A 144,179-nucleotide genomic window follows, 5' to 3' on the forward strand; every position below is an offset into this window, starting at 1 on the left:
GTGGGCCCGCCAACCAGCTCGCACCGGATCAGATCTCCGCGAAAACTTTCTTCATTTTGACTTCATCGGGCGTCCGGACAGCACAAGCCAACATCGGCATTAACTAAGTTATGGAACGCGCTTGCAGTAATACTGCAAGTAAATTAAAACAGCCCTTGGGGCTACGAAAATGTCCCACGGGAGTGTCGAATAATTTGCTCAGGAGGAAAGCCCGGGACACATAAGTGTGAAAATTGAACTGCGCTTTGTCGTAACAATGAGACATTCAATTCAAATTTCGGCACCAACATTTCAAAAGGGCGTAACTGCTTTTGCAACCAATGCCTTCTCACAGAGTTGTGAGTCGTATTTCATTCATCTCACGCAATTCACATCCATTAATCGAAAGAGGAGGATTTTATCTTTCTATTTGTGCTAGTGGATTGCTCGAGAGGGATGGGGTACGCTCCACAGCTTTGTGAGAAGGCATGGGTTGTAAATGCAGTTACGCCCTTTTGAAATGTTGGTGCCGATTTGTTAAAAGTATGCTAGTTGATTGGTAATTGGAAAACATTTTCTTCAATTCAGATGATGAAGAAAATTTCATTTTGATGAAATTTATTACTCAGTGTTGCCATATTTCAATGTGTTTAAGTCTTCGCAAAATTCTTAAATATTCTTTACAATTTCGCCGATAAATTAGCATAATTTATGTAAACTATTTGTTAAACATTATAATTGTGCTGATCGATTTGCAAAAGTTCAATGAGATAATTATTCGAAATCATTTTGTGTGCATTGTGCAAACATCTGTACGGCATCACTTATTTTCACCCCTCTTTCATCTAACCAATCACGTGCGAGAGGGGAATTTGAACTTCTTTGCCGTACAGCCGTCTAGTATATAAGTTATGGTCTTCTTCTCATCTTCCATCATTCTTTCGTGACACCTCGAGGGGAACGCATCGGAGGACCGCTAGCCAGTTGCTCCGTTTGCTTCTCTCTTCAGTATGCTTTGGCTAGCCGCCGAGCGTGGTGGTCGTCGGCTGCTGCCACTTGCCAGTCGTTGTCGCATCGCCGTGCGCGGTACCAGTGGGGCCGCCACTCCAACCAGGTCACACCGGATCAGCTCTACGAAAATTTGCTTTATTCTGGCTTCATCGGGCGTCCGGGCAGCACAAGCCAACATCGGAATTAACAAAGTTATTGAATGCGCTTGCATTACTGCAAGTAAATTTAAACAGCCCTTGTAAGGGCTACGAAAATGTCCCACAGGAGTGAAAGAATATTTTTCTTAGGAGGAAAGCCCGGGTCACAAGTGTCAATAACTATAAGAGCTGTGTGAAAATTGAATAAACATTTTCTTCTTCTCAGATTATGAAGAAAATTTCATTTTGATGAAATGTATTTTTCAGTGTTGCCATATTTCAATGTGTGTCAGTCTTCGCAAAATTAGTAAATCTTTACAAATTTGCCGAAAAATTTGCATGGTTTATCGAAATTATTTGTTAAACATTATAATTATGCTTAATCATACCTATCGATCTGCAAATGCTCAATGAGGTAATTATTCGAAAGCATTTGGTGTGCATTGAGAAAGTGTCGAAACCACCGAGAATTTAAAATCAACTACATCAAAAGCACGGCGCGGAAATTTAACCTTGTTTTGTCGCATAGGAGCTCAATTTTCTGTAAAATTGGTTCGAACAGTTCTTTAGAGGGTCAACAATTTTCTGAAAGAGGTTAGGGTTGGGTTAGGGTGTATTTTCCTAGAAAGTTGCTACCGCCAAGAATTTGAAACCAAGTACATCAAAAGCACTCTGTGGAAATCAAACCACATCTTGTCGCAGAAAAGGCAACATTTCTCTAGTGCGCCGAACTATTCCATTTCTTTTCATCATAACAAGGGTTTGAAAATTGAGACTATCAAACCAATTATTCTTACAACGCCTATCATCGTCGCTGTTCTGACATTTGCTACCAGAACAACGAAATTATTGAACATACGTGCAACAAATTCTGGTTCAAACAGCCCTTTTGAGGGCTTCATCAGTAGTTTTCAGAAAGAGTAAACGGCACTAACGGCAGATTTTCTGACAAAGTGACGCTGGTCACATAAGTGTCAAAACCGCCGAATTTTGAAATCTACTCCTAAACTAAATGCAAAAGCTCATCTTATCACCTGGCCGTGTCACCGAATCTGGCGAGTACGCTTCCTTCTTGCATGTACAGTGTACCGTTATAAAGGAATTTCTTCTGGCTTTGCTTATGTTTCAAACTTTGTTATAATTATTTCCAACACAAATCCACCAGAATCTTGCAGAATTTACCTTGTTAAAATTAACGATTTTCAAAACTATTAGCCACTACAAATTGTCATATTGATCCAAAGAAATTGCATAGTAGTCAATTGTCGTTCATAACAAACTGCTTTACGTAGTTTACGTCATGCGGTTGTGTCTTGTACACACCCCTCTGATTTTTTGCTCTGCTCTATCCTCATCGGGGAGAGTTCTTATTGGTGGTGTACTGGTAAGCGTGGTTGCTTCTCATCCCAGTCTGTCTAGGTTCAATCCCAGTCGACGTCGTCGGTAATTCTGAGAATATCTGATCACGCCTTCCCGCGGCTAGGAAGTACATAATTCCGTGTGTTTGTTGGTAGGGTGTCCAATGATGCCGAACGGTATCCATTTTTCTTGGCTCATTCTTCTCGAGAACCCCCTATCAGTGGCGCTGTTGTTTACGTCCCGAGCAGCGCCAGCAGTCAGTGGGTTACAACGAGAGCCTCGCAGCAAAAGTGGTTTTGATGTAATCGACCTCCCTTCTCTTCTACCACACCAACCAACCGGCCGGCGCTTGCTGTGGCCCCAGTTGCCTACTGCTCCCCTTTCCGCGAGCATGACGAGCATGTACATACCTACCTACCTACCTACGCCAGAGCTGCTCAACAAGTCAACGGACGGCGATCATTAACCGACGACGACGTCGACGAACGATGCTGAAGAGTAGAATGGGTAAGCACTTGGGGGCGCAAATGTGGGTCAGTCTCGCAGAAGCATTGCTTGGTAGATACTTCGCTGGCGCTCTTCCACCACTACTGAGTGGTGGAATAGCGCCAGCCAACCGAGCGTAGACGGTGGCGTCGTCGCGGCAACAACATCGAGCGTGTGCGAATACGAATGAGCTGCTAGACAGAGATGGAGGCACGTGCTCGCTATGTTTCAATTATTTCCGCAAAACGGATCAGATAGAAACACAAACAGTTTATGGGGTGGCTTTCGACGGATGCGGACGTGCGTTTTCCAGTGCGCACGTGACGGTGTCATATTGTAAACTTAGTCAATTGGACCAATGAAGTGATATTTTCAATTGTTGCCTAAGCGATTGACTGAATTGTTGACAAATGTGATAAAACAATAAAACGCAGGAAGCAGAAATAATTCATCAATCTATTTATTTCGTATATAAAATGAGTGTTTTAATGCCCCATGTTTTCGAACTCAGGCGTATCTTCAGTTACAGTAAATGCAAGTGCATTCTATATTGCTTATTAAGTACATTTTCTAAGAAAGATTGACTGAATCAACAAGTACACGAAAAAAAGATTTGCAGCAATTGTCATTCATCCTCGCGAATACTGTATAGGATAAATATCCAATTGCTGCATGGCTAAACATTCGCCAATTGTTGCACACCCCATAAGAAAAACATAAAGTGTGCAACAATAGGCGAGTTTTTAGCCGTGCAAAAATTGGGAAATTACCCTACTCTCTTGCCATTCCGAAACTATGAGTCACGTCACCGAAATTGGAACTTGGCTTTCCTAGATTTAAAAAAAGCTCTGATTCGAACATATTAAGGAAACGTAAGTGCCTGTAGATATGTTCGCAGACAATAAATTGTTAATCATAATATTTCTCTTAGCTTTGGATTTTCCCCTTCCAATCCGGAGACGGTGGTACAAATTACTGCTCACATTGGGAAATTTCCTCGACTTCCGTGAGTTGAGCATAGAATATCAGTGTGCATGCCTCACAAAATACAAATTCATGCAATGGCAGCAAAGCCAACCGATTTAGAATATTTCAGCATGTTGTTCACTAAAATTGATTTCCAAAACTGTTGAGGAATGTCAAAGTATATTTTCCTTATTTTTACTTCCCTTTTTTCTGCTCAATTAGTGACAAATGCAAACATGTTAAATTAATGCTATCAAAGATACCGTAATCCGGGGTAACATTGATCAGAATTTTCGATCTTTCTTGAATAATTCTCTTGTTAAAGCAAATGCTTTATATTTTATATTTTTAAAACAAGTACTGGCCCTCTGACTATGTGTTAAGCTATTCGAAAAAGTATTGTAAAACTTTTAAACACATTTAAAAAGTCTTTTTAATCTAATTTTTGATTTTGTTGATTTGGGGTAACATTGATCATGTCAGTGATCAATGTTCGTTTGTTTTGAAAGTACCTTTACTTGCTAAATTCGGGGTCGCTGATTTCGAATATGTTGTTCAAACTCTTACAAGTTTTGTACTTTTTGAGTTATTTTAAGATTAAAATCCTCCAAACTACGGATAACGCCTAAAGGTAGGCAATTGCTTAAAGATTTGACATGCTACTTTTAAAAAATCGTATATTTTATTGAAAAACAGCATTTTCATAAAAGTTTCGTTCATTAAATCCAACTCTAGGATATCATATTGAAGTTATACAGTGATTACGAACCTCATATTGTATCTAGTATTCATGCCATGCATGAATGTTTGCCAATGTATCTCATTGCGTTACGAAACACATTCAAGGAAAAATCGATTTATTTCAATGTTTATGAAATTCAATTTTCAAAAATTGCATGTCATTTAATAGCTAAATAATATCAGATTACGATATACCATTCGATAGCAGAAACTGATTCAATGTAAAATGCTTGTTTGAACATTTCATGAGGTCAGTCAAGCCGATCAATGTTACCCCGCTGATCAATGATACCCCGTTTTACGGTACCTAAAAAAAACACCCCCTTCTAAGTCAGAATGTCACAAAAGTTCATCCTGTTGAACGCAGTGGCTCAATTTCACCAAACAGCGGCGAAGGAAGAAAGTAAGAATGATAGCTTTTCTGCAGATATTACTTTAGGAAATCCTCCAGGAACTTCTACTGAAATTCTTGAAAGATTTTTCCCTGGATTTCCCCCAGGGGTTTAAAAGATTTTTTTTCAAAAAATCCTCCATGAAAACCTCCAGGGTCCTTCCAGAAACCATTATAAAATCCTCAAGAAAATTCTTCCGGGATTACTTTAAGATTCCACCAAGAATTCCTTCAGGGATTTCTTCATAAATTCCTCCAAAAGAATCTTAGAGAAATACGCTAAAAATTCCTCCTGAAATCACTCCAGGATCTCTTTCAGGAATTCCTTAATAAATTCTTCTTGGAATTCCACCAGGAAATCCTCCAAAAACTCTCCCAGAAATGACTTCGGAAATTCCTTCAGGAAGTCCTCCAAGAATTCATCCAGGAATTCCTCTTATTTTATCTTCAGGAATTCCCCCAAGAATTCCTCCATGAGTTCCGCCAAATATTCCTCAAGGAATTTCTATAAGAATTACTCCAGGAATTCCTCCATGACATCTGCCTAGAATTCTTCCAAGAATCTCTCCAGACCCAAGTAACACACTTCTTACAGAAGAGTCACGTCGGCGCAGGTTTTTGTTGCGCAGAAGTCACTTACTTCTAACAAATAAACACTTACTTGCTAAAAATAACTCACAGCGATTTCTGTGTAACAAAAACCTGCGCCGCCGTGACTCTTCTGTCACAAGTGTTTTACTTGGGAAAATTCCTACAATACCTTCACCAAGAATTTCACCAGGTGTCTCTCTAAGACTTCTGCCAAGAATAGCTTCGGGAATTTCGCCAGAAATAACTCCAGGGATTTTTTCAAGAAATTTCTTCAAGAAATCACCCAAAAAATCCTCAAGAAATTTCTTAATGATTCTTCAGGAAACCTACAGATATTTCTCGAGAAAATACTCCTGGGACAACTCCAGGGATTTCTCCGAAAATTCCTTCAGGAAATTCTCCAGGAACTGCCCTGACACTTCTTCCAAGAATATCTCAATTCCAAGATTTCCTCCACATATTTCTCCAAATTTTCCTCCAGGAATTTTTCTAAGAATTTCTATTCTATTGCTAAGAAATCCTCCAAGAATCCGTCCAGGAATTTCTCCAGAAATTCTTTCTAGAAATTCCGCAGGAACTCTAATAAGATTTTCTCCAAGACCTGCTCCGATTCTTCTGTCAAAAATTCCATCAAGAATGCTTTCCAGGAATGTGGCCTGGGGTTCCTTTATAAATTCCTCTAAGAATACCTCCAGGGATTTTTCTATAAATACCTTCAAGAATTCTTCCAGGAAATCCTTCAGAAATTCCGGAAAAAATGTCTGCAGGAATCCCCCCGGGAATTCCTGGAGTATTTGCTGGAGGAATTTCTGGAATATATCCTGGAGGAATTCCTGGAGTACTGCATGTTATATTACTACGAATTCAAGTTGTTATTCGTGAAGGCATTTTTAAAGAATTAACTGGGGAAATTCTTAGAGGAATTCCTGAAAGATTTCCTTGAGAAATTCCTGGAGGAATTTCTAGAGTATTACTTGTAGAAAATCCTGGAGGAATTTCTGAAGGAATTCCTGAAATATTTCGTGTATGAATTCCTGGAGTATTTTCCGGAACAATTCCTAGAGGACTTCTTGTAGTAGATCCAGGAGGAATTCGTAGAGTAATTCCTGGAAGAGTTCCTGGAGTAATTCCTGAAGCAATTCCTGGAGTATTTGCTGGAGGAATTTCTGGTATATATCCTGGAGGAATTCCTGGAGGAATCCCAGGAGGAACTCCTTGAGGAATTCCTGCGGGGAATCCCTGAGCGAATTCCTGGAGGAATTCCTGTGAGGAATTCCTGCAAAAACCCCTAATGAAATTGCTGGAGGAATTGCGGGATGAATTTCTGGATGACACTTGAGAGGAATTTCTTATGAAATCCCCTGATGAATTCCTAGTTGAATTAGTAGCTATTCTTGGAGAAAGCTCTGGAGGTATTCTTGGAGGAATTTCTGGAAAATAACCCTGGAAAATTATCCGAAAAAATGCGCTGGAGGAATTCCTGGAGGAAAATTTGGAGGAATCCCAGGTGGAATTTCTAGGAGAATCCTTTGAGGAATTCCTGCATACATCCCTGGATTAGTTGTTGGAGGATATCCAGAATGAATTCCTGAAGAAGTTCTGGAGGATTTCCTGGAGGAAACCTGTATGAATTCCTGGATGAGTCCATGGAGAAATTCATGGAGTAATTAGTGAAGGAATTCCTGGGGGTAAACCTGAAGAAACCCCTGGAAGAAGTGGATAACTGACGCTGAGGAAGATTACAAGTGGTAGTCGAAATACGCGTATCTGTCAAAGGATAAACAATTAGGGCGGAATTAAAAGGTACGAAACTGATAACACTCATTCGAAGAGGGTATTCTGCTTAGAGGGTTCGAAAAGTCGGTACAAGACCCTGGAAGAATTTCTAGAGCAATCGCTGGGGAAATCCTTGGAGGAATTATTAGGAAAATTTCTGAAGGAACCCCTGGAAAACTTCCTGGAGGAATCCAAGGAAAAATTTCTGCAGGAACTCTTGGAAAAAATATCTGAAGGAGTTTTCACGGAACTCCTGGAGAAATCCTTAGGGGACTCCCGAGCAATACTCAGGGAACTCCCGTGGACTTTCGGAGGAATTCCCGAGAAATTCCCGAAGGATTTCGGATGGTTCTTGAAGTAATTCCTGAGGAACTCCTGGAGAAATTCCAGCACAGCTCCTGAAAAAATTTCAGAGAAGCTGCGAAGAAACTCGTGAAGGATTTAACGGGAAGTCCTGGAGGCATTTCCTGGGAACACGTAGAGGTATTCTCGGAGAACATCACGATGAATTTCTGATGGGCTCCTGGAAGAATTTTCGTGGAATACCTGGAGGATCTCTTGGGTAATTTCCGATACTTCAAAATACCATAAAGATCATTTGTATGTCAGTGGATGCACAAATAACACAAAGAAATACTCAAAATAATATGAGATACAACAGAAATAATCGTGAAAAAATTACACCGATGAAGTAAAGAGATACAAGAGTAGAGCTTGAAGGTCTAATGCCAGAATTGTTTGGATGACCTACATCACCAAGTCAGACACGAATGCCACTACCAAACGTGGTAAAGTGTCTTTAATAAATAATAATAAAAATAATAACATCACCAAGTGAATGTTGCTAAGTTATCAGAAATGCACTCTGAGCCTTTAGAGTGGCGTAAGTTAGATTCAGTGCACTCCACACATGGGCATTCGCTACAATAAAAACATCCTAAGATTTACAGATATTGCGACCCATACTTCAAAATTCATTGGGTCCATTTGTATGCCAGTGGACACTAGTATGGGACAAACATCAAATTCTCGCTCCAGTTGACTTTTTCGATTCCATTTAGGTCTCATATGAACTGTGCAAAATTTCAGCGCAATCGGTGAAACTATAATTTAGCGCAAGCGGTTCAAAGTTTTCATAGGATTTACTATGGGAAAAGTTACACTTTCAGAAGAAAATTCCCAGAGGTCGCCCCTTGTCTCGGTAATTCAAATCGATCAACGCTTCTTGTAGCATAATCATTTATGAAACTTTCCTTCGAAGACCGCAAAACAATTGGAAGCTTGTGAAAAAAGTTATTGATTTATTACCGATTAGTGATCCGACGAACGGCTTTTTGTTTTGTTTTATCAGCAGCACTGCTGCTGCCGTTGCTGCATGGGGTGGCGGGTGGCATCACCACCCCCAGAAACAGCAGCAGCCAAGGCAGCAGTTACAGTGCTGCTGATAAAACAAAACAAAAAGCCGTTCGTCGGATCACTAATCGGTAATAAATCAATAACTTTTTCCACAAGCATCCAATTGTTTTGCGGTCTTCGAAGGAAAGTTCCATAAATGATTTTTCTGCAAGAAACGTTGATCGATTTGAATTAAGGAGACAAGGGGTGACCTCTGTGATTTTTTGTTTGAAAGTGTAACTTTTCCCATAGTAAATCCTATGTAAACTTTGAACCGCTTGCGCTAAATTATAGTTTCACCGATTGCGCTGAAATTTTGTACAGTTCATATGGGACCTAAATGGGATCTAAAAAGTCGACTGGAGCGAGGATTCATTTTTTCCATACAAGCGTGTCCCATACTAGTGGACACCCAAATAGCAACACATAGAGATACTCATAATATTATGAGGCGCAGCAGACACATTCGTGAAAGAATTATGCCGATAGAGTTAAGACAAACAGGACCTTGAAGGTCCTCATTTCAGAATAGTTTGGGAAGCCTGGAATATCCCATTAATGTACCAAAAGCATTATAGCTGTGCACGAATATTTTTTACAATTTAAGCATGATATAGTATGTAGATATTGAAACCCAAACTTCAAAGTGTATTGGAGGCGATCTGTATTTCTCGGAATGTACAATTACTACAATATAGAGTTGTTCGTAGCTCTACGAGGTCTGATGGACATCAACGTGTCTAAATTTCTTGAACAGGGTGAACACAAATGATGGTAGATGTTGTAGATCCTAAGAAAATGAATCCCAGAGTAGTTTGGATGACCTAGATCACCCGATTCAAGTACCATGAATTTTTTATGGGTGCTTTGAGGCTTTTTGATTACCATAAACTATTTTCTGTGATCTTTCACCGTGTATAATATTTGGTTTAGAATGTTGATCGAGGCTGTCCATCAACCACATGGTGTTTTTTTTTTTTGGAGATTCCGGGAAGATTCTGCTCGGGAAGCGAACCGATGATCTTGTATTTCTGCCTTAATCCTAGTATGATCCTCATATCTTAAATAAATTAAATTAGATTTTCCTTTCAAAATTACCAACCTCGACTTCAATAACATGCTTCTTTTCAGTTGTCCAATTTTTGAAAGAAGCAAACACCTCACTGTTTTAGCCTGTATTGCGATAACCACCGAAATTTTCGAATACAAGTGATATCTGTTCGAAGTCAAAAGTGGCACGCAACAATTCCTCAAGCTTAAACTCACCACAAAAGCTATCAATACGATCCAAGCAGTTCAACTTCTTTAACACTTCATGCCGCATGCGAGAAGTTTATCATCGCATAAACAGTGCAACTTTTTGAGCAACTTTTGCAGCTCTACAGGAGGTCCGTGAATTCACCATGCTGAAATCGAAAGATTTCAACGCTACTGAAACAAACGCAAGCGACGAACCGTTTCTTCTCATGAAAACGATGCCGGAGAGAATACCGACCGTATCCAATACTCACCGATTTTCTCGCTCCGATTTCTGTTGCAACTTCCACCGCATGATGGATAAAGCCGTTGATCGAATTGCATTATTTTTTATTTTGTTTTGCTTACAAAAGATCATCGGTGTAAGGTAGGTAAGGTGGCTGAGAGAAACCGCCTGCGGTAGGCAGAAATGGTTGATTAGCTGGTTGAAGTTTTTACTCTCTTCCGTTTCAGCAGTGGACTTTAGCTTGCCCTTGAACTTATTTCTCGGAATAACTTCTTTTGTTTTTTTTTTGTTTAATTGATTGCAGCAAAAGCGTAAATGAATCAATTTGTGATGTAGAATAGCGTATGGGAGTAGGGTGGAGCTAATTTTAAAAAATCTCCATGATATGATTTTCCAAGTGGAAAGTGATGTAAATGTCAATGTAAATGGACACCCTTGTTTTTGCCGAAACCGTTAACTTTTAAGTAAAACTTTTAATGCATAAGTGTAAAGGAACAAGTCATAGTTCTATTTTTCAAAAGTACCATTTATATTGCTCCAAAGTTACCAAAACATTATTGAAATTGAAATATATGGTGAAATTCTTATAGTTTCGAAGCAGCATCAAATAAGGTATGACGAGTTTTGGAGTGAGTCCACCATAAAAACAAGTCAATAGTTAACTTATCTACATGTATACGAAGATTTAGCAATGGATGAAGTATTTTTTTTTTATCAGAATTTACTTTAAATAGCAATTTTAGAGTTGTAGTCGTTTCGGGGCGAAATGAATACTGGCAACTACGAATGGATGTACACTCATTGCACAATTATGGGTCACTCAAGGAACAATCATTTCATAATATGAATCGTATTTCATACAAAAATAACACTTTCATTATTTTTATTTTATATTCTGTTCAATGAAACTCCTTTTTATTGTTTTATATAATAATCTGCTTGTAAAATTCACTTTAGGCGGTGAAAATTAATAAAATGTTGGTGAATAATGAAAACCACAATAATGGGTCTAAATTGGCTGTGTAAAAATTATGGATCAATTTGTTGCCTATTATGGGTCACTCAAGAGGAATCGGCTCACAAAAACATTATGTCTATTTTTCCAATGAATGATCACTTATTCTCGATAGATACACTATAGTAGAATCTAAAACTGGTCTCAAACCTCTTAACGAAGCGTGTTTTCACGATTTGAAATCAATTCTTCAAAATTGAGACAAAATCTCCAACACAACCACCGGTGAACGCCTAAAAGTATGCAATGCCTATGTACGCAGAATTGTCAATATTATGCTGCACAAAAAGTGACCCATAATTGTGTGATTCTCGGTGTTCCTTGGCAGAAAAATGAGTCACTTAAATTTTGCCTAAAGTAAGCTTTAATTGGGTTCTTTAGGGGTATCCAGATTATCCTCCGTCGTGGAATTAGTCAAAATGCAAAATTTCGTAATTTTTGATGATCGGCAACTATTTTTAAAATGCATTTAAAGTTTGTATGGGATTTTTTTTTGTTCGAAGCGAACTGTCATTTTATCGATTGAACTGTCATTCTATTCACGGAAAATAAAATTGTTTTGTTTATTTAACCGTCAAAACAAAGGAATGGGAACGCAATAATATCACGTTATACTCCGAAAAATGACCTCCTTCGATTAGGCTATTAAAAATTGCAATATTTTATTCACTAAACAACCCAATTAGCTGCAGTCACATTAATTTCTACATTTAGAACGTAAATTATACCTTTGTTCTGGTTGCACTTGAAAATCACTAAAGCTCGCTTTTACAGAGCTTACGAAAGCAGCGCACGCATTTTCCGATATTCACAAACGAAGCGTTACTTTGACAGATGGTTTTGCGCCGAACAAAAAATTATTGAAAATATGTATGTTTTGACGTATAAGCCTGTGTGTGATACGTATAGTGACACAAAACAAATCAACTTATGAACGAAAAATGATAATGGCTAACAAAAGCGTGCAATTAATTAGTAATTATCTATTTAAGTGAAAAGTGACTAATAATTGTGTGTGACTCACAATTGTGCAATGAGTGTACAGTGTTCAACATTTAACAAATTTAAATTTCATAAACAAATCAAATAAAGGGTGTTCACTATGCGTAGCAAACGTTAAAATACTGCAGAAGTTGGGTTTTACACGGAAGAATGATTTCTGTAACTGAATTTTTCATTCAGTACCACACACACACTCTTCTTACGTAACATCGCCGTCAAATTGTGAAAAACTACCGCACGGTCGGTAATATTTACGGATCATTTGTAAAATTTACCGTACGTTCAGTGATATTGACAGTGCATTCGTAAACAAACATACCGAACGTTCTGCGATTTTTACGGTTAATTTATAAAAAGCCGACTTATGCAAAATGGTTCAGCCCAAGTGGCCTTGGTTCAAGAAGTAAGTGAAATTTCTATCTAGGAAACCTTGTGAACCCGGTGTTTGCTACTTTCAGTAAACATGAAATGGCAAACTCGCGTGTCATGCCTCGAGCCTGTGTGCTTGTCAACAACGCAATAGTTGCTACACTCATCTCTGAACTAACAACCAGAGATGTATGTGCTATCACAATTGATGTATCTGTTGGAAACCTCAACAGGAAATACGTCTATTGTTCTGTGTTCTACCGCATGATGAACCACCCCTGCGGATGCTTTCAAACAAGTCATCGCATACTGCACTTCAAAAGGCCTTCCGCTAATTGTTGGCAGTGATGCTAATGCTCACTATATCATCTGGGGCAGCTCAGACATTAACTTGAGAGGCTCCAGTTTGATGGAGTACTTAAGTAGTACAGATCTTGCATTACTTAACATAGGCAATTTAAGTGTAGAATTAGCATAAGTTAAAATACACATAAATAAAAATATAAAAAAAAAACATAGGCAACCGCCCAACCTTCATGGTATCTGCTAGAGAGAAAGTGTTTGACATAACGCTTTGTTCTAGTAGAATTAGTCACGAGCTGACCAATTGGCATGTGTCAGATGAAGAATCTTTATCTGACCATCGCTACATCTTTTTTGATCATTTAAATGTTACTTCGCAAACATTGCGTTTCAGGAATCCCCGGTCAACAAACTGAGATCTTTTTACTGATTTGGTTGCGGCCAAATTTCATGGATACTCGCCATCCATTGACACTCCAAGTAATTTAGATGATGCCGTTGATACTACAACGACCTTCATCATGGAAGCTTTTGAAGAAGCATGCCCTCTACGGTCTGGGAAGATCACAAGAGGTACCCCTTGGTGGAACTATGATCTGGCGAAACTCAGGAAACAATGTAGAAAGAGTTGCAACAGACGACGTTCGGCTGGTTCGGAGGCTTTCAGGTCGGCTCGCAAGGCCTTCCAGAAAGCTCTCCGGTCTGCTAAACGATCCGGCTGGAAAAAAAAAAAACTTTGTACAAATGTTTCCAGTTTGAGTGAAGTCAGTCGGTTAAATAAAATCCTTGCAAAATCTAAGGATTTCCGAGTGAACGAACTTCGTTTGCCAAATGGCGATCTGACTTCCTCTGATGAGGAAGTTCTGGAATGCTTATTCAGCACACACTTCCCTGGATGTGTGGATATTACATCCAAGCTTGCTATTTGATGAAAACATTCGCGAAATGATGCGATTTGCTTTCGACAACGAATACGTTTTCACCCATCCTCGCTTTATTCAATTAACCTCCCATACGAGTAGCACGCGAACGGATTCAACACTGATCAGCATAGTTGACTCTTCCTTTTCGCCGTTGAGCCGTTGCGTTCTAGCCAAGCATCTCTTTTCATCGCTTTCGATGCTTTTCGACAGCTTATCGCGAAGCATCGTTGGCTGGAAGCTTTATTAGTATGGTATCGGTACATGCGAATGTTGCTTCTGTGTGCGTGTCGAGCGCTCGTGCAGTAGCTTTGCAAACCAACCTATTCGGTATGGTTCGGCTGTTCGGGCGAGCGTGTGACGGCACAGTCAGATGTGTGCAAAATCGTTTGTGATTTACATCATGTTCGTTTTGCCACCTCTTTGCTGCTGGTCATCGCTGATCAGTGCACAGTTCAATCGCACGCGATAAATATACAGTTGATGAGTTGTGATGAGCACTAGTGAGGTGATCATTTGCATCATTGATTACATCTTCGGATGAACCTGATGTATTTTCTTGTAGTTACGATTCCCTGGCTTCGGCTCGGAGTATTGTAACTGTAGAGTCGATTGAGTGGGCACTTAATAGCTTTGCTCCTTTCAAATCTCCTGGGGCAGATGGGATTTATCCTATTTTGCTTCAGAAGGGATTTGATCATTTCAAACATGTTTTGAAAAAAACACTTGTTTGCAGTTTTGCTACAGGGTATATTTCCAAATCCTGGCGGGATATTACTGTCAAGTTTATTCCGAAAATGGGTCGTGCGTCGTATGAAGAAGCAAAGAGTTTAAGGTGAGTATATGACGAAGCCACAACTCGAATTTTCAAGAGCACAAATCTGAAGAACCGAATGTTGGATTGCGCTGAAAAGTTGAACGATTGGTCACCACCAGCGGGTAACCAATCGATCAACTTTTCAGCTCAAACCGACATTCGGTTCTTCAGATTTGTGCTCTCGAAAATTCGAGGTGTGGCTTCGTTATATATTCACCTTAAGACCTATTAGTTTGACCTTTTTTCTTCTGAAATGCTTAGAACGCATTGTGGATCATAACATCCGTGATGTTCATCTGGCCAACGTGCCTCTAAGTGTGAACCAACATGCCTACCAATCTGGTAAGTCCACTGGGACTCTACACAAAGTTGTTTACGATATCGAGAAAACATTCGCTCAAAATCAATCTTGTTTGGGTGTTTTCTTAGATATCGAGGGTGCCTTTGACAACGTACCTTTCGATGCCATATTGGAAGCCGCACGGAGTCATGGCATATCACCTATGATTTCCAATTGGATTCATTAAATGCTCAAAAACCGATATCTCTTCTCGACATTGCGTCTAGCAGGGATTAGGAAATTGAGTGTTTGTGGATGCCCCCAAGGGGGAGTCTTATCAGAACTTTTGTGGAATCTCGTAGCAGATACGCTATTGAGGCAACTCAATAATAGCGGTTTTCCTACTTATGGTTTTGCCGTCGACTACCTAGCATTGTTAGTTGGTATGTGTATCACCACCCTTTTCGACCTGATGCAAAGCGCCCTTCAGGTAGTTGAGGGTTGGTGTCGCCAATATGGCCTTTCGGTTAATCCGAGTAAAACATCTATTGTTCTTTCCACAAAAAGGCGAAACCATAATGGCGTTCGACCTTTGCGTCTCTTTGATTCTGAAATCGATGTGACTGAACAGGTAAAGTACGTTGGAGTCATTCTTGATTCTAAGCATTCCTGGACACCTCACATTGAGTACAGAATCAAGAAAGCTTGTATGGCCTTCGGGCAATGCCGGCGAACCTTTGGTACAACTTGGGGTCTAAAACCCAAGTATATCAAATGGATTTACACAACTGTTGCTCGGCCAATATTGGCCCATGAATGTCTAGTGTGGTGGCAAAAGGGCGAAGTGAGAACGGTCCAATCAAAATTAGGCCATCTCCAAAGGATGTGCTAAATGGCGATGTCTGGAGCATTCTCATCAACTCCTACGGCAGCGCTCGAAGTTCTCTTTGACGTTTCTCTACTACACATTCATCTTAAACAAGAAGCACTTTCTTGCACTTACCGTCTACGGGTACTCGGTCTACTAGAGGAAACTCCTGTGAACCGCACATTAACACACACCTCGTTGTTTCCACTTTTGGTGAATTGGGACAAAGTTGTCCTTGCTCCAAGTGATCTTACAATTGCTTGTAATATTCCATATAGGACATTTTCCACGAAATTCCCTTCCCGGGAAGAGTGGACATCTGGACATCTGGAAAGAAGTATTTCAGACGGCATCGTATGTTACACTAATGGCTCCCTTCTCGAAGGTCGAGCAGATGCTGGTGTTTATTCTCGTGAGCTAAGGCTGTATCAGACTTACTCACTTGGTAGACACTGCACCGTTTTTCAGGCTGAAATCTTTGCTCTTATGTGCGGAGGGCAATCAGCACTTCAGCAGCACGTAATGGGCAAAGTAATATACTTCTGTTCAGATAGCCAGGCTGCTATTAAAGCTCTTGCTTCGGCCAACTCCAGGTCGAATATAGTTATCGCTTATCGAACTCAAATCGAGGAGCTGAATTCAGCAAACGCTGTTCACCTTGTATGGGTACCTGACCAGTCTTCCATCGCTGGAAATGAATTGACTGATGAGTTAGCTCGCACTGGAGTATCACATGACTTTATTGGCCCTAAGCCAGCTATTCCGATATCGAAGTGCTGGGTAAAGGTTCAGATTCACACCTGGGCTGCCACTCAATCTAGGCTGACCATACGTCCCGTTTTCAGCGGGACAGTACCGTTTTAATGACCTTTTAGGGTTGTCCCGTCGTATTGTACAAAAAGGTCAAAATGTCCCGTATTTTTCGGAAATGAGCATCTTAGTGTTAACAAAAAAAGTTAAGTTTAACTTATTAAGATAATGTTTCGAAATATTTTCCTATCATTATTCTTTTCAATGAAACTAATATTCCTTGATTAAGCAGTAAAAATTTTGAGTTCAATATTAATAATTTAATGTATCACAGATATTATTTAAAAGCTTACTGCAATTCACAGTTCAATAAGTTTTTTGTGCTTCTATTCAAATTCTCAACAAGTTCAAAATTATTGATTGATTTGTCTTTATTATAGAGACTTTTAGCCCTTGGCTGGTTCGTCTCTTACCTAAGCTTAAAATGTAGTTTGTTAAGTGTTAAGACATAATTTTGTATTACCTTAGAATATACCCTTTTTCTTCAGCAATTCTACAGGAATTCACTAGAATAAAATGTTAATTTTTCCATTTTTGAACGAATCTTTTTTACAGGAAATTATTAAATCATGCAGGAAGAAGTTAAAGTTAAACAATATAATCATTCCATGTGATTCATCGAAAGCTTTGATGACATCAACGCTTTTTATATGATTAGGGATTTCAGACTTAATATACGAAAAATGAAAATATCTGTTGAAAGAATCTCATTCAGGTCTTCTAAAACAATTGCCCACAAATATAAAGAAAAAATAAAAATGGTTCGAACTACGACTATCATAAAATAATTACATTCAAAAATAAACATACTATACAGAATATTAGCATTTTCAGCATTGCAAAAAATAATGAAACAATAAAATATTATAACTTTGAGACATATGTATTCCTATGATTATTTTGGCGCGACTTAAATTTCGAAAGTTTTTAAGATTTGTGTGATTTTATGGTTTTAAATCACATAAAAATGGCTTCTACAAATTTTAGCCAAAAATAATATAATTAAGGGGCGATGAATAAAATGTGATTTTGACTCTAACTAAGATAACTTTTATTTTCCAACCGGTCATGAATTTTACTGTCTTCAATTTGTTTTCAAAATTATTTTTTTAGAAGTTTGTTGAACATGATGCTAAAAACATCCTATATCTTTGTCTTTTCTTTGTTTTAATCGCTCGATTGATTTCCTCTCAAGTAACAATGTCAGCTAAATAACAGTTTTGCAGCCAAAATTTTTAAAATCATGTTTAAGAGCGGCATATTTGTCTGCTACATCAATAATGTTTGTTGCATTATCTTTTAACATAATTTCAAAGTGGTCTCAAAATACTGTTCACACTCGCAGGTTTCTTTTTTATGTATTTTGTATTTATAAGAGCATTCGAATTTGTATACCTGAGAATAAAATCGTTCTTAATGTGTATTTGAAACAGTTTATAATTTAAGTCTTAAACATTGTGTTTGTCCCGTATTTTATGCTCATGTGTCCCGTTTTTATCTTGTTACCATCTGGTCAATACTGGAATAGTTTGGAGTCATGTCGTCAAACCAAATTGTATTGTACTGAGTCATCTCCAAGGGTGGCGAAGTTTCTTACAAATCTGTCAAAGCAAAATTGCAGCATTCTGGTCAAAGTATTGACTGGCCACTGCCGACTCAGCTATCACATGGCGAATATTCAGCAAGCTGATTCATTTGCATGTGATAGCTGTGAATCCGATTATGGAACTTCGTATCATTTGATATGTAACTGTCCAGTTTTTGCGCAACTGCGTTTCCGAGTATTCGGTAAACACTTATTAAGTGAAACAGACTACAGAGACCTGAATATTCAGGATATTCTGTTGTTTTTAACCCGCTGTGGTAAATAGCTATAGGCTCTCTTTCGCTTTAGGCGTTATAACAGTGCCCTTTTCAGGGCACTGTTTGTCCTTATCCCCATTCTTATCCTTATTTCCTTCCTTTTTCCCTCAGGTAGATGATGAAATAGGCTTTTATTTTGGCGATGGCACAAATGTCCCAAATGGAGGATAACGTGCCTCTGGAGCCGGCCTTCTGATACCTGATATTAGCTTGGGTTTTGGCAGATTTCTGGAATGTTTTTAGTGTATTTTTCCTAAAAAATTTGGCACATTACTGGCAAGTTTTTTTTTTGAAATTCGTCTTAATTTTTCCACTAGTCTTAAGCAGTTTAATTGCTCAAAGTTTCTTTGGAGATAACATGTTTCTTGTAAGAATATTGGTAAATTTCTTATAAGACTCAGCACGTGCTATTTTTTCAAAGTGGTCTTTGGGTTGCAAATCTTCTCTTCAGATTCACTACGAATGTAGGTAACTGGAAATTTTGTTGGTAGAGTTGAATTTTTCAATGCAAAGCCTCTACCATTCATATGGATTTTGTAATTACATTGTAATACTAATGGTGTCATTTGATGTATTTCTTTAGTATTTTTTATGTTCATAGCAAAAAAGGCATTTTTTTGGGACATGGGTAAAGGTTTCGTGGTGCATCAAGTGTACCCGTGGTTCACAATCTGAAAACCACTAAAATAGACAAACATACAAACACATAACATACAATCATTACCAAATTGACTTGTAGGCAATGAATAACAACTCAGCCGAAGCAATGAACTATTGTCAAGATTCCAGGTAAACAAATTCCGTTCGTATTGGAAATTAAGTTCATAGCTCGTAAAAATGTGTTATCTTTGCAGCATCGTTTACGTCACCTAGTGAACCAGTTACAAACTATATTGTCCACTATGAACAAGGTATGGATGTGGAGAACCTCTTCTCTGAAGAAAGTATTTTGAAATTTTGAATTTCATGATGAACATGGCATCTTTAATTTATACTTAAAATATTAATTAGGCGCCATCCACAAATTACGTAACGCTCTAGGGGGAGAGGGAGTACGACTGAGCGTTACGGCCCATACAAAAAAAACCCTAATTAATCCACCTAGCGGTGATGGTGCCTTTCTCGTGCATTAAAATATCCTTTCAACAAAACTCGAGCGACATGTTGATGACATTGACATAAATACAAAATGGAAACTGCTTGCTAAATCTATGGATACATTTTATATTAGCATAACATCCAATATTCAGAAAATATAAGACAACGATCCAAAACTCAAACCAAACAAGTGTCATGAAGCCGCAAAATTTTGAAACGTCATTTTAGATTTTCCGGTCATCATTTTATGACTCCGGATATCTACCCCAACTAAACTAACCGCCATCTTGAACATTGAGACATCATCTTGGATGTTCTGGTATTCATTTTTGGACTCTGCACCTAAAATTACATAAAATAGTCGCCGTATTGAATTTTGGCATGTCGTTTATGATTTTCTGGTTACCAGTTTTGGACGAAGACCGGCATTCTTCCCCATTCAAACTATAGTCATATTGCAGACCTTGTGAAACAGCGCACAGCTTGGGTTTTCTGATTACAAATTTTGAATTCTGGACATATTTTCATACAAAATATGCCCATAAAGCAAGATAAAATCCAATAAAATAGGCACTAACTTGAATACTGGACCATTATCTTGGACTTTGGACCGCTATCTTGGATACTCTGGTGGACTCCGAACATATTTCCCATACCAAATACACTTATTTTACATAGTTTTAGAGCTCAAAATTCCTTAAAACAGCCACCATCTTCTGTTGACGCGATCAAATTCTTATTTTTTTATTCAACGTTGACCCATCCTGCTATAAATTTACACCTTAGGAATCTGAAATGGTACGATTTGATGAGATCGCTTTAGTTTTGTCTATATTTTGTTCTCATATATGAGAACTTAGACCTATTCGTCACTGTTGTTCATACCTAATGTTTATCAGGTCATTAAACAAAGCCACGATTTAATTTTTCACATGAACGTTGGTTCTGCTCAGTCTTGTGCATTATCACCATCATAACACAAAAAAGCCGCAACATCAACATTGCCCTTCTTCCTCCATCAACGCTACAGCCGACCGTCTCTATGTTGCTATCGAACACATTCGAGACGAACGCATTGATACGGTGGCTGCCGCCGCCACGCTCTTTCTCTGCAAATCTCTTGAGTAGCCGAACGCTTCTTAACCGTCGTTCCGACGCAGAGCTATGTCACTCACTGCTGGGTGAATCTCGTCTGAAAATGCCAGGATGAGGGTCAATTTGTTAAGTAGTATTGCATGGCGCAGCAAACACAACCATAGCACGCCCTATGAATAGAATGCAAAGCGTAGAACAAAAACTCGCTTCGGTGTTTCATCGTGTGGTTCGAAAACAAGAGACGATCGCTGCTGTTGGATGTGGTTGACTCTGCATTGAACGAGGGTTGGCTTGAGTGGCTTTTGCGTGAATCGATTATGTTTTGATGGACTGCGTTTGTCGTATGAAGTGATGGTTAGAGCGAGTGTCATTCGACATTGACCCTCCTGAAACTGCACAACCCTGGTTCTGCTACACAACAGCTAGTCTCGAATGTGATCTAAGGCTATTTTCTTGCTAACCGCTCATTAGATTATCAAAAAATCTGCAATCTAATGTGTCGTATGTATGGGTTTGGTTCATTTTTATATTTGGTAATTTCCGGTGAGATAGCCGGATCTGATTCCATGAGTCATGGACCATGACACTACCGGTTGTCCCAATTATGGTCTGAGAATATTTTATTGCTATTTATTCACCTTTACCTAATCACCGCGATTTGATATATCGCATGAATAAGTTTGCTTCACTTTTACTTCTATCCACTTTCGAAGCCACAGCTGAACCCGCAACACTACTGGGAATCTAATGTAGTCTGACCCTATTTTGCCATCAGGTTGTCGGTAAGTCGTGATCAGTCTTGTTAGAGATCATAGTCATTTGAACCTTTTCGTCGATATTCGGTCTCCTTTGTCTCCGACATTCGCAACACAAGCAATCAAACTACTGTTCGAAATAAAAATGTCAAACGAATGCACTTCACCACGATAACGGATTCGGGAGACGGTTCGGCTTTTGTTATTCCTGTCTTCTTCCATAATAAGAGCTATGTTCCCCATCTGTGTGTCGTATTCAATGCAACATGCTATAATAAACTAATATTAACATTCATAATCGGAATTTGCTGAAAATCTATGCGTAAAGCTAGAATTAGACACATGTCATCGTGTCAGATGACATTGATTTGACCCTTTCTTATGTTTATTGATCTTCGTTCTACTGCTCGTGTTGTGTGTAGGTAAGAGCTAACGATAGCGCACGAATGTAACAAAGCCGACTGATACCCGACTGCGGCAACGAAATGAAGGTAGTTAGAAGTGTCGAATGTTTACAAGACTGGTCGTGATTTGATGTACCGCATCCATGGGTTTGGTTAAATTTTACATTTTACTACCCGGATCGGATTCCGGGTAACTACCGGCTGAACCGAATATGGTCTAACATTATTGTCTTGTTAACTGCTCATCGGTTAACCAAAAACGCTGCAAATTGAAGGTGTCACATGCAGGGTTTGACAATTTCGACGGGACTCTCGGAACCAATTCCGGAACACTACCTGTTGTCTTTAGTGTGACGGAAGGCTATTTTCTAGCTAACTGTTCATCAGGTTATCGCAAAAGCCACGATTTGATGTGTCACATGCCTGGATTTGGTTTACTTTTACATTTGGCCTCTTCCGGCCACTCAAAACCGATTCCGAAACACTTGCTGGCCGTTCATTAGGTAATCTAAAAAGCCGCTATTTGATGTGACGCATGTACGGGTTTGTTTCTCTTTCAGATTTAACCACTTCGGCGGGAACCCCGAAACGGGTTCCGGAACACTACTGGTTCAGATATGGTCTGAGATGGTTTTCCTGCTCATTGTCCATCAGGTAATCGAAAATGCCGTGGTTTGATGTGTCGCATGTATGGGTTTGGTTCAATTGTATATTTGGCCACTTCCAGCGGGACGCCCAGAACCGGTTCAGATATGGTCTGAGATGATATTCCTGCTCATTATCCATCAGGTCATCGAAAATGCCGTGATTTGATGTGCCGCATGCATGGGTTTGGTTCAATTGTATATTTGGCCACGTCCAGCGGGACACCTAGAACCGGTTTCGGAACACTACCGGTTCAGATATGATTTTATTTTTTTTTCCTGCTTACCGCTCATCAGGTTATCGAAAATGCCGTGGTTTGATGTGTCGCATGCATGGGTTTGGTTCAATAGTATATTTGACCACTTCCAGCGGGACGCCTAGAACCGGTTCAGATATGGTCTGAGATCATTTTCCTGCTCATTATCCATCAGGTCATCGAAAATGCCGTGGTTTGATGTGCCGCATGCATGGGTTTGGTTCAATTGTATATTTGGCCACTTCCAGCGGGACGACTAGAACCGGTTCCGGAACACTACCGGTTCAGATATGGTCTGAGATGGTTTTCTTGCTCATTGTCCATCAGGTCATCGAAAATGCCGTGGTTTGATGTGTCGCATGCATGGGTTTGGTTCAATTGTATTTTTGACCACTTCCAGTGGAACGCCTAGAACCGGTTCCGGAACACTACCGGTTCAGATATGGTCTGAGATGATTTTCCTGCTCATTGTCCATCAGGTCATCGAAAATGCCGTGGTTTGATGTGTCGCATGCATGGGTTTGGTACAATTGTATACTTGGCCACTTCCAGCGGGACGCCCAGAACCGGTTCGGGAACACTACCGGTTCAGATATGGTCTGAGACTAATTTCCTGCTTACCGCTCATCAGGTTATCGAAAATGCCGTGGTTTGATGTGTCGCATGCATAGGTTTGATGCATTTTCATATCTGGTCCCTCCCTGGGGTACCGTTCCGGAACACCTAAATGGCCATATCTCCGGAAGGGCTGAACCGACCCAAACCATTTTCAATAGGAAACAATGGGACCAGATTCCGCGTCGAATGAACCGTCGGTCATTGAAATCGGATGAGGTTTACTTCCAAAAAGTGATGTGAGTTTTTTTTGTACACATACACACACACATACACACACACACATACACACACATACACACACACATACATACACACAGACATCACCTCAATTCGTCGAGCTGAGTCGATTGGTATATGTGACTCAACTCTCCGAGCCTTCTATCAAAAAGTCATTTTTGCAGTGAACATATAGCCTTTCCAGTACACTTAGTGTACGAGAAAGGCAAAAATGGGATTTTCATACAAAAAAGCGTTACGGTGGGGAGAGGGGGGGTCCAAATATGTCGATTTTAGCGTTACGTAATAAATGGATGCTGCCTTATATGTTGTTGACCTTCGAATATTGCCTTTTTATCAAAAATAGGGTGGCCCAGCATCCTCTGATCATATTTTTTTGTTTAGCACAAGGAGGATTATAATTTTTTACATCAAACTAGCGATACCCGGCAAACTTTGTCTTGCCTACCAAGAACTCTCAATTTTTCTATGTTTTATGCCTCATAAACCTTCCTTGGGTGAAGACTAACAGAACAAAACTAAAAGGACCAAAATCGGGCCTTCCGTTCGCGAGTTATGCGCGGTCCCACGTATGCCACTGCATTTTTTTTAGATAGATGGGGGAGACACTTTATTATACAAAATACAAACCGCGTTTTATGCGGCATAGCACAACCCTGATCACATGATTCTATGTCCTGTCCATAAACTATCTAGACTTTTAGAGGAATAGGGAGTAGTCAGGCTAAGCTAACGGTACATATAATTTTCGAAAATTTTGTATGAGTATAAGTCAACGAGGGGGAGAGGGAGTTCTTCTGAGGGCCAAAAATAAGTCTATGGGCAGCGTCTTAATGGTTACATTTCGTGAAAACCCGACGATTATTGGGTTCTCATTTGAGCTGATGGATAAACAAACAATCATTGGTCAATGGCCCTCGGATGGGGAAAATTTATTAAAGACAAAGTGAAACGTGGGCGCCAGGGTGAGAATCAAGGAGGTGATCACATAAATTTTCTTTCGTTCGGCCCCAAAACTGACCCAAAACGCAGTGATAATGTCAGACCCCGGAGCGATCCTTTCATTGCGCGGTGCTTTCCAGACGGATGGATACTTAAAATCGATTGCTCTTTCCCAGCTGTGACAGTACGACTACAATTACTTTATTTATTTACAATAAATCTACACTAATAAACGGTTATAGGCATGGCAAGGGACAATTAACGCCTCGGCGGTATAGGTATTCGATTTGTTTCATCGTCGCCCGGTGCTACACAGAAGAGCGCAGTGAGATGAGGATGCTGTCTGCAACTGGAAGAAGAGAGAAGTGTAGAATATTAGTGGAACACGCGTGTCCATCCAACTCGATCTCCATCCACGCAATCGAAATAGGAGTCGGGTTGAAGAAAGTGACCGCCGCGCCGTGTTGTTGGTTGAGTTGCGCAATTGCTTGTTGGTCCTGAACCGGTTGCTGGATTTAGGGCAGTTTACCGGGGATCTTTGGGTTGCTGATGACGGTGGAGATGCTGGCGGTGGGTTTGCGAAATACCCTTTGGAGGATGATGGCGCTATGATTAATGGCCGCTTTGCACGAATGCAACTGGCTGTGCATTCCACAACGGCTGAGGTGGCTGGGACTTTTTGCCACTGTGGATGTTGTACTGCAAGGAGCTCCCTGTGAGTAGACGATATGTTTGTTGATTTAGGTATTAATCAAATGACAATGTTTGGACTAACCTGGGGCGGTGGTTTTGATCACTGTTCGGAATCCACTGTTGCCTTCTACCTCGTAATGGACAGTACGGACATATCCTCCTGGTTCAAGGACACCGTAGCCTCCATGGACGTAGTCTCCACGACGATTTTCCCAGTGGTCCAATGAAACACCCGTTTGTGGATGGTCGATATAGTACCGGAAGGCGTAATCAATCTGGAACGTGGGATAAGTTCGATTAGATCAATTTCATTGGAATGCAATGTAAACCTACAATGGGCGGACTAAACATATGTCACACCTGCCTCTATTTCTCCTATGTCATTTTGTATGAGCACTTCAAAATTTTGCATGAATCAACATGTTTTGCTAATGCCTCTTTTCTATTGCTAATTAACCCTCTAGACGTAATTTGTAAATGGACTCCAAGTATAATATTTCATATTAGATAGTATATTAAGGTTAGAAGATTCGTCATTGACAAAACCGTCATCATCGAAAATTCGAAAGCAGTTTTCTCGTTCAAATCTGAAATTTCCGCAGTGAAAATATATTCACTGTGTTGCGGGTGGAGAATGAAGTACAGTGAATACATTTTCAATGCAAAAATTTAAGATTTGAGCGCGAAAACTGCTTTTGAATTTTTAATGATGACGATTTTGTCAATGACGAATCCTTCAACCTTAATTGATTGTTAATCGCTGCACCCAAGAAACCCATGCTTCGTAATGATGTACAGCATAACATAAATTGATGGCCTTCAAATGTCTGTTCCACAAACACGCGGAACTGCCTAGTGAACTAACGACGACGCGACGTTCTGAAACCAGAGGGATGTTGCTTCGTACAGCTATACTGGAGAAGGTACATGAAAGAGGCTGAACCTTAAATGCGTTAGGTAGAATTATTGACTAAATTAAGAGTAATTCATTCAAATATCATAACCTCAGATACATTCAGCGTTACTCGCGCTACAGGATAAAATCTACAGATAGTCGACCTTTATTGTTATACGTCAAAAACAGCAGTAACAAAATGAAATATTTTGTTTTATGATATTATAAATAGAACTACTTTTGTATGATTATTTATTTCTTTTTGCCTGTATCATTTCAGTTACATATTAGTGAAAATCCATAATAATTAAAGTTTGCAAACTGCTTTTTGTCCTACCAATATGTTTTTTTTTACATTTTTGAAACTTGAGAATGATAAAAATAATCGATTTTTGAATTACATCAGCACACAAAAAACCTAAATCGAAAGAAGTAGGAGCCGCGATGAACTCGATGCATCGTGTTCCTTGTCCAAATACTGGATTCTCCATACATGTAGTGTCATTGAGTGGGAATATTTTTCTTTTTTTTTTTGCAAAACATAACAGAACAAGAAGGATGATGAAATGATCTGCAACGATTGCAGTAGGCAAAAATATTTGTTTATGTAGTTTGTTTGCAAGGAGAACAGGATTGACTTTTACCATCCAAAATAGATTGAATTGCATTAACCGTCTTTGAGCGTAGGATAAAGTGAAGGCTTTAACCTTTAATTGGTGTTTTCATGTTAAAAAAAGAGCTATTTGTGAACTGCCCTTGGGTAGGCCTATACATTCATATATTTTATTACTTTTATTTCAACATTTGGTTTAACGTGTTTACCAGGATATTTACAAATATTTAATGAAGAGTTTTCTTGCCTGTCATTGCATGAAACTGTATATTGGTCGGCAAGCATGTTACCAGCGGGCGTCGAATAACATTACTAATTCGTTTAAACCGAAAGTACAGGAAATGAGGGTACAACTTGTAGCTGTGGCAAAAATAATGGTCAAATTTAAACGGCATGCGAAACGTAAATCTGTATGAACGCGTGGATGACTGGTTTCACTCATCCAGAAGGAAGTGTAGGAGGAAATGGAAGGAGAATGCTAATTGATGATGATAAACTGTCCCATATAGAACTTCACGGATGCTATCAGGGTTTTCTGAATTTATTAGATTTCTGGAAAATGTCTTAGGAATAAGAAAGGTATGTTTGAAACGTGTTATTTCGTTAAATTACCAAAACGTTTTTGAAAATCCACATGGGTATTTAAAAGTCAATAGACACTTCTCGTCGTTTTCAGTCGAAGGCTGCACAGACTGAAAGTAGACCACGATTTATAATTAGCCCACAATTTATTAGTATTTTATGAACGAGCTACTCGGGATCGAAAAGATATCGAAAATCGAAGTGCGTCACCATTTTTAAATCTAAGATGATGGCTTCCATTTTTTCCATCCCTGGAAACCCATGCTAAAGTATGAGTACCCTTGGTCAGCCTTTGTCCATATGTTCATCCTATGCATAAAACCGATTGAACTCACAAAACAAATTATTTTTCATGTATTTACGCTGTTACTGTCTGTTACCTCCTCACTTCACATTTTTTATTTTACACTCCTCAATGATTCAAGTTGAAACTATTTTTTAATCCAGAAAAACAGTATTTTTAGGGGAAAATGATGCAAAATGGGCACTTTCAGTCAAAGATACAGATCGAGGTATGCTCCATAGAATGCACCTGTCAATTCTACATCAATAAAAAGTTGGTTGGTTAGCCGCAATCAATTGGGTTTTTAAATTAAGAAAAATGTATCGATTTTTTGATTTTATACGAAGGAGCACCTTTTTCTGAGCCACTATGATTTTTTTCAGATTTTTATAACTTTATGTTGGTACCTAAAATCAATTTCAAAGAGATTTTTTGAAATCACCTTTTGACAGCTGGGTAACTGTTTGACAGCTCCACCCAGTACAAAATGCGACGAGGGGTGACTCGACAAATCGCTCCCATACAAACTTCGAATTGATTTTTAAATAGGTTCCCGGGCACCAAAATTCATGAAAATTTGGATTTCGGCTCAGTTTCGCATGCAGATTCAGAATATGGAATTATCTCAACACCGCCAAAGAAGCCAATTGAAACCATTATTTATTTCAGAAAAATAGTGTTTTCAGGGAAAATGGGGCAAAATGGACACTTACACTTAATTCCGGTGAATGAAACTATCATCAATTGATTCCTTGGCATTTTTCCATTCGGAAAAGATGGGCTTCAAAGATCGCAATCAGCCGCAATAATTAGGTGCCTTTTTGGGTCGGTTTTTTCCCACTGTGCATACATACTGTGCATACAAAGATGATCAAGGTTATACAAATACAAGGTTGGAAGAGGTATGGGCGATAACACATTAAAATCAAAGTGGTTAGATTATTCCCAACAGGGGCAAGATGTAATGTGACGTTTTGAAATTGATTTCAATAGGGTATATGTACCATTCCTTGGCCTAATTTGCAAGCCGCCTTGACAATTTTGACCATAACTCATGAATGAATAGCACTAGAAATAATATGTCGACCCTATTACACACTCTAGGCAATGCATATTTCACCAATTGGAAGTAAACTTACGTAAATATTCAAGATTTTACTTAATTAAGTTGAAAAGATTTGATGCGATGGTATGCAACGTTGGTCTATGGTACAAAAATTGGCCTATTAGTGGATACAACGTTGGCCTATTGCTATCGATGCACTAGAACCACTAATTATCTCATTTTTTTAATATTTCTGCTGAAGTATTATCTCTGTTTATTCACTAATCTTTCTTTTAAATTATATTTTCGGAGCCAAATTTTCAAAAAACTATAAATAAATCACTTTAATTAAAGTTCTTCCTTAATTTAGTAACGAAAACAACGCAACCCTATTATTGTGTTATATTTTTACAGTCACCGCACACAAAATCTTTCTTCCTGTTCGTTCATTCTGGTTCTTACGCAAGAAATGCTGTTGACGTCTTTTTATCGTTGTTTTTGACGTCACTTTACTGATGGGCCAAGATTTGGGTACATAGTGAAAAAAATGTCCTCAATATTCGGCCCACATTCAATTTGTAAAATAGTTATTATTCGTTGAAAACAAATACACCAGTTCAAAATAGCGTCTTTGACCGTCGCATCAAATGTTCAGTTATTGAAAAGTCAATTCGAAATGTTTCAGAATCATGCCATTTATGATCATGTGTATAGACTACCCACTAAGCCGAAGAATCATGGCGTCTACAAAAGCTAAACAAAGTGACATTTTCATTCAATTTTAATGCTCCAAAGTGCTAACATTAAAACGAAATGTTACAGTTGTTTAGCGCATAGCTTTTCCGATATCCAGTTATGCGTGTTTGTCTGAGTTTTTGGTTCACGTTGAGATAGGCCGATCGAGGGGACTATGCCAACGAAGCATCCCGATACCCTATATGTAATTTGGAAAATTTTATTTTACTAAAAGATGGTTTGATTTCAAAACTATGTGTTATGACATTCAAACTGTTTATCATGACTAAGAATAAATTCGCATCCTCTGCTCATCTTGTCCACACCATCTCAGGTTGATGTTGCACGAACAGTTTCAGTTGACCAACTCTTAAATAGTCTTCAAAAACTGACAGCAACTCGTTTGGTGCAATTTTCTGGGGAACTTGGTTATTTTCTGTACCGTTGCTTGTCGTTTCAAGATCAGAAGTTTGCTTTGTTGAAATCCTCTCGTAGTTTACAGTGTTTGGGTCTTATAGCACAAGACCACACTTCCTGAAACCGTTACTTAATGTGCTTTTCAAATTCTCGATCGCAACAACTGCAGTTCGAACGGGAAGGCAGCACCCCTAATAACAGACGTCTAGGATTGTACCCCCTACGAATTTGTGCGAATCGCTGAATGCTAATACTAATTTAAATATGCATGTTTTCTTATATTACTAGACTACCTATGACTTAGTTGAGATATTCAAATATTCTTCATTACACCTATAAACCTTCCCTCAACATGTTAAACAATTCCTAGGATAACACACATGCAGGATAAAGACAAAAAAAGTTCTTTTTTTCGACATTGTTTCCGATCTTCTCTTGCTTGTGTTGTATCTATCAAAATGATCCGCCAGTTGCCAAACATTTTGAGGTTAGTTTTCGTGGTGTAATGAAGAATTTGGCAAACATGATCTTTGACATCATGTGTAGTATATATTCCTAAAATCTCGTGCATTACAGGTTGGGCTCGATTATCCGGAGTTGCATTAAAATTTGACATTTTGGTAAACCATCCTTAATTAGTAATCGGACATATTTTAAGCTTTACAGACCATTTCGTCCGATATATATTTGTTTGAGAAGCTCCAGAACTCTGGATACGACCTGTTATGCCAAACACCTAATGACAAAGCATATTCTCAATTCATCACAAATCTTATCTTATTCTCCAGTTCGCATTCATATAAATTACAAATATTCTTACCTGTGAGTTGGTACGATAGTTGGACGTGAACTCGACAAAATGTTCACACAGCATTTCCATTGTCAGCAGCACCCCCGCAAGAAATAATCTTAACATGTTCATCTGAAACAAGAAAAAAAAACACAAACCAGTCCATCATTATTCATATTCAAAAGGCCTCTACATTTCGTCTTATACTAATATGTAAGCAAACCCGACCGACAGACAGCCACAAATCACGATTGATCGGAGAACAAAAAACGGGATCAACATAAATGTCAACAATTTCAAACGGAAATGTACGGGTGATACAGTGGCGTTTCGGTTTTATCAATAGTCGTTTTAATCACTACTCGCTCAAATTCACGGTTTTCTGTTCGAATATATCACGATTTTAATTTCGTTTTTATCACACTTGTTTTAAAACATTTCGAAATCAATATAAAATCAATACAGCATTGTCCAGTCTACCAAAACAGTTAAAAAATATAAGCTACGACTTATATATTTTGCCGCTGAACGATTTTGGATAAAAAAAAATACATTTATTTCACGTTTCGCTAAATTCACGATTTCGTTTTTATCACGGTAAAATTTTTTTTTACCGTGATAAAACCGAAAAACCACTGTATTGTACTCTGAAGTAGCCGAAAGATATTCACATTGAATGCAACCTTCCACCATCAGACCATCGTCATCAGGTTCACCACATTTCAGGTTCAAGTCGCCGAACACCGACACATTGACCTTGATATTTGGCTATATGTCTCGGTTTTTTTTCTTAAATCAACTTCGACTGCTATTAATAATATGTATTTATCGCACACGCGCTTCATGTGGTGTTTTTTTTTGTGATTCAGTTGTTTTTCCACAGCAGCTCGCATCGGTGGATTGGCTTCAACAAAAGTTGGTTCGATGAACTTTTCAGATTCGTAGTAGTTCTAAGTCGTTCCGGTGCGCGTGTCTGGTTAGTCGATTCATTGGTGCTCCCATTGGAATTAATTACGTAGACACCGAGGCGGACCACCGGGAATGATACATCATACCGACACTCAAGGCGCTGATGCTAAACGGAGTTGACATTTCAACTTCTGACAAATAGAATTCAATTGATTTTAAGAAGAGTTGTGAAAACACAATGGTGTAGCAGATGAATCGATGCGACGATGGCACGCAGGCCTGCAATGCAATTGAATTATTTCGTGATTCAAGCAGCTTCCTCGACTGCATCTTTACTGTGGTCTTGGTGCGCAGTCAAAGGTGCAACATCCAGTAAGTACAGTTCCGATCGAAAGATTTAGTTACCCTTTCAAATAGGTACATTGTAATGTCATGCTTGGGTTTTACACAAAAGTAGATCGAGCTAGGGGATTCCCAGGAGTTTTTGATAAGCTTAAAAGAAGAAGGTCTAGACAGGAAATTAAGGAAGGTTTTAGGACCTCAAATTTAGGTAGTGTAACGATTCAACTTAATCAACCCCTGTCTGGCGTGAACCCTGGACAACGTGATTCGAAACCATCATACTCTAACGAGAGATCTACTGTTGAGATGGACTCTGGTGATGATGAGAACTGAAGAGAATGGGAGCCTGATGCTGTACGAGGAGCAGTGGTGTTCGATCTACAGAACGGGTAATTGTTTAAATATGGTTTACTGTTAAAAGTTTGTATTTTTTTCAATAAAGTTTCCGTTCGTAAATTAATTCTGTAACAATTGGGGGCTCAACCGGGATAGTTTTCCCATATTGGGCTGAAGAAAAAAAGTTTATATACATAAGCCCGATACCGTGCCGATAGAATTGTTGCAACATCACAACGTCCAATATTCACCGTGTGATAATTGAATCAGTATGCTTTCGTTTGATGGGAATGTCTTCCGGAACCCGGCTCCAGAATTCATCGAAGATTTCGAATTCAGTTTGAGACACCGCGTCACGGAAGAGATGATGTCTTTGATGTGCTTGGATACACTCGAGAAGGATGCAAGAGTGTGGGCAAAAGTTTTCGGACGCAAACATAAAAGTTATCAATCCATGAAAGCATCATTCCTACGAAGGTTTTGGGGACCAGATGTACAGTGGCGTATTCGTGACGAATTTTGCTACGGATTATATCGACAACAAACACCCATATCGAAGATGGGCAAGTATTTTGCTGGGATGTACCGTAGAGTATCATGCCTTTCCTCTCCACCATCAGATGATCAGTTCATAAACACAATCAGTGCACATTTTCCGTTTCATTTGCAATGCCAAATGAAGCGCCTACCGACAGTTGAAGACGTGTAAATGATGCTTGATCGGCACGATCGCACTTTGAATTACTCTGCCCAAGTTTATAAAATTCGGCAGCAGAGGCAGAGAGAGCAGAACAAAGCAAATCAAAAGCAGCAAAGCAGTTATTGTTATCACCGTGATAGAAGTGAAGAGATAAATAGAGAGTTACAAAATATACCTTTGAGCTCGACTGACTTGGCTGAAGTTCAACCTCGTAGTCTGGGAGGGGGACCTGTAACGATCCAACTTAATCAACCCCTGTCTGGCGTCAACCCTGGACAACGTGATTCGAAACCATCATACTCTAACGAGAGATCTGCTGATGCCGCGGCTATTGAGATGGACTCTGGTTATGATGAGAACTGGAAAGAATGGGAGCCTGATGCTGTACGAGGAGCAGTGGTGTTCGATCTTCAGAACGGGTGATTGTTTAAATATGGTTTACTGTTAAAAGTTTATTTTTTTCAATGAAGTTTCCGTTCGTAAATAAACTCTCTAACAGTAGTTTCAGGAAGTTCCAGGTAGCTTCTAGTGCGTTTCTACAGATTTAAGAGAGGTTTGTGGGACTTCCAGGATCACAAAGGGTTTTGGGTGTATTTTAGATGTCTGGCAAAAGATTTTAGGGTTCAGATAGGATTCAGAGCTCCCGGGCTTAACCTTAAACCCTCCTGAATACACGCAATCGCCTCTTAAAACTCTTCATAGACCTTCTAATCCTTCCTAAACACTGTGGAGTACTTTAAAACGTCCCCGAAAACACTTTATTCTCCTTTATTCTCTGAAATGCCCTGAAACCTTTTAAGACGTTCTTGAGACCTCTTTTCACCTTCTGAGTCGTCCTAAAACTTTTCTTAGACCCCTGAAACACCCCTGAAATCCACTATAAACTTCCTGAAAAGCCTCTGAAAACGCCAAGAAATCCCCTAAAAAACACCACTGAGACCCCTTGAAATCCCATTAAACCATACTAAGCGCTCTTGAGACGATGTAAACTGTTTCAAAAAATCAGCCTTTACTTATACATACATGTATAAATGCAAACAAACTTTTGTTTACGTTGCCTGTGAGATTTACCACAACAAAGTAAACAAAAAGTGATAAAAACGTAAAACATGAAAAAGTTTTATCTGTCGAATGTTCTTTATTTCCGATTTATCTAGGAGTCGAAGCTAGAAATCGAAAGGTAAAGGGTAGTCCTTTCAAATAAGGAAAAAATATTGTTTGGGATAATTGTGATTGTTTTCCTCAAACGGGCTCCACTGCTCCCCAATAAATAAATAATTAAATATTTTCTTTCGGGACATTCAATGTTGTCCAAATCATAACTGTCACATACCCGACCCTTTTGGAATTGTACGAATCGTTCCAACATTCTTTTGGGGTAGTCTAGACCAGGGGTTCCCAACCTTTTTGAGGTGGCCGCTCCCTTTAGGAATTGTCAAACATCTGGGGCCCAATGAAATTTTTTAGAAAAAAATATGAATTAAATGAACAAAACCGAGTTTTTTTTTTTGGTACAGTGACCTATCCAGAAATTTACTGTGGGAGGGGTTTTCGACGATCAATAATACGTTTTTTTATTCGACACTCACATTTCGTAATGTATAATGTTCATTCAATTTGAGTCGTAGTTGAAAAATAGCGGCGCAGCCGAAAATTTTTTCTTCTGAAGGCGTTTTATAGGGTATTGTGCCACTTCGGCAGGTGTACCTATTTTGGGCACTTGCCGCTATAACTAAGTCAATTTCATACCGATTGATTTGAATTTTCGTATAGAGTTACATACTGTACGTGCCTAACTATATACAAAATTTCAAATCAATCGGATTGAAATTGACTTAGTTATAGCGGAAAGTGCCCAATATAGGTACACCTGCCCAAATGGTACAAGACCCTACTAAAAATTAGTTCCTCAAATTGTGGCTTTTGGGCGTGGCGGTATATAAAATTATACATTGGTATAATTTGCACAAAACAGAATAAAAATTTAACAATTGTTTTGGTAACATCGTACCCCCCTGGGCTGGCTTCACGGCCCCCAGGGGGCCGCGGACCACTGGTTGGGAACCCGTGGTCTAGACCAATCAAACTACTCTAAAGATCAGTTTTTCAGACCATGACATTGAAAGTTCTCATGAGTGTCTACATTCAAAGGAATCCATGAATTTACTGCGTGAGTCAGGCGCGGAACAGGCAGAACTCAGTCTTACGGAGGAAGAAGCACCAGCAGGAAGAAAGAGATCGTAAAGCGATGGAAGAACTGTACCGTGCTAAGGACTCACGGAAGTTCTACGAGAAGCTGAACCGCTTGCTCAAATACTTTGTGCTACAAGCCGACATGTGCTGAGACAATCACGGGAATCTACTCACGAGCGAGCATGAGGTGGCGGCTGCATTACGATGACCACCATAATAGCGACGTAGAAAGCACCGAAGGTGGCGTGTTAACAGATCTAGGAGTACGTGCGCAGGACGAAAGACTTCCGGGCCCAAGTCCGGCCCCTAACCTCCAAGAGATTGAGGAGGAGGTTGGCCGGTTGAAAAACAACAAAGCCGCTGCAGCAGATCAACTGCCAAGCGAGCTTCTAAAATATGGTGGAGAAGCACTGGTGAGAGCACTACTCTGGGTCATTACGAAGGTTTCAGAGGAGGAAGTAGGGAAAAAGCACTAATCTTCAACACTGCTCTAGTCTTCGCCCCTTCCATGCAATTTCCATTTTTTTATGTATGAATGGCGAAGATTAGAGCAGAATTTTAGGGGAGCGAAGTCTAGTGCTTTAACCATATTACCGGAGGAATGGATGAAAGGTATCGTCTGTCCCATCTTCAAAGAGGGCGACAAGTTGGATTGCGGGAACTATCACGCGATCACTACTGAACGCTGCCTACAATATTCTCTCAAGTTTTATGACGCCGTCTATCACCAATTGCAAGAGAGTTCGTGGGGCAATATCAGGCTGAATTCATAGGTGAACGTGCTACAACGGACCAGATGTTCGCCATTCGCCAGGTGTTGCAGAAATGTCGCGAATACAACGTGCCCACACATTACTTGTTCCTCGATTTTAAATCGGCGTATGATACTGTATCATACTGTATCGACCGAGAACAGCTATGGCAGATTATGCACGAATACGGATTCCTGGATAAATTGATACGATTTATCAAGGTGACGATGGATCGAGTGATGTGCGTAATTCGAGTATCAGGGACACTTTCGAGTTCTTTTGAATCTCGCAGAGGGCTACGGCACGGTGATGGTCTTTCGTGCTTGCTGTTTAACATTGCTTCAGGCCTAGTTTTTCAACTGCTTGTATTGCAATTCATTTGCGAAACACACGTTATTCTGGATTGTTTTGGCAGTATAACAACCTCCATAAGAAACATTGCAAGAAATTCTAAGGCAACATACATAACTGGACATCACGTGTGGCCCGCGGGCCGCACTTTGGTGACCACGGCTTTAGAGGGTGTAATGAGGAGAGCGAGGATAAACAAGAGTAGAACCGGGGAAGTTTCTCGGCTTCGCAGTCATCAAACGCAATCAAACGACGAAATATCGTTCTTCATCCGACGTTTCGGTGTTTATTACACCTTCTTCAGGGAATTCTACAATTAAAACGAGACATCATAAGCCAATTATAATAAGCTAAATAACATTAGACCTCACAGAACTCGCAAACGTTCTCGTTCTGTGGGCTCGGTTTTAGCATGATCAGTCTAAAATTTCCAAAAAAAGTGTTGGCAAAAATCCTACAAAAATTTTAAAATTACTTTTAACCATTTTTACACATTTTATTTTTGACATACTCTCTGAACAACAAAATTAAAAAAAAAAATATCTGAATTCGGAAACACCTTCACTATCCAACCAACGGTCATTTTGTTGATGAAACGATGGTGGATATTGTTTGGACAAATTGTGGGAAATAAGTGGAGGTAACTAGTGTGGATCTAATTTTTTAGCTATTCGTGTGTTTGGTGTTTGGTGGTGTTTCTTGAGTTGGACTGTTGATTTTTGAGTGTGTGTAGGATTCCTACATACATTGAACTTAAGCTGTCAATGTCAGATCTCTTGTTTACTATACGGGGAGTGTATATGATGCTACATACTGCTAGGATTGGAAGGGTTGACTGTCTTCTATGTTGATCCGATATTGTTGTTTTTTCCATCAGGTTGAACCTATGATCGTGTTCTGTGCTGTGTTGAAGTAAAGCGGTCTTTTCCTTCAACCGTTCCAGCTCGTACTCCGTCGTCGCATCGTTGTTGCCTTTGTTACGCAGTCTCTCTAGCTCAGTGATTCCCAAAGTGGGCGAAATCGCCCCCTGGGGGGCGAAAACATTACCGAAGGGGGCGAAAATTTAAAAATTAGATATTGGGGGGCGAAAAATTCAACAAGGGGGCGATTTTCCAAAAACCATTTCATTTAGAGTGATTTTGGGTATTTTTGGACAGTTCTGGTCTCTTCTTCAAGAAGGGTTTGCGTCATTAGAATTGTCTGAAACTTGGTCGAGTTTAGCTCGATTGGGAATGTTTTGGGTTTCAACAGGTTTAATATATCATCCCATGACGAATAGTTACCAAAAAAGTTCCCTTTAAGGGGTTCTTCTTATTTTCAGAATGATTAATCTTGAAAACTAAGCCTCAAATCAAGTGCAACCATTTCGAAGAATCGGATAATGTGCTTTTTCTGAGTTATTAGCCATTAAGCGAAAGCTCTTCAGTTCCCTTCTAAAATAACAACGAAACACAGCAATATATTCTTTAGTTGTGAATAATTTGAAAAAGGCATGGTTGAACATCTGATTTAAAATAATAAATCTACTTAATGCACATACTACTCGAATACAAGTTTTAACATTTATAAATGTAGTATAAATGTAGTAAGAACACATCTTACACTTTTTGTTATCTGATATTTTAAAAAATGAAGTAATTATACAAATGATATTTATTGACGATCGCAAGTTTGCAACAATATGGTTTGATAGATTGTTCATATTATTTCTGATTCCTTGTGTCTTTCCTCCTTCTTTGATTTTACAAATATCTCGTTATTCGAAGTTATTATCCAAGATGACATTTTACGTCTACTTTGTTAGTAAAATTGCTAAAATTTACCACTCTACTTGAAAAGTTTTTGTTTTATTATTTGGCATAGTTATTACAGAATTATCTAATTTTCGGTAAAGTTTCAATCTTCGTCGAACTTTTGGAGTTTCTTTGAGCAAAACCAAGACGACTTACAAAGCTGAACCCTAAAACACTACTTTCAATCTTCCTTCTTCGAAATTTGAAAAAAGTTATATGTAGAAGTTATATTTTCTTAAAGTTCTCAAAATAATAAGATTCTGAATTTTATTTATTCACCATTTTGTATTGTGAATTTTAAACTGTAAGTTGAATAAAAATGTAATACAATTTGTTGGTGTATCAAAACATTTTCAAAAAAATTCCAAAAACATACAGTGAAAATAAGAATGTTTTATTCCAGTAACCTACAAAATAGACAGAGTTTGTAGGTTTTAATGCAATTTCAAAATTTGGAATCTTATTTCAGAAAATGCAAATTTAGGGGGGCGAAAATATTTTTCGACAGCTTCAAGGGGGCGATTGCTCCGACAAGTTTGGGAACCATTGCTCTAGCTGATTCATCGTTGTACGGTGGCTGCAGAGTCTCTGCTTCAGTTAGGTTGTTGTTAACCCAACATAGCTCGCATCGCAATCGTGGCATGGAATGCGATATATAACGTTGTGTCTCATTTCCATCGGTATGTTGTCTTTCATGTTGTTGAACATCCTCCTGGTGGTGTTCTCGTACCACGGTGCCAGTGTGATGTTGGGAAGTACGGCTTCAAATGACTTTCTCAAACGTTGAGTGAGGTCATTCACGAACAGCATCGGTTTGTAGATGGTCGGTGTTTCATTCACGGTTGTGTTGATTGACCTCCGATTCGTGTTTCTGCTCAGAAGTCGATGACGAAGCTATGTAGGATAATGATTAATCCGGAGAGTTTCGTCAATGATTTGGTTGGCTGTTTCTCGGGGAGCATTAGTGGTAAACTCTCGGACTCTGTGAATGAAGTTCGTGACGGTGTTCATATTCAGGTGTAGTGGATGTCCTGATAGGTAGTCCACTAGACGACCAGACGCCATGGGCTTACAATACCATTCTTTGCGAATCGTTTGGTCGTGTTTTCGCACTAGAGTCATATCCATAGGAAGGGGATTTTCCAATCCTGCTCCATTTCACATGTGAATTGGATGTTTGGATCAAAGCTGTTGAAAATGTTGAGTACCTCTGCTATCTTGTCCGGTGGGAGGGCAAGAATCAAATCGTCAACATATTTCTTTAGAACCGGAACTGGGCAGTCAATCTACAAAACGATTAGACAGGTGGTCCTCTATGGGCACGAAGCATGGACTCGTGCAGAGGACCAACGCGCCCTAGAAGTCTTCGAACGGAAGGTGATGCGTACCATCTACGGCGGAGTGCAAATGGAAGGTGTGACTTGGAGAAGGCGAATGAACCACAAACTGCATCAGCTGCTGAGATAACCAACCATCGTCCATACCGTGAAAATCGGGAGGCTACAGTGGGCAGGTCACGTCATCAGGATATCGGATAGCAACCGGACTAAAATGGTTCTCGAGTGTCATCAGACCGGTACAAGAAGACGTGGTGCGCAGCGAGCTAGGTGGGTCGATCAAGTGGAGGACTATTTGCGGACCCTTCGCAGAATGCGGAACTGGTGACACACAGTCATGGACCGAGTAGAATGAAGACGACTCCTATGTACAGCAGAGGACACTCAGGCCTTAGTCTAACCGGTAAGGTAAGGACGGGTTGCAAATCTATAGAAAAACGTTAACAAAATCGTTAATGATGATGATGATGATATTGTTCTACCATCGATTGTAGCAAGGCAGCTGCCTATAGCACTGGAATAATCTGAAAAGCGATTTGATCAAGATTGTGCTGTTGTTAGTGGTCAGTCATTCTCCTGTATGAAGGGCCAAAAAGGGATGTGCGGACCCGCAAGCAAAGACACTTGCGCGAAACCCGCGTCAGGGGAAAAGAAGCTCCTTCCAGAAGAAAGTTCTCACGAACAACTGCAAAATCAAGCCCTCGATTGACAGAATACTCCCAATAGATGGGGTCGAAGAGCCCGCCCTCAATCCACGAAATGTTAACAACAAGGAGGAGGCAGTTCCAAGCTCCTGTCCAAATCGTTTCAATCGGGTGCCCTGATGGTCCCTCCCTTTCCCAATATATGATGAGATATGTATATGTAATGTATGTCAGTGTGTGTTGTGTATGTTTTGTTATACATTTGTTTGAAAAACAATCATAATCATGATTAATAAGCATTTATAAAGAGAGACGAATCAGCCCAGGGCTGAAAGTCTCTCAAATAAAGATAAATCAATCAATCAAGCATTAATAAACAAAACATTTACCTGATTACTCCTGAAATAAAATGAAGATTAGCAAAAAAACATTTAAAAAAAGCACATCATATCTCGATCCTGAAATGTCTGCTCACCACTGATCGGCCACTTTAGGCATGAAAACAGATCGAAATTTGATGTGGTGGTAGATCTTACGTCGCAACGCACCATTCTAAGGTGATCTACCCACGTTACGGGGCCGTTAACAAAATCGTTGATGAACGCTTAAAAAATATCTGGCCCCAAAGGGTTAAGATGAAGCGTTAGGACATAAATAGTTACCATCCAATTGTGTTGTCTTAATAGATACCTACCTATTTTTGTCGACAACAAGAACTCTTAAAACTATTTGTTTTTTTTTTGTAAAAGATCCAGAACATTTGATCGATAGTGTATTTGGTTGTTGTAAGCGATCAATACGGTGCCGCAGGAGTAATTCAAGCGTCACGATTTTATGGACACTTTGAGGTTTTCTCGTTGGGTTTGTTATTCATGTTCGCTGATTGATCGTTTCTTCTAGCTTGGCTATAAGATTATTCCGAACGCATCGCAGCTTTGGACAGTGCAAAGGTAACCCAATGAGGCTGTGCCAGCGCTGTGTCTGCGCTGCTAGTATTTCTTTTTCTTACTTTTCGAAGTGGAAGATGAGCACCTACTAGTGGTGACAAGCTAGGACTTCAATTAGCTCTATTCTGATAAAGATCAAGTTGAAAACACACAAGAGCAATGATGAGAATGATTCGAACGGTATGTCCATGGGATGTAATACCCTTAACTGTAATTCCATTGATGTGATGAGCAGTAAATGTTTACTTCCTAGTTACCTTGCGCTTGCCCGAGCAGAGGGGAATATCAAATTAATAACTACGAAATCACAAAACCTGTTTTTATATCTTGTTTTGTTATTATTGAATTATCAAGGCATTACGTTTCCATAACATGTTTTGTTGGACAATCTTATTTTGTTATGACCAAGCAATTGGTATGCAGCCCTTAAATAACATCTCAATATTACATTCTGTTGTGGAACAAGTTTGGTTATTATTGTATTATTGAGAGTGCACAAATACTTTATGGTATTGCTATCTAAACTAAAACAAATTTTGAAACAAAACCTACGTCATTCTACAACGTTATTTACAGCATTTGAGGGAAAGCAACTGCATATTCACTCATCAATTTGTCTTCCTCTTCCATTTATCATCACATCCAAACTGAGACAAAGTGCATGCCCCATATCACTAGCTAGTATTCCGTGGGAAAAAAGTTTGCATAATGCACCAGAAAAACTGTTTAACGATTTTTTGAAAAGTGCGCAAAGTTAGGCCCTAGGTGCGCAAAGTATGGTACACTTACGGTATCACATTTGATAAGAGGTATGGTATATTACGTGACATGGAGGTGCTGTATTGTGTACAAAACAAAGTCCCTGCTCTGCGGCGCGAGGTTTTGCTAAATTTCTGAAATTGACTGAGTTGTAGCTGAAAAGTACCCAAAATACCAGCCACTGCCCAAGTGGCGCAGTACCCTGCATACATCTAAACGAGAACATAGCAGACGATATTGAAGGTTTTTAAGGTTTTCAAAGGGACGTTCCAGATTCCGCCTTTGACATGTGAATTTCAATGATAAAAATGTCAAACTTATGGAATAAACTTGTTTGAACGAAGCTAATACAGACAGCTGAATCCAAAATTGTAGATGGTTTTGAATGGGATTTTTCAGAAATATTTTGTATTTCACATGTTTTCCCTGTCGTTCCAGAGGATGAAGTCGGATCTACCTATTTGAAAGATAGGTACATGAATAGTTGAAAATACACCTATTAGGGAAGAGAGAAACTGAAGTTCGCATTCTCACATGTTGGTCTAAATATATAGAATTCTCAGCCATCACGAAGTCATATATGATGTAGAATAGGATACTAAAGTGGAGGCCATACCCGACTAGATGAACATAACAATAATATATCATAATTATATCTTAATGTGATATAACTAACAAATTATGTTATAATTTTGTTATGACATGGACTGTTTCAAACTTTTTCAAACTAAATTATAAGAAAATATATTATAATCTTTTGTAACTAGTTTTGTTACAAATAAATCAGAACAAACTCTGTTAAAACTTTGTTATTTTTGCAACTGAACAAAATAATCAGTTGCAAAAATAACATAATTATATCAGAATATGAAATAATTTTAATTTTTAGCTATATTACAAAAAATGAGAAATTTGATTAAGTATTCGTTTTCATTGCTTGTAGAGCAAAAGGTCGATGGATAGCAGGTAAAAGATCAGAAAATGTTTATAAGGAAACAGCTTTATTCTATGTAATTGAAAAATTAAAAAAAAAAAAACATTCAATTGCTGTTGAGGGGCTGCAGTTTTGCTTGTTTTTCATTGCGTAGAATGCCGGAAGCGTATCCGGCTACCCTCAAAACTGAAAAGTACTCATATTTTTTCAACTTTGAACCGATTTAAGTGAACTTCAACTCGTTTGAATAAGACATCTTTTTTTATTGATTGGTTATGCGAATAGAACGATTGGGTTACGCGGTATTCCCAAAAGTCCAAATTTTCTGGAACATATCCTTATGCTATTGAGGGGCCCAGATGCAAAGAGGTGTAAGTGACCGTTTTGTCGAGTTTGAGCTGAACATATCAAAAAATCTTCAGATTTCAAGCTCACAGGAACTTTTTAAAGATTATTTTTATGATGATTAGAAAAATTACAGTAAATCAGAGAAAATTGGGTTGATATTGAAACTCCATAATTTTGAATGGGATGAAAAACTGGTGAAAAACTTCAAAGCTCATTTACTCGAAAGTGGGTTTTTGTAACTTACACCCCTTTGCTTCTAAGCTCCTCTATTCTAATATCGGCGTTGTTGGAGTTAGCGTATTGAAAAGATATGGTCTCTCGTGAAACATGCTTCGTAATTACACTGTTGAAAACGCTGTGACATCCACGTGCAGCACAACAGAACATGTGCTCGATGAACAAATTGAGATTTGAATTATGAAAATGCTACGGTCAACCTTGGCTTGGTCAGCCAAAGCAAAATCAAGAAATTGACATTTATGCTTCGTAATGATTACTTTGAAGTCAATACTTTGGGCCTAGGCTGGGCAGATATGCTATTGGTGATTTGATGGTGCATGAAGAAGAAGAAGAACGATGGTGTTTTGAAAAATCCTATCCCTACCACACAGGAGAAGATTTTAAAATGTCTCTATAAAATCTAAAACAAAATCTAATTAAAAACGTTTTGATGTACGGTGTAAGACTTTGGACGGACTATATATTGAACGTATAAATTTAAATTTAACATTTTTTTTTCTTGGTAAGGTACTTAATTTGTACCAATCACCAATTGGGTTTTTTAAATTAAGAATAATATATTGATTTTTTGATTTTATTCGAAAGAGCACCTTTTTTTAAGCCAGTATGATTTTTTCAGATTTTTTAAACTTTATTTTAAATTTTAGCTTCAAAAAGTGATACATCTGCAAATGAGTTCTTTTTATCTCAAAATTGAGCAAACTTATTTGAAATTATATGTCATGTCATATGTACTGCTATTCTAACCTCTAATTATAACGTCAAAAAGTATCGAACAGACTATGTATTACGAAGTAATGAATGTTAGTGAGAGTGGAGATAGCAAATATGGTACCTACTAAATAATTCTAATCAATAAAAATGTCAACTATACAGACAATTCTGCTCAATTGATGATTGCATTTGTTTATTATAACTTTTTTTTCTTTCGGTCTATTATTATTCGATCATATATTGTTTGACATTATGTCATAAATATCTTTTTTCATTACTAAAAATAATCTAAAACAGGATAAAACTAAACAGCATCTGCAGAAGTAATCATATCGGCATATGACATAATTACCTTTTACCTTCGCTCACGTAGGTACGTGTATAATCGCCGTTCTCACAACGCGAACAAAACAAAAAATTAAATAAAATCATCTCCGTCTGGAAAGGATCTTTGTCGCTGCCAAAATGCACCCCATGACGAAGCTCAATCATAAATAGTCGACTAGCAACTTTTTCGTCGTTCTCTTTGTTCCGAACCAGCCGACGACGGGCCCTGCGAACGCCACCACTGTTATTAGTGTTACACCCAAGTAACATTTTTAGTTTTATACTGCTCTATTAGCAGTTTTCATGACAAATTTTATAAAACTGCCAATAAACCCAAGAATTCCATAACAACCTTCTGACAACCGCTATAAGAACGCCTTTCGACCAAGTGGACCACACTTATTGATGTTTTTAAAACAATTTGCGGAGCAACAATAAGTCCACAATAAACCAGCATGTTGTTCCTTTTTTGCTCGAACAATTTTGACGCCAAGTATTTATTCACCACTGCGAGAAAAGGAAAACAAACCAATGTTGACGTTGTGATCATCATGGATTGTATTTCCATCGATTAACACAAGTAAAAATTCGTAATTTTATGTGTCTTTGTGGTGATTTCTTTAACGTTAAATCATGTGCGATAAAAGTTTTACCGTGAATAAGGCAATTATAGGTGCAAATAACTATTGCGCCCCCAAAATAGTGCAGTTTTCGAGGAAAAGTGAAGTTTCCGAAAAAAAGTGAAATTGCAGATTTTTCATACAACTGCGCAAAAAAAGTACATTTGCGAATGTGGATTCATGCAAGCATGCCATCTTGAGTGTTCAATTATCAAGGTATGTATTATTTAGTTGAAATTTTCGATTTCCTATTTCATAGGCCTGGGGAAAGTTCCGAAATCCAATATGGCAGCAGCAAATAGCAAAGAAAAAAGTGCTTTCGACAATAAATCTAACATCCCTTCAATATTACCGCAATAAGAGCAATTAGTCGTGCAATTACCATATTAAGCACTCAATAACTCCATCTGTGGTTTTCGCTACTTTTTATGAGATGGCGCTCAAATCGATCATGAATGACACTTCACAATGGTCGGCAATGTATGGCCAAAAATACTTATGAAATGTTTGAGCGTTTCACAATTAATCATATAGTATTGAAAGAATATTTTTCCAACACATAATTCAGAGAATGGTGTATTAACCCTCGAGCGATCGCGCTGTTGTATTTTGTACAACACGTTGAAAAAATCTCGCTTTTTGTACTCAGCATTAGCGTGGTGCTGACGCAGGTAGTCAACCGCGCGAGTTACGGAAGGTTAAGAAGCAATTAAAATTTAAATGACAAATGGATTTGAGCCATGATTATGGCTAGTGTTAGTTTTGGCCACTTAATATGGCACAGTGCATCTGCTAGCATGACATCAACGCAGTGATTGCTCTTTTAAGGTTTGTTTTAAAGTACTTTTGGCAACTGCAATAAAACCTTCAATAAATCAAATAAGCTGCTGCGTTGGTTAGTTTTATAAAATTTTTATTGGTACATTATAGCACGCTTGTAGTATTCATTAAAACTTATACCGATGGCATTGTCAATAGCCGTTATAAATCATTCATAAAACTGAAATAAATCCAATGCGCTCTGAAAATGTTACTTGGGCAGTGCACATGTCTGCGCACCGCGATAGCGCTGTTGGTAAGAGAGAGAGGTTCGTTGTTTGATCTTGCATTCAAATCTCTGTCTATTTTTGTCCTGCGACTGGCAAACATGAAATGCAGGGATGCCACATATACAGATTTTTCTGTAATCATGCAGATTTTTTTGCAGCTTTTCATACAGAATTCTGTATACCAATATACACAGATTTTTGGAAATTATACAGATTATACAGATTTTTGAGAAACTTACAGAATTTCAAACAGATTTTTCGTGAAATATTACAGATTTCATAGAGATTTTTGACAAAAAATTGTAATGCAGATTATAAAGATTTTTGAAAGGCAAAATACAGATTTAAATGTGGCAACACTGATGAAATGGGGGAATAGGGAAACTGGCAATACGTAGAACCAGTAAAGCTTCTATCGTCCCTCACTGCAAGTGCTGTGATAGCCTCATTGGTAAAGGCGACTGGAAATTAACGATAGCAGGATTGGAGGTTCAAATCCCGTCGATGTTTGTAAGTTTTATAATCAATTCGAATTTTTTTTTATGTGGCCTATTATTTTCTAAAAATAGAATAACACACTTAAAATAATTACCCAAAAATGAGTAAAAAAAGTTAGTTTTTACCCTAATTTTTAACTAATTTAATAACTCTTTAATATCAAAATTTGTTATTGAAATATTTCCCAAATTCACTGTTATTAAGTTGTTATTGCCACTAACAAAACATGTTATTAAATTGATTTTTTAGGAGCAAATTTTTGTTATGGGACTTGTTATTTTGCCGCTTATGACAGACAAGTTTATAACTCAATATGTTATGTTAATAACATGAAAATTACTAATTCCATTATGCAGTTATTTTGCCAAAATAACGCATTTTGTTATGCTGTTGTTATTCTCTTCTGCTCGGGTGACGCTGCTTTGCCTTAGAGGATGTTGACGATTAGATTTCAAGAACATACATTTTAATTTTGTTTGCTGGTAGTATTGATAATTTAAACTGATATAAAAACAGGTGGTTTTGCTTTACTTTGTAGATATAATGATAAGTTTTCTTTTCACATTTGTTAAACACTAATATAAACTCTAACTGCCACTTACCCAAGCCACATTGTTTAAGAAATTCATGAGCATTCGAAATTGCTTTAAATATGTGTGGTATGACACAATGCGGTACTAAGAGAAGCTGCAATTACTGAAATGCTGTTGAGCTCACGCACACACGATAACATCCATTGTCGACAAAGCCACATATACGAGGTTCACGTTTGCTTTGGGCATCAGCTTTAGGTCAAAGTGTACAGTACATATACGCAGAAGTGACTTTGGTCAAGTTGGCATCAAAGAACCGCCGAATGATCAAATTTGTTCAACTGAACACAATAGCACTTAATTAGATCAGAAGATGAGTGCTTTCCTTGGACAGCCTAAGCCATTGAGAGGGGATTAAGGCCAACCAGAAGGTGATAAGCACCACCCGGGCCTCGCTCGCTCTTCACTGAACAACACCGCCGAAGACGATGATGATGCATGCCGTGCCGACCGCGATGCAGACAAAAGCATCTCTCATTAAGCCAAGTAGGTATGTAGTAGGTAGCATCAAGGAGGAGGGTACGAACTATTCAACCACGATCGTAGCCCGACCATTGATGGGGTACACCACAAGTTTCATCCTCAAGGATTACCGGTATCGAGAGTCGTTTGCACTTTTGAGACTGATTAACGTAGACCGCGAGGGGTTTGTAACATTCTGGTTTACTTGCGCGCTCGAAAACTGGTTTCGCCTCGCTGTACATCTCGTAAACAAAACAACAGAGCAGAGGAATATCTCCCCGGCAAGAACATTCTAAATGTGAGTTGAAGGTGCAGTTCATGGCTGACGGGAGACACATTCCTTCTGGAGGAAGCTGTATAGCGAGTAGGAAGTAGAATCGAATGAAATTCTGGGCTCAGTTACGTCGGAAATTAATTGCTTTTTGCTATTGATGCTAGCAGATATAATGTGAGGTAATAGCTGTGTTTATCGGTCAACAGCAGAAACTAAAATTTCCAGTTGCATTCAATGATGTGTCATGTTATATTTGTCATAAATGGAAAGATTAATTTGTCATCGATAAGAATGGATAACTTATATTCCAACCCTAAGCAGCACTAATGTTGTCATAGATTAACTCGGTTCTCTAAATTCCCACACTAAAAGTTTAATAAATTGAAAAATTCACGACTCTATTCGAACCCCCCGTGTAGCTACGGATTCCGACAGCATTTGATAGCCTCATTTGATGATGACAATTTTAAACCTCATCAAGCGTTCTACTGCAACCAGATCGGCACTTCATCTATGCCAAAATAGCTTGCCCGCAGCCAGCGTACGCAGAACCGTCCAATTTACACTGATTACTGTTGATGCTGTGCTGAAATGTCGGCAATTTTGGAATGTCTCTAATGCCTTGCACAACATTCTCACCGGCTTTTGAAGCACAGACCAACCGAAGAACTACCACGCGACAAGATTTTATTACCCTCAACTTAACGCAACCACCACGACGAAATCATTGTGCACCCCTTGTCCCTCATCTGGTCGTCGTAAAATCTGTGTATGTGATCGCTCTAATCGCCCGTTTTCAACACCAAACAGGTGGAAGATTTTCACATGAGAGCAGAGGACGATGTAAAACTGCAAGACTGTTCAAACATATTTTCCGATGCCATCGGGGCTGAGAGAGATGTTCACGCAGATGTGATTTACAATAAACTCAATCAACGACTCAATAAATATGCTAATTACAATTTCAGAGCCCATGTAAAGCGGTAAACGCGCGAATATTCAGCAAGACCATGCTGAGAGTTGCGGATTCAATTCCCTGTCGTTATAAAAGAAATGTTCCTGACTTCTGTGAACTTTTAGTTTCTACGCAGTCTTTATTCTTAAAACGGGTTTATTATTTACCCAACGTTTCGGCAGTAAGGGATGATGTCTTCATCAGGGGAAACTGGGATTGACTTGGTTTATTAAGTGTATCTTAGTTAATTATGTTTGACTTACAATAGGGGCATTCACTGAACAGATTAAATCACTGCATAAGCCTTGATTATCTGATTATTGAAATCTATATATATAAAAATGCAGTGGCATACGTGGGACCGCGCATAACTTGCGAACAGGTGGCCCGATTTGGGTCGTCTAAGTTTTGTTCTGTTAGTTTTCTCCCAAGGAAGGTTTATGAGGCCTAAAACATGGGAAAATTGAGAGTTTTTGAAAATCGGGTTTTCATACATTTTGAACGGGGACTTGGGCGCTTGACTAGGGACTTGAAACGTCAAAAAACGCAGTAGGCAAGACAAAGTTTGCCGGGTACAGCTAGTGTTTAATGAAATTGCGAATGGTACAATCAAAGATTGCCTTGGTGATTGCGATGTTTAATCAGTTTAATCAGTTTACACTGTTTAGTGAATCCCCTAAATAATGCTCTTGTTTTGTCTCCAGTGTTTCGGCTAACTTTAACTTTCCTGAATCTAATTGTTTGGTACATGTTGTGGGGTAAATTTGTCTGGTAAGATATTTTGATTTTTTTGTCCATTTTTTGTTGGTATATTAATTAATTCTTACACTAAACAACACTTCGGTGAACTTATGTGGACTTTTTGCTAATGGGGTAATTCTTCTGATTATTAATTAGTCCCTATCTGCATGTTGTAATACTTATGTGGTCTGCAATTTCTTACTAGATTTGTCTCGTCGATAGATATTCTTGATGTCGTGCTACAAACCGGCATATGTCGTATTTAAACAGGCCCGTGCACAGAAGTGGCGCCAAGGGAGGGGTTTTTCCCAATTTCGGCAAAAGGCGGAGGGACGCCTAGTGTATGGAGCGTCGGTAATGGAGGGGGTTTAACACCCAAAACCCCCCTTGTGCACGGGCTTGTATTGAGACCATCAGTGCTCAATCGCTTCTTCACCGTTTGATCGGTGTTTGTGATGTGGCATATTTCAAGAAATGGCAGTGTAGATGGTTTGTAGCTATGTATGGTCTATAATATTGGTGTGATCAAGATGAAATCTGTTGTTGTGTATGACAATGTTGGCAATGTTCTGTTAGGGCTGGTGATGGTTTTATTAGGGATATTTGAGCTTCATTTCTGTGCACTAGCGTGCGCAGGGCTCTTGCTTAGGATGTGATGAGGGCATTACAATGATGGTGCAATATATGATCATGGTGGAGCCGGTAGAGGTCATGGACGGAGCGTGGTTGCTGAGGGCCATCAGCCAAGAAGTAGGAAAAGGACGGCCCGCATTAGAGGTAGCTGAGCAGCAGCTTGGCAAAATCATCGACTTCGCGACAAATAAGTCGAATATAAGCAAGGACCTGAAAACGGCCTTGCTTCGACTTAGAGCGTCTGTCGATGAGGCCAAGCAGGAGCACGCGGTTGCATTGCTGACTGCTGCAGCGGCGAAACCCGCAAAGGAGAATGCGTCGAAGTTTACACAAACGGAGCCTTCTCCTTCGCAGGTAGTCCGAAGAGTGTGGAAGCGAATGCTCGTGACAAACGTGACAAGCATTCGCAGAAGCGGGCGTGGCAGCCGTCAGGTGAGGGGCTGTCTGGCGGCGCCCGCAAAGCCAGGCGTATAATAACCCCTAAAGTCGGTAATAATGCCGGAAAGTCGGACCCCAGCCAGGGTTCCCGGAAAGCTGGGAAGGGTGGGCCTGAAAAGGCCAGCCCATCCCGGAACGATGGGAACAAGGGGCTGCGACCACTAGCCAGAGCCACAGAGCAGGGCGATCCAAGGAGAGGACCCTCCTTGGACAAAGGTAGAGCGGAAGAGGAAGAAGAAGGCGAATCCGCAGGTAGAAGTGTAGCACGCCAAGCCAAGGCGTAGGAGGGCAGGTGCCAGGCGCGAGAAAGGCGACGCTATCGTCATCAAGGCCGAACAGTCTAAGTACTCGGACGTTTTGAAGATGATGCGAAGCGACGCCAAGCTTGAGGGTCTTGGAGCCGACGTACGCAGTATTAGACGTACTCGTACGGGCGAGATGATCCTGGAGCTGAAGCGCCAGAAGGAACACAAGGGCGCCGCCTATAAAAGGCTGGCAGAAGAGGTCCTTGGTGAGGGCGTGCAGGTGAGGGCTCTGACACATGAGGCGACCCAAGTAGCACCTGCAACTAAAATGGAAATGATCATCGTTGCAAACATGTTGCAACTGAGTTTTCATGAAACAAACAAAATTAAAACCTATTAAAATCCTGTTGTTAATGTCAAACTGAGGTGTAACAGTTTTATAACAACTAGCAAAATGAAAACAAACGTCATCATTAGTCGAAACTTGCGAAACCAATTTGTAACTGAAGTACAATCTGATTGTTTCAGCGAATCTTAGTTACAACCGTTTACAAACCAAATCAACCAAAACATTGATGCTGATTGTTATAAACATGTTGCACCTGGAACTTATTTAGAACATAACGAACAATTTTGACAAGAGAGATAGAAGTTCCAAAATGTGCGGCAAAATGTTTTTGTGATCATGAAAAATATAAAATGCACTATAAAAAACCAAAATGTTTCAAAAAATAACGAAATCATGTACAAATAAAATGTAACCTTTTCTTCATAAATTTATCGACATATTCCAAATTTTATAAAATTAAAGTGGTGAAATAGAAAAAAAACTGATTGAAGTATAATATCGACCCAATAAAAAAAAATCTGCCTCATTTTCGCAGTACTGAACTGGTACCTACCACTGGGAAGATTTGAATTGAAATATATGTAGTTTTGAGAAATTTAACGTAACGTACAAAAGTATTAGAAGTTTCCCACGAAAAAATTTACAATGGGTTTACATCAAGGTTTACATTTTTTATAAAAAACGTGAAACTTTCGGTACGTAATAAATGGACAGCCTCTTGTCGACGTAAATGGGAAGTACACGTCCAAGTGTATGCTTTTTTGGTTATTTATGTCCTACACGGAAAATTCAAACAACCTTATTTTGGGTCGATTTAACCCTAAAATGAGTATATCAAATTGACTAGTTACCCAAAAGTAGGTTGTTTTTCCTTTCTCCCCCACAGATGTTGTCGTATATAAACAGAGATGCGTCTATCCAACGGGGGTCCTTGAGGCCAATAAGCCAATTTTGGGTAAATGTAGATTTACCCAAATTTGGGTTGAATGAAGGGGATCTTGGGTTGAATTTAAAGGTAAAGGCAATTTACCTTGCGTGAGTTAAATCGATTCACTCAAAAATGTCTTATTGGGCCAAACTCCTGGCCGAACTATAGGATTGCGTCAAAAGAATCGAATTTTTAGTAGTTTGGCGGATCCGTGTACCACGTGCAGCATTGTTGTACTTTGGCAATACGGATTCCCATGGACATGATTCAGCAAATAGTATCTTTCTAAATTCTATAATTAATTTTCAGCATTTTATGGGTGCATTAAATAAGCTGCTGAAATGCACTCCATCAAAGCAATATGGCGAGTTAATTTTTACCACAAATGCCTAAATTTTCACTCGCAAAATGATAGGTAGACTGAGGCGCGTTGAGAATACGGAGCTAAAATGCGTAACTTACCGATAAATCTGGAACGGCACACAATTTGACGTTCTCGGTCAGTCTTATTTGCGGTATATTTATGCACACAATTTATTAATCACATGAACGAAACTGTTGATGTAAAATAACTGGCAGTGACGAATGTGGTGACTAGCTGACTAGTTGTCGAATCGGTAACCATTTTTTAAGTCGACTATAAGTTGTATCTTGGTTATAATTTGATTGCGTATTAAAACCGTTTATATCACGAATGGATGTTTTATATTGACTCCACCTCTTGCGCTTTTTTGGTTGCAATTCAGTCGTTAATAAGACGATTGGTTCAAATGGCATAACTTTCAATATAGTTGCATACAAATAACAAAAACTTATTAATGTCCAAGTGTGTTGCTTGGGGACTCTGAAGGTCAAAGACATTGACGAGATCACCGAAGTGGAAGAGCTCGTCACGGCACTGCGGCAACAGTGCGATGTGCAGGTGGCCGCTGCAGCCGTTAAGCTACGGAGAGGGCCAGCAGGGACACAGATAGCTTTGGTTCAGCTACCTGTGGCGGATGTTAAAAAGTCCGTTAAAGTAGGGAATATAAAGGTGGGCTGGTGTGTATGTCACCTGACATTCCACGAGCCACCAGAGGTTTGCTTCAGGTGTCTGGAACCAGGACACAAGTCGTGGGGCTGCAAAGGCCCCGACAGGCGCAAACTGTGTAGGCGATGCGGCGCTGAAGGTCATAAGGCCCAAATCTGCACGAGTCCGCCCATCTGCATGATCTGTACCGGGAAAACCTCGAAAAACAGACATCCGATGGGTGGTCCAGGGTGCCCGGCCTTTAAGAAAGCCGCAGTGAACAACAAATCACAGTGCAGGTAACGCAGCTGAACCTGAATCACTGTGATGCGGCTGAGCAACAGCTTTGTCAGGCGGTTTCTGAGTGGGAGACAGATATCGCCATCATTTCGGACCCATACCGAGTACCCGCCGGCAACGGCAACTGGATCTCGGATGGGACCAGGAAAATGGCAGCGATATGGACGACGGGTAAATACCCCGTGCAGGAGTTGGTGTCTACTACATATGAGGGCTTCGTGGTCGCCAAAGTAAACGGGGTCTTCTTCTGTAGCTGTTATGCGCCTCCGCGGTAGCCGATCGAGCGGTTCACGCAAATGCTGGACCGCCTAACGACCGTGCTAACAGGGCGAAGGCCGGTGGTAATAGCGGGTGACTTTAATGCCTGGGCTGTGGAATGGGGAAGCCGTTTTACGAAACAGCGGGGTCAGATCCTGCTAGAAACACTGGCCATCTTAGATGTCGACTTGGCTAACGTCGGTACCAAGAGTACCTATAGTCGAAACGGAGCAGAGTCAATTATTGACGTGACCTTTAGTAGTCCTGGCCTAACAAGTAGTTCGAACTGGATAGTAGATGATGGCTACACTCACAGCGATCACATGGCAGTTCGCTACAGTATCGACTACAACAACAGCAGACAGCGGATAGAAGAAGAGGCGGCTAGCCCAAGGCCAAGCCCTCGTAGGTGGGAGACATCATACTTCGACGAAGAGGTATTTAGGGAAGCGCTCCGCCGTGAGCGAAGCTTAATCGGTTTAGACGGCGACGAGCTGGTAGCGGTGCTCTCACGTGCGTGTGTTGTGACCATTCCTAGGCGAGTCCACCCTAGAAATGGGAGGCCACCGGCTTACTGGTGGACCGACGCGATTGCGGACCTGCGCCGCGCCTGCCTACGGGCTAGGCGGCGGATGCAGCGAGCACGATCAGAGGTAGAGCGAAACGAACGGCGGGTGGTGTTCGCCGCTGTAAAAGCCGCGCTTAACCCTCTAATACCCAAATTTTTGATTTTGATCTAAATATCATTTTTCGTCATCTAAAATCGATTCAAACATGTTTTGGAAGATGATTCTTTTTAATTCATGATTTCGTGAATTTCAGTTTTTGATTTTTCTAATTTTTATTTTTGAACATCCCCACACTTTTATATTTTTCCTGGAAGCCAATTTGGGGAACGGATTTTTTGAGATGAAAACATTTTGAGATTTTATGATTATTGTTGAAATATTATTAGTTTAATTTTTTTTCGCAGAAAATTTTATTTTCCGTGTAATTTTAAGGAAAATAATTCTAGAGTGTATTCGATTCCCTTAAACTATTAAACAAGGATAGAATGATTTGAGAAAAATTTAAAATATGTTAATTGTAGCGATTCAATACAAAATAAACAATGACTTTTAAAAGGTGACTAAAACATCAATTTATCAATGATTTTAAAAAAATGTAAATGCGCTTTAAAATGCACCAAAAACCATTTTGAGATATACAGAACAGTCCTAAATATCAGCCAAAAATAAAAAAAATGATTTTCCACGAAACAAAAATTACAAAAATGCTCAAACTATACCCCGTCTAAAGGCGGGATTGGGTATTAGAGGGTTCAGACCGAGATAAGAGCAAGCAAAAAGGCCTGCTTTGAGGGTCTCTGTCAGAGTGCCAATACGAACCCGTGGGGTGACGCCTACAGGATCGTTATGGCCAAGACGAGAGGTGTGATGGCTCCTACAGAGCAATCTCCAGAGATGTTGGAGGGGATCATTGGAGGACTTTTTCCGCGTCATGATCCTAGTCCATGGCCTCCTTTCGTAGGACAGCTGGGGACTGGGGCTGGCGATGAGGAAAGGGTCACCGATGTGGAACTAGCGGGGATAGCTAAGTCCCTTAGCGTAGGTAAGGCCCCAGGTCCGGACGGAGTTCCGAACCTGGCTTTAAAAGTAGCTATTGCAGAGGCTCCCGAGATGTTCAGGTCTGCTATGCAGAAATGCCTGGACGAGGGAGTTTTCCCAGGAGCTTGGAAGAGGCAGAGCCTGGTACTATTGCCAAAGGCGGGGAAATCACCCGGAGACCCGTCGGCATATAGACCAATATGCTTGATTGACATGGCGGGGAAGTTGCTCGAAAAGACCATCCTCAATAGAATGTTGAGGTTCACTGAGGGCGTAAATGGTCTTTCGAGCAACCAGTATGGCTTCCGGAAGGGGAGGTCCACCGTAGACGCAATCTTGTCGGTTACAAAAACCGCCGAGAAAGCACTCGAGCCTAAGAGGAGGGGAATTCGCTTCTGCGGGGTAGTGACTCTGGATGTAAGGAATGCATTTAATAGCGCCAGTTGGGCTGCTATTGCCGATGCGCTCTTCCGTCTGGGGATACCGGGATACCTGTACAAGATTCTCGGAAGCTACTTTCAGAATCGCGTACTAGTTTACGACACAGAGGTGGGTCGCAAGTGCTTTCACATAACCTCAGGAGTTCCGCAAGGTTCCATCCTGGGTCCGGTGTTATGGAATGTCATGTACGACGAGGTGTTGAGGTTAGAGTATCCAGTGGGAGTGCAGATTGTCGGATTTGCCGACGACATTACGCTCGAAGTCTACGGTGAAACGATCGAGGAGGTAAAGTTGACTACCAACCACTCGATCAAGGTTGTGGAGGCGTGGATGCGGTCCAGGAAACTGGAGCTGGCTCACCACAAGACAGAGGTGACGGTTGTTAACAACATGCAGTCGGCGCAGCAGACGGAGATCAGTGTAGGAGAGTGCACTATCCTGTCAAAGCGCTCTGTCAAGCACTTGGGCGTGATGATCGATGATAAGCTTACCTTAGGTAGCCACGTCGATTATGCCTGTAAAAGAGCCTCCACAGCTATTGCGGCACTGTCCCGGATGATGTCCAATAGCTCTGCGGTGTACGCCAGTAAACGCAAGCTTCTGGCTAGTGTTGCTACGTCCATACTTAGGTATGGCGGCCCGGCGTAGGGTACCGCGCTAAGTACTGAATGCTACCGACGGAAGCTGGAAAGTACTTACAGGCTTATGTGTCTGAGGGTTGCGAGCGCGTACCGTACCGTGTCACACGACGCTCTCTGTGTCATTACTGGTATGGTGCCTATCAGCATTCTTATCAGTGAGGACATGGAGTGCTTCGAAATGCGCGGCACAAGAGGCATACGCAGGACTGTCAGGATGGCCTCTATGGTCAAATGGCAGCGCGCGTGAGACAGTTGATACCGAGGGTAGATAGTTGGATTAATAGGCGCCATGGGGAAGTCACATTCCACCTGACACAGGTCCTTACAGGTCATGGTTGCTTCCGACAGTATCTACACCGTTTCGGGCATGCGGATTCTCCCGAATGCCCAGTGTGCAATGGTTTAGAGGAAACGGCGGAACACGTTTTGTTCGTGTGTCCGCGTTTTCGCGCAACGCGTGACCGCATGCTTGCCACATGCGGGGAGGACACAACTCCGGACAACTTGGTCCAGAGGATGTGTAGGGATGAGGTTAGCTGGAATGCCGTTTCAACGGCTATCACCCATATCTCGTCTGGGAGCTACAGAGGAGGTGGCGCGTGGATTTGGAGAATGGCTAGTCCAGATGCAGTGCAAGAGGTGGTCCAGGGGTTCGAAGTCGGCTTCGTAGGTCATACCGGTGCTCTGCGGTTGAGATCGACCCTTACAGCGATTAAGTGGCCGCGGAGAGGAAGTCCCGGTAGCGGTGCTGTCATGGAGTCGGTCTACTGGGTTGGATCCGAGCCCGCGGTTGGAAAGGAGTCCCCGGCAAGGGTCGGGGTAGGTGAGACCCTGCTGTCTGCAACCTTCGGGTGCATCTGATAGGGCCTGAAGGGTAGTGATACCCTTCCTTTGCGGGCAGATCAGATCGGGTTGCACGTGGGCATCAGTTCTTGATGTCTGCTAAGCAGTTGGGCGCGGGCGGGGTTGACCCTGCCCGCCTTCCGAGGACAAAGGGAGTGGCGAGGACCACTCGGGAAACTGGCTAAGCGCCAGCATGCTACCGTGATGGACTCTCCAGAGCGAGTCATCGATATTCGTTGCTGCTAGGCTACGGCAGCTAATCTTGAGGGTGCGATATGCACTAGCCCCTCTCTGAAGCAATACCTTCTTGGTGGTTCCGGAGTGACGTAGGGTTTGGCGACTATAGGAATGTGTTTTAGTGGGTCGAGGAGAGAGTAGTCCTGGCTTTTACTAGTGTTGTAGAAGACGGCCTTAACCCCACACCTTCCTGTTAGGGTGTCTGTTGAGCAGATTTATCCCCCCTATGGTTTAGAAGGAAAAAAAAAATATGATCATGGTACAAAATAGAATCAGAATCATGGTGTTACACGCAATATGAATTCCCAAGAAGGAATTTCAGCATGCTGTGGTGCTTACATCGCCAAGTACTTCCTATTGGAATTCTGGAGAAGGCACCATGCAAAGATGATTTCAATACGAAACTTTAATATGAATTCATTATCTCGACTCTTATAAAATTTGAAAAACGTGTAATATATAATGGAGAAAATCGAGAAACTTATCAATTATACAAAAAAATAATGGCTATGTGAAATCTTGGACAATTAGGAATACTAGAATTAGAGAAGACCCCATAGAGCATAGCTTCCCAACCTTTGTTCCGCGACCCCCCAACCGCTCGCAGGCACGCTTCGATTGTTTTACGAAAAGCGCAGTGACAACAGACTGGGGGGTCGTGAGAGCCAAGGTTGGGAACCGTGGCCATAGAGGTGAGTTTAGAATTCCTAAATAAAAAATTTCGATCGGAATCCTTGATGCAATCTACAGAGATTCCTCCAAGGATTCGTGTATGAATTCCTCTAGAAATTCTTCCAGCAATTCCTCTAGAAATTTCTCCAAGATGCCTCCAATGATTTCTTCGAGGAATTCCTCCATGGTTTCCTCCAGAAGTTTTACAGGAATTCCTCAAAAAATTCCTCCAGAAATTCCATCAGAAGTTCCTCCAGAAATTCCTTCAGAAAGTCCTCGAGGAGCTCCTGCATACATTCCTCCAGAAATGTGTACCGTAATCCGGGGTAACATTGATCAGAATTTTCTATCTTTCTTGAATAATTCTCTTGTTAAAGCAAACGTTACATGTTTTATATTTTTAAAACAAGTACTGGCCCTTTGAGTATGTGTTAAGCTACTCAAAAAAGTATTGTAAAACTTTAAAACATTTTTAAATAAGTTTTTTAATCTAATTTTTGATTGTGTTGATTTGGGGTAACATTGATCATGTCAGTGATCAATGTTCATTTGTGTTGAAAATACCCTTACTTACTAAATTCGGGGTCGCTGATTTCGAATATGTTGTCCAAATTCTTACAAATTATGTACTTTTTAAGTTATTCTAGGATTAAAATCCTCTAAACCACGAATAACGCCTAAAGGTAGGCAATAGCTTAAGGAATTGATAGCCGACTTTTAATAAATCGTATATTTTACTGAAAAATAGCATTTTCATAAAAGTTTCGTTTATTAAATCCAACTCTAGGATATCATATTGAAGTAATACAGTGATTTCGAACCTCATATTGTATCTAGTATTCACGCCAAGCATGAATGTTTGACAATGTATCTCATTTCGCTACGAAACACAGTTATGGAAAAATCGATTTAATTCAATGTTTTTGAAATTCAATTTTCATAAATTGCATGTCATTTAATAGCTAAATGATAGCAGGCTACGATATACCATTCCATAGCAGAAACTGATTCAATGTAAAATGCTTGTTTGAACATTTCATGAGGTGGGTCAAGTCGATCAATGTTACCCCGCTGATCAATGATACCCCGGATTGCGGTACAGGAATCCTCATATATTTCTCCAGAAATTCCTCAAAGAATTCCTCCAAGAACTTCTCCAGTAAATACTCTAGGAATTCCTCCAGAAATTTCTTTAAGGAAAAATCCTCTAGAAATGTCTATCAGAATTTCTCAAAGAATTCCTCCAGATATTCCTCCAGAAATTGCTCCACGGATTCCTCCAGAATATCTTAAGGGGATTTCTTCCGGAAACCTTTCTGGAATTCCCCCTGGATTATTCGAGAAATTCCTCCAGGGATTCCTCCATCGATTTCTCCAGGAAATTCTCAAGGAATTTCTTCAGAGATTCATCCACGATCTTTTTCTGAAATTTCTCAAAAAATCCTCCAGAAATTCGTCCAGGAAGCTGCAAAAATTTCTCCAGAAATCCCTCAAAGAACTCCTTCAAGAATGCCTCCAGGAATTCCTGCACAAATTTCTCCAGGAATTCATCCCTAAACTCCTCCAAAAATTCCTTCAGGAATTCCTCCAGCAATGCCCGAACAATTCCTTCCGGGATTCTTAAGAAATTCTATCAGTAGTTCCTCCATGAATTTCTCCAGGAATTTCTCACAAAAATCTCCAGGAATTTCTCCAGAAATTCCATCAGGAGTTTTTTTCAAAAATACCTCTAAGAAATCCTCTACATTATCCTTAAGCAATTCCTCACGGAACTCCACCAGAAATATTTCCAGGAATTCCTCCAGAAAATTCTCAAGAAATTTATGCCAGGTTTCCTCCAATATTTCCTCCAAGGACTCCTCCAGGATTTCCTCCACGAGTTCCTACAGAAATTCTAAAGGAATATCTCCCGGAGCTTTTTCAGGTATTGCTCCTGGAATTCCCCGAGGAATATCTCCAAGGATACCACCATGAAATTCTCCAGGACTTTATCCAGGATTCGGGTATTCCTCCAGGGATTCATCCATGAGTTTCTTCAGAAATTTCTCAAAAAAAACCTCTTCAGAAATTCCTCGAGGAGTTCCTCCAGACATTTCTCCAGGAAGGCTTATATGCGCCGAATGCAAGTTGACTCGATCTACATAGACTTTTCGAAAGCGTTCGACACTGTTCCTCACAGGTACGCCGTTGAAAAGTTCAAACATGTTGGTTTTCCTGATTGGTTTACTGAATGGCTGATGTCGTATCTTTCTGATCGTAAATCATTTGTAAAAGTGAATTCTGCGTGCTCGAATTCCTTTGACATACCATCTGGCGTTCCGCAAGGTAGTGTCCTAGGCCCCCTAATCTTCGTGCTGTACATCAACGATTTGTGCCCTCGGATCTCCTCAGGAAAGCTGTTGTTCGCTGACGATATGAAAATGTTCAGAGTCATTGCCACGGTTCTAGACTGCCTTGCACTTCAGACGGACATTAACGAGCTGTTGTGCTGGTGCAACGAAAATGGAATGAACGTGAATATCAATAAATGTAAGGTTTAAACGTTTAGTCGCAAATGCAGTTCGGTAATCCACCAGCACCAGATAGGTTCCATCCAGTTAGAACGTGTGCAGTCAATTCGCGATCTGGGTGTGACCATTGATAGCCAACTTCGTTTCAACGAGCACGTGTCCGTAACAACTGCGAAAGCATTCTCCGTTCTTGGATTTATCCGCCGCAACGCAACGCACTTCACCGACCCGTACACGCTTAAGTCACTGTTCTGTGCCCTGGTGCGTAGCATCTTGGAATATGCAGCTCCGATTTGGAATCCGTATCACGCTTCGCAGATAATCCGCATCGAACGCGTCCAGAGGCGCTTCATACGTTTTGCGCTTCGCAATCTACCATGGGACGATCCTGAGCATCTCCCGGACTACCCTGCACGCTGCCGCCTAATCGATCTGGAACTGCTCTCTGATAGGCGTAAAAAGTCACAGCAGCTAGTCGTGTTCGATATATTGCAGAACAATATTGATAGTCCGGATCTCCTACGACAGTTGTCATTGAATGTACCGACGCGTCAACTTCGACAAAACGACTTCCTTATTGTCCTGGGCATAGAACAAACTACGGCCACAACAATCCTTTGACCGCCTGCATACGAGTGTTTAATGAAGTTAGCAACATGTTCGATTTTGGCATGACGAAGGAAAACTTCAGGAATAGGTTATAAAATTAGATTAAGAACCAGTCTGTACGATTTTTTATCGAAGACATAGATATAATAAATAAATAAATAAATAAATGTATGTCCAGAAATTTCTTAAAGAATTCATCAATTCCTCCATGAATTCCTTCAAATTTTTTTTCAGGAATTTCTCCAGATTTACCTCCCGGAATGCATACAGTGATTCCTCCAGGATTTTGTTTAGGGATTCCTCCACGAATTCTTCAGGTATTACTGCAGAAAATCCTCCAGAAAATCTTACAGGAATTTCTCCAATAATATCTCCAGAAATTCTTCTAGGAAGCCTAAAATATTTCTCCAAAAATTCCTCAAAGAATGCCTTCGGGAATTCCTTCAGGGATTCCTCCGGGAACTCCTCAAGGAATTTCTCCATTAATTCATCTAGAAATTCCTTCAAAAATTCCTTCAGAAATACTGCCAGGAATTTCTACAGGGATTCCTCCAGGAAGTCAGCCAAAATTTTTCCAGTAAATCGTAAAGAAATTTCTCCCGGAACTTTTCCAGAATTTCTTCCAGGAATTCCTCGAAAAAATCCTCCAGGGATTTCTCCACGGATTTTTTCAGGATTTTTTTAGCATATTTTTCAGAAATTTCCTTAGAGATTCCTCCAGGAATTTCTCAAGCTATTCCTCCAGAAAATCCTCTAAGTATTTCTCCAGGGATTCCTCCGGGAATTCATCTATGATTCCTCCAGGAATTCCTCCGCGGATTTCTCCACGAATACATACTTACTTTACATTCAGTCCTGGGCACCCACGGTGGTGCAGAGGGCCGAATTGAAAGATTTCCATCCTGGGCGATTGCCAGTCATCGCCTTGACCTGTGGCCAGGTCAAATTTCTGTCGACTTGCTTGATTTCGTTATTGAGGCTGCGCCGCTATGAGCCTCGGGGTCTGCCTCTGCTGCGATGCCCTACTGTGTTCCAGTCTAACGCTTGTTTGCAGATTTCGTTTCCGCCCCTGCGTAGAGTGTGGCCGACCCACCTCCACATTCGCTCCCGAATTTCTGTTGCTATCGGCTTTTGATGACATCGACGATGGAACTCCACGTTGGAGATCCAATTATGAGGCCACCATGCACGAATTATATACCGCAGGCATCTATTGATGAAGACCTGCAGCCGTTGAGTGTTCTCCACTGATACACACCATGTTTCACTGGCGTACAGCAGCACAGATTTCACGTTCACGTTTTTCCATACATTTCCTAAACTCGCAAAAGCAGCCCTCGCCTTCTTGATCCGTGCACCTATGTCGATCTTGATGCCGCCATCGGCCGCCATTTGACTACCAAGATATTGGAAGCTTTCAACATTCTCCACTGATTGCCCAGCTACCGTAAAGCTGGAAGGGTTGACCGTGTTTACATCCAACGATTTGGTCTTGTTGACGTTGATGGTAAGACCTGCCGCTGAGGAGCAATTGGCAAGATCATCGAGCTTGCTCTGCATATCGAGCGCCGTTGAGCTAGGAGAGCAACGTCATCGGCCAGTTCGAAGTCATTTAGGTGCTCCATGGTAATGGGCTGTCACAGCAATCCACGATTTGGTTCAGGTGCGATTGACACTTACCAGGATCTCGTCGATTACGATGAGGAACAGTAGCGGTGATAGCATACATCCTTGCCTCACTCCAGCAACGACGCGGATGGGATCGGATGCTCGAAAATGCTCTGTACTGTGCTTCAATGAGGCCGATGATTTTCTCAGGGACACCCTTGCACCTGAGGGCTTCCCACATGTTTCCGTGATTGAGACGGTCAAAAGCTTTTTCGTAATCAATGAACATCATGTAGAGAGACTCTTGAAAATCATTGATTTGCTCCAGCATAATACGGAGCGTGACAATATGGTCCACCCAGGATCGTCCTGCTGCTGCCGTCGGAGAGTTGCGTCAATCTTCTCCTGTATCCGGTTAAGGATCACTTTGCAGAGAACTTTGAGAACAATACACAGTGACATGCTGCCCCGCCAATTATCGCATACAGTCAGGAAGGCCCGGATTAAGGATTGTGGGGGCCCGGGGCCAGAGCGTATGTGGTACAAATGTCATGAGAAAATACGCTTTTTTTGTTTTTGTTAATGCAAGCAAAAAGGTTTTTGTGGGGGCCCCTAAAATATGAGGGCCCGGGGCCCTGGCCCCCCGGCCCCCCTTAGATCCGGCCCTGCAGTCAGGTCACCCTTCTAGGGTGCCTTTACTAAGACGCCTTGTATCTAGTCGGCCGGAAATGTCGCGGTTTCCCAGATGTTGCAGAATAATTGATGCAGTAGTTGTGTGGATACTATGGGGTCAGCTTTGAGCATCTCAGCTGATATGCGACCGACTCCTGGGGCTCTGTTCGATTTCATGCTACGGATGGCTGTTTCTATCTCCTGCACTGATGGAGCTTCGGTGTTGACACGGGTAATGCGTCGAACTTGAGAAAGGTTTCCAAAGTGCTCGAACCAGCGTTTCAACTGGTCAGCCGGGTCGGTCAGTAACTGTCCAGACGTGTCTTTCACGGGCATCGTAGCATTCATCTTAGTCCCACTAAGGCGACGTGAAACATCGTAAAGGAGACGGATGTCGCCGGCGTTTGTGGCTTTCTCGCCTTCATCGGCTAGGGAGTCCGCCCACGCTTTTTTGTCCCGTCTACTTGAGCGTTTCATTTCCTTCTCGAGAGCCGAATAGCGCTGACGGGCTACGGCTTTGGCTCCTCGTATTTCCGCTCGCTCTATCGCGGTTTTGGCTATCCTTCGCTGCTCTATCTTCCTCCAGGTATCATCTGTCATGCACTGCTTTCTCCGGGTGCGTAGCTCACCCAAATTATTCTCGCCGGTGGCGATAAAGACGTTCTTGATGGCGCTCCATTGAGCTTCTACGCTTCCACCTTCTGGAATATTCGCAGCACGGTTCTCCAGCTCCTAGACGAAAGACCTTTTCACCGCAGAGTCTTCCAGTCGGCGTGTGTTGAACCGGCGGCCGATGTTCTCCTCCTGTCGATGGATCCTAGCAATGCGCAGTCGGATCTCGCCGATTAGGAGATGATGGTCGGACGCAATGTCGGCGCTACGTTTGTTCCGCACATCAAGAAGGCTCCGTCTCCATTTTCGGCTGATGCAGGTGTGATTGATTTGATTTTCCGTGACGCTAAGTGCCCAAAATAGGTACACCCGCCCAAATGGTACAAGACACTATACTGTGTTGTGTTGTGCTCCAATTAGCATTCGAGCACTTTTTCCTGCTACCAGCTGTCTGAATTGAGTTTTGAATCTGGTGAAGAGTAATAGTTTGACTGTACAGTATGCGGCAGGAAAAAATGCGAAAGTGTTTTTCAACTTCAAACCTCATTTTCGTCCATTTGACATTAACCAATCTATGTTTCAACGTTCCATGATCTATAATAGGCTAGTTTCTGAAAAGTTAATTAAAAAAATTCCCATTTTGGTCACTAACCTTTACAGGGCGGCGCCTGAAGATGAAGACAACCAGAATTTTCAAACCGCAGAAAATCGCACAGGTCGCTAAATTTCGCATCTGATAAAACAAAATTTTTGATTTTCTCTACAATATCATCAAATATATGTACTTATTTCAACTGGTATGTGAAACTACATGGCTCTGGATCAGTGTGGTCTGGTTGTTCATCGAATTTGAGCTAATTTTGTTACTGTTATAGTCATTTTGTTCAATGACCATTGGGCGCGCAGTTTATTGATATCCGCTTATTAGGCCTACATTAATACATGTTAATCATCAAATGTGTTCATTTTTATTTTTCAGTGCTAGAATATAGGCATTGACTGATACACTGGCATGAAAAAATAGTCATACATATCCCATATTTAGCGTGTAATAGTGCCTTGAACTTTTCGCATTTTTTCCTGCCGCACCCTGTATTATTAATAACAATAAAATTCATTTCATTTTTCTTAGTGAAAAATAATGAAATATAACTTTTTTTTTACATCGGATTTATAACGCAAGTTATATTTACCATACCATGATAATCGTTTTGATAAATGTTTTTTTGAGCGAAACGCCTTTTTTGATTTTTGGACCAAAGTTACCCCCCAAAAAAAAAAACGAAGAGGAAGAAGAAGAAAAAGAAGAAATGGACCTAGCTAGAATGTAAACCTTCACAAGGAAATAATAAAATGAAACAGCTTGTATTGGAAATGAGCTTGTAAAATAGACAAGCGATCGTTTCATAAATCATAACACTTGCTTTTACATCAGCACGATCACAAGGCCAAAAGCCATTGCCTTTCTCAATACACAGGCAGGTATCATTCCTCAGCGCAACACCTATCGATTGCGCTCCCTTCGGCCAAACACACCAAAGTACATATAATGGCTAATAGAGCACCACATAAACGCCCTATCGATGCTCCAAATCTCGCCCTCGTAAAGTAGCTTCAAAAACTTCATAAATAACTACTTACAACAGCCTCAGTAAACGACGGACGCCGCCACACCGCAACGACAACCGGACGGACAAACGTCGGAACCATGCGATCGCGATGTTTGTATAAATTGTGTCAAACCATACGTTCTCCCCCGTCATCAGCGGGCTGCGCTATCTGAAAGCGCAAATCTGCAAACTGCGTGTGCTTGCTTGCGCGCTGATGGAGGAGCAGCAATCTTTCCATCAAACGCGACTGCACCTTGAAGGCTTGACTGGGAGATCCACAAATCATACCATTTTGCACCGCTAAGGTTTAACGCTTTTACTATCGATGGGTAGAACGCATATGTAGATTGCTTGCCATGGTCCGTAAAGTTAGCACGTGTGTTGATCATATCTTGGAAATCGAAGAACATGTTGGGAAGGACGGGGTGTAATGCACATCAGGACAACGACCAATTATGGTTACAAGGGGCCACAACTTCGGTAGCTTGAATTAATAAAAAAATGCTGGAATTTTGCATATAATTCAGGAACACGTCAGTTGAAAAGGCTTGATGTACTAGAATGTTTGTGTATTGGGAATTGTATACTTTCAAAATATGTCATGCTGAAAATCTGTAAATAAAGATGCAATTCCTAATCTACTTAGGATTAGAAATTGCAGCGTAATTACGCTCAAAATGTCAGAGAAGAACTTTTTCTTTTGCAACTTAGGAGTCCACCCACACTGAAATCTATCAAGTATTCCCACAAGATTTAAAATTCCTCCACATACCATACAAACTTTGGGTAAACTTTTGCCACAACATTGCATTTTACACTCGGGCTCCTTTATCCTATGCTTCCAACTCAGAGTGGTGATCTGCTAGATCCGTCGATACAATTTGTGGTGTTGATGATCGCACACTCGGGCTGCTGATTTGTAGCAGATGCTCGGTAAATCAAGTGTGTTCCTTCTCGGCAGCTGCGATCGTATCGTAAACCATTTTTAATTGGATGTTAAAATAATTTATTCGTGAGTTTGATGCAAATTATGTTGCATCGTTTTCGTGCTGCTGACCGTGGAATTGTGGAAACCGTTTGTGGACCGATGGCATATTAATTATGTTGTTCTTGATTTTACATGGTGAACTTATGATGAAATTATTTCGATTTGCTATTTCATGAATTGGAACATGCTCAGTGAACGTTTTTCTGGAAGTACGTGAGAAAAATTTCTCACATGGAACGTAGGGTAGTTCCATGCTGTAAACAATCTGTAGGGATTAGTCTATAACTAATACTCGTGGTTGGTTCAGATTTTCCTAGATGCATCAGTGGGAATATTTTTGAAGTAGGTAAGTAGGGATTCCACGGAGGCATGCACGATGCAAGTGCAAGTCGATCCTGAGCGACCAATTCGAAAATATCTGAAGCATTGCACAGTTCTTTAATTTCATCTAGTGCGAGGTATGTTCAAACGAAATCGCTCAAGTAATTTTCGTTCAGTGCACTATTTTTCCGTGACCGGAATTAGAAATCCTCTACATAGAGATGAGCGGAAGTTACATACGTCGATTCGGCAACGCTGTTTGTTTTGTTTACAACAGCTGCCAACACTTGCTACAAAGCTAGATGTTCAAACTTTGTGCGTGACTTCGTTGTGGTTCAAGTTGTTTTGTTTACATTTTCTAACTATGGTAGAATTTTTTTTCCAAAATTTTGAGCAATCGAAGAAATCTGAAATTCATTGCAAAAGTGTTACGCTAATCATATCGGCAGAAGTGAAGCAAGAAGCAGCAGTGGAAGTTTTTTCGACAAGTTCAGCAACAAAAGTGTCGTCATAAGCATGAGCTTTTGAAAGCAGAATTAATAAATTTTTATCTTTTTACTAAACATACATATGCCGCCAATTTCTCGATATTAAAAATAAATATTTTTTATTTATTTAGTTCCGATTGCAATACCGTTCAAACGACGCGTTCCTACGAACGATAAGCATGTTCATTTGGCTCACACTTTGACAGTTCTCTCTGCACAATTGGCTCACAATGGCCGCCTCCGCAGATCTCTATAATGTAGGATTACTAACCGGAATGGTCAATAAGTTTAACACAGCAAGCCCCATTTGATTTGACGTTTCGTTTCAGCTCCGTACTAAGATCCGGAATAAAGCGACGCTTTCTCATTTCTTCGGCCATTCCTTGTCTGAATTTTCCACGCATCGAGATAAGCCAAGAAATTTCTTGCGATCTGCGTCAATCGTCGTTTTTCGATATCAAATCTTCATATTGAGTCACGATTAACCTTTATCTAGCCAACGTACATTTTCCACCTTCGGAAAAGCAAAAATGGTCATAACTTTTTTTTGTTTTTCGATGGATTTTGATGAAATTTTTACAACTTCCCGAAAAACTCTTCTAGTTTATGATGCCGGGGACATGGGTACCTGGTCCACATGGTTCCAGATTGTCTTGGGGTACCAAAACACAGCGTAACAAAAATTAACTTTTTGTCTGTCTCAAGAGCAAACTTATGTGTCTCCGAAGGATTTTGGGCCGCTGAATCCGAATCCGAGCTCAGATTTGATCTAACACGTCACAATTTTGAGCTATACCTCAATTTATAGGGCAAAATATGCGATTTTGGACTTTTTTGACTGCAAACCATTAAGCAAGGAAATATTTTTTTTAAGCAATCAAAAGGTTAATTGGTCAATTAACATCTAAATCAACGACTCATGCAAAATATTTCGTTTTACCAAATCGAATTTGATAGTTTTAAGCGATTTATGTGAGGTACGATATTTCCCATACAAGTCACCCTCCAAAAGTTGCATGCAAGTTTTCATACTAACATAAAATGCTTAAATCTATCAAATTTGATAAGGTAAAATGAAATATTTTGCATGAGTCATTAATTTAGATGTTAATTGACCAATTAACCTTTTGATTGCTTAAAAAAAAATATTTCCAAGTTTAATGGCTTCCCGGGTAGAGGTGAAATACTGACGATCAAAACGTGATATTGGTTTGATTGATATAAGAGATAAAAGATCTGAAAATAATATCTGAAAAATGTTCCTGGAACATCTGAACAATATCAAAATTTGATATTTCAAGATCACATAAATAGCTCGCTGCTATTGGTTAGATCTTACAAGATCTAAATATGATCTGATGATGATGTTCCAGGAGTAAATTTCAGATATTATTTTTAGATCTTTTATCTCTTATGTCAATCAAACCAATATCACATTTTGATCTCAAAATCAAAATATGTCATTATTGAGCTCTTTTCCTCTACCCGGGTTGCAGTCAAAAAAGCCCAAAATCGCATATTTTGCCCTATAAATTGAGGTATAGTTCAAAATTGTAACGTGTTAGAGCAAATCTGAGCCCGGATTCGGATTCAGCGGCCCAAAATCCTTCGGAGACACATAAGTTTTCCCTTGAGACAAAAAAATGTTGCGCTGTGAAATTGGCCACATACTTTGCGCAACGTATATCTCAAGATCCCGATGAGGTAGAAATATAGTGTCTTCGGCGAATTTGTTCAGCAGGTTAAGAACTAATTGGCAACGGTGACTTTGGTGCGCAATTCGGCCACTAGGCGGCGCCAGTGTCAAAAATGTTCAAACCCTCATATCTCAGAGACCTGATAAGATAGAATGATGCTGTCTTCGGCAAAATTCTTTAGCAAGCTCAGAACTATCTGATAGTAAGGTCTTTAGTTTGGGATTTATCCGCTAGGTGGAGCATAGTGTCTGAAAATTTTAAACACGTACAGTATCAGATAATAAAAATGCACCAAAGCCATTTTCCCACACGCAGATTCTAATACAATGCAGTTTGAAACATATACAAATATTGTATTAAGGCTTTGCAAATACAAAAATTGGTAGGTGGCAGTATACCAAAAATTGTATTGGCTTCCTAGAATCTGAAAAAGGAAAATTTCGCATGTGTGCGTGTGCTCTGTCGCATTGGTTTCTCTTTATTTGTTCTATTTTTAGACTGGTCATGGCAGCAGCGGCGGCATCAATTACCAAAACATGTTTAAAAAGAAATACGGGCGGCAGCGGGAATCGAACCGAGACACTATAATGGTGTTTCACAGTACCCTGCGCTGAAAGCCATCAATAACAACACAAACGTGGCTTGCTGATGGAAGTGATACAGCCACCACACTGCATAATGGGCCCAGAGCCGTATTTACGAAGACAAAACTGTAAGTTTTTAGACACTTATTCTGTTTTAGAAAGTTACTTTTTAATTGTTGATCCTTTTCCCCATTATTGTTATGCCAAACATCTGGTTACACTGATTCAAAAATCTGCTCACTAATAATTTTATTTACGATTCCATGATGGATGGTGATGGATCATTTAATTGGAAATTCCACCAATAAGCTGCGCCAGAGATCAAGCTAATTTTAAATTTCATATATCTCAGGACTTTCACCACTTAGAAAGATGGTGTCTTCGGCAATGTTATTCAGTTAGTCAAGAGCTTACAGTTAATGGTCCACTTGTTTTGAAATTTCGTCACTAAGTGGCACTAGTTACACACATTTGCAAAATCATTCAAATGATTGATTTTTTCGTGAAGTAATCAACAAGCTGTAAATTTTGTTTTCTTTGAACGTGTCTTAGTCAAGTCAAAGGTTTTTCAAAGAGCTATGTATAAGTCATAATTGTGCGACGTTTCATTTCATTCGGTTCACTTAATCCGGAGATATAGCAATTTTACGAAGAACACTCAAATATGAAACATTTTACTAGAGTTGCTCCAACTTCATGTAAAGTTATCCAATACAGTCCCAATTTGTACCGTTTATAGATAACTAGTTGTGCAACTGGCAGTTACAATTTGAGAATATTTGGTTTACCTTACAAAACATTACTGCTTGCTGAATATATCCAAAGTATTAAATAAAAGTTGCATGCTTCAATTAATTTGCAACAAGTGCCACCTCACGGTGTCAAAATTTCGATTATTACCGAACATTCATGTACCTCGGATTTTTCTTCGAAAATGATTAGTATTTGGGCTATATATTCATAATCGGAAAACTAGAAAATATTTCATCGGCGAAATTTTTTCCATACATTTTGTATGGGACGTTTTTTGGGCTAAAATAGTAATTATTGAATTTTAGTATGGAAAATAGCCAAAACTCAGCTTACTCAAATTTTCCCCGATAGAATATTTTCAAATTTTGCATTTATACATTATAGCCGAAATTCTAACATTCTATGAAGAAAAATCCGAGGTACATGAAAGTTCGATAATAATTGAAATTTTGACACCGTGCACCTACTGGCAGAACCTTGAACCAATCAGCTAATCAACTGAGAGGCCTTAACCAAGCTAACAACATCACCGAAGACATCAACTTTCTAAGTGATCAGAGTCCTGAGATATATGGAACATAAGATTTGTATGCTCACTAGTGCCGCCTTGTGGTGGAATTTTGAAACAAACGGTCCATCATTTATTAGTTCTTGACCAGCCAAATAATATTGCCGAAGACACCAACTCTCCAAGTAATTAGGATCATGAGATATTTGGTATAAACATTTCATCAGTGTTACGTCTGTTTGTCTCTGACATGACAGATATCACATACAGCAAGACGTAGCACTTGCAAAATTTCCATACCGTATATCTTAGCACCATGATCACTTAAATATTCGGTGTATTTGGCAAAGTTGTTAGGACAGCCAAGGTCTTACTTTTGATGGGCCGTTTGATTCAAAATTCCACCACTAGGTAGCGCTGACGATAAATCAATTTTTATATTCCATATATCTCAGGACTTAGAAAGTTCGTTTCTTCGGCAATGTTGTTTGGTTTATTAAGGCCTTTCAGTTGATTAGCTGATTGGTTCATGATTCTGCCAGTAGTGGCGCTAGTTGCAAATTAGTAGAAGCATGCAACTTTTACTTATTATCTCGAAAATATTCAGCAAGCTGTAAGTTTTTATAAAGTGTAGGGAGAATTCTCAAATTTTATCTGCTAGTTGCACAACTAATTAGCTATGAATGACACAAATTTGAGCTCGATTGGATAGTTTTACATAAAGTTAGAGCGACTCTAGTAAAATGTTCCATATTTGAGTGCTCTTCGTTAAACTGATATATCTCATGATTAAATGAACCGAATGAAATGAAATTTTGCACATTTATGACTTATATATAGCTCATTGAAAAACCATTGACTTGACTTGAATACGTTCAGAGAAAACAAAATTACAGCTTTTTGATTACTTAACGAAAAAAAAACGTTCATTTGCATAATTTTGGAAATGTGTAACTAGCGCTTTCTAGTGCCGAAATTTGGAAACAAGTGGACTATCAACTGTAAGCCCTTGACCTACCAAACAACATTGTCGAAGACACCAACTTTGTAAGTGACCAGAGTTCTGAAGTATATGAAATTTAAAATTTGCTTGACCTCTAGCGCCGCCTAGTGTATATACAAAAGCATGCCAAGTTTGATAAATTGCCTAAAACATTTTTAGCAAGTTGTTACCTTTTATAAAGTACACCAAAACTATTCAAATTTTAATTACTTCTTCCTCAACGAGTTTGATATAATTGGTACAAATTTGGTCTTGATTGATTAACTCTACACGAAATTAGAGCCCTTCTAGTAGAATACCTATTATTTGACATCCGTTTATCAAATTACTGTACCTTAGGATTAAGCGAACCGAATTAAATTTAATTTTGAAAGTTTATGGTTAACTAGCTGTCCCGGCAAACTTTGTCTTGCCAAGCTGTGGTTGTTTGACAACTTTTAAGGTCATTGCAGCAACGCACTCTAGATTAATTTAATTTTGATCACGCTGAATTTGTTCCCGGCTCATAAAAAATCAGTACTTTATATTTTTTTTACTTTTCTAGTGGATTTTCGTAATTTTTTGTACATATAAACACAGCCACCACGAATATGAATCGAACCATGCAAGACTCATGCTGATCGGTCCACCCGTTCTTGAGTTTTGTTGCCTCAAAGGAACTTCAAACTCATTTTTATATATATAGATGTATTGGTCTTCATGTACAGTTTGACTCGACTAAAGTATGTCCAAAGGGAAAAGAAGTTGCAACTTATTGAATACATTTCAAAAAGTTCTAATCATTTGAATGTTTTTTTTTTTTGCAAATTTGCTACAACTTTGTAGAACATTTTGAAATTGTATAGAGAATAATTAATCAGCGGATTTTTGGATAAGCCACACTCGAGTGACCGTACTCATTTCACAATAATACAAAAAAAAAATGACAGAACTTGGCAGAAACATTTTTGTCTTCGTAAATACGACTCTAAACCCATTGTGCACTGAAAAGCCCGCATCCCAAGCCGCATCCAGCAGCGTGCTGTTTACTAGTGGAAAATTCCTAGTAGACAATAGAGATATGTGACATTTCAACACACGAACACTAGCGCAAATTTTTCCTCACACAAAAGTGCACGCCGATTGAAAGGCTATTCAGATTGCATATGCAAATATTACCCAATCGAATTGGGTAAAACGGGTAAATAATGATAAAACTAACGTCCGGGGCAAGGGTGCAAATATTTTCCTCGCAGTTTCACAACTACATCTACAAAAAAGGCACGCATACATTTGAATGTGATTACCTCTATAGGACGCGAAGCTCAGCAGCGAAGCGAAAGTTATTTTTAGAAACAACCCGGTTCAACTTGTAGGGTTTGAATAGCGGTGTTTGTGTGTAGTAGTATGGAACCTGTGGAACCGTGTAGCGCATCCTAATACAACGAATAGATTATGATTCAACACATTTTCTGTATGTTTTCAATACATTAATTGGGAGAAAAGGCATATCTAAATTTTTGGTAGCCTTTCTTGTTTTGCGTGCATACAAACTAGTCAACTTTGGATTGCCATATTTCAGTTATGTCTCAACCGATTGTTTTCATTTTTCTATGACGAACTTCAAAACATTTCAATTTTCACCTAACACTATTCTAAACTAATCAGTGATAACTATTGATACATAAGTTACAGATAGGTTGAATTTTGACAATAAAAATGCATCAAGACAAAAAATTGTGTAGCCTAAAATGCTGAAGTCAGATAGCTATGGTGTTTTCAGCAAATTTATTGGTCATCACACAAGAAACATATTTGCCGAAGACACCATAGTGATTTGACTTTAGCATTTTTGACTACATATTTTTTTGTCTTGGTGCATTTTTATCGTCAAAATTCAACCTATCTGTAACTTTTGTATCATTAGTTACCACTGAACTTTTTCAATAGTTTATGAAAATTGAAATGTTTTGTAGTTCATCACAGAAAAATGAGAACAATCGGTTGAGACATAACTGAGATATGACAATCCAAAGTTGACTAGTTTGTATGGGAAAACGGCTTTGGTGCATTTTTGTTGTCCGATACTGTATATCTCGATACCCTAATGAGGTACAAGCATGCCGTTTTCAGCAAAGTTGTTCAGCAGGGTAAGAATTATCTAGCATTGGCGTCTTTGGTTTGAGAATCGTCCGCTAGGTGGCGCCAGGGTCAAACATATTCAAACTTCTATATCTCAGAATCCTGGTATAAGATAGAATGATGCCGTCTTCAACACAGTTCTTCAGCAAGCTAAGGGGCTGTCCATAAACCACGTGGTTCTTAGGGGGGGGGGGGGGTTCGGCCAATAATCATTTTGTATGGACGAATAAAATAATTTGTATGGACTAATGACCACGCGGGGGGGGTCTACAGGAACTCTTCCTGGAATTTTTCCAGGTACTTCTCCGAGAATTTCTCTAGGATTTCCTCTGGAAATATCTCCGGAAATTCATCCGGAATTTTTTCCAGGATTTCCTCTAGGACCCACATCAGGAAGTCCTGCGGAGATTCCTTCAGGAATCCCTTCGGTAATTCCCCCAGGAATTCTTCTGGGCATTTCTCCAGGAGTTCTCCAGGAATTCCTCCGGATTTCCTAAGAGAATTTTCCCAGGAGGTTCCTCTGGGAATTACTCCATGAATTGCTCCGGGATTTTCCTCAGGAATTATTTCAAGAATATCTCCAGGATGGATTTCTTCGAGAATTTTCCTAGGAGTTCCTCCAGGAATATCTCCGGGAATGTCTCCGAGAATTCCTTCGGGAATTTCTTCAGAAAATCCGCCAGGAATTGCTTCGAAAATTTCTTCAAGAAATTGTCCGGGAAATCCTCCAGAAATTCTTCCTGGAATTCCTCCGGGAATACCTACAGAAATTCCTCCGGGAATTTCTTAAGGAAAACTTCCGGGTTTTTTAATCCACTTGGAATTTCGCCAAGAAGTCTTTCTTCAGGAAGTCTTCCGTGACTTTTTTTTTTCAGAAAACCCTCATGTCCATCATTACAAAACCCCGGCAGTTACAGTTCGCCATAACCTCAAACCAAAAACGAATACTTTATTTTTCCCCTGAAGAAAGCGCCATCTCTGCGCCGAAACGTCAGGTTGAATAACAAAACTCGTTTTATGATAAATAAGACTGAGTTGCTGATAAATAGTTTTAACAAGGTATATTAGAGCCCATTTGGATTAGCGGAAGAACACATTTAGTATATTTTAAGTGCTGTTGTAAATTTCACTCATTTTCCTCTATATGAGTGAAAACGTCAAATCGGTTTAATTTTATTTGTAGTGAGAAAATATTAATTTATATTACGTCATATAAAGTATCAATATATTGTTGTTGTTGTTGTTGATTCACTGGTTTCGGAGATCTGGCAGTTCAAAAATTAGTTATCTGAAAAACAGTGTTTTACGAGAACGGTTCTAGCTTCGCGAAAGATTAACCAATCGAGCCCAAATTTGGACCAATGATGCACATAAAATAGGTTAGCAAGCAGTCAAAATTTGATAATTTTTGATGCACTCTCTGGAAAGTTACAGCTTGTTGAACTTTTTTGTGAACATTTCCCGAGCAGAAGAGAATAATAAAAGCATAACAAAATGCGTTATTTTGGCAAAATAACTGCATAATGGAATTAGTTATTTTTATGTTACTATCATAACATATTGAGCTATAAACTTGTCTGTCATAAGCGGCAAAATAACAAGTCACATAACAAAAATTTGTTTCTGGAAAATCAATTTAATAACATGTTTTGTTAGTGTCAATAACAACTTAATAACAGTGAATTTGGGAAATATTTCAATAACAAATTGTGATATTAAAGAGTTATTGATAACATCCCGAAAGCAAAATTAGTTATGATATCAAACAATCGCACATGCTGTTGAATAGGATGCTAAAGTGGAGGCGATATGCGTACACTTTACCCGTGGTTAAATGAAAGCATGTACGCATATGGCCTCCACATTAGCATCCTTTTCTACATCATATATGACTTCGTGTTGGCTGAGAATGCTATACATATTTAGACCAGCATGTGAGAATGACGGAACAATCATTGCGAACTTCAGTTTCTCTCTTCCCTCATAGGCGTATTTTCAACTATTCATGTAATCTTTTACCACAAATAGGTAGATCCGACTTCATCCTCTGAAATGACAGGGAAAACATGTGAAAATACAAAATCTTTCTGAAAAATTCCATTTAAAACCATCTACAATTTTGGATTCAGCTGTCTGTATTAGCTTCGTTCAAACAAGTTTACTCAATAAGTTTGACATTTTTATCATTGAACTTCTCATGTCAAAGGCGGAATCTGGAACGAACCCCACCTTCAATATCGTCGGCTATGTTCTCGTTTTGATGTATGTAGGGTGCTGCGTCACTTGGGCAGTGGCTGATATTTTGGGAACTTTTCAGCTACAACTCAGTCAATTTCAAACATCGCGGCACCCAGTAGGGACTTGGTTTTGTACACATTACAGCACCTCCATGTCACGTAATATACCACACCTCTTATCAAATGTGATACCGTAAGTATAACTCGCGAAATACTGTAAATAACGTTGTTGAATGACGTAGGATTTATTTCATAACTTGTTTTAGTTTTGATAGCAATAGCATAAAGTATTTGTACACTCTCAATAATACAACAATAACCAAACTTGTTCCACAAAAAAATGTAATATTGAAATGTTATTTAATGGCTGTAGCTTGGTCATAACGAAATAAGATTGTCCAACAAGACATGGACACGTAATGCCATGATAATGCAATAATAACGAAACGAGATATAAAAACAGGTTTTCAAATTTCGTAGTTATTAATTTTATATTCCCCTCTGCTCGGGTTTGGTCATCCCCTGTACATAGTAGAACAAATTTGGGGTCCAAATAATCCCAGATTTCCGAAATGGTCCACCATTTAAGATTGACTGTATGTGGTCAATATTCAAGCGTTTCAATTTCATTTCATTCAGTTCATTCAATCCTGAGTTATAACAATTGCCATGAAATAATTATGCATTTACTGGGCCGTCTCTGAGTTCATGTTGAATAACCCAATGTTGTCCAAAGTTACAGCGTTAGTTCAATAGTATCATTGTAATAGACCTAAATGGATTGATTTCCTCATTCGCTTTGAATCATCTGATCGTATAGATGTTGCTAACACACTGATTCCGGTTTGGTTTTGATGCAATTAATCGGCCGTCTCTAGCCATTCTCGCAATTTTCAAATTAGTTGCTTGATCTCCACTTTAAAACATATATTATCACTAATGGCTCAGCAAAACAGCGCTCTTATTAAAACACGAAAGCATCGTTCTCATCATCACTACGGTTGATGGTCTGTGGAAGCCAAAACGGAAAATTTAAATAATGGCTGAGTGGTTATTAAACTCTGCAAAAACTGCTCTTGCCATTTGGTGCTCAATACAATCCGGTAGGGTTTCCATTAGTTCACTTTTGGATAGCCGGTAGAGATGATCAATTTACTATCCATAATGTTCGCTCCGTACACTATTGGCATCCCTAGGACCACTACGATCTGCTAAAGGATTTTGGCCATAATCACAGTCATTTAGTTTTTCCCCATGGTTTCACTTTTTTGCCAGCTGCAGCTGCTGTACCGGGTAAAGTTAGTTCGCCAATGCTCAAAGTTGATCGATCATCGTCTTAAATTAGTGGCTATGTAACAGCTCATAAATCATGCGCTAAATTCGAATCCATGGCCAGTGGGTGTTGTTTGCAAATCTTATCCGCTCGCTGGAGATCACAAATGGGGTGTGATAAATTATCGGAGCTTAGCTACGACGCTCGCAGATGCCTTTCTTCGCAGTTGGGCTCGTCAGAACTTACCTTGAACGCTGCTCAGCACCTCTTCGGGGAACGAAAACTTCTTTGGGTTCTCCGGAGCACACTTCCAACTCAAGACACTGGGTATAAGAATCTGAAGGGGTCGGCTTCGTGTCTTACGGCTGCTGCCAATAGTTTGTTCAATCAGAACTAGACTTTTCGCCAACGGCTGGGAGGAGCTGCTTGGGAGTCGCCAATCCCTGTGTTGACACCACGAATCACAAAACACTGTACTCAAGACAAATAAATTGCTGCACTTTTGGAAACAAAGCACTTTTGCGAAACAGCGACGACGACGAGGAGGACAATGACGGCACGGTAACTTTACGGTGGCCGATGATGAGCGTGATTTATCGTCGGCTGGGCCTGGGGTCAAATGCTCCAAATACTGAACGTTCTTGTCCTGAACTTCACGGACCACTACTGGGGAGCACCGTTTGGAAATTGTTTCTTCAGGGATCCACTAGGAAAATTCACTTCGCGACACTGACAGCCAACGGTGGCATTCGATGTTGATGTCTCGCGCGAAATTACCGCGATAGATGTTGAAACATCTTGACTTGAAAGATGATCGAGAGACAGAAATTGGGATTAGGGTGCAGTCGAACCGCCTCAGCCAGCCAACCAGCAGCGCATCGGAACGAAGAGTACTTACTGCGGCCGAATGCCGATCAGAGTATTTCGAGAGGAGTGATGATGTTGGAGGGCGATCATGATGCTGCAACGGGTTCTGGGTGCGGGACGGAATCTCGCGCTATTTTCCCAACCAGCCAGCAGTCAGCCAACGTTGGTGGTTGGTGGAGGCGCACGCTGCCTGCCTTCTATTGGCCATCAGCGTTCTTAGGTTCGGGTATCCTCGCGATGATTACACATACATTCTATTTGCCTAGTGAACTTCCAAACCCTGCAATTGCCACTGAGAGCGTGTTGCTGAAATATGAGATACCAATCGGGCGCTCATAGATACGTCTCTACACGAACTGGGAGATGAGCAATATGGCTCCTTCTAGCAGGCCGAAGGTCACATTCACCAGTCAATGCAGATGGTGAGGAATGGAACGGTTAGAGTTCTGCGCCGATCCTGCTCGATATATGTAATAGGAATTTGCAGGAAACAAACAGTTAGTCATAAAGTCTATTTAATTTAAGGTGAAACGGGACGCCGTGTTATTTTTTCTATCTTGCCTCTCTTTCTAACAATTTGCCTCGCGATTTTGAAGATGGTAATCTCGAGTTCTATCACACTGAAGATGTTGAAAACCAATCAGCATATGCACTGCAAGTGAGCATACACAATGATAGAATTTTGTTGCAAAATATGAAGTAGAATCTGAGATTACCATTTTAGTAGCCACAGAGCAATGGCGGATATTTCCTCGACCGTCCCGTCCGCCCTTAATGAGTATAAACATTGCACTCTGATGGAACTCCAGTTCACTACTCCGAATTAGACAGCGAAAGTTTTAGCTTCTTGCCCAGGTGTTAGTTATGCAGCTTATTTCTAGCAACCACAATAAACTGAAAACACTCCATAGGAATTCTACAAGCGCTCCAAAAAAATGAACACATGCTCCATTGAAGTGAATTTTAAAAATAATACTAAATTTTTAAATATATTAAACTTGACTTACGCAGTCTATCTTTATTTATACGTTCAAGGTGTTTTGATTCATAAAATATTCCGTATAGGTGACGCAATTCACCACTCAAAAAATAAGTTAATTTTACGTTAAGTTTTTACAGTTATTTACGTCTTAATGTGTAGAGAAAGCTTTTGGAAAATGATGGAGCGTAAGTGGAGGGGGGTTGGACCACTTTCTACGCAGAGGCGGGAATGCAATTTGCAAGCAAGCGTTACATTGAAACCTGGCCGAATTTCGCTTCAGAGGCAGGCCCACCCGAGCAGAGTAAAAAAGCTCAATAATAGCATATTTTGATATGGAGAACAAAATGTGACATTTGTTTGTTTGAGATAAGAGGTAAAAGTACTGAAACTAATATCTCAATTTCACTCCTGGAACATCATCATCATAGCACATTTAGCTCTTGGTAAGATCTAACCAATAGAAGTGAGCTATTTGATTGATCTTCAAATATCATATTTTGCTTTTTATTAGATGATTAAAGAACAAATTTTTGCTATTGTTTTCAGTACTTTTACCTTTTATCTCAAACAAACCAATATCACATTTTGATCGTCAGTACTTGAACTCTGCCCGGGCAGAGGCTCATGGCGGCGTAGCCTCAACAAAGAAATAATCAGGGTACACCAGGTACAGAAACCCCTTGAAAACCCCATGAGACCGTCTGAGACGCTCCAAAAATCACCCCGGAGATCCCCTGGAGCCCCCTGAAATACTCATGAATTCTCTTGAGGCCGCCTGAAATGCCTATGAGACCTCCTGGAATCCTCTTAGACTGCCTGATTCGCCTTGGAGACCTCCTGGGTAATCTAAAACCTTATGCGAATCGCAGAAACACTCCTGTGACGACTGACTCAAAGCCCCTCTGAAACGCCCCTGCAACTCTCGAAAATGCCTCTGAGTTCCTCTGAACCGCCCTTGAAACCATCCTGAGACCTCTTTAACTTTCTTAGATTACTCCCCATTAAGACCCTCCAGATCGCCCATTTACCTTTCCTTTCCTCAGATCTATAATGATAGTTACCGTCATTATTACATTTTCTTATGCACAATAATGTACATTTCAACGGCTATTACGCACATGGTCTTGTTGCCACAGCGGAGATGACGCGTGGACTCGGAGAATGGCTAGTTCAGATGCGGTACAAGAGGTAGTCCAGGGTTTCGGAGTCGGCTTCGTAGTTCATAATGGTTCCCTGCGGTCGAAATTGACCCTTACAGCAATTAAGTGGCCGCGAAAAGGAAGTCCTGGTAGAATTGCTGTCTTGGCGTCGGTGTACTGGGTTGGATCCGATCCCGCCCGAATAAAACGATATTATACAGTTGTGATACAGCCAATCATTTTCTGATTATTAGTGTTATCATAAAATGGATCATAGATAAATGATAATGTGAATCGTATTCATGATAACATGAATTTTAATCAGAGTTAGAATGATAGACCGAATAGGTTGTTAAGTATCGTTACCATTCAAAAACAACGATTTTCTCGAACAAAAATTTTATCAAATTATTCACCCTATAATCATTTTATCATTAATTTTATGATACACTGAATAATGAAAATAAAAACTGAAATATTTCACAGTGCTGCCTTACCGACTTCAAAAATGATACACCCCTGCAGATCCAACTGCTGTCAAAGTGCGAGATGTTGAGACGTCGTGTTTATTTTGGTGTTGCTTGAAGTTTTTTGTTATGGAGTTTGGAATCGAATTGTTGGCTGCTGGTGGGCTGACTCGGCTTTTTCTCGCGCGGTGCTTACTTGCTGGACCACATAGGCACTGTGCTCGCAGTTTTCTCAAAGGTAAACGTCGAGAACCGACCCGATGGAACTTTGATTTTAGGTTTCACTGCTTTTTCAATACTATGTATCACCGCACAACTATGAAGTTACTGGCAAGGTAGGTTATCTGAGTACTAAGGTAATAACTCGCCAACACTGAAGAGTGCATAATTTATACTTGCAACATAATAACAGTGCCAAAAGCGAGGCCAAAAGTTAGTAACAGGTACAGCAAAATATGCTTCAGTACGACCACATTGCAGTGCGTTATTGAGGGCATTTTTCATGATCATAGGACAGATCATAAGATAGATACCCCACCTACGTGCGCTTTGTGTGGATTGATTATAGTGACCTTGATTAGAAGCCTCCAGGGCTGTTACAGCTTCTGTGCGTCCTTCCTGCCTAGCCTTTTTAATCACTCACTTCCATAAGCAAAGCATAAACATTCGTAAAATTTAGGAATACCCAATTATTTAAAACTATAAATTTATCATAGAGTATATTATAATCATTTGTGCTATGATACATGAAAAGTATTGAATAATCCTATTTTCAGATATTGCATCATCTGATCATTGAGAAATGATTACATGTATTATTATCATTCAGTAAATAGAAAGTTTATGATATACACGATACCATGAACAGTAAAAATCTATTCGGGCGGTATCCGAGCCCTGGTATACATCCAATTGATTTGAATTTTTGTATAGAGTTAGATAGTATACGTATCTTGCCGCGTGCCAAAAATTAAGTTATTAGGTATAAAATTGTCTTAGTTATAGCGACAAGTGCCCGAAATAGGTACAGCAGCCCAAGTGGTACAAGCCCCTATATGAACAACTCGTTCGGCTAGACCAGTTCTACAAGAAAGTCACGGAAAGCCGCTCTCACTTTGATATTTATCATCAATGTCATCGACTATCTTCGACATAGACGAGCTTGGTTGTCTAGGGGCTACTGCTTCTGACTCGTATGCAGAAGGTCCTGGGTTCAATCCCTGGCCCGTCCCTTTCCTTCTACTTTCTATACACCCTTAAATGAAACAACACAGCGCACGAGTAACTTTCACGCAGCGAGCAAAAAGACAACAGAATTTTCACTCACATTTTTGGGTACGACTGGATCAGCACAAAAAATGTGCTGATCCGGTGTTACACAAATCTGCGTGAAAATTCTTTTGTCTTTTCGGTCGCTGCGTGAAAGTTACTCGTTGCTCTGTGTACACGAGTTCTGCGTGTATACTTTCTCCCTCTTCTCTGTATATAAAACTCATGTATCTCACTATCACGATTCACATGTTCACAGCCATCGCCGTTTCCCATCCTTACAAATTTCCTAGCACAATCTATCATATAGGGTAAGTGTGCCGGTCGTTGTGATAATAAGGCGAATTAATTCAATAAAATATGATCGTACCATCTTATTAAGGGTTTCAAAACGTTAGTCGGTAGTTTTCTATCCAAATTTGCTTGGAAAAATATGAAAAATATCGTTTCTCTCTGTTTTCGATCATAAATCGCATGCCACAACATCAGGCACACTGTTCCTATTATGGAGGTAAAATTTAATTTCGGTTCCTAATGTTGCGGTATCCCATTGAAATCATATGGGATTCCGCAACATTAGGAACACTACCGCAACAATAGGAACACATCAGCAGCAATGTTAGGGATTTTTTTTAAATAGGTTTTTGGGCAAATCATAAGCACACAAAAAGTGTAATCTAATAATTTAAGAATAATACATCTATTAAAAATGCTGTTTGGCCACATTTCAGTCGAAAAAGTGCTTAATTGCCACTACCGCAACACTAGGTGCTATCACAACGAAGGATACAATTCGATTGAGCCCTAATTAAATGAACTAAATAAAAAAAGAAGAAAACAATGACCCTAATGCACACGAGTTACGCGGTCAAGCAAACTGTGCCGCATTATTTTCAGAATAATAAATACACTAATCTATCACCTTACGCCTGGCATGCAAGCATCAATGGGTGAACCCATTGCCAACCATATCCCACCAACACTCCAACATCCACATGAATTTGTGCAGACCCAGAGGCATATTTGGTCTACTAATATAGATCTACACACTGTAAATGCCTGCTTAGTCCCCGGCAGATATCTCATGGGTTCCTTATGTGAGCGTAGCTGGTCTGACAATGCTAGAGTAGCATCCACGGACGGTCAATCAAACTCAAGCTCAAGCTCAAGCTCAACTCAATGTCATCGACTATCTACGAAAAACGCCATTTGATATTGATGAAAATAAAATGCCATTTTTCGAAGATAGTCGATGACTTTTATCTAATCTTCAATATTAGAGATTGAACGGTTTTTCCGTGACTTTCCTGTAGAACTTGTACAGCCACACAAGTTTTTCTTATACCGTCAAATGGGGTAACTTGCAACACTTTTCGACTTTGAAGCAATATCATTGAAAATCTAAACATTTGGACCATCCTGTAAAGCATCGTGTACGCTAATTACCCAGAGTAGAATGCTATGTAGCAATTGATTTATCAAAATATGTTGTCACCTAATCAGGAGGTGCGAAATACATGCTTGTTGCAAGTTTCCCCATCTGTGGGGTAACTTTGTTGCAAGTGTCCCGACTTGGTAGAGCTCAACTATCAATAGCGAAAGGGGTTTCGGCACAAACACTGAGGGCTAAAAGCTCCAACTCAATCACAAAGCAAATTGTTCATTCTAAATACGTATATTGAACGTCATAATGACCACCTGACTCCTGCTTCTGACCTCGAGGCCTGATTTCCGTCCTACTCTAATGTTGTACACATAGTGACTTAAACTAATGTTCGGTACTCACGGCACCGGCCATCATGCTCTTGCCGCATCCAACTCCGCAAAACGACGCATTCTTGCTGGGGACCTATGCGCCCTCTGGCGCACGCTGTTCCTGTGCCACCTGGGTCGTTCACCGAAAATCAATCCCAGCCGGGGGTTCCACGACTGCGTGGCCGCAGATCGGTTTCCTTCGATTGCCCCAAACGCGAAACTCCAGTGTTGCTTGGGCTGATCCACCGCGAGCGTGTTGAGAACCCCTGGGTGTCGGTTGTGGCTCAGTTTCCTTCAGGGTGCCAAGTGATTTCAGGCTGCAACGAAAAAACCCTGTCGTTCCACGGGTTAGTGGATGCTCACACTCCATTCTCCGCTAAACTTACCCAATTGGGGTTTCTCGTTGGTTGTGTTGTAATGCAACTAAAGCCAACCTCAGTCGCCACGAGGTTCTTATGCAGCTCCTGCGGTGCCGTGATCGGTGGCCTGTAATTGGGATCCAGTTAGTCGGCCATTTTGTTCGCACTGCCAATCGTACCTACCGCCCAATCCTCCGCTGATGTCACGAACGTCACCAAAGACAATGGTTTTACGGTGTGCTTATTGTTGATCGTTTTGTCCCCGTCCTGATGCCAAAAGTTCCTCACGTGATCGGCGGAGCCCGTCGGCTTCGAAAGCGGCTGATCTAATTAACGCACAAAGTTTAGCTTCCAGTTTGCCGATTTTCTGTAGTGTGACTCACCGTTCGAATAATGCGAATCTGCGCCCGCTGCTGTTTACAGGGAGATGCCGTAAATCTCTCTTTGGCACCGTCTGCCCACGTGTCGATGACAAACTGCAGTGATTTGGGATGTGGTTTAGAGGTTTTGCTTAGCACTCGATAGGGTCTTGCTCACCTTTTGATGCCTTCTACGTCCGGATGTTTTCTCGGCAATGGTGCGCGTCACCACGCGATCGTTCGCTACCAGCTTGCCAATCGACTATGGCGGTCAATCAAACTTCTTTCTTACACCGGCACTAAAACACTCAATCGTTTGCAAAAAAAAACACTCGATCGCGGTGCCAACCGATCCGACCGATCGCACCATGGGGACTGCCGATGCGATGACGACGGAAAACGTTGCTCGCCCCAGTTTGCTCGCGTCCTCGTTCGCCAGCTGTGCGAGTGTGTGTTAGCGCTCGGGCAATTTCTCTCGCACGTTGCGAGTGAGATCACGAGGCCGATCGTTTTCCTACGGCTCTTGCATCTGATCGGATAGGTGTGGAGTCGTGCGCCTTCTTTCACCTATGTACTTGCGAGCTCATATGTGCTGGGAGTAATAATTTTCTGTTGTGCGGCCGATTGATGGTTGATGATTTTCGCAGGGGTTTCTTGAGCCATGGCCGGCGGAGCAGTATTTGTTAGGTGATTCGTACAACAGTGCTAGTCGATTCTAATTTTTCTACACGTAATATTCACAACTCATACTTGAACGTAACACAACTCTACCGTAGCGGAAGAATTTTTCATAAATCGGTGATCAAACGATTTATGAAAAATTCACAAAATCCTAACTCATCCTCCTAGGATGATGGTCAGAGACAAGTCGGTCAGCCTAACTCTTGAGCAGACCTCAAGTTACATCGTTTCCTCAACTAAAACCAAACTCATACGCAAGCCTCGGCTGCTTGCCAAATCTTCTCTATCCTCCAAACTGCATAATCCTAATGCTGAACTAAATCTCACGCCAGCAGCGCCTGGCAAAATCTTCGACCTCTCAAATCGTCTCTGACCAATGTCCTTGTCCAGCTTCCACGAATCCTACGGCAAAACATTCAAATCGGATTCTAGCCTATTGTATTGACTAAAATAGGCTTAATCGCACACAAAACATTAAGAAGCTATATTTACAGACTATCTACAAGGACAAAATTGGTTTGTTCTGGTTTGTGCATATTCTGAGAACAGAAAAATTTACTAATCTAAATCGTCATGAGCCCGGGAAATAGGGTTTTACCGCGCCCCTGGTCGCGTTACTTTTGGGATGAAGATTTCATGACGACCCCCAGATCTTTAACCCTTGGCCACGCATTCGAATTGACTGGAAACACTTGAGGGTTCGTGTGCACCATCCAGTCGTGGATGTGCTTGGATTGCCGAGATCGTGTTCTCTTCCTTCGTAGTGGTGCCACTCATAGCTCTGTGTTAGTGAGGATGGTCGAATAGTTGATGATGGGCTCGATTTGTCTCGATCGGCTAACGGCATGACCACTTGGTGTTTCGGTGTGAGGGTTCCTCGGATGTCGTTGCGCTTCACTCGATGTCCTGTTTGTTTGGTATCTGGAGCCTCCCTACTCAACGATGGTTTTCAGGGTCCCAGTCTCCCTCGCCCGCTGTAGGCTGTACGCTGCGCTCTTCGTGATGGTATTTGGAGCCTCCCTACTCACTGCTGTTTTCAGGGTCCCAATCTCCCTCGCCCGCTGTAGGCTGATGACTGCTGTGCTCTCTGTACTGGTATCTGGAGCCTCCCTACTCACTACTGTTTTCAGGGTCCCAGTCTCCCTCGCCCGCTGTAGGCTGATGACTGCTGTGCTCTCTGTACTGGTATCTGGAGCCTCCCTATTCACTACTGTTTTCAGGGTCCCAGTCTCCCTCGCCCGCTGTAGGCTGATGACTGCTGTGCTCTCTGTACTGGTATCTGGAGCCTCCCTACTCACTACTGTTTTCAGGGTCCCAGTCTCCCTTGCCCTCAGTAGGCTGTCGATTCGTCCTGGTGTTTGGCGTGTCTTCGTCCTGGTATTTGGAGCCTCCTTACTCGCATCGCTTTCAGGGTTCCAATTTCCCGCGCCCACTGTAGGCTTTTCTACGTCCTCCTGCTCTCCCAAAGCTCTCCAGTTGCTGTCTCCCTGCGCCTGATAGTGGCCGTAAGCTTCAACTCCGCGCCGAACCGATGTTTGGTCGTCGATCTCCGGGTCTCCACTCCTCCTATCAGAGAATACATCTGGTGCCTTGACGAGAAACCTGCGTCCCGTTTCCAGAATCACAGGGTGCCATTTCTCCCGCTTGGCGAACGGCTCACGGTACACCTCCTGGCGCGATGGAAGTGTTTGGGTACCGCATGTTGATTCTCCTACTTGCTACTCTTCGGCCTTCTGCAGATTGGGTGATGGAATCTCAAATCGTTCAAGATCGTGGTCTACTAGAAAGCTGGCTGATTTTTCGAGGTGGAGAGGTAGTCGTAAAGAAGTTATTGCTCATCACACCTGACTTTCTACCATTTTCCCGTTTGTTACGTGTTTTTGGAGCGTGGTACTCATGGTTGACAGGCATTGCCTGCGGACATAGCTTTAACATTGTGGAACCTCGTACGGCTGTACGGAAATCCTTGCTGTCGACTCCCAATCGGTGTTGCTGTGGTGGAGCAGTATTGCGACGGCTTCTCACCCTCAGCTCTCGTGGTCAAATCTCCCAGTGATTGGTGTTTCTACTTGCTTGGCTGCTTCGTGGTTGACAGGCACCGCCTGTGTACATAGCTTGAACAGCCTGGAATCTCGCTGCTGGGAACGAAGATTCCAGTAGATGTAGTCGTCAAATCGGTGTAACGGAAGTGAAGAATCCGGTTGGAACTTCTCCGCCTTCCTGTTCGCTGTAATAATGCCCAATTGTGGTGTTTTCTTCAGCGTTCGCTTCTTCGTTAACAGGCACCGCCTGTTTGCATAGCTTGCACATGTTCGTTTAGTCCGCCTTGATGTCCTTCGCGTGGAACCTTCCCTTCTTGCCGCTCAGAACATCCTCTAGCACGTACAGGTTCGTCCCGATGATCTCCTTGACGATGGCCGGAACGAATTTCGGCTCAAGCTTGCTGTTGATTTGGTCCGCCTTCGAGGAGAGTACGAACGATCGCCGCCAAACCAAGTCTCCGACTTTGAACGCTACTGATCTTGTGCGAAGATTGTATCGCTGCTTCGCCCGTTGGTGGCTGTTCTTGATCCGCTCGATGATTAGCTTCTGGATTCGACGAATCGCCGAGAGTCGTAGGTCCTGCGCTACCTTCGGGTCTTCTGGTGTATTGAGCTCCTGCTGCGTGTACAGATCCGTGTGCAACAACAGGTTTCGTCCAAAGTTGGCTTCGTGTGGACTGACGCCCGTCGCTTCGTGTCGAGCAGCGTTTATAGCCGCCGTGATCGCCGGTAGCTTTTCGTCCCACTCTCTATGATCGCCGTCCAACAATGCCCGGATGCAGGTTACTACGACGCGGTTGACGCGTTCGGCGTTATTGACCTGCGGACAGTAGAACGCTGTCTTCATGTGGCCGATCTTGTGTTTCGCTAGCCAGGATTTGAACACCATCGATTCGAACTGCTTCCCGTTATCGGACAGTATCAGCCGTGGCCGAGAGAACTTCAGGCAAACTTCTTCTTCCAGGAACTCCACCATCTTTTGCGAATCCGCTGTGCGCATCGGCTTAACGATCACATATTTGCTGACCCAGTCGACTACTACCAACAGCACCGTGTTTCCTCGCTTGGAACGTGTGAGCGGACCGACAAACTCTACCGATATCATCTCCCAAGGAGTCTTCGCCGGCTTCGGATTTCCCATCTGCGGCATCATCTTCGATCCTGGTGCTTTGCATGCTTTGCAGGTTGCACAGTTTCGGACGTAGTCGTGAATCTCCTGCTGCATCTGTGGCCAGTAGTAGTGGGCTTGTAGCTTGTGCCAGGTTTTGTAGAAACCCAGATGCGCTGCTGCCGGTTCGTCGTGGTATCTTCGGATAAGCTGGAACCTCTCTTCTTTCGGAACGACTTGCTTCCACTTGTGGTAAACTGCTCCCACTTCGTCCTTGCAACGGCAGTTCTTGAATAGCGTGTCGTTTGCTATGCGGAAGTCCGGGAATTTATCTCCTTCGCTCTTTACTCTGTCCACCAGCTTCCTGTACCACGGATCCAGGACTTGGTCTACCGTGAAGACTGCTTCAGCTACTGTTCTCGAGAGCGCATCTGGAACAACGTTTATCGAACCCTTCCTGTACCGGATCTCGAAATCAAACGCGTTCAGACGCAACAGCCACCGGCTCATCAAAGCCGTCGGGTTCTTCATCGACTTCAGGTAGCTGAGTGCTGCATGGTCACAGTGGACAACGAACCGGATTCCTTCCACGTAGCCTCTAAACTTCTCGATCGCTCGGATCACTGCGAGGCACTCCCGCTCCGTGACCGAGTACTTCCTCTCCGACGCTGACAACTTCTGCGAGAAGTAGCTGATGGGATGTTCCTCGCCGTTGATCTCCTGCGTTAGCACTGCTCCGATTGCTGTGTCGCTGGCATCGCACGCTATGGCGAACGGTTTGCTGTAGTCCGGCATCGCCAGTACCGGTGCCGAAACCAGAGCTGCTTTTAGCTTGAGGAACGCTTCTTCAGCTATCGGATTCCAACGCAACTTGGTCTTGCCTGACGTCAAATTCGTTAGAGGAGCTGCTAGCTGCGAGAAACCGGCGATGAAGCGTCGGTACCAGTTGCAAACACCGAGAAATCGCTGCACCTCTTTGCGCGTTGTTGGAGTCGGGAATTGTACGATCGCTTGGATCTTCTCGTCGTCTACACGCCAACCTTGCTCGTCGATTACGTAGCCGAGGTACTTCATGCTCTTCCGGCAGAACTTGGACTTCTCCGATGAAATCGTGAGATTCGCTTGGCGTAGCCGGCGGGCTACTTCTTCGAGCAGAGCGATATGCTCTTCGAATGTTTCAGAACAGATGATGATGTCGTCCAGGTAATGGAATACCAGCGGTTCTAGATCGGCGAATAGGTGGGTCATAAGTCGCGCTAGGGCTTGGCTTGCTGTACACAGCCCGAAAGGCACCACCTTGAATTGGAAGTGGCCTCTGGATGGAACGGTGAAGGCTGTCAGTTGTCTCGAACCTGGATGGAGTGGTAGCTGCCAGAAGGCATCCTTGAGATCGATCGAAGAGATGTATTTGCTACTTCGGAGGTTGTTGGTGATCGCTGCTATCTGGGGAATCGGATATCCCTCGTTCACCATGACGGAGTTGAGGTGACGCGCGTCCAAGCAGACGCGATACTGCCCAGTCTTCTTCTTGACGGCGACCAGCGGGTTGTTCCATGGCGAGAACTGCGCCTCCTCGATGACGTCCAGCGCAATCATCCGGTCGATCTCTCTGTTAACCTCCTGCAGAACGTACGGCGACATGGGGTAATGCCGTTGTTTGCGGGGCGGTGCGTTCCCTACATCGATTCGATGCTCGTACAGCTTCGTGCGTCCTAATCTTCCATCTACCGCTTTCGGAAACTTCTGAATCGCCTGCTCCAGGCGCCTCTGCTGTTCCGGACTGAGCTGCTTCATCTCCTGTTCTTCGCTGATCTGATCTTCCTGATTCGCTTCGAGTGTGCAACACACCGCTTTTACACCGAATTTGTCCCAGAAGTTCATTCCCAGGATGATGCAGTCTGGAATCGAAGGCACCAACAGCACTGGAAGAACTTCGTTGCGGTTGTTGTACACGATCGGTAAATAGACGAAGTTTGCGATGCTGTGTCTCGTGCCGTCTGCCGTCTTTATTCCGCCGCTGACGGTTCCTTTCTGCAATCCGCATTCCTCTGCCAGTTCGACTCTTCTTCCTCCTAGCAGAGAGCAGTTCGCTCCACTGTCCAGCAAAGCTGTCAACTCCTTTCCCAGCACTGATATGACGGCGTGCGGTCGATTGTCACTTCCGGGGTTAATAATGATCGAGTTGAGGTTTTGAAATTCCGGGATATCGGAGGGGTCTCCGAGATTTTGCGGAGAGCTGCTCCCCTCTACTGCTGGTTCTCCGCTGGGTAGTTTAACGCGTCCGTGCGACACGTGAAGCAACTGCGCAACGAGTAGCCCTTCCGTCCACACCGGTAGCAGAAGAGAATGGCTTGCGGTTTCGGACAGTCCATGAATCTATGGCCTTCCTCGTCGCAGTTCCAGCAGAGCATTGGTGGTCGTTGGTCGTTCGGAGCTTCTTCCTGTTGTATCTGGCGATCTTCCCGTTGCCTGGCTGGTTCTGGCAGTAGACGTTGGCTTCTTCGGTTATAGTCGCTCTGATCCGAGCTTGGCATCCACTGTCGTGCTTGCCAGCCCTGTGCTCTTAGCGGCTGTTCTTGCTGTTGTTGTGGTAGCCGAGTCTGGTACGATGCGGTTTGCGGCCGCTGCTGCTGTGCCGCGGTTTGCGCATCTCTTGTGTACTGCCGCGCTGCTCGCAGGACGTCAGCCTCTGTCCGGTTGTACCTATCCGTAGGCCTTGGCTGCCTTTCGTCGCGTGCGGCAAAGCTTGGTCTCGCAGATCTCCGCTCAATGTTCAACTTCAACGCGTTGACTTGCTCCACCAGTTCGTCGATGTTGTGCTGCCAATTGTCTTCTGGTCCTTCCTCCGCTGCTTCGTGCTCGAATGCGCCTTCTTCCACCTCCACGGCGTGAACTCTGTTGAACCGCTGTGACTGTTGGTGATGCTGAACCGGTGGTGGTCTGCTGGTTACTACTGGCGTAGCGAAGTTCGGTTCCAGAAGCGCGCTGTGCGGAATGGGAATCCTGCGTTGCCTGTTCAGAAGCATCTTTGTCTCGTCGTATCCGGTGCAGACTTCCACCATTTCTTCCAGTGAACGAGGCCTCGCTGCTGTTACGATGGCTGCGTAGTTCTCGTTCATGTTTTTCTTCACCAGGAAGAACTTTTCGTCGTCTGGAATGGGTGGATCGACGAAGCGGAAGAGCGCTGAGATGTCTCGGTAGAACTTCGCAAAGGATTCCTCCCTTCCTTGAAATCGAAAGCTGGCTTCCAGACGCAGAATTTGGGAGTATCCGCTGGGCAGGAATTCCCTTCTGATCTCCCGCTTGAACTGGTCCCAGGTCCGCAACAAGTTTTGCGACGTTGCTCGTGAGTACCAGTCGATGGCGTCCTCCTGCAGTAGATGCTTGATGGAGCTCAGGAGTGTGGCATCACTCATGCCTTCTGACCTCGCGAACGTTTCCACGCGATCTAGGAACACGTTGAGTGATGTAGTGTCCTTCTCGCCGCGAAACTTGAAAGGCCAGTTGTGCACGGCCTTCTGAATCCGTCGATCATCCACTCGTTCCGGCGCTGGTCGTTCTCGACGCACTAGCTGCTCCAGATCGTCCCGCATTCGGCAATATTCTTCGTGCATCCGCTGCTCTCTTTCCTGCATCTCCACTATTCTCGATTGCAGCTCGTGAACTTCTCGTGATTGTGTTTCTCGAGCTGTCCGGTTCCATGTTTCTCGCTCCCGTTGAAGGTAGGGAGGCGGTGGTGAGGTGTTCCGTTGTCTAGGCTGTGTTTCACCTCCATCTTCGTTGTCTCGCGCTCGAAACGAACTCGAAAACAGCAATCCTCGTCCCTGTCCACCAGAGAATGATGTCATCAGAGGCTGCTGTGATGCTGGCGGTGGTGTGGATTCTTGATTTGAACTGTTGCCCACTGGAATAGTGACATCCGTCGTTCCGCCGACTGCTCCTTCCTCTTCGTCGTTACTCCTTCTAATGGCATCCGTTGAACTTGTATGATTCACCTCGATCTCACCGCGTTGCACACTACTCACTACACTAGTACCATTCACTTTGTTGAGTAAAACAGTCACGTGCATGGTTAACATTCCATGCAACTCTCTCAGTTCGACCGGAGGATTGATCAAACGTAATCTGTCGCGATAGTGGGTCAGCCGCGTTCGACATTGACTGATCGCAGCCCTATCGGCTGTTCGAATTGCCGCTTCAGTGCTTATGTGCAGCTGCTGTATTTGAGTTTCACAGTATTCAATGTTTGACTGTGGACTCATTACATGGGCTGAGCTAGTGGGCTGGTTATCTCTTAAGGCTTCCTCCTGGACGAGTGCCTTCAGACGGAGGACCTTCCCTCTGTGGGTAGTGGGTCCTAAATTCACTACGTGACGCAGAGCCAACTCATACGTCACCTCCTCATCTGATAAGTGTGTGTAATCCATGTCTTATGTTGAATCTTATATGCGTAAGGGCTAAAATTGTTTCGATAATCGTAGGCCAGATAATCGAAATTGCACAAAACCAAATCTCAACAAAACCAAAACTCAAAACGCTAAACGGCAGTTTATAATGTGTGGATTTTCAGTTGGGCGCCAGTGTTGCAAGTGTCCCGACTTGGTAGAGCTCAACTACCAATAGCGAAAGGGGTTTCGGCACAAACACTGAGGGCTAAAAGCTCCAACTCAATCACAAAGCAAATTGTTCATTCTAAATACGTATATTGAACGTCATAATGACCACCTGACTCCTGCTTCTGACCTCGAGGCCTGATTTCCGTCCTACTCTAATGTTGTACACATAGTGACTTAAACTAATGTTCGGTACTCACGGCACCGGCCATCATGCTCTTGCCGCATCCAACTCCGCAAAACGACGCATTCTTGCTGGGGACCTATGCGCCCTCTGGCGCACGCTGTTCCTGTGCCACCTGGGTCGTTCACCGAAAATCAATCCCAGCCGGGGGTTCCACGACTGCGTGGCCGCAGATCGGTTTCCTTCGATTGCCCCAAACGCGAAACTCCAGTGTTGCTTGGGCTGATCCACCGCGAGCGTGTTGAGAACCCCTGGGTGTCGGTTGTGGCTCAGTTTCCTTCAGGGTGCCAAGTGATTTAAGGCTGCAACGAAAAAACCCTGTCGTTCCACGGGTTAGTGGATGCTCACACTCCATTCTCCGCTAAACTTACCCAATTGGGGTTTCTCGTTGGTTGTGTTGTAATGCAACTAAAGCCAACCTCAGTCGCCACGAGGTTCTTATGCAGCTCCTGCGGTGCCGTGATCGGTGGCCTGTAATTGGGATCCAGTTAGTCGACCATTTTGTTCGCACTGCCAATCGTACCTACCGCCCAATCCTCCGCTGATGTCACGAACGTCACCAAAGACAATGGTTTTACGGTGTGCTTATTGTTGATCGTTTTGTCCCCGTCCTGATGCCAAAAGTTCCTCACGTGATCGGCGGAGCCCGTCGGCTTCGAAAGCGGCTGATCTAATTAACGCACAAAGTTTAGCTTCCAGTTTGCCGATTTTCTGTAGTGTGACTCACCGTTCGAATAATGCGAATCTGCGCCCGCTGCTGTTTACAGGGAGATGCCGTAAATCTCTCTTTGGCACCGTCTGCCCACGTGTCGATGACAAACTGCAGTGATTTGGGATGTGGTTTAGAGGTTTTGCTTAGCACTCGATAGGGTCTTGCTCACCTTTTGATGCCTTCTACGTCCGGATGTTTTCTCGGCAATGGTGCGCGTCACCACGCGATCGTTCGCTACCAGCTTGCCAATCGACTATGGCGGTCAATCAAACTTCTTTCTTACACCGGCACTAAAACACTCAATCGTTTGCAAAAAAAAACACTCGATCGCGGTGCCAACCGATCCGACCGATCGCACCATGGGGACTGCCGATGCGATGACGACGGAAAACGTTGCTCGCCCCAGTTTGCTCGCGTCCTCGTTCGCCAGCTGTGCGAGTGTGTGTTAGCGCTCGGGCAATTTCTCTCGCACGTTGCGAGTGAGATCACGAGGCCGATCGTTTTCCTACGGCTCTTGCATCTGATCGGATAGGTGTGGAGTCGTGCGCCTTCTTTCACCTATGTACTTGCGAGCTCATATGTGCTGGGAGTAATAATTTTCTGTTGTGCGGCCGATTGATGGTTGATGATTTTCGCAGGGGTTTCTTGAGCCATGGCCGGCGGAGCAGTATTTGTTAGGTGATTCGTACAACAGTGCTAGTCGATTCTAATTTTTCTACACGTAATATTCACAACTCATACTTAAACGTAACAACTTGCAACACAGGACATGAAGTTAAGTTAGCCGCACGAACCTCCGAGTTCGTGGTCGGCTGTAATAACCCGAAAACGACTATCGCCACCATGGAATGATACGGTTGTTCCAGTAAAGCGAGAGGCTTAAGCGCCACCTCGTTAGAGGACCTCTCGCTCGCGTTAATTATCTGCCCGGTATGAGACCCACTTTACTTGGGCCATCGAAGAACCTTGAAAAAGGTTCAAATAACAATCCCGTCCAATTCCACTTTCCTAGCGTCCGTCTTACTAGAGTCCGAACAAACCCAAAGCGACTACTAATCACTCTACCCTAGCTACACGTGCGGAGAGTTACTTTCCCACATTAAAGCTTCATCATCACTGGAAGTTCTCAACACCGACCCAGAGAGGGCGACACCGATCACAAAGCTTTTTATCATCATTCAACCAAACTCAATGAAAACGAACGCGCGCCAAAGGAGATTGCTCATATGAACTAATAACCAAAGAATCTTACACAGCGAGTCGGTAGGAATTTCGTTTCGTGAATTCGCATATTACACTGTCTCATGTTCACAACTGTGCTATTTATTCTTACTACATACTACGAACTTCACTAGGCCTATCACTCCTACCTATGCGTGCGTGCTCTTCCCCTCACTAGCATGCCATACCATTCCCAAATTGACGTCACATGTGCACATGTACTCACTTTCAGATACCGCATTTACTGCTGACACGGTGATCCCCTCATCATACGGCGAGATGGTCAGCGGCGATCGCCGCTATTGTTGGTGGACCACACTCGGTCCTATTGTTCGCTGGCTTGGCTTGGTGTAGCTTGGTGGCAGTGCTGAAAAATTCATTTCGTCTTATCTAAACTCAATCACCTATAGCTCATTTTAGAAGCTGAACCTGAGAATATGGTATATGAAAAACTTGTGCGGCTGAACCAGTTCTGCAAGAAAGTCACGGAAAAATCGCTATTTTTCGAATATTCATAGTAAATGTCACGGACTACCTTTGAAAAATGCAAATGATATTCACGGTGAATATCATTTGGCATTTTTCAAAGAAGGTCCGTGACATTTACCTTAAATATTCGAAAAATAGCGGTTTTTCCGTGACTTTCTTGCAGAACTGGTCTAGCCGCCCAAGTTTTTCATACACCATATTCTCAGGTTCAGCTTCTAAAATGAGCTATAGGTGGTTGAATTTAGACATGACGAAATGAAATTTTCAGCACTGCTTGGTGGATCTTAGCCGCGTGGACGAAAGACCGACGCAGGCGGGTCGAACGTGGGTAATTCACCTACCAGGGCGAGCGAAACTCGCTTAGCAACCGATTCTGAGTCACGTGGTCGGTCAACGGTTGTTCAATGTTCACGGACACTACGGTGCGATTGGGCGCGATGTTGACGGCGCGGCCCCTTCGGCCACAGAACGGCGTTGGCCGGCGTTATGTTGGACAGTCGATCACTGAGGTGAACTAGCGACGTAGTTTCCTAAATGCCAAGGGAAAAGGCCGTCGAACGGCTGTTCGAAAAAAAGGGTTATAGAGCACACCGCAATCTATAACCGCACGACTTCAATACCTTTCTGCTTTCTTAACTGCACTAAGGTTTAACCACACTAGCTTTTTAGGAAATAACTTGGCACATGGGAACTATCTAGCTATCTGTAAATTCAAAGAAATTAATCCACTGAGCACTCTACTTTGTATAAAATCTCACTTTAAAGAAATTTCGCGGAACACGGGAGGAAACACTTGGTAATCGTTTCGACTATCCAGGCAAAGTGATCGAGAATCTTTTGACCCTCAGATAGGAAACCTCGAACAAGCTAACATCTCGTTAACGGACAGTTCGGGTAGGCTTTCGCATTCTCTTTCCGGTTTTTCGGTTTCTCGCTCCCACCAGTAGTCGTTCAATGTACCGTTCATGTCTTTTTCCCAATTTACAAGGTCTTTTGCAGAACTTGACCTTCGGTTTTCTTTCGAGTCATCGCGGGCAATTAATTAATTCTCGCGAGAGGCTAAACGGTTGTGGAACTTCTCATGGAAAGCTTATCATTTCAAATTTTGAGAGTCGTTGATTGCATAGATCTAGGCGCAGTGTGGGATTTCATTTGATTTTATTTCTATAAAGGTACTAGAGTAGGCTTCAGAGCTTTCAATGTAAAGATGTTCTACATCTTAAACGATAAATTTTATAATAGCTATTTGCAGATTATGTTCTGTTACAAGACGTAGCGGGTTACCGCTACACCATCATTAAACAGCACGAACATTCTAGTGCTTAGTCGTATTGTAAATTTTTGATGTAATGCATGAAAAATGCATTGTTAAGATGTACACTAACCAATTGACTTATATTTTTTCATGAAAGGGTTGATAGTTATTGCAAGTGAGATTATATCGTTTAACAACAGGTCTCACGTCCCTCAAATATAAAATATATATTAGGCCTGTCCACCTTTTCAAAAATGTTCTCTGATTCTCAAGTCCACCCCCATATTTTGATTGCAATCCTAAAAGAAGTAACTGGTCAAAATTTCAGCCAAATCCATTGCAATTAGGAGGTGCATCAAATCAGTTTTGTGTTTTTCGACTATTTTTGAACTTCAAAAAATCATAACTACACTAAAACTTGTTAAAACTTAATTCTTTTGGCAGAAATTGAAAGCTATACTTGTTTGCTACAACTTCTCTGAACAACGTGTGCCAAAAAAATTGAAAGAAACATGTGTAATTATCACATTTGTGATCAGAAAAACCTTAAAAAGTTGATTTTTTGATAGATTTCGTTCTGGAACACCTTAATATGCGTAATAAGTTTGATATTTTAAAACGGCATCATATTCTCTTATGTTTTTTTGGTTATTTGCTTTTTTGACACCCATGCTGTAGGAGTTGAGCAAAAAATATTAAAATTCGGGGAGCCAAATGTGGCCTAAAAACTAGCTTTTTAGAGGCAATCACGCTGTGGCGCGAAATTGTACTGAACGTAGTAGCTTTGCTTCCTTGTAGTTTGCCTTGGCTACCCCCTACCACGGATGATAACAAACAAGCGTGATGACAGGTGTTGGCTATCATATCAGTGCTGACGCGATGCCACTTTTTGCGCGCCAAAGCGTGATTACACCCGAAAAGCTAGTTTTTAGGCCACATTTGGCTTTCACGAATTTTAGTAATTTTTGCTCAACTCCTACAGCATTGGTGTCAAAAAAGTAAATAACCAAAAAACATTGGAGAATATGATGCCGTTTTGAAAAATCCAACTAATTACGTTTATTAGGGTGTTCCAGAACGAAATCTTTCAAAAAAAAAATCAACTTTTCAAGGTTTTTCTGATTTCAAATGTGATAATTACACATGTTTCCTTCAATTTTATTGGCACACGTTGTTCAGAGAAGTTGTAGCAAACAAGTATAGCTTTCAATTTCTGCCAAAAGAATTAAGTTTTAACAAGTTTTAGTGTAGTTATGATTTTTTGAAGTTCAAAAATAGTCGAAAAACACAGAATTGATTTGAAGCACCTCCTAATTGCAATGGATTTGGCTGAAATTTTGACCAGTTACTTCTTTTAGGATGGAAATCAAAATATGGGAGTGGACTTGAGAATCAGAGAACATTTTTGAAAAGGTGGACAGGCCTAATATATATATGGATTTCGTGACATAGTACTCGTAACAAAATGTCAACAATGATAATTGTCATTTCTTGAAAAGGTAGAGTGAGTCATCTTTAAGTTGTTTCCAGTTTGAAGTGGTGTTTGACAATTTCTGCTAAAATAACATGATTGAAACACATCTATTGAACTTTGTAAATATCAAAGTCGTTAATTTGGGTACTCAGCTGAAATAATTTAATCCATCTAGGTTCAGAATTGATGTTGGTGATTGATTTAAAGCGCCCATAAACTAAATTAAACTTTTAACAAGATGTAACATGAATAAAACTCCATAATATGATATTTCCCAACAATGTTTGAAATTCACGTTCAAAAAAATGTAAAAAATGAGTTGTCATATGAAAATGAACTCGTTACATAATCAAGAAATGATCCGTTTTGGTTATTTCTGTCAAAAATATCGTGGAATGAAGATAAACAATAGAAGGTTTTGTCAAATTTAACTGTTGCAAGTTACCCCATAGTGGTTGACGAATAAAATAATGATTTTTTACATGACTTAGTCGATAAGTTTATTAAACTTTTATCGTTTAGTTAAGCTTACTATTAGGTACCCTAACTGCAACCAAGGTCATCAGACTTATCGCACTTATCATAGGGGAGAGGTGAAATACGATTTTCATACTTGTTTTTATGGCATAAAATGAGCAAACCGTTTTAACAGTGTAGCTAAACAATAAACAAAGAAACAAAACTAATTTTTCCACTAAATCGATCTTTGGTATACATAATCTCTATAACCGAAATAGAAGGGCATACTAGTTTTGATTATTATTAGAAAATACTTCACATTTAGTGTATGTCATCGTGTTGCAAGTTACACCGCTGTTGCAAGTAACCCCGTTTGACGGTACCATATTTTAAGGCTCAGCTTCTGAAATGAGATGTAGGTGATTGAATCTAGGTATGTTAAAATGACATTTTCAGCACTGATGGTAGGTCCTTCATAAGGAAGGACCTGTGCAAAATCCTTGGAAGAATATTGAAAAAATCCAGAAGCTGTTTCAGAAGAAATGCCACAAAGAATTAATAAATTTCTGTATGAATTCAAAGAACATTTTCCGGAAAATTTCAGAGGACAATTCCATAACATCTGGAATTCTTCCCAGGTTCCCTACCGTGATTGTTCTCGGCATTTCTCGGAAGAAATCTTGGCTTGAATCCTTCAGGTTCACAAAAATAATCAAGATGTTGTTACTCAAGAAACACTTCAGGAAAAATTGTGGAAATAATTCTAGGAAAAATTCCAGGAGACTTTTAAAGAGTACTTGGGGAGGAACTTGTTGTGCAATTCGAACATAAATTTCGACAGAAATAACGTAAAGAGGTCTAGGATGAATACTAACTAGTAAAGCGTTTAAGAAATATTTCGGGATATAAATCCTGAGAGAAGTGCCATAAAGAATTAAGTTGTTCTGAAGTCTTGGAGAAATTTCAAGGGATCATTCTGGAAAGAATTTCGGGAACAATATTCAAAAGGATTTTGGAAAGAATTGTATAAATATAGGTTTCCATGAAAATTTATAAACGATTATACTAGTTTACAACATTTTTAACTCGGTAAGCTGTTGATCCTTTTGCAGGAGTAAAATTACAGTAGAGCGATTTTTTTTTCGATTGTCCATACTTGGATGACTATTTGAAAACCCAATCGGCGTACAACTCTAGCAGAGAATTGAGCGTAACGTACGAGAAAAAGCGTTCGAATCTTCTTTTCTAATGGAAGAACGGGGGTAAAGTGCGCTTCGATATTCTTGAAGGCCGACGACCTTGAATGAACAATTACCAGCCACCGTTCAGTGACGCACAGGTCGTGTACTATGGCTAGCAAAGCAACACTTCGAACGTGATTTAAATGCGTTCGGGCGCGCACGATGATGATACGCGTAAACTGTTTTGCCCCTCACCGAAACCGTGGCAGCCGGCATCGGTCATAGCACATCAGAGCAGCCGCTACCGGACCTGCCGGTTAGATTGATGCGCTGCCGACTGTAGCTCAACTCATCCGGACGTTGCCTTTCGATTTCAATCGGTCTGCAAAAGGGATTATTAAGCTGTGGACAGAACGTGTCATCACGCTGTCCGATTCAGTCTCCTGGCCGAAAATCTTCACCCCTACCCCTATTGGAGGAGAATGGGAAGGGATCGGTGGTGGCCGGCCAGTTGTCGATCAAATTCGTTTACGTTAGTGCTTTGGAAGCAAAGATCCAATTCAATTCCTGAACAGAGGAAATAGGGGCTTACAATTTTCGTCTTAGCAAACATAGTCATATAAAGTTGTAATTCATACAGTGTATCAAACAATTGTCAGTTTTGCGATTTTTTTTGTTTTATTCAAATGCTTACAACTTCAAAAATTAATAGAAGTTGCAGTAAAAGATAAAAAAAAATGAACAAATTTTGAAAACATATGCTTATATATCCCAGTATGTACTTGATGAACCATTTTCAATTTTTTGTATTCCTAAGGCTTTCATATGCAGCTTCGTTTGAGGTTTTATGTTCACTACTTTTTCTTCTTCTTCTTTCTGGCTCGACGTTTCTATTGGAGCTTGGCCTACCTCTCTTCAACTTAGTGTTCTTTGAACACTTCCACATTTATTTATTGAAGGGCTTCCTTTGCCTGCCATTGCATGCCCTGCCCACCATATCCCTCCAGCTTTGGTCACTTTTAGCTGCGATTCATCCTTCGCCGCCACACGTACGGTGACCATATGCAAATAAAGTGAAGGAGGACATTCTTACCGAATTCGGTTGGAAAAGGAGGACATTCGTATGAAAAGGAGGACACTTTTTAAACGAACGCGAAAATACCAAAAAGGGAAAATTACAAATTGGATTTATACCGGGTTTGGTTTACCCAACTTATAAATATTTGTTTGGTTTGTATGCGCCAATTGAATTCTTGAAATTGTGTAGTTCCCATAAACAGTACCCTTTTAAATAAGCTTGAAAAGCTGGCAATGTTTCAATCACTTTTGCACTCTATTGTATAACAGTCGAACTGAAGCAGCAAATACTGAATAACAAATAAGCAATCTAATACGAAACATAAACAAAAATACATCAGCAAACATTACAAGTCATCTCAATTTTCTGGACTCGATACCTTTTTACTCGGCTACTATTACTGCTATTCCCTTCTAACTTCCATAGATTTTTTCAAAAGATTTAGTAACTTGGGCTTATCGAATAAGAGTTCTCACCAATAAATACGGCTACTTTTACATTGTATTGTACTGTTGTAGAAAATTAGTGCAGTTAGAAACTATAAAACAAAAGCTTTCGCTGTAAATATCAATACAGCTTGTTCGATAGAAACATTGTTAACGTTTCACTATTTTTTCATGTGGATTAAATTGGGAAAGTTTTTTTGTGGCACTGTTGCAAAACCTTTTTGGTGATTTTTTTTAAAGAAACATTCCAACTATCATTTTGATAACCATTAAGTCTTGCAGAGGTTTTGAGAACTCTCATCAAATCTCATTTCTTTTATTTTAATTTAATTATGGTTTTAAGAACCTCTTCCAGCCTATTTAACCAAAAAAATTCACTTGGAATATCGATATATTAACTCCTCATAAGTGACAGTAAGGATCTGGGAATTGAGAGTTTGATTTCATGTGACACGTACTCTTAATAATTTAGCTTTAGAAGTATAACTTATAGATACCCATTGATAACGTATTTGGTGTTTATCGTAGCTTAACAATAACATTCGAATAATATGTAGTAACTAAACAAACAAAATCACCAGCTTTTTATAAAATTTTATGTAAGAAAAGGAGGAACATTTAATGGAAAAGGAGGACATGCGATTTGTGATCAAAAAGGAGGACATGTCCTCCTTTAGGATACCATATGGTCACCCTAGCCACACGCCGTTCCTCTGCAAGCCGTTCTGGTCCTTAGCACGCGACGCTCGAAAACTCCGAGTGCTTGCAGGTCCTACACGAGCATCGTCCATTCCTCCTGTCCGTACAGACAAACCGGTCTTACTAATGTCTCGAACGTGGTGCATTTGGTACAGGGGTGATTTCTTTGACTGCAGTTTCTTCTAGAACCCGCTCTAATTTTATTGATGATGTGCCTTCGTATGACACGGCTCACGTTATTGTCAGCCGTTAGCAAGGTAGACAAATTCTACTACCACCTCGAAAGCTAGGATAGGATGTGACAACAGAAATTCGCCTGCCTTGATATTTTTTCGTTTAATTTTGTCGAAGATGAAAATCCAGTGCTGCCGCTTTTACTTTAATCCAAATCTTTCACACAATTTAAATTTAATGATTAAAATGTGGATGTATATTTCACGTAGGAAATCACTGTTTACATTTGGAATAGCATAACTTGCAAGTAAAATTGCTTTCAAATGAAAAGTTCTTTCATTTACAGTGCAATATATCAAAACAATAATTGGTTTTGTACCAAATCAATGAATCCCAACAATGTTTAGACATGCGAGTCACTTTAGGTTGATTTACATTTGAATGCTGACATATTTGAGTCGATTAAACTTGAATAGGAAAATACAATGATTTTGAATGTTGGTATTACATCCAAAACCTGCAAACTAGCAACACGGCCAAACCAACAACACGAAAGGGGAGCGATCTGATCGCAGCAAACGGATGTCATTTTCGACCAATCAGCGACTGGTCTCCGTTTGACACATCCTTATCCTAGCTCGAAAGTATTTCCGTCTATCGTAACATTGCTGTCAAGGCTTGTCCTTGACTACTAACCGGTGCAGACAAGTGGCCAACTTTTCCGTGTCCATCTTGAGTTCTACTGCGATTCCATCTTTACCAGCTGCTCGAACACTTCAAGTGCTTGCAAGCCCTCTTCGAGCATCCAAGCCTCACGTCCGTATAGGACCACCGGTCCTATTAGCGCCCTGCACAATTGGTGCAGAAGGGAATCGATTTTATCGCAGTTTCATCTGCAGCCCAAAGAAAGCATGACTTTCGCTGATGATGCTTCTTCCTATTTCATGTTGCTGTCAACAAAGAACCGAGCTAATGAATTTGTCCACCCTCTCTAAGGTATCTCCGTCTAGCGGAACACTGCTGCTAAGGCTTGTCCTATCTCGCCCAGTCCCAATTACCAGTATGTATTCTGGTTATGACGCATTCACAACCAAAGGCGGGGAAACCACCCGGAGACCTGTCGGCATATAGACCAATGTGCTTGATCGACACGACGAGGAAGGTGATCGAAAAGCTCATCCTCAATAGAATGTTGAGGTACACCGAGGGTGAAAATGGTCTTTCGGGTAGCCAATACGACTTCCGAAAGGGGAGGTCGATCGTAGACGCTATTTTGCCGGCTACAAAAACCGCCGAGAAAGCACTTGAGCCTAAGCAAAGGGGGATTCGCTACTATGCAGTAGTGACTCTGGATGTAAGGAATGCGTTTAATACGCCAGCAGGCTAGCTATTGCCGATGTGCTCTTGCGTTTGGGGATAACCGGGTACCTGTACAAGATTCTCGGAAGCTACTTCTAGAATCGAGTACTAGTTTACGACACAGAGGTGGGTCGGAAGTGCTTTCACATAGCCTCAGGATTCTCGCAAGGTTCCATCCTGGGTCCGGTGTTATGGAATGTCATGTACGACGAGGTGTTGAGGTTAGAGTACCCAGTGGGAGTTGTCGGATTTGCCGACGACATAACGCTCAAAGTCTACGGTGAGACGATCAAAGAGGTGAAGTTGACTACCGATCACTCGATCAAGGTTGTGGAGGCGGGGATGAGGTTTAGGAAACAGGAGCTGGGTCACAACAAAACTAAGGTGACGGTTGTGAACAATCGGAGCGCTCCGTCAAACACTTGGGCATAATGATGGACGATAAGCTTACCTTCGGTAGCCACGTCGATTTTGCCTGTAAAAAAGCCCCCACAGCTATTGCAGCACTGTCCAATAGCTCTGCGGTGTACGCTAGTAAGCGCAAGCTTCTGGCTAGCGTCGCTACGTCCATACTAAAGAATGGCGGCCCGACGTAGGGCACTGCGATAAGAACTGAATGCTTCCGTTGTAAACTGGAAAGTACTAACAAGCTTATGTGCCTGAGGGTTGCGAGCGCGTACCGTACCATGTCACACAACGCTCTCTGCGTCACCACTGGTATGGTGCCCATCGGCATCCTCAGGCAGCATTCATTTATTACGTAACGCTAGTATTGACATTTTTCGACTCCCCCCCCCCTCCGTAACGCTTTTTTTGTATTAAAAACTTATATTTTTTGTATGGGCCGTAACGCTCGGCCGTATCTGTGAGGATATGGAGTGCTTCAAAATGCGCGGCATAAGAGGCATACGCAGGATTGCCAGGATGGCATCTATGGTCAAATGGCAGCGCGCGTTGGACAGTTCCACCAAAGGAAGGTGGACTCATAGGTTGATTCCGAGGGTAGATAGTTGGATTAATAGGCGCCATGGGGAAGTAACATTCCACCTGACACAGGTCCACTCAGGTCATGGTTGCTTCCGACAGTATCTACACCGTTTCGGGCATGCGGATTCTCCGGAATGCCCAGTTTGTGCTGGTTTAGAGGAAACGGCGGAACACATTTTGTTCGTGTGCCCGCGTTTCGCACAATGCGTGACAGCATGTTTGCCACATGTGGAGAGGACACAACTCCGGACAATCTTGTTTGTCCAAGAGGATGTGTAGGGATGAGTTTGGCTGGAATGCCATTTCAACGGCTATTAACCACATCGGCTGGGAGCTGCAGAGAAGGTGGCGCGTGGACGAGGAGAATGGCTAATGCGGTACACGAGGTGGTTCAGGGGTTCGGAGTCGGCTTCGTAGATCATACCGGTGCCCTGCGGTCGCAATCGATCCTTATAGCGGCCGCGGAGAGGAAGTCCCGGTAGCGGTGCTGTCGTGGCGTCGGTGTACTGGGTTGGATCTGAGCCCGCGGTTGGAATGGGGTCCCCGGTAAGGGCCGGGGCAGGTGGAGTTCCTGCTGTCTGCAACCTTCTGGTGCATCTGATAGGGTCTGAAGGGTAGTGATACCCTTCCTTACGGGCAGGTCAGATCGGGTTGCACGTGGCCATCAGTTCTTGATGTCAGCTAAGCAGTTGGGCGCGGGCGGGGTTGATCCTGCCCGCCTTCCGAGGACAAAGGGAGTGGTGAGGACCACTCGGGAAACTGGCTAAGCGCCAGCATGCTATCTTGATGGACTCTCCAGAGCGAGTCATCGATGTTCGTTGTTGTAGGCTACGCAGCTAACCTTGAGGGTGCGATTTGCACTAGCCCCTCAATGCCTTCTTAGTGGTTCCGGAGGGTTTGGCGACCATAGGAATGTGTTTAGTGGGTCGAGGAGAGAGTAATCCTGCGTTTTACTTTTGTTGTAGAAGACGCTCTCAACCCCACACTACCCTAACCTTCCTGCTAGGGTGTCTGTTGAACAGATTTCCCCCTATGGCTTTAAAGTAAAAAAAAAACACCATTTTCAACTCTACTATGCCGAATTTAGGAACTTTTCAGTAGATAAGTATATGTATCTACTATAAATGAGTTTGAGAGATCGCCAGTTTCACGTCGATCGTAGAGCGTTACATCACTCCCTTAACTTTTTGGAGTATGTACCTTAGTGCACTGTTGAGCATCAGAGTCAGGTAGTTGAGCATCGGGTACTCGAACATTGATCAGCCGCTCCTTAAAAGGGGACTAGACGCTTAGGCTGGAGCCCGGTGGGTTCCACGTGGGGTATGACTAGGAGTTGCTGGGTAGCGGCTGAGGACTTTAGCGGCACCTGTTTTACGCGTCACCTATGTGAATGAATGCAACATGACGTATGTGCATCAATAGTTGTAAAACCAAAAGTTGAAATTTAATCAGACTTGAAATTTCTTTATGAATATGTATAGCAAAATCAGACATTGCAAAGGAAAGAATAATGTAATGTTAAGTAGGTTTTAAAATTGTTGTATGAGATTTTCGCGCAATTATTTTAAATACTGCCCTCTCTCCTGAAAGGTGTCTTAGTTGAAAAAAAAATCAATGTTAAAGTGCACCAACACTACACCTTTGTTGATGCATGCGCTCTATAATTTTCTACAGATCGAGATATCGCGATTATTTAATTCAAACAACTCTCCATAAATAATTCTTCTACCCATCTGCCATGATGCAGCGCTCACTCGCGCCTATGTTGAACAAACACAACGGAGAATTCCTCGCGGCAGAAGCAGCCACCACAACCGCTGCTGATGGACGTCATCAAATCGATTGAACATAATAGACACACCACCGTCGTCGGGGTGGTAAGTAAATAAATTGCCACTTAGGCACGATCGAGTCGCAATTTATTCGCAACACCTTGGTCGCGCGCGCACTCAGAGGACCTGCTGCTAGGTGTACCCCAGCAGCGTGCCGAGGCGATGATGATCATGATCAACTATGTTGCTGCTCAGTCAGGCGTATTTTTTCAATTTGCTATAACTTTGACCCACGTGGTGATGATGGCCTTGTCCTTCCAAGCCTTCCGCACCCCGCTGCTGTTCCGCTAGATGGTGATGACGGTGAAGAGGCCGGACAATGGTCTTGACGATGGCTTCGAATCCGTGTTTATCGTCGGCGCGATATTCCACGATACGTTGGGTGCCGTCTGGTTCGTCCAGGGTGTAGGATCCTGTTGGGGCGGTTAATGGTTCATACAAATCGGTATGCTTAAAAAAAAACACTACAAACCTTTCACGACATCACCATCCCGCATCTCCCATTGGCTTTTGTGATCGCCTGTTTTCATATCTTTGACACCGTATTCGAATTTGTACATGGGGTAGTCGTAGTAATCTACGTGCTCCGAGCCCAGATCACTTTCCACTTCACCCAGATGGTGATGCTTTAGTTTAACTTTTTCACCACCTCCATCATGTTTCACTTTAGTGTGATAAAGAGTTTTAGGTTTTACAGGAGATGGTTCAACCGTAATGAACAGAACAGCACCAAGGAGGAATATTATCTTGAGCATTTTAGGAACTATGACAGTAACAACCTGAAGACCCAAACAGGTACTGGTTCTTCAGCAAGTGATAACTACAAGTTTTATAGCAAACAATACTTTGGTTAGTTACATGGAAAACTGAATCAGGTTGAACAGCAGATTCATCGATAAGTCCGGCTTTTTCATGCTCTAGTGCACTTACTTAGCACGAGTACGTGTGATCCTAGCTTGGCCCGCGTATGAACTAGAATCATTCGAAACTGACATACTGGGCAGGGCATGCATTTGATATTGAACTTGACACACTGAATGTTTAACTGGGCTGATCAGTCTGGTGAACATAATCAACTTAGATCAGCTATTTGTTGCAATCATCACGTGAAGATGTTGTATAATGGTGGTGATAGGTGAAGATGATAGACCACCATCAAGATCGAGACTGTATTGTGTATTTTTTTCCTAATTTTTCTTCTTTATGGCTCTACGTTCCCACTGGAACTTGGCGTGCCTCTCTTCAACTGAATGTTCTTTGTGCACTTCCACTTATTAACTAATGGTTTTCATAGTGTCATTGCATAAATTTGTATATAGTCAGAAAAGCATAATGATACACTATGCCCAGAAAAGTCGTGAATAGTTCCCAGACCACAAAGGGAATCGAACCCGGCATTTCCAGATTGGCGTTGATGAAGTTGTAATATGGGTATATTTGGAAAGAAACAGATGTCCGCCCAAATAACCACAAGTTCCGCTTCCCAGAGCATTGCATTTTCAAGTTCCACGAAGTTCAGATAAAGTTCCGAATGAAACTTTCTGGCTGCTTAAGAAGCTAACGATGAGCCTTGCTGGAAATTCGCACGCAAGTTCCGGCAAGGCTCATTGTTAGCCTTTTGAGCAGCTTTAAAGCTGCTTAAGATGCTAATCGGAACTTTGTCTGAACTTTCAACTTTTTTTAAAATGCCTTTTTTTGCAAAAACTGAACAGTTGTTTTCTGCAAAAAGTGGCATTTCATTCTTGCCTGAAACACAATGCTACTGAACTGAACTTCTATGAACTTGAAAGTTCAGACAAAGTTCCGAGTAGCATCTTAAGCTTAAGAGGCTTACAATGAGCCTTGCCGGTACTTGCATGCTCAAATAAGACAATTATGATTTTATCAAATCAATGAATATAAGGTTTGAACAAAAAAAAAATGCCGCCCACCAGATACAAACCGGTAGCCGCTGCGTCAGAGCCCTATACTCTACCACATTACTACAATAACGATGAAGTGAATAGCGGGTGAAGTCTGACTTGAATCGATTCTCTGTCGGCAGCTAGTTTTGTACACTTATACAGTAGTGAAGTTACAACAGCAGTAGAAGTCAGCAGCGCAGTGATAGCTCAGCACATTATTGGGCTGCAAAATGGTGAGTCGAAAAGGAGAGCGCCCAACGTAACTCTGAACCTCACAAGTTCCTACCATATGCTTCCACGGGTCAAGCGATGACAAAGACCGCCAGCTAAGAGTTGCATGCTTAGCTGGTACTGCAGCCTGGGAACTGTTGTCCTTCTGACTTCAGCTAGATTCAGGCGTTACGTCTCGAGCGTCTGTTCACCAAGGAGGTGCGGCTTAAACAGCGTCTGTTCTGGCATCCAGCGGCTGAGTATGAAATGCTCCTCCACCGGAAGCTATACCTAAGGTGGCAGCCCCACCAACGCGATGTAGGCAGCGCGACCCCGTTAAGGTAGCCTGTTGAAGCCTTTCAACACTACGAAAAATTAAGTAAGAAATGCGAACGATACTCTCGGAAACCGACCCGGCAACGAAATAAGGACTATGATTGGAAACTCGGTACCTGGAACGTCAGGACCTTAAATGAACCTGGACGAGTGAGCCTTTTGGCTCGTGAATTGCAGAAAGTTGGTGTGTGCGTGGCTGCTGTACAGGAAGTGTGGAGGCCCAAAACTGGTGAACGTGAATTCAGGGCGGTGGATCCCGTCGCCAACACATCGTTCAAATATAACATCTACCACAGCGGCAGCGATAAGGCAGAACATGCGGTCGGATTCATAGTGATCAGGAAACAGATGAAGCTAGTTATGAGGTGGAAGCCGATCAACGAGCGGATCTGCGTATTGAGGATCCGTGGCAAATTTTTCAACTACAGCCTGATCAATGTCTACAAATTAGAAAACCGATGATGTGAAGGATGCGTTTTATGAATGTCTTGACAAGACCTATGGAGAATGCCCAAAACACGACGTTAAGATTGTCATTGGTGACGCCAATGCACGGAAGAGAGGACTTTTTCCGTCCAATCATCGGTACGGAGAGCCTTCACTCCGTCGCTAATGACAACGGCCTGAGATTAGTAGCACCTACTATGCACGCAAGGATATCCGCAGCACACCTGGAGACACCCAAACGGCGAGACTTGCAACCAAATCGACCATGTGCTGGTAGATGGCCGGCATTTCTCGGACGTAATTGATGTTAGAACTTTTCGAGGTCCCAACATTCGACTCAGATCACTATCTCGTAGTTAGTAAGATTCGAGCTCGGTTATCAACCGTGTCGGACTCTAGGAACCGGCGATCGATGCGTTTCAACATCCAGCGGTTTTCAGCAGACGGTACGGTAGCTGACTATAACCAGAAGTTGGACGAGCGATGAGTACAGCAGCGCGGGAGGTGATAGGTACTGCTCAAAGACGACCTAGAAACGGAAGGTTCGATGAGGAGTGCGAGTGAGTAACGGACGATAAGAATGTTACCAGAAGCCGGATATTGGTGTAGGGGACCCGGCAGAGCAGGGAGCGATATAGGGAAGCAAGAGTAGCCGAAAAACGAATCCACCTCAAAAAGAAAAAAGAGCACGAGGAAAATGTGATTTCTCAGGCGCAAGAGAGTATGCAACAGAATGATATTCGGAGATTTACGAAACTGTCAATGGCGTGTGGAGAAAAACAGCTCCTTCTCCCGTCATCTGCAACGACCGTAATGGAAACTTGCTGACAGACAAGACAATGGTAACTGCCAGGTGGAGAGAGCACTTCGAGGTATTGTTGAACGGTGGGAGTGGAAGAGCGACGGACAGAGTTCGAATCGACGACGACGGACAAGCTGTGGAACCTCCAACGCTAGACGAGGTCAAGACAGCCATTAGGGGACTGAAGAATAACAAGGCTGCTGAAAAGGACGAACTCCCGGCCGAGCTTCCCAAGCACGGTAGTGAGCAGCTGTATCAACTCTTACACCGTATTATATTGAAGATATGGGAGGAGGAAGAACTGCCTGCTAGTTCGTTGGATGGTCTCATTTGCCCTCTTTTCAAGAAAGGGCATCGACTAGAGTGCGCGAATTACAGAGGAATAACACTCCTCAATTCAGCGTACAAAATTTTGTCCGGAGTTCTGTTCCACAGGCTGAGGCCGCTTGAGGAGTCCTTCGTCGGCGAATATCAGGCAGGATTTCGTGAGGGCCGATCAACGACGGACCAGATGTTCACCCTGCGGCAGATTCTCGATAAATTTCGAGAGTACAACTTGCAGAGCCATCATCTGTTTATTGATTTCAAGGCGGCGTACGATTCAGTGAAGAGAAACGAGTTATGGCAGATTATGATCGAACATGGTTTTCCAGCGAGGCTGATTAGACTAATTAGTGCGACGCTTGACGGATCGAAATCAAGTGTACGGGTTGCGGATGAAATTTCGTCATCGTTCGTAACCTTTGACGGACTGAAGCAGGGTAATGCTCTTTCGAACTTACTGTTCAACATAGCACTGGAAGGAGCGATAAGGAGAGCTGGTGTGCACAGGAGCGGAACCATTGTCACGAAGTCGCATATGCTCCTGGGCTTCGCGGACGATATCGACATCATCGGAATCGACCGTCGGGCCGTGGAAGAGGCGTTCGTACCTTTTAAGAGGGAGACTGCGAGGATTGGACTTACGATCAACACCACAAAGACTAAGTACATGATTGCTGGTGCTCAACGTCGGTCCGGCCGTGGTAGTGGTGACGAAGTGGTGCTGGGTGGGGAAAAGTTTGAAACTGTGGATGAATTTGTTTATCTTGGTACTCTAGTGACGTGCGATAATGATGTTACCCGCGAAGTGAAAAAACGGATTGCGGCTGCAAATCGGGGCTTTTTCGGTCTGCGAAACCAGCTGAGGTCGTTAAAAGAAGTTGATCGGAGAGCCTTTGGAGTCTTCGAATGTAAAGTGCTGCGAACAATACTCGGCGGTAAACTGAAGGACGGCATCTGGCGGCGTCGCAGGAATTACGAATTGTACCAGGTATGTAAAGAGATGGATATAGTGAAGCGATTACAACACGGCAGGCTGCGGTGGGCTGGACACGTAGCTCGTATGGCGGAAGAACGACAAGCTAAAATTATATTCAGCAGAGAACCAGGAAGGGGTCGACGGCTTCGTGGGAGGCCGCGCACACGTTGGCTTTTTGCAGTTGAGGAGGACCTAAGGACTCTAAACGTTCAGGGCGACTGGAAGCGTTTGGCCCAGGACCGAGGCCAGTGGAGGCGGATACTTCATTCGGCGTAGACTCACCGCTACGAGGTGTAGTCCATCAAGTATCAAGTAAGTACATACATGGGCAAAGGCTACAGTGTGTGATATGGAATACGGGAACCTTATTTGTACGATGGTGCAAACATTATCACGCATACGGTATGTGCAGGTTGAAAATTTCCTGGTGCATATTTGTAATCAACACACTCAGAAGCTGGAAGCTCTTGGCATACCACCACCGGCACCTATGAAATTAGCCGAGGAATCATCGCAAACCAAGAAACAAATGGGATCCGGCACCGCCATGGTGGTAACAACCCGTGAAAGAGTACTTCACTGGATGTTGGAAACCATCACCGCGCTTCCATTTAGCTTTCCGGAGTGGATGGGATTCGAAACTTTGGCGAAGCCGCAGTGGGAAGCATTCAGAATTAAAATGAACCGAACAAACCTGACGTAGCTGAACCCCAAAGCCGCGGATCTGGCAAGACACAGGATTTCTGCAGAAGTTAGAAGAAGAAGTTTATTTTCTAACGAAGGGAATGTTGTTTTCTGTTGCTTGAGATTTTTTTTATCACCCACATAATAAGTTTCCATAAACTACATAGATTCACTTTCGGTCACCACTTTTAGTCAATTTTTAATATTTTAGACATTTATATGAGCCGTAGGCTATGGCTAAACGGCCCATTCATGTGTAATGACATACATTTGAGTATAAATTGAGTTTGTGACACGTCAAGTCTTCATTGCATATCTAAACGGGAAGGAGCAGGAAAAGTGAGTAAAATAATTGGGAAAGGTACAGTAGCTTAAAGGCAGAGAAAATAGAAAGCAGGTGCGAGAAATAAAAAATCGAAGGCTTGCGGCCTTCGATTGTGCATCAAAACTTTCAAAGGAAAAATGTCATGTATAAATTTGCGTTTGATATTCTTTATCACTAAGAAAATAAAAGTGTCCTGTTTTTTTTTTATCTTTCTGTTTTCATTGTTTAATAAATAATTAATATTAACCCACCATCAGTCGCTTGCGTGTACTGAGTACACGCGTCTCAGAAAAATGCAAATAAATAATCGAAATTTGCACCAAATTAAACCGGGTGTTGGTCCTATTCCAAGATCCACTCTTCTTCTTGTTAGTATGGCAGAAAAAAATGAAAAAATGCACGGAAAGTACTCGAAAAACACGTAATTCTAACCTCACATTTTAAATGTGTACTCAGTACACCGGCGCGACCGCTGGTGTAACTTTTTTTTGAACCAGACCGTTACACGAGCGGTCGCGTCGTGTACTCAGTACACGGAAAACGCTTTCAATTATGGTTTATATGCTTTACTAGATACAATGTTGGTGTCTTCGACAAAAATGTCCAACTGGATAATGCACGTCTGATAGTGGACATGTGGAACCGGTCAATACGATCTGGTCCTGTCCCGGGTGTCGGAATGGCCCTCGCGGGAACCTGTTTCGTGGACATTTCAGCTATGGCATCAAAACTAGGCATGCGACGGCTCTATCTTCATGATTTTTCATGTACATCATCTTAGTAACCATGAAATGACCAGTGACCTCCCTGGCCAACCCGTGGCCACCGGAATGTGCCCTGAAGGAACCTGTTTCGAGGACATTTGGACCAAGACACCAAAATAAGGCATGCGACGGCTCTATCTTCATGATTTTCCATATCCATTATTTTAGTAACCATAAAAATGACCAGTGACCTCCCTGGTTAACCCGTGGCCACCGGAATGTGCCCTGGAGGAATCTGTTTCGAGGACATTTTGACCATGACACCAAAACAAGGCATGCGACGGCTCTATCTTCATGATTTTCCATATCCATTATATTAGTTACCATGAAAATTACCAGTGACCTCCCTGGCCAACCCGTGGCCACCGAAATGTGCCCTGGAGGAACCTGTTTCGAGGACATTATGACCATGACACTGAAACTGGGCATGCGACGGCTCTATTTTCATGATTTTCCATATCCATCATCTTAGTAACCATGAAAATGACCAGTGACCTCCCTGGCTAACCCGTGGCCACCGGTATGTGCCCTGGAGGAACCTGTTTCGAGGAAATTTTGACCATGACACAAAAACAAGGCATGCGACGGCTCTATCTTCATGATTTTCCATATCCATTATTTTAGTAACCATGAAAATGACCAGTGACCTCCCTGGTTAACCCGTGGCCACCGGAATGTGCCCTGGAGGAATCTGTTTCGAGGACATTTTGACCATGACACCAAAACAAGGCATGCGACGGCTCTATTTTCATGATTTTCCATATCCATTATTTTAGTAACCATGAAATTGACCAGTGACCTCCCTGGCTAACCCGTGGCCACCGGTATTGCCCCGGTATGTGCCCTGGAGGAACCTGTTTCGAGGACATTTTGACCATGACACCAAAACAAGGCATGCGACGGCTCTATCTTCATGATTTTCCATATCCATTATTTTAGTAACCATGAAAATTACCAGTGACCTCCCTGGCCAACCCGTGGCCACCGAAATGTGCCCTGGAGGAACCTGTTTCGAGGACATTTTGACCATGACACTGAAACTGTGCATGCGACGGCTCTATTTTCATGATTTTTCATATCCATCATCTTAGTAACCATGAAAATGACCAGTGACCTCCCTGGCTAACCCGTGGCCACCGGAATGTGCGCTGGAGGAACCTGTTTCGAGGACATTTTGACAATGACACCAAAACTAGGCATGCGACGGCTCTGTTTACATGATTTTCCATATCCATCATCTTTGTAACCGAAAAAAAAAACTGCGAGTGACCTCTCTGGCCAACCCGTGGCCACCGGAATGTGCCCTGGAGGAACCTGTGTCGAGGACATTTTGACCATGACACCAAAACAAGGCATGCGACGGCTCTATCTTCATAATTTTTCATATCCATCATCTTAAGGACTGTTCATTAAAGAAAGTGGACACCTGTTTTTCAATAGAAAATATGTATTTTCGAACAAATTGATAAGTTTATTTTTTATAAATGACAATCAACATATATGTGGCCGAATTCACGTGAGTTTGAACATTTACTTCGCTTTTCGGAAGAACGCTCGGACTTTCCTCTTGATACCTCCCATAAGATTCTGCACAACTTTCTCCGTAACTTTTCGTTGTGCCGCAGACCAATTTTTTTTGAAGCAATCAACAGAGCTTGCTTCTCTTCCATCTTTCTTGAGATGCCGCTTAATTATTGTCCGGTATCTTTCCACATGAAGCTGCTCAGAGAAGTTTTGTGGATTTTGCCATTTTTCGACAAAGTCGACTTTTTCCGTCTTGAGCATCTCTAGTGTAGAAGAAGCGTAATAAGCGGATGCCAGATCCGCCTAAAACAAAAGAGGATCCGTATGTTTTCGGTAGATGGGTAGAAGTCGTTTTTTGATGCATTCCTTTCTGTTATTTTCACCGTTGATTGTTTCCGTTGTAAAATACGGAGAACTCTTTAAGCCACATGAACAATAGGCTTACCACACCAAAAAAAATTTCCCAAATTTTTCAGTTCTGATGTCCCTACATCATCCGGCACATCTGTTCCCTGCTTAGCGTTAAAAAATTGCGGTCCCGGAAGTGTATTAGTAAGTCAATTCTCGAAACGACAACTTTTTGGAACACCATTTGTGCAGAATTAATTTGCTAGTCGCAAAGCTAATACGACGTATCGCTCGAAATTTCTTACTTTTTCCGTTTTCTTTGAGTGTATTGTCGAAGTGAACAATGTTTTTACACACTGAGCATAAATTCACATTTTTTTGTTTAGTTTTAACTCTAAACTATTGGTAAACAGATGTCCTATTTCTTTAATGAACAGTCCTTAGTAACCATGAAAATGATCAGTGACCTCCCTGGCCAAACCGTGGCCACCGGAATGTGCCCTGGAGGAACCTGTTTCGTTGACATTTTGGCTTTGACGCCAAAACTAGGCTTGCGACGGCTCTATCTTCCTGATTTTCCATTTCCATCATCTTAGTAACCATGAAAAGGACCAGTGACCTCCCTGGCCATCCCGTGGCCACAGGACTTTGCCTTGAAGGAACCTGTTTTGAGAACAATTTTGACCAAGGCACCAAAACTAAGCATGCAACTGCTTTATCTTTTTGGTGTTCTATATCCATCATCTACGGTAAATCGCCAATTGTTACACACCTTAAAAACTCGCCAATTGTTGCACATCTCATAAGTAATTTATTTCCAGGGATTTCACCGGTAATTCTTCCGAAAACTCATGCTAGGATTTCGGCAAAAACCACCATTAATTTCTTCATAGATTCAATCAAAGATTTCTGGTTTCAGGAAACCCAGCTGAATTACTTCAGGGATGCCTCATTTTCTTTTAAAGCACTTCTTTTAATGATTGCTTTAGGAATTTCGTTTTTTCCATAGATTCTCGCTGTGATTGCTCTAGAAGTTTGCTTTAAATCCCTCCAGAAATTCCCGCTGGTACTTCATGTGGCATTTCTACATAAATTCTTCATGTGATTATTCCATGAATTCCTCTAGGAATTATACCAAGAATACCTTTGCATATTTCGGTGGAAATTCATCCGGGGGATATATCACGAAATTTCGCCAGAAATTTATCAAGAAATGTCTTTAGGGATTTATCAAAGAATTTCTTAAGCGATTTTCTGCAGGGTTCTTCTAAGACAAGGCGGACTTGCCCCGGCGTTATAACTCGCAGTATCGCATGAAACCGAATTTGCTTCCACTTCTGTCTACTGTCATGTCTTTTAGAGTTTGAAGGCTATGTTTCAGTAGGAATGATATGTCAAGAATACATACAGTAGACGTTCGGTCGGTGAAAAGGTTTAACTGCAATGCTTTTTACCTGTAAGTCCGGTAAGTTCAACAAATTTTAAGTTATCGCACCGCCAAACGTCAAAATGATGTGCCATGTTTGCCCTAATAGGCTGGAGGAATTGAATGAATGTGGATGAATTAAACGAAGAGAAAAAGCAGGATCTTCATATAACAAAATGCAGAAGTAACTGATGCTTTATCCTCATTCACGCTAGGTGAATAAGTTCCTCTGACCTATGAACAGTCACATGAAGTTCATTTTACGTCAATTGATGGCTTGATGACATCTGTCAGGCGTTGCAGTTACTCAACTTCATTCGTTAAGTGAAACGTAAACATGTTGCAATTAGCAGCTAAACAAAATTTATGACACCGAAAACTATCATATAACTGCGAAGTTGTTCGTATAACGCTTAACTGGCTAGCAGACTTGATTCCAGGAGGAGCGTAATATCATAAAGACTATTCCGTGAATCACGCTTATTATTCAAATAGCAAAACATTGGCACCATAAAAAAGTTACGTTATATCGAGGCTACGTTATACCGAGGTATGACTGTATACAAATCAGTTGGTAACCAAAACCACAAAACAAAAAATTTCGGCTCCGTGAAGCAAAAAAATTTTTTTATTTCTTTCTATTCAAAAATTACAAAACAAGATTGAACATATTTTTATACAATACAATAAACGCTTTTGGGTGGCAAATAGGTATCAAATTAACGGATTCACCATACTATAAGCGAAAGTTATATGCATGACCGCCCTCATATAGAGTAGGAACCGTGAGCGCTGGTCTTTGTCACGGTTAGTTAGGGTGAATCGTCAATTACTGCACACCTTGAAAACTTGCTAATTGTTGCACACTCCATGCTTTGCTTATGAGATGTGCAAAAATTGGCGAGTTTTTAAAGTGTGTAACAATTGGCGATTTACCCTAGATGCACTATGGGGCGGCTCCATACAAAGTGGTGGCCAAAAATATTGTTTTGCGTTTTTCGCATTTTTTGAAAGTATTTTAGTAAGATTAGCATAACATTAGTCCAATTTATGTATTTTCATCACATCTGGAAGGTGTAACTAGTATTTAACCTTGTTAGGAACTACTTATTCCTTAACAATAAACTCAAACGTTTGTTTTTAATTTTTGAGGCAAATCAAATGCAAATCAAAACTAGAATAAGATTGCCATGAATAAGATAAAATAGGAGAGGTGGAAGTGGAAGCACCCACCCCCCCCCCCCCCCCTTCTAGGCAAATCTGACCCCCCTCCATTTAATGTTATATAAGAGTGTTGTTTTATCAATCAGGTATTTTGGTAAAGGATTGTTTATCTATCAAGAGCCTCCAACTTATCTGCAACTCCCCCCTCACCACCCCCCCCCCCCCCTTACTATAATATTTGTTCAAACTCGTCGAAAGGATATATTTTTTTAATATGCTTCTATTATTTTACTGAACACATTTCAACATCATTAAGCAAATTGATGATTTGTCTCCATTTTTAATATTGCAGGAATGAATATACTGCTAAATACAACATAATTTGCATACATAAATTTCCATTATAAATTTTATTAATTTACTATCTCTTGAACTTCAATTTCATAAGCAATACCTACTCCACAGACAAACAGACGTATCACTTTGAAAAACTACGATTAAAGTCATCGTCACGAAACACAATCGCCCAATACTAACCAGTTTGTGTTACGCAAACCACTCAGTAGGTGGCGGTACTGAGAAAATGTCAAACAGAAGCAAAAACAAGCGCCGTGACCGAGCGATTTGCGAACTACAAAATATTTAAACTAACCGTTAAAAATAGTAACGATGAGAAGTGAGTAGAGTGAGACGTCTGTTTGTCTGTGCCTACTCATTTTTCTGTTCAGGTAACATCATTTCATATAAATTTTTGGGAATTGCCAATATTTTAGATTCACTTTCACGATTTTTGAGAACATGGTCAATCAAGTTCACCATATTTGACGATGATTTTTATTGCATTTTGTTCCAAGTGGTACGTCTGTTTGTCTGTGGTAACTCGATGCTCCTGTGTTCTATATTACCACAAACAATTATTTTCAGATTTGTTTTCGTTAAATTAATTACTGTGCGATATTCACGTTGCTACCGTTTAAGTTGAAAACAAACTTATGAATTGAAAATATTGTCCTCGTCTTTTAAATACAAGTAGGTAGTTTTTAGTAAAATTAATATATAAGATGTGGTGTTTCTTTCCCTGATGGTAAATATGTATTGATAATATAAACAAGATTTTCGTGAAGAAAAGAAGCATTTCAGTCCAGATGGGTTGATACAGTTTATGTATGAAACGATAATTTTCGGTCAGTTTTTACCCATTTTTAACATAAAAATAATTAAGTGTGTATGATTTTTAAGACTTAATTTGACAATTGACAGTTCCATCTTTGAAGCACTGATTAAATTGTACATTTTTTTTTGTATGTACTCGCATAATCACTAATCGTAATTAACAAAAAAAATAATAATAAAAAATCCAATTTACGGGCTTGTGTCAAAATGACGCTCATCCGCAGCTATCCGCAGCTGGATTCGCGTTCCGCAGATAGTATAGACCCTAAACTAAACTGTGGGGGCGGTCTCTTGAGACTGCTCGACCCTGCTTGTTAGTTATAGACCAACTTAGGCAAAAAATGTTGTTTTTGTCAATAATTACCCATTTTTTACTAATTTCAATTAACCGTGTAACCCCAACAACACACCCATTTTAGAGTTCAGACAATAACATTTCCAACGGTGTATTAAATTACAAAATCAAATCGTTTTTTCACTGAGAAAGTTGCATTTGTTTAAAATGCATTTTTTCTACAATTTTCACTATTTTTCTAAGTCTGATATCTGTGGCGCAATGAGTTTCCATCACAGAGGGTTGCAATTTTGGGAATCTAGGTTTGAACTATCTGGCTATCAATTGGTATGTAAGACACGCCATTCAAAGCAAGTAAAATTTTCGATTTTTGGCCACCACTTTCCCCATAGTGAGATGACGAAACATCAAAAAGATAGAGCAGTTGCATGCCTAGTTTTGGCGCCTTGGTCAAAATGTCCATGAAACTGGTTCCTCCAGGGCACATTCCGGTGGCCACGGTTTGGCCAGGGAGGTCACTTATCATTTTCATGGTTACTAAGATGATGGATATGAAAAATTATGAAGATAGAGCCGTCGCATGCCTAGTTTTGGTGTCATGGTCAAAATGTCCTCGAAACAGGTTCCTCCAGGGCACATTCCGGTGGCCACGGGTTGGCCAGGGAGGTCACTGGTCAATTTTATGGTTACTAAAATAATTGATATGGAAAATCATGAAGATAGAGCCGTCGCAAGCCTAGTTTTGTTGTCATGGTCACAATGTCCTCGAAACAGGTTCCTCCAGGGCACATTCCGATGGCCACGTGTTAGCCAGGGAACACTGGTCATTTTCATGGTTACTAAGATGATGGATATGAAAAATCATGAAGATAGAGCCGTCGCATGCCTTGTTTTGGTGTCATGGTCAAAATGTCCTCGAAACAGGTTTCTTCAGGGCACATTCCGGCGGCCACGGATTGGCCAGGGAGGTCACTGGTCAATTCTATGGTTACTAAAATAATTGATTTGGAAAATCATGAAGATAGAGCCGTCGCAAGCCTAGTTTTGTTGTCATGGTGACAATGTCCTCGAAACAGGTTCCTCCAGGGCACATTCTGATGGCCACGGGTTGGCCAGGGAGGTCACTGGTCAATTTTATGGTTACTAAAATAATTGATATGGAAAATCATGAAGATAGAGCCGTCGCAAGCCTAGTTTTGTTGTCATGGTGACAATGTCCTCGAAACAGGTTCCTCCAGGGCACATTCCGATGGCCACGGGTTGACCAGGGAGGTCACTGGTCATTTTCATGGTTACTAAAATAATTGATTTGGAAAATCATGAAAATAGAGCCGTCGCAAGCCTAGTTTTGGTGTCATGGTCAAATGTCCTCGAAACAGGTTCCTCCAGGGCACATTCCGATGGCCACGGGTTGGCCAGGGAGGTCACTGGTCAATTTCATGGTTACTAAAATAATTGATTTGGAAAATCATGAAGATAGAGCCGTCACAAGCCTAGTTTTGGTGTCATGGTCAAAATGTCCACGAAACAGGTTCCTCCAGGGCACATTCCGATAGCCACGGGTTAGCCAGGGAACACTGGTCATTTTCATGGTTACTAAGATGATGGATATGAAAAATCATGAAGATAGAGCCGTCGCATGCCTTGTTTTGGTGTCATGGTCAAAATGTCCTCGAAACAGGTTTCTGCAGGGCACATTCCGGTGGCCACGGGTTGGCCAGGGAGGTCACAGGTCAATTTTATGGTTACTAAAATAATTGATTTGGAAAATCATGAAGATAGAGCCGTCGCAAGCATAGTTTTGTTGTCATGGTCACAATGTCCTCGAAACAGGTTCCTCCAGGGCACATTCCGATGGCCACGGGTTGGCCAGGGAGGTCACTGTTCAATTTTATGGTTACTAAAATAATTGACATGGAAAATCATGAAGATAGAGCCGTCGCAAGCCTAGTTTTGTTGTCATGGTCACAATGTCCTCGAAACAGGTTCCTCCAGGGCACATTCCGACGGCCACGGGTTGGCCAGGGAGGTCACTGGTCATTTTCATGGTTACTAAAATAATTGATTTGGAAAATCATGAAAATAGAGCCGTCGCAAGCCTAGTTTTGGTGTCATGGTCAAAATGTCCTCGAAACAGGTTCCTCCAGGGCACATTCCGGTGGCCACGGGTTGGCCAGGGAGGTCACTGGTCAATTTCATGGTTACTAAAATAATTGATTTGGAAAATCATGAAGATAGAGCCGTCGCAAGCCTAGTTTTGGTGTCATGGTCAAAATGTCCTCGAAACAGGTTCCTCCAGGGCACATTCCGATGGCCACGGGTTAGCCAGGGAACACTGGTCATTTTCATGGTTACTAAGATGATGGATATGAAAAATCATGAAGATAGAGCCGTCGCATGCCTTGTTTTGGTGTCATGGTCAAAATGTCCTCGAAACAGGTTTCTTCAGGGCACATTCCGGTGGCCACGGGTTGGCCAGGGAGGTCACAGGTCAATTTTATGGTTACTAAAATAATTGATTTGGAAAATCATGAAGATAGAGCCGTCGCAAGCATAGTTTTGTTGTCATGGTCACAATGTCCTCGAAACAGGTTCCTCCAGGGCACATTCCGATGGCCACGGGTTGGCCAGGGAGGTCACTGTTCAATTTTATGGTTACTAAAATAATTGATATGGAAAATCATGAAGATAGAGCCGTCGCAAGCCTAGTTTTGTTGTCATGGTCACAATGTCCTCGAAACAGGTTCCTCCAGGGCACATTCCGACGGCCACGGGTTGGCCAGGGAGGTCACTGGTCATTTTCATGGTTACTAAAATAATTGATTTGGAAAATCATGAAAATAAAGCCGTCGCAAGCCTAGTTTTGGTGTCATGGTCAAAATGTCCTCGAAACAGGTTCCTCCAGGGCACATTCCGGTGGCCTCGGGTTAGCCAGGGAGGTCACTGGTCAATTTCATGGTTACTAAAATAATTGATTTGGAAAATCATGAAGATAGAGCCGTCGCAAGCCTAGTTTTGGTGTCATGGTCAAAATGTCCTCGAAACAGGTTCCTCCAGGGCACATTCCGATGGCCACGGGTTAGCCAGGGAACACTGGTCATTTTCATGGTTACTAAGATGATGGATATGAAAAATCATGAAGATAGAGCCGTCGCATGCCTTGTTTTGGTGTCATGGTCAAAATGTCCTCGAAACAGGTTTCTTCAGGGCACATTCCGGTGGCCCCGGGTTGGCCAGGGAGGTCACTGGTCAATTTTATGGTTACTAAAATAATTGATTTGGAAAATCATGAAGATAGAGCCGTCGCAAGCCTAGTTTTGGTGTCATGGTCAAAATTTCCTCGAAACAGGTTCCTCCAGGGCACATTCCGATGGCCACGGGTTGGCCAGGGAGGTCACTGGTCATTTTCATGGTTACTAAAATAATTAATTTGGAAAATCATGAAAATAGAGCCGTCGCAAGCCTAGTTTTGGTGTCATGGTCAAAATGTCCTCGAAACAGGTTCCTCCAGGGCACATTCCGGTGGCCACGGGTTAGCCAGGGAGGTCACTGGTCATTTTCATGGTTACTAAGATGATGTACATGAAAAATCATGAAGATAGAGCCGTCGCATGCCTAGTTTTGATGCCATAGCTGAAATGTCCACGAAACAGGTTCCCGCGAGGGCCATTCCGACACCCGGGACAGGACCAGAGCGTATTGACCGGTTCCACATGTCCACTATCAGACGCGCATTATCCAGTTGGACATTTTTGCCGAAGACACCAACATTGTATCTAGTAAAGCATATAAACCATAATTGAAAGCGTTTGCCGTGTACTGAGTACACGACGCGACCGCTCGTGTAACTTTTTTTGATGCGACTGATGGAGGGTTAATACTAATATTAATAATTAATGACATGAGCGGCAAATAGGCACATAATGAGCGGTTAATGGATCACTCTCTTCTGCTCTGATCATAAAGTTTTAATATTTTTTTAAATCTTTTGACAATATAGAACAAATGATACGGTCGTTTTTTGTTTTTATCCCACGAACACAATAGAGTTGTCCTTCCTGTTAGCTGAAAAAATGTTCCACTTTCATCGATTTCGATTTTATTATTAAAAACTTCAGGAAAATATCGTTAAATAAGCGATGAATGGCCACCTCACGATATTAAATACCATTTATCCACTCCACAGTGGATAACTGACACTGAGGAAGATAACAAGTGGTAGTCGAAATACGCGTATTTGTCAAATGATAAGCAACATAGGGCGGAATTAAAAGGTACGAAACTGATTACACTCTTTCAAAGTGATTTGTTCCTTATCTACATGTATACGCAGATTTAGCCATCGGTGAAATATTTTATTTTTGATCAGAATTTACTTAAAATAGCAATTTTAATGTTGTAGTTGATACGGGGCGAAATGAACACTGGCAATCACGAATGGATGTACGCGCATTGCATACTGTTAGGCGTTTTAGAGAGTTTGGAAAAAATCATTCCGATTATTTTAACCTAAAGTTTATTTAATTAACTTTTATGTTGTGTAAACTCATCTAAGATGGAGTATTATATCTGTGGTATTGATCTCCGTAGGCAAATTACTTAACTGGTCCATGTAACCAAAGAATTAGCATAAAATATGCAGGGGTGTCCATTATGCCCCGATGGGTGTCCATTTCGCCCCGTACCTTTCCTGTCAGCCCTGAAAAACACACGGTTTACAATTCATTATTTCTTCACAATAAAGACATTCTACCCGCTGTAAATGATTGAAAGACGTAGGAAACAAGTTAAAGTTGTAAGTCAACTGATAATATGTTAAGTTTCACTCTGTTATACAGGCCTAAAGTACTCATTTGCTTAGTGTGTCCATTATGCCCCTAATACCCCTATGTTGAAAAAAAAACAGAAGATTTTATGCCTTTTGGAGAAAAGGGGATTTTTCATGCTAAAAAAATAGAAAAGTTGCCATTACTACCTTGGTTTTTACACTAATCGCTATCCTTAAGAAGTTATTATCTTGTATGTTGGTGAATACAAATAATGATTCTCGACTCTGCAAAGCGTTATACGCAATTGAGTCACAAATAAATAAATTAGATAAAAAAAAGTTAGGCTTGTCTTACATACACTGCATGCATTGTAGCTTTAGCTTCATGGTTACTTTGCATGAGTTATACAAAAACAGGCATTAATTGACATGTGAACGTGGGTCATCTGTTGGTAATTTGAGGTTCATCCTCGAATATACCCAGCTTCCACATCACTCATCTGCCACTCTCGATCCGCTGCTGCGACCAAAATGGTAACAAGTTGTTAATGAAAATTACCACACTTGATTGCAAAAGGATAAAACTACTTATCGCTCTCGCTTTAAATCGCACCAGTCAGTATGTATAGTGGTGCATACGTAAGCAGGCAACCATAATAACGTAACCACGAGGACCATCAGTGTTGTTGATCCGTGAGGAGCGCTCGGAGCAGCTGCCGGTTGGGTTGATCTTGACCTTTACCGAATGCGGAATGTCTCTCTGGCTCGGCGCGACAAGACCACCAGACCTACGAAGGTACGTACGGCGTGTGTGTGTGTAAGGGGAACAACAGCAGGCCGGGAAACCACTTCCTCACCGTTACTGGCCCGGTGGCGATTGCATCGGAGCCAGAGCCGGGACTTGCGCTGGAGATGGCAGATAAAGGAAACAAAAAGCTGGCTCACGATGGGTAATGTGGATCATTGCAGTGCGGTTGACCTTGCGGTTTCAGTTATTGATGATACAATTCATTCCTTTTTCGTGTACTTACCCTGTGATGCCATTGATTCAGAACTTGTTTTTTGTTTTGTTTTCAGGATGGCATTTAAACAGTTTTGCTGTATGACATTTTGCGGGATAAATGGTTCACCTTGAGAGTTGGAGGCGTGAAAAATCATGGAAGCAGGTAACCGTCAAATGACGCAATAAACGCAAAATTTTCTACAAATCGAGTTTGTGGTTACCCACCTTTATCTTTATAAACATGTGGTACTGAATATTTAAAATGAAACACAAAACAAAAAGGGTTCAAAGTCGCCTGGCACTTTTAGTATGCTCATCTCCGCATTTCATAATTATATTTGTAGCGTAAATCAGAGTATCATTGATCGGCGGGGTAACATTGATAGACTTGAACCACCTCATGAAATGCGCTAACAAACAATTTCAATTCAATGATTTTTTGCTGGCAAATGATGTTTCGTAATCTCTTTTTATTTAGCTACTCAATGACATAACATTCACGAGAATTGAGTTTTCTAAACATAAACATACATTTATTTTTCTACAATGTTAATATACATATATCGCAATGAAATACGATGTCAAACATTCATACTTGGTATGAATACTAGGTACAATCTAAACTTGAAATCACTGTATTGACTCAGTATGACATCCCAGCCGTAAATTTCATAGACAAAACTTTTACGAAACTGCTCTATTTCAATAAAATTGACGGTTTATTGAAGGAAACTTACAATATTTTGAGGAATTGACTACCTTTAAGCGTTATTTGCGATGAAGCGGTTTTTGTTTCTAAAATTACACAAAAAGTACATAAGATGTAAGAATTTGGATTACATTTTCGATATCAGGGAACAATAATTTAGTAAGTATGGGTGTTTTCATAACAAACTAACTTTGTTCCCTTGGATGATCAATGTTATCCCAAAGCAACAAAATCGAAAATTTAAATTTAAAGCCTGATTAAACATATTTAAGAGTTTTTTAATGCTACTTTTATTAGCTGTTTTACAGGGCTAACAGGGACGATTGTAGGACAAAAGGTCGAAGGTCAAAAGGTTGAAGGTCAAAGGGTCGACGGTCGAAGGGTTAAAAAGTCAAAAGGTCGAAATAAAAATAATAAGTAGGACAAAAGCTCGAAATGACAATTGGTCCAAAGGTTGAATGCAAACAAAAACGAAGGAAAATAATCTAAAATCCTTTTCGTCGCTTTCTTTCTTACGTTATTATTGCAACTTCGCCTGCATCTTTTACACTTAGTACCCAGGTAACCAATAAGCATTTGAATAAGCAATACATCAGTTTTATATTTGCATTTATTGTGCTTGCTGGCCTAGCATAGCAGTTCGACAACTAAAACGCCTTTAATTAGCATACAAAATGCTATCCAACAACCATTAGCTGTTATGTAGCATTTCAAATGCACAATATGTCTTGGGTTTTAAGCATCCTGAATGTTATTTTATTGCCACAAAACTGCTAGAAAACTGATGTGTTGCTGCTGATGTTGCTGAAAAACTCAATTCTCTTTTTCATATTTCTGTCTTATTGTCACATTAATGTAGACTATAATCGACGTCTGATGTTGTATGATGTCTGATAAATTGCTTTAGCATAATTATACTCATGCCAAATAAAACAAGACATCGGGAAGAATACGATTTTATATGTTTCCCCTATCTGACGCCGTCGTCCTAGTTCAACTTCGCCCAAAGCGAAATTATTCAAGCTGGGAGGAAATGTAACTCAATTACAACAAACCTTAAGTAGAACAAAAAAATCGGCGCACTTCACAGTTTCATGTTTAGCTTATCCTGTAACGCGCAACAGCTCCTTCGTAATCGACGGGTCTTAAGATCAAATCGCAGTCAGAAAAAAAAATCAGAAAAAAGGTTAGATAGACACAACAACCAAAAAATATGCCAGCAAAGAACAAGATGGCAAATAAACAGGGTGAGTGGTGGAGGGAAGTGAGAGAGGTGAAATTTCTATTTTGGTTTGTTTTGTATTATGCGTTACATTCAAGGCGTTACTATTTCGACAGTAGTTTATGAAGTTCCTGAAGGTCTAGCATTTAAGCAGCCGTATATTGGGCCAAAACCTGCATTTAAGTAGCATTTAAGGCGCATATACGGCTGAGTAGCATTAAATGCCCAGCTGTAAAGGCGCATATAGTGCAGAAATAATGCTGAATAAAGTGCTTATTGGTTACCTGGGTATTCTTTTAGCACTTCCACAGTTCTTAAGTGAAGTGTTTTTTTTTTGCCTGCCATTGCCTTAACTTGTATAATCACAAGCACAATGTTACACTACACCCAGGAGTTCGTTAAGATTTTCCCGTCCGAAACGAGAAATCTATCCTTTAATTTGGGCTTTATATGACAGTTTAACTAGTACTAGTTGAACAATGGCAGTTCTTTGGAGAAATATATTAACGGCTGTAGGCGTGATTACAATTACTTGTTCATCCCATACAAAATGTATGGAGTTGCAAAATTGATTCAATCTTCTCCGATTTATTATACCGCATTTAGTTTGTTCACCACTGGACTGCGCACTGAATCTTCATAAGTGCGAAAACGTAAAAAACTGCGCGATTGCATCAAATTAAATTGATGTCTTCGGCGCACTAGGGTAGTGGAGGTATTTTGGACCGGGTAGGTATTTTGGCCCACCTAGGGAGTTTTATGATATTTATCACATAATATCTACTAAATCTTGGTAAATTTTTATTGGAACACGAAAAGTATTAAACTATGTGATGACCTTCATTTTGGATGTCAGTCAAATATGCTGTTCAGTATCAAAAATAGAGAAAATGTTTCCACTTCCAATGAAACGCACGGAAAAGAACCAATAACAAAGAAGGTGACACATTTGTAGTCAACTTCGAAGAGGTATCAAATTTTACAAATAAATATTTATTTCATGTGAATGTGGTTATGGCCTTGTAAGAACTCAAAATAAACTGTTCTTAAGTTTGGTGGGGCGATAATATTTACTAAAATGGTGATTTGAGGTATGGTCAAAATATGTTCAACATAATCAGATGTGGACATATTTTGGACCACCTGCCAGATCCATCTCTCCAGTTCCTACTGAAGGGAGAAAACATTCATGCCAATGTAATGTACTCTTAAAACAGATAAATAGAATAAGTTGGGACCTCCCGTGATCTGGGTTATTATACGTTTATTTTACAATGAGATTGTTATGGGTTCGATTTGCTTTTCGCCAAGTTAAAAATTTCAGGTATTCAGTCATCCAGTTTAGAACAGTTACCCTTCTCGCAAATTAGTTGATGACTGAGACAATATGTTATCTAATGCATGTTTGACAAATTACGTACCATTAAAATTACTTTATTTTTGGTGGCCTTCCCACTCATTACAATATGTGTGGAATGCCCTAGTATTTAACAAAATCACTAGAATTTCACACTTCCTTTGAAGCGTTACGTAATTTATGCATGGTGACTGACGTCACCAACTATTGGTAATTATTGGTTAATGAATTCACGTTTTGCGTAACATTTTTTCTATGAAACATCATACTACATAGAGTAAAAAATGGCGATTGAAACAAAAATTCTTAATTTTTTAACGTTACGTAATTTTTAAGCATTCCCTGCCTCAATAAGCGAAAAAAAAAGTTGTAATACTCACGTGGTTTTAACTATGTGTAAAGATTTACTGAGGTGCCTTCATTTCATCATGCAATTAATTTAATGAGGTGGGCCAAAATATGTTCACTTGGTAGTCCAAAATAAAGTCAGGTGGTCCAAAATAGAAGCCCGAGATGCTTCAGGAGTTTTGATATTTCTTGAATTTACTACAACAATTTTGAATCCTGGTTGGCCTTTTTCGACAGAACACATGTTGCTCTAAGTGACGCCTACTGAAATCATCCATGTTTTATAGCGAAAACCTTCGTTTTTCACTGAATTGTTCATCCACTTCCTAAAGGGGTCCAAAATACCTCCCTTACCCTATTTCTTCGATGTATGCTGAATAAGTGCTCTGAAGACTCCAAGTTGATTGGATGCAATCGCGCACTTTTGTTTGCGTTTTCGCACTCGTGAAAAAATCTTAAAAAAGTCCATGAAAGCGTGGAAAATGAAGAAGTTTTTGATATGCTTAGCTCATAATCGACAAAATAGTCACTTACACCCCTTTGCATCAGTTCAGTCGGGACACTGTTGTTATCATTAGCAACCACGTACGCGCTCGTAAGTTTTCTTCGATCGGCGGTGTTTTTTCGCGATCGTTCGTACCGATTGGGCTGCGTCTAATTAGTGAAGGGTGCAAACAAGTGATTTCACTTAAAACCCGATCAAAATCGGTGAGGTTTAGTGCAAAAACAGCAGTGAAAGAGCTCTACCCGCGTGTGAACTTGCGGTGAATACCTTCTGTTACCGTATTGTGTGGTTGGCGCCGGCTTATTGTCGTGCATCGAAACCTACATCTGTGTGTGGCTGCGAGACCCGAGTGTGTGAAAATATCAAAAAGTGAACATACTCAATTTTTGTGCTTTTAGTAGAAAGTTTTTTCACAGAAGTGAGTGCTCCCGAGTAGGAGTTTAGTTTTTGAGCTGTGAATTTCCAGTACAAGCCGGTCGACTGGGAGATCTTTAGATCATCGTAGTCCCGGCCCGGCGGCGTCATGCCGTCGAGCGGCCTTCACCTCCGCCCAGGGGACCCAGGGGGCCCCGGTGGTGGCGGCAGTGCTATCACTAATCGAAAAAACGGAGAGTACACAGGGGCATTAGTACCCTCCTTCATGGATCCCGAAGGTACTCTAGGACAGCTTCACTACCTGAAGATGTCTGGAACATCCGGTCAAATTCCAACTGACCCCTTTCTGCTTCGTCTGTCAGTCGAAAAACACATCGGTGGCCCTATCGCCGGCGCATTCAAGGAAAACCGCGGCCTGACGTACGTACTTAAAGTGCGTAGCCAGGAACACGTCAAACAGCTGTTACGGATGAAGCAACTTAGCGACGGTACTGGTGTCACAATCGAGGAACACTCGTCTCTAAATCAGGTCAGATGCGTTGTCACTAATCCCGACACCGTGGGTCTTAGTGACCAGTACTTGGTTGAGAACCTGGCGGACCAAAACGTCAAAGAGGTGCGACGCATCAAGCGCCGCAACGCGAAGGGCGAACCTGTCAACTCCCCGGTCATCATATTGACAATTAGTGGCACGGTTATCCCTGAACATATCGATTTCGGGTGGACCAGATGCCGAACCAGGAACTACTATCCGTCCCCGATGATGTGTTTCCGCTGCTGGACGTTTGGTCACACCGGCAAGCGGTGCTCGGCCACTCAGCGTACCTGCGGCACGTGCAGCAAAGTTCACGAAGAACTCACCACCGACATTACCGAAGGAGCAACTGCACTTGAAGTATCCAGAGGAAGGATAAACTGCGACGAACCGGCCCACTGTAAGAATTGCGAAGAGTGGAACAAGCAACGAGAGAAGAATCAAAAGCTCGACACGAAACATCCCGTCTCCAGCCGTGAATGCCCGATTTACAAGAAAGAGGATGCTATCCAACACCTTCGGGTCGACCTCGGTATATCGTACCCAGCAGCCCGCCGGGACTACGAGGCCCGGGAAGCGGCCATGGCCAAAAAGAAAAACCCTGAAACAGATGACTCCTTTGCTGGCATTGTCAACGCCAGCAAGGACACAGAAATGGACGAATTGAAGTCGATGGTAAAGAATCTGCTAGAAGATTCCAAAAGGAAGGACAAGCGCATCGCCGAACTTGAACATGCGCTAGAAAGACGCAGCATCAGCGCTCGGCTAGAAAGCGCTAAAGATCATAGTCCCATGGCAGAATTAGTACGGCAGGTGGCCGAACTAACCGCCACAGTTAGATCACTTCAGGATAACCTGACGAAGAAAGATGCGTTCATTAAAAAACTTCTCATCGAAAAAAGCCACCAAATAGTATCCCCCAGTAACTCCATCTTCTCAGTCACCGAAACTGAGAAAGCCAACACGACAGACTTCCAATATTCAACCGAGGAGATAGTAGCAGACGAGGCGACCCACCCGCCGCTGTTACAGGTCCAGGATTGGATTGAAAACAGCACCCAAACCGGTAACAACCAATTCATTTCGAAGGAACAACAACCACACGAGAACACCATAATTATCGACTACAGCATCGAGTCAGACAACATCATCGAATCAGACAACATCAGTAGCGACGGGGAGACCAGCGTCGCTTCCGCCGCTAAAACCATCAACGCCACCTCCACCACGAACCCGTCCAAACGGGGCCACCAAAGCCCTGATGGCGCTAACTCCCCTACAAAGGGACCCAGCAGCTCTAAACGAAGACACCGTAAGAGCCACGGGAAATCCCCTCCCCCCACATCCTAGACAAGTCGTTCGCTCAGTCCTCCCATCCACGACCCCCAACAAAAATGGATCGTTTCCTATACAGCAAAATTCACTGAGAACAGCCAACCCGAGACCTGTTATTCAAAGGAGTCGACTGAGCACCAACTCCGCGACGACATACCGCCGAATCCATCCACGAACAACCCCACAACCAACTCATCACCAGCGGGAGCCTCGGGTAGATGCGGCCCCGTGAGTGCGGAAGTTACACCCCAACCGGTACTGACGGACAACCCCCATCGCCCGAGTGTCTCTTCAGCTGACGGGACGCACAAGGGTGTAAAAACCTGTACCCCGCAATTCCCAGAGGACGGTCGGGACAGGCAAGGCCCCGACGGACCGGAAGCCAAATCTGTACCGGAATCTGCGGACTACCCTTGTCATCTCCTCCGGTCTGGAAGAGGGACGCACAAGGGTGTAAAAACCCGTCCCCCTGAGGATACTGGAGGAATTGGAATCAGCATGCTGCCTACGAGTTCAACTTCTTCGTGCCCAACTTCTTCGAGTTCAACCATCACCGTCAAGACTTACAACTGCTTTCCGCCCCGTCTCACGGAGCGTGAAGCGATGAACGCGAGCCACTACGACCGAATGATCAAAAAGCGCGACCACCAATCGTTGCCAACTGAAGGCCCATCTCATCAACCACCGACAACATACCATGCAAGCCCATCTCCCGACCCCAAACCGGGTCCTGCTGGGCACCCTGGACTGTCTAGTCCAGGCGGTAAGCCCCACCCGAAACCTGGCCACGACCTCGAACAGGGTCCTCTTGGGCACTCCGGACGGCGTTGTCCGGGCGGTAAGCCCCATTCGCGTCTGAATACCAACACCTCCATGCGACCCACTAACCAAGGCCCTATTACTCTCGTGGTCCAGTGGAACATAAACGGTTTCCACCACAACCTGCCGGATTTGGAAACTCTGGTGCATGACGTTCAACCAGTTGCCTTGGCCATCCAGGAAATACACCGTGCCTCCCCGGCGACAATGGACAACACCTTGGGAAAAAGATACAGGTGGTTCACTAAAACAGGTGCTAACATCTACCAGTCAGTAGCAGTCGGTGTGTCTACGGACATCACGGCCGAAGAGATTGATCTCGATACCGAACTCCCAATTGTTGCGGTCAAACTCCCCTGGCCCTTCACCGTTTCGATTATTTCCGTCTACCTCCCGAACGGAAAACTCCCAGATTTAAAAAACCAGCTAGAAGCAGTCCTATTCAAGATCCCTAGCCCTATGGTTATCCTTGGTGACGTCAATGGGCATCACCGAGCATGGGGTAGTCGAAACAACAATACCAGAGGAAAATGTATCGTCGACGTCGCATGCAACAACAACCTGGCGATCCTGAATGATGGTACCCCTACGTTTATCCGCGGGCAAGCAGAAACAGCCATCGACGTGTCGCTCGCCTCCGCCTCCATCACTAGCCGCCTCCTCTGGTCCGTGGAAACAGATACCCGGGGAAGCGATCATTACCCAATCACGCTAAAGCTCAACAATTCGGTAAGTCCGGAAACCTCTCGTCGACCCCGCTGGCTTTATGACCAAGCCGACTGGGCCCAGTTCCAATTCGACATTGACTCCGGTATTGAACAAACCCCCCCATGCTCGATCGCGGACTTGACTGCCCTTATCACTGGATCGGCAGAAACCTCTATTCCGAAGGCTAGCCCTAACCCGGGAAGAAGGGCGCTCTATTGGTGGTCTCCTGAAACAAAGACGGCCACGAAAACTCGCAGAAAGGCCCTGCGTGCCCTCAAAAAGTTTCAGAAGAACCTGCCCGCTGAACACCCCAGTGTTGAACTAGCCAAGAAACGCTACCAAACCGCCAGAAACGACTGCCGGCAAATCCTTAGGGAGGCCAAAGAGAAAGCCTGGACCGTTTTCCTCGACACAATCAACGAGGACCAGTCATCCTCGGAGCTGTGGAGGAGAATCAACAGCATTCAGGGTAAACGCCGCGTGAAAGGTTTTTCCCTCAAGATCGACGGAGCAACCACTCGGAACCCACAGGCGATCGCCGATGCCCTCGCGGAATACTTTTATGGGATATCCGCCATCGACAAATACCCGCCAGCCTTTTTAAAGCGCCATCCTAACCCACAGTTCAGTATAGTCGACTTCCCGACTACCCCCGATCAAGGTCAACTCTTCAATCAACCCTTTTCCATGGCGGAACTCAACTACGCCCTGAGCAGGGTCAATGGTAAGTCAGCAGGGCCAGACGAACTGGGGTACCAGATGCTAAAGCATCTCACCTACAGCGGAAGAAGCAAGCTGCTCGAGCTAATCAATCAAGAATGGACGGCCGGCACGTTACCGGAAGACTGGAAGCACAGCCTTGTAGTCCCCATACCCAAGAGCTCCGGGCCGGCAAACAGCACCTCCAGCTACCGCCCGATAGCACTCACCAGTTGTGCCTGCAAAATTGCAGAACGGATGGCAAATCGTCGGCTGATGGAGCACCTCGAGTCCAACGGCCTACTAGGCTACCATCAACACGCGTTTCGGTCAGGATATGGTACAGGGACATACCTAGCGAACCTCGGAAGTATTCTTGACGATGCAATGAAGGCACAGGAACACGTAGAAATCGTATCCCTCGACTTGGCCAAGGCCTACAACCGAGCCTGGGGCCCTGGCATTCTCAAGCAACTAGTAGATTGGGGAGTATCCGGGAACCTCTTGAAGTTTATTCAGAACTTCCTTACTAACAGAACCTTCGAGGTTCTGATCGGAAACCACCGATCAAAGGTCATGAAGGAGGAGACTGGAGTGCCTCAAGGCTCTGTGATTTCGGTCACACTTTTCCTCGTGGCCATGAGCGGGGTTTCTCTGGTGTTGCCGAAAGGGGTGTATATATTAGTATACGCGGACGACATTCTGCTTCTAGTCACCGGAAAACACCCCCGAACAATCCGCCGGAAGATGCAAGCGGCAGTGAATGCTGTCACCAAATGGGCTGACAACACGGGCTTTGACATCGCCCCCGAAAAAAGCTCAAGGCTTCACATCTGCAACTCGACTCACCGCCCGCCAAAAACACCGATCACGGCCAACGGAAAGACGATCGCCTTGAGGAAGACACTTAAGGTGCTGGGAGTGACACTTGACCGAACGCTTTCTTTCCGTAGCCACTTTCTCGCGATTAAGGAGAGTTGTGCAAACCGTGTCAACTTGATTCGCAGTATATCCTGCAAACGGACGCGCAGTGACCGCGCCACGCGACGCCGTGTGGCCGATGCTGTGATTTGTAGTCGCCTCTTCTATGGAATTGAGATTACCGGCCGAGCACAGGACAACCTAGTGAAAACACTTGCGCCGATTTACAACAATACCATCCGAGCGATCTCTGGACTGCTGCCCTCAACTCCTGCTGATTCAGCTTGCGCAGAAACCGGAGTGTTACCTCTCCGGTACAAAGCCGCTCTAACCCTCGGAAACCGGTGCGTTAGCTTTCTTGAAAGGACCAAGGAAGACGGGCAGACTTGCTTCCTCGAAGAGAATGCGAACTCTGCCCTTACCGCGGTGGCCAACATCCAGCTTCCTCCGGTGGCCGGGCTCCACCGGATCGGACCCAGAAGCTGGTCGGCCAAGAGACCACAGATAGCTCAAAACATCAAGACTCGTTTCCGGAAGCAGTGTAATCCCACGGAAGTTCAGGCTGCTTTCAGAGAGGTTGTTAATAGAAAATTCAGCACGCATGAAGTCCGATACACCGACGGCTCCAAGTTGGCGGGACGGGTCGGCCTCGGCATCCACAGCCGCACTACAGAAATGCACTACAGTCTCCCAACCCAATGCTCCGTTTTCTCGGCCGAAGCTGCGGCTATATTAGTAGCCATCACGACGCCCTGCGACGACCTTGTGCTGGTGGTTAGTGACTCCGATAGTGCCCTGTCTGCGATTGCAAATCCGAACAACCGACATCCTTATATACAACAAATCCAGGCAGCCTTGAATGACTCATCTGTCAGAACCACACTCATGTGGGTTCCCGGTCACTGCGGCATCCTCGGCAACGAGCGAGCTGACACACTCGCCGGCATCGGCCGTAACAGCCCGACACTAACGAGAAAGGTCCCCCGCGATGACGTTAAGTCCTGGCTGAAGGAGCGACTGTGGACCGCCTGGTCTGTAGCATGGCATCGCAACAGAGAGCCGTTCCTTCGAAAAATAAAAAACACCACGACTACGTGGCAAGACCAACCTGCTCGCCGAGAACAAGTTGTCCTCTCCCGACTGCGCACGGGACATACACGGCTGTCACACGACATGGGTAGTACAGGGGGCGGCTTCCGCCGCCAGTGTGAGACGTGCGGGACACAAAATACTGTTGTTCATTTCCTTATCAACTGCCCCACTCTGGAGCACCTAAGATCAACCTACGAGATCACTGGTATCGACAGCACCCTCCAAAACGACGCGGTAAGGGAACGCCAGCTGATAAACTTTTTGAAAGATGCCGGACTTTTTACCTTAATATGACCACTGCTAAGACCCCGGACCTGTTAATGAATACGAAATTACCACGCCCTCAAGCATTACGATGACTCCTGCTACGACCCTGGACTCGAAACGGACACTGTATACCATTTGACAACATCAGCCAAACGATGAACACCACAAAGTGAACTCTGTTAAAACATATTATGTAACTAGAACTGCCTCCTCCTCTCCACCTTCCCCCAATCATCCTCCTCCTTATCTACGGGGATGAACCAGCCTCGGGCTGAAAATCCCCATAATAAAGAGCCAATAATAATAATAACCCCTTTGCATCTGGGCCCCTCATATATTAAAGCATTAGTGATAAAATTATGAGCGATATCGAATGAGCTTTCTGACTGTTGTAAAGCTTCTAGTAAAGCTTGATGGTCCATTAAACGAAATTTCAATAGTCTACATTTCAAATAACACTGTTCGACAAAAAAAAACTTTTGCCGTGATCAGAGACCCCATTAGTAGGGCATAAAAGCGTATGAAAAATGTAGAAAAATTCCGTTTTCAAATATGTTGGGGCACCTCTAGAAACTTTTTGAGATGAGTTTGAATTTTATTCATTTTTGAAGGTTTGACACGAGCTTTATAAATCATCATACACATTTGAAATACAATATCTTTGAAATGCAATTTTGTGCACCGCTGAAATTTTCACAGATCTGTGAAGCAACTTTGATAAATTTCTACCTATTACGACATTCCGTTTCATTGATACATATCCGCGAAGGCTTAACTCTGACTTATATAGTGAAAATCTTTTAAGATTTTTTTCAATGAAGATGAAAATTGTATTTAAACATCTGGTTTAACTAAGTATGATTCTGGATAGCTATACGAGAAATTTTAGGATTAGTTTACAAAGGATCCACAGGAAGAATGTTAGTTCCATTCATCGAGGTCAGCATGAGTGTTTTAAGGAAAACTTCTCCAAATTAATTTAATGTTCTAATTGCAGTTTTCAAAAACTTTTTTGTCGTTTATGGAAATCAACAAAGTTCATTGTAAACTTTGACATCACTTTCATAATCATGTTTAAATACCAATTCACTGCGATTTTGAATGGGATGGATTAGGATCACAATTCAGCCAAAATACACTACGTCCACTTAATTCAAGGAAGTATTTTGTTTTGAACGAATTTCGAGTCGTGCCCAATTTTAAATATCCATATATCGCATATGGCTGAGAATGCTTTTCAATGATTTGGTGTGTACCTAAGTAAACGTTCCAAATTGCTTGACCTGGTGGATATCAAGCAGCTCCATGTTCTTAAACATATATATATCATTGAAACAAATTTGGACTTAAGTAAATAAATTATTCTTCATCATCATCATCATATATTGATTAGCCTTAGTGCCTCTGGATAGATAGTATGTAACACTATATTAACAAATAGACCCTGTTACCATTAGGGCAGGAGCACCTATTTTGGGCACTTGCTGCTATAACTCAGTCAATTCCAAACCAATTGACTGTGCGTATACGTATACATTTTCCACCACAAAAAATAAGATCGTCGAATCTTGATTCATACTCTACATGTGTACGAAAACCGATTTTGAAAATATTGCTTCGTTGTTTAATAAAAAATCCAAAACCAAAAAGTCAGGAAACGCTTTCAGTTTTGCCTTAATATTAGAAATATTTTCCTTCATGACAAATTCAATTAATTTAATAAAAGTGTACATACACATTACACATTATTTATTGCGAAACTAACTTAAATATGATGAAAACAACAGTGGTTGACCGATTACTGTTAGTAAATGTGGAATGTTCTTATTTTTGGCTTGCATTTTTTAGGGTTGCATTGTTTTGAACAGTCGTGAACTTAAACCATGTTTTCTGCGCAATGCCAGCTTCAATTCATTCTATTGAAATATATTTGCTACTTTGATATGACTAGGAGGTTCTTCGAGTCATTAAGTGAATATAGACAACCCACGAAAACACTGGAAACGTTTCTATGTACTGATCGTAAAACATAAATGCAATAGATTTTTTTTTAATTTTTACACAAACTTCCCACGTTAGGAATTTGAAAAATCGACCGGATTTTCTTCTCGAAAATTTGATTTCAATTATTTAGATCATAAGCGTAGCATTTCGAAGTCAAATCAAGGTAAAATAGATATTGTGTTATGCATAGATAAAGATAGGGGATTGCTTTTTGTAATTGAATTAAGAGAAAACTTGAAGGATTTGTATTATATAAGTCAAAGTTTAATTTTTCCCGGACATGTATCAATGAAAAGGAATGTCGTAATAGGCTGAAATTTTGACTAGTTATTTATCAAAGTTACTTCTCAGATCTGTAAAAATTTCAGCGGTGCACAAAATTGTATTTCAAAGATATTTCAAAAGATGTGAATAATCACATGAAGCTTGTGTGAAACCTTCAAAAATGAATAAAATTCAAACTCATCTCAAAAAGTTTCTAGGGGTGCTCCAACAGATTTGAAAATGGCATTTTTCTACATCTTCCATGCGCTTTTATGCCCTACTAATGGGGTCTCTGATCACGGCAAAAGTTTTTTTTTGTCGAACAGTGTAATATTGAATGAAATATATTCAAACTTTTATGAGGGAACACAAACACATGAACAATCAATACGTAATCTTGTTAAAGTTTAAACAAACAAATACGAAAATTATAAAAAACTGCTTATGTAGTTGGTGACGTTCACAAGTCTACCATATTTCGCACATATAATCTGCTAAAGGTTTTCAACTAATAAAAGTGCATGAAATAAACGAAAAATACATAAGACCTACTCTGCATAGCAGTTTAGTTAGAATGATTCTCTGACCATATACAGATTTTTTTATATTTTTTGTAGTGTATATAAAGCCTTAATCAAAGCTGCATATGAAAGCCTTAAGTATGAGCTTTAGCACAAAATCAAAATTGTGTTGCGTCATCAAGTACACATTGAAATATTATATAATGCTTTAAAAATATGTCCAAAAAACTTATAAATTTTACTACAAGTTCTATAATTTTTAAAACTTCTATCTAATTTTACACAAAATTTCAGGAAATAATCTTAAAAATATAGGAAGTTTAAAATAACATTTTGAGCAGATTTGATTCCCCTATAAAAAGTTATAATTATTATTATTATTATTATTATTATTATTATTATTATTATTATTATTATTATTATTATTATTATTATTATTATTATTATTATTATTATTATTATTATTATTATTATTATTATTATTATTATTATTATTATTATTATTATTATTATTATTATTATTATTATTATTATTATTATTATTATTATTATTATTATTATTATTATTATTATTATTATTATTATTATTATTATTATTATTATTATTATTATTATTATTATTATTATTATTATTATTATTATTATTATTATTATTATTATTATTATTATTATTATTATTATTATTATTATTATTATTATTATTATTATTATTATTATTATTATTATTATTATTATTATTATTATTATTATTATTATTATTATTATTATTATTATTATTATTATTATTATTATTATTATTATTATTATTATTATTATTATTATTATTATTATTATTATTATTATTATTATTATTATTATTATTATTATTATTATTATTATTATTATTATTATTATTATTATTATTATTATTATTATTATTATTATTATTATTATTATTATTATTATTATTATTATTATTATTATTATTATTATTATTATTATTATTATTATTATTATTATTATTATTATTATTATTATTATTATTATTATTATTATTATTATTATTATTATTATTATTATTATTATTATTATTATTATTATTATTATTATTATTATTATTATTATTATTATTATTATTATTATTATTATTATTATTATTATTATTATTATTATTATTATTATTATTATTATTATTATTATTATTATTATTATTATTATTATTATTATTATTATTATTATTATTATTATTATTATTATTATTATTATTATTATTATTATTATTATTATTATTATTATTATTATTATTATTATTATTATTATTATTATTATTATTATTATTATTATTATTATTATTATTATTATTATTATTATTATTATTATTATTATTATTATTATTATTATTATTATTATTATTATTATTATTATTATTATTATTATTATTATTATTATTATTATTATTATTATTATTATTATTATTATTATTATTATTATTATTATTATTATTATTATTATTATTATTATTATTATTATTATTATTATTATTATTATTATTATTATTATTATTATTATTATTATTATTATTATTATTATTATTATTATTATTATTATTATTATTATTATTATTATTATTATTATTATTATTATTTCTATTATTATTATTATTATTATTATTATTATTATTATTATTATTATTATTATTATTATTATTATTATAGAGTTTTGGCACTTCTCAGCAAAAATTGCTGGAAACTTTCACCTACCCCGGGCAATCGGAATGCCAAAGGGGATTAGGCTCTGTGGATCTCATTGACCGGTTTTTTAGCTGATCCTAATGAGTCTGCTTTTGGATGTATTTTCAGTTGTGATGATTCAGGAACCGCCTAACTATGCTACAGGTTCCAAGAATCACCGCTTTCAGGATGCTGTTCAGGTCCGTCTTCAATTCCAGCTCGTCTAGGGACCTCAGGAGAGATTTAGGGACAACTCCGGTTGCCGAGAGGACAACCGGAACTATACGGACGTCCTCCAGGTGCCACATCTGCTTCAACTCCTCCGCTAGGTCGTGGTACTTGGTTATCTTGCCGGAGAACGTTGATTGGACATTATGGTCTAACGGTACAGCGATGTCGATGAGAGTTACTCGCTTCATCCTTTTGTCGAAAACCACAATGTCAGGCCGGTTGGCACGAATGAGGACGTCCGTAATGATCTCGCGATCCCAGTATAGCTTTATGCAACTATTTTCCAGAACCGGGTCCGGCTGGTACTTGTAGTAGGGTACAAATCTGTCGACCAAGTTGTGCTTTAAAGCAAGCTGTTGGTGCACAATCTTGGCAACTTCGTTGTGACGATCGAGGTAAGCTGATCCAGCTAACACTGAACAGCCTGCAACGACATGCTCGATCGTTTCCCCTACTGAATTACACTTCCTACAACGGTCCTCCACGTCCTCGTGCAATATGTACCGCCGATAGTTCTTCGTCGCAATTACCCGGTCCTGGATGGCTACCATGAAACCTTCTGTTTCTGAGAACAGGTCACCCCGCACCAGCCACGCGTTTGACGCCGCCTTATCGATGTGCTCGAGTTCCAGTTGATGGGGGTGCGTCCCATGCAACTCCTTTTGCTTCCACGTTACGATCATCTCGTCGACGGTCTTGATGCCGCAGTTCAGCTGATAATCCTCCTGCGCCAGATGCAGGGCGCTGTAACCGTGGTCAGCTTCACATACAGTGCGGTACATTTCGTGACGGTTCTGGCTCTCTACGAAATATGCCCGCAGCTGCTGGATCTGGGAGACACATAGTGCCTGGATATCGGTGACGCCTCTTCCTCCTACTGCGCGTGGCAGGGTGACTCTCTCAATGGACGACTTTGGATGGCGCATGCGGTGCTTGGTGAACGCCACTCGTACTGCTCGTTCTAACGCCTCGAGGTCAGTCTTGGTCCACTTTACCACCCCAAAGCTGTAGGTCAACAGGGGCACAGCAAACGTGTTGATCGCCTTCACCTTGTTGCCGGCTGACAGAAAGCTCCTCAGAACACAGTTGACACGATGCAAGAACTTGTCCTGCAGTTCCTTCTTGATCGCTGTGTGGCGAATACCTCTAAGTTGCAGGAAGCCGAGGTACTTGTACACTTCGCCTTCAACCATATTCCCCATATTCCGAATCTCCTCCTGTTCGTTGACGCGGAAACAGCTGGCGTCCACTACTTGACCCCGGCGAAGATGGACTGACCGACATTTGTCAATTCCAAACTCCATCCGGATGTCGTTGCTGAACACCGTCACAAGCTGCAACAGTTGATGCAGCCTCTGTACTGATTCCGCAAACAGCTTCAGGTCGTCCATAAAGAAGGTGTGGGTTCTTCTTGTACTCCTTCCCCCACTTTTCAGTTGGTAGCCATAGTTGCATTGGTTGAGTGCTCTGCTGAGGGGGTTCATTGCAAGGCAGAACCATAGCGGACTGAAGGTATCGCCTTGAAATATACCCCTCCTGATGCTGAGAGTTCTGGACCGCAACACAGCTGTTCCGTCGGTGATTTGTAGGGACGTGCTCCACATCCCCATCGCGTGTTGCATCAGCCTGATGACGTTCCCGTCTACCTTGTACAACTGCAGCACCTTAAGAAGGTACGAGTGCGGCACTGAGTCGTACGCCTTCTTGTAGTCGATGTACGCCATGCTCAGGTTCCTCTGCTTATCGGTGGCTTGACCCACAATGACTGCATCTATAATGACCTGATCTTTGCAGCCTTGCGTGTTTTTGCGACACCCTTTTTGTTCTTCGGTCATCACGTTGTTGGCATCGCAGTGGGTTTGTATCCTCCTCGCTATCACCGACGACAGCACTTTGTACAGACTCGAAAGACACGTTATTGGTCTGTACTTTGCTGGGTCAGCTGTGTTTTGGTCCTTCGGCAGAAGATAAGTGATACCCCTGGTAATGAACTCTGGTAGCTGCGTGGGGTCTTCTAGCACCATGTTGAAGCATTCCGCCATCCGCCCGTGGATCGTCGTGAGCTTTTTATACCAAAAATTGTGCACGAAATCGGGTCCTGGTGCAGCCCAATTTCTGGTATACCGGGTAGCCTCTCGTACATCCTGAGCGGTTACTACGACCGCGGTCATGTTTCCAACTCCATTACACTGTCGCTCTTCTTCTGCCAACCACATCCCATCGTCGCTGTGCTGGACAGGGTTCTCCCATAGATTGGCCCAGAACTGTGTGACTTCGCCAATCTCCGGAAGGCCTTCTCCATAGTCAGGCTTGTCGTTTCGGATGCAGTTGTAGAACTCTCTTTCGTTAATGTTGAACATCCGGTTTTGTTCCTTCCGCTTCGAACATTCTCCATAACGCCGCAATCGTTTCGCAAGAGCACTCAACCGCTGTACATGGGTGTCGAGGATCTCCGTATTGTTGACTTCTGTGAGATCTCGGAGTTCTGCGGGCTTCACAATTTCAGCAACATAACGAACTAGCCTCCTTGATCGATTCCCCTGCTTGTACTGTGTTAATCGACCAATCTTGGTCCGCAATGTGGCGATCCGGTTCTCCAAACGTCGCATCCACGCGGGTTTCTGTGTGCTGGGGCGTGTGCGACCTTCACCGTCACCTTGCGGGCGCGTCCGCAGTCCCAGCGTCTTGACAACAGCCACCGCAGCTGAATACACCGTAAACTGCAGATCCTCAAGGTGCTGTACGGCCTCCAAGTACTGTGGCAAAATATCCTGGTTTAGGATGCTTACTGCACTTGTTAACCGATAGGAATTCCGCAGCTTTGGTATTCGGTGCCGGGACATGGGGTCTGTCCCACGGAACTGCGTGACTGCTGTGGCCATGTGGAGCGCTAGTTCGTCTCGTAGTTGCTGTCGTTGCATATCCGCTGTTGGTCCTGGAGCAGTGGGTGCAGTCGTATCACGACTCTCACTCGCGTTCGATGCATCCAGCCCATCAGAACTCCTTCTCGACGTATCGCTCGATCTTGTCCTCTCCTCTCCCAATTCCCTCTGCGCTTCCAGCTTGATGCACTCCACTTCTGCAGCTGTGAGCATATTATGAGACATAATTGCTCGCTGTCGTGTGTACAGCTTGTTCAAGTCAAGCTGGTTCGCAAAGCGAGGGAATCTCTCGTTGAACATTTCCAGCATCCCTGATCTGCCGGACATGTCCGTC

At 41.5% G+C, this 144,179-nt stretch overlaps 3 protein-coding genes across 6 annotated transcripts; all 3 read right to left on the reverse strand.

Annotated features, from left to right (window-relative positions):
• Positions 1-24,778: 24,778 nt before the first annotated feature.
• Positions 24,779-78,911, reverse strand: LOC109403097 (cuticle protein 8-like). 2 transcript variants are annotated; one of them, XR_009997102.1, is made up of 5 exons: positions 77,925-78,906; positions 30,696-30,797; positions 25,388-25,580; positions 25,142-25,325; positions 24,779-24,961 (listed from the first exon to the last, which is right to left on the reverse strand). XR_009997102.1 is itself a non-coding variant. In XM_062848854.1 (5 exons), the coding sequence occupies exons 2-4, from the start codon at positions 30,795-30,797 to the stop codon at positions 25,225-25,227; spliced, it is 396 nt and encodes a 131-aa protein (XP_062704838.1). In that variant the 5' UTR covers positions 77,925-78,911; the 3' UTR covers positions 24,779-24,961; positions 25,200-25,224. The 2 variants fall into 2 exon arrangements, 1 of the variants encoding a protein (XP_062704838.1); XM_062848854.1 differs by having other exon boundaries at positions 25,200-25,325; positions 77,925-78,911.
• Positions 78,912-90,944: 12,033 nt separating this feature from the next.
• LOC115262396 (uncharacterized) lies at positions 90,945-94,963 on the reverse strand. 3 transcript variants are annotated; one of them, XM_062852441.1, is made up of 5 exons: positions 94,385-94,963; positions 94,231-94,323; positions 94,031-94,173; positions 93,875-93,974; positions 90,945-93,821 (listed from the first exon to the last, which is right to left on the reverse strand). In XM_062852441.1, the coding sequence occupies exon 5, from the start codon at positions 93,131-93,133 to the stop codon at positions 90,953-90,955; it is 2,181 nt and encodes a 726-aa protein (XP_062708425.1). In that variant the 5' UTR covers positions 93,134-93,821; positions 93,875-93,974; positions 94,031-94,173; positions 94,231-94,323; positions 94,385-94,963; the 3' UTR covers positions 90,945-90,952. The 3 variants fall into 3 exon arrangements, with proteins under 3 accessions (XP_062708425.1, XP_062708426.1, XP_062708424.1); XM_062852442.1 differs by having other exon boundaries at positions 90,945-93,974; positions 94,031-94,168; XM_062852440.1 differs by having other exon boundaries at positions 90,945-93,974.
• An 11,884-nt stretch (positions 94,964-106,847) lies between these two features.
• Positions 106,848-107,648, reverse strand: LOC109404327 (adult-specific cuticular protein ACP-22-like). Its single transcript, XM_019677157.3, has 2 exons — positions 107,342-107,648; positions 106,848-107,282 (listed from the first exon to the last, which is right to left on the reverse strand). Exons 1-2 carry the CDS (start codon positions 107,622-107,624, stop codon positions 107,065-107,067), a joined length of 501 nt encoding a protein of 166 aa, XP_019532702.3. The 5' UTR covers positions 107,625-107,648; the 3' UTR covers positions 106,848-107,064.
• Between the last annotated feature and the right edge of the window lie 36,531 nt (positions 107,649-144,179).

The sequence above is a fragment of the Aedes albopictus genome, chromosome 2 (genome assembly GCF_035046485.1).
Source record: "Aedes albopictus strain Foshan chromosome 2, AalbF5, whole genome shotgun sequence".
Classification (NCBI taxonomy): Eukaryota; Metazoa; Arthropoda; class Insecta; order Diptera; family Culicidae; genus Aedes; species Aedes albopictus.

Bases quoted from the DNA above. Each gene is read 5' to 3' on its own strand.
- LOC109403097 (XM_062848854.1), bottom strand. From the start codon at position 30,797: ATGAACATGTTAAGATTATTTCTTGCGGGGGTGCTGCTGACAATGGAA. The intron at 25,581-30,695 runs GTAAGAATATTT...CCCACGTTCCAG, and splicing joins ACTATCGTACCAACTCACAG to ATTGATTACGCCTTCCGGTA. The intron at 25,326-25,387 runs GTTAGTCCAAAC...GTCTACTCACAG, and splicing joins GATCAAAACCACCGCCCCAG to GGAGCTCCTTGCAGTACAAC.
- LOC115262396 (XM_062852442.1), bottom strand. From the start codon at position 93,133: ATGGATTACACACACTTATCAGATGAGGAGGTGACGTATGAGTTGGCT.
- LOC109404327 (XM_019677157.3), bottom strand. From the start codon at position 107,624: ATGCTCAAGATAATATTCCTCCTTGGTGCTGTTCTGTTCATTACGGTT. The intron at 107,283-107,341 runs GTTTGTAGTGTT...CCGCCCCAACAG, and splicing joins GGATGGTGATGTCGTGAAAG to GATCCTACACCCTGGACGAA.